Source organism: Hesperophylax consimilis, chromosome 21 (assembly GCF_061612785.1).
Source record: "Hesperophylax consimilis isolate HC1 chromosome 21, BYU_Hcon_1.0, whole genome shotgun sequence".
Lineage (NCBI taxonomy): Eukaryota > Metazoa > Arthropoda > Insecta > Trichoptera > Limnephilidae > Hesperophylax > Hesperophylax consimilis.
In genome coordinates, this window is record NC_142856.1 from 32,082,977 (window position 1) to 32,227,155 (window position 144,179).

The 144,179-nt window shown below is 35.8% G+C and overlaps 5 protein-coding genes across 8 annotated transcripts; 2 read left to right on the top strand and 3 right to left on the bottom strand.

Annotated features, from left to right (window-relative positions):
- Positions 1 to 1,810: 1,810 nt before the first annotated feature.
- On the bottom strand, positions 1,811 to 7,399 carry Ufm1 (Ubiquitin-fold modifier 1). Of its 2 annotated transcripts, XM_089644780.1 has the most exons (4): positions 7,264 to 7,399; positions 7,121 to 7,177; positions 3,582 to 3,712; positions 1,811 to 3,055 (listed from the first exon to the last, which is right to left on the bottom strand). In XM_089644780.1, the coding sequence occupies exons 1-4, from the start codon at positions 7,266 to 7,268 to the stop codon at positions 2,982 to 2,984; spliced, it is 267 nt and encodes an 88-aa protein (XP_089500906.1). In that variant the 5' UTR covers positions 7,269 to 7,399; the 3' UTR covers positions 1,811 to 2,981. The 2 variants fall into 2 exon arrangements, with proteins under 2 accessions (XP_089500906.1, XP_089500905.1); XM_089644779.1 differs by lacking the exons at positions 1,811 to 3,055; positions 3,582 to 3,712 and adding an exon at positions 4,714 to 6,299.
- A 4,105-nt stretch (positions 7,400 to 11,504) lies between these two features.
- Positions 11,505 to 40,439, top strand: Gcn5 (Gcn5 acetyltransferase). Of its 2 annotated transcripts, none has more exons than XM_089644708.1 (20): positions 11,505 to 11,713; positions 12,717 to 12,895; positions 14,146 to 14,275; positions 16,161 to 16,306; positions 16,591 to 16,815; positions 18,809 to 18,858; positions 20,306 to 20,471; positions 21,253 to 21,394; positions 22,686 to 22,772; positions 27,348 to 27,556; positions 29,804 to 29,936; positions 30,161 to 30,233; positions 32,296 to 32,371; positions 32,970 to 33,114; positions 33,916 to 34,076; positions 34,761 to 34,838; positions 35,935 to 36,081; positions 37,663 to 37,753; positions 39,649 to 39,775; positions 40,306 to 40,439. In XM_089644708.1, the coding sequence occupies exons 1-20, from the start codon at positions 11,617 to 11,619 to the stop codon at positions 40,370 to 40,372; spliced, it is 2,529 nt and encodes an 842-aa protein (XP_089500834.1). In that variant the 5' UTR covers positions 11,505 to 11,616; the 3' UTR covers positions 40,373 to 40,439. The 2 variants fall into 2 exon arrangements, with proteins under 2 accessions (XP_089500834.1, XP_089500835.1); XM_089644709.1 differs by having other exon boundaries at positions 18,812 to 18,858.
- LOC149413854 (splicing factor C9orf78) lies at positions 40,418 to 44,240 on the bottom strand. Its single transcript, XM_089644710.1, has one exon. The coding sequence runs from the start codon at positions 44,046 to 44,048 to the stop codon at positions 43,110 to 43,112; it is 939 nt and encodes a 312-aa protein (XP_089500836.1). The 5' UTR covers positions 44,049 to 44,240; the 3' UTR covers positions 40,418 to 43,109.
- Positions 44,241 to 52,796: 8,556 nt separating this feature from the next.
- LOC149413855 (ureidoglycolate lyase-like) lies at positions 52,797 to 64,318 on the top strand. Its single transcript, XM_089644745.1, has 7 exons — positions 52,797 to 53,138; positions 54,224 to 54,482; positions 55,126 to 55,453; positions 56,914 to 57,088; positions 61,670 to 61,778; positions 63,010 to 63,267; positions 63,866 to 64,318. Exons 1-7 carry the CDS (start codon positions 52,879 to 52,881, stop codon positions 64,112 to 64,114), a joined length of 1,638 nt encoding a protein of 545 aa, XP_089500871.1. The 5' UTR covers positions 52,797 to 52,878; the 3' UTR covers positions 64,115 to 64,318.
- Positions 64,319 to 64,439: 121 nt separating this feature from the next.
- On the bottom strand, positions 64,440 to 76,513 carry LOC149413856 (AN1-type zinc finger protein 2A-like). Of its 2 annotated transcripts, XM_089644747.1 has the most exons (7): positions 76,355 to 76,513; positions 76,247 to 76,322; positions 76,068 to 76,110; positions 72,902 to 73,088; positions 71,461 to 71,615; positions 67,932 to 68,058; positions 64,440 to 66,002 (listed from the first exon to the last, which is right to left on the bottom strand). In XM_089644747.1, exons 2-7 carry the CDS (start codon positions 76,299 to 76,301, stop codon positions 65,853 to 65,855), a joined length of 717 nt encoding a protein of 238 aa, XP_089500873.1. In that variant the 5' UTR covers positions 76,302 to 76,322; positions 76,355 to 76,513; the 3' UTR covers positions 64,440 to 65,852. The 2 variants fall into 2 exon arrangements, with proteins under 2 accessions (XP_089500873.1, XP_089500872.1); XM_089644746.1 differs by having other exon boundaries at positions 76,247 to 76,513.
- Positions 76,514 to 144,179: the final 67,666 nt, after the last annotated feature.

Consider the following 144,179-nt stretch of genomic DNA (forward strand, 5'->3'; position numbering starts at 1 on the left):
GAATATGCCTTTTATTTGATAATGTATAATAAAACATGATGTAATTGCTGACACAGGTGGAAGAACTACCTAACTCACACAAACGAGTTTTTGGAAAATCTCTGTTAAAAGTTTTTTCTTCATAATATGTAGGTTTGAAAATTTTAATATTTATTTTCTTTGCTATTAACCTCTCAGGCCCCAGGCATATTAACCGTTATATTTTTAAAGACACTGTCAGAATGTCGGTGAATTTCTGCTTTGCAATAAAATCCAATTAAATGGAATATTTCTGAATGTGTCCGAAAACTAAACACTGTTTTTGAAAGGTGACAAATTATATTATTAGAAAATATAAATAAAAATAATTTATATTTTCTTAAAAAATTTATACATAAAAATGCAAAAATCAGTCATTCCAAATACATGTAGGATAACGAAAGATTTTTTAAATATTTATGTTGAGGGATCAGTAGGATTTATAGGCCCTGTTAGGAGTTCTACCGAGCCGAACCCTCTGATATGAAAATATCTGGAGTCGGTGAATTATTTTCCCATTTGATCTCTGGTGAGTTGACGTGTTGTTCTTGTATTGTTTTGTATTTATTTTGCTCATTCACTTGCATAATTTTGATTGACTAGATGATCATTTGTGGAAAAGTGTGTGGAAGGGTTTAGTTTTTCCTGTGGGGAAGATTTAAGCCGGACATAAAATTGGAAAAATTATCATATAATTTTTAAAATATATTTTTTTAATGCAAACATGAAAATGTTTTAAAAATGGCTCACCTTACGTTTTGTTCGTCTGAACACTGAACGAAAATTACTGATAACGAAATACGAAATCCACATTTTATTAGACATTATCATTATCGTCGAATCACTTTTTTATCATTTCATATAAAAATAATTTAGAAAAAATTTACAAATTTTCACAAATTATTCTGAAATTGCAGTTGGAGTCTTTGGTTTCATAAAGGTGTCCAGGGGTAGTTCTTCCCTTGGGTCAATTGGTGTTGGACCCCCAAAATTATAAGACAACAATAATAATAAATTATGTGCATCAAAACAACTGGTCTTATTCTTAACTTAGTTGAAATGTACCGCGAAATAGCAGAGCTGCAAGCGGCGGCGGCGGCGGGTGTGGAGCAGTAACATCTGTTGTCTCTAATAGAAGCTTTAATTTGCAAGTCCACACGATTCGCTGGGTTAATTTAAAGAATGTCCCCGGCTTTGGCATCTTCTGTCCCTATAAACTATATGTCCATAGAATAAACGAGATGGCACTATGTCTTTCGTCTAAGTAAAAATTAGGTACCGAAGAAAGCTTAGGGACGCTTAGATCATGGCCATGAGGGAGACAGCACGATGAATATTATATGTTTTAAAGAGATGATGACATAAACATATTTCGGTTTTTCATTTTACACGCTTGTCGTATGTGAAGCAATGGTTGTTTTTCAATTGGACAATTTGGGAAAGCTTTGGAATAATTCTTTATGTTGTTATTGATGTAGAATGAAGCTGAAGAATGAAACAAAACAAAAAACGTAAATCATACATAAAAGATCACTGTCAAATAGAATTATAAGTCTAAATTTAAATGGAATTGATAAACTTTGCGTCGCTTCGTACCACGGAATCACCATACTCTTAGCGTTGCACCCTATCTGTCCGCAAATAGTTGTACGTTTCAAACCCTTATTTTCTTTACCTTAATGTTGTGCACAACTACATTAAAATGTAATCTCTTTAAAATAATTTGCCGAAAGCACATGGATTGTGTAGTTATTTCCAATTTAATATATTAACATAATATGTATTTTGAGTCGCATACTCATGACGTACTTACCTACAAATTGATAATATCTGGGCATTTTTCACAATATCAAATAAAGATTAGTCACACATTTTTTTCAAATCGCCTGGAGCCATAAAGTCGCCTCTGGAGGTGTGTGTATATTTTAAGTCTTCTGTGGTTAATTTCTCAATTTGAATATAAAGCGTGGTGTTTTCTCTTTCTAACACAGTAAGATCATATTTCTCTCCATGACAGTAAGGGAGATACAACCATATGAGCTGTTCCCAAAAGCGAACAAATTGACTCTATTGGAAAAAGCTGTTTGCTCCCAGCTATTAAATAAGATATTATGTATCGTATAAATAAATCCTTTCTTAGAACAACTGCGTACTTAACTCAATTTCTCCAAAAATGTTCTGTTGGACAAAAACGAACTAGAGCGACGAAATGGCAATCTGACAAAGAGCCACTTTGTCAGTGGATTGTTGGAAAGAAAACGAAACAAATGATTTAACATACAATAATAAAGTATCCCGGGAAGATGTGGCATAAGAATCGGAATAACAGAAGAATATGTGTGTGTGCAAGGAGTGTGTAATCATCATTGTAAATGTTTGTTTGTTCAAAATCTCTCAAAGTTCTTCAGCGATTGCTTTGACATTTTGACACAATATTGTATTCTGATACGCATGTGTTTTTGAATACCTGTATTATGTAGATGTTACCTGTCACAGGTAAAAACATGCTTTTTTGGAAAACAGCGCCATCTGTTGGACGTAAAAGCAACACGAGCTATTGTTTCTCATAGACTGAGCCACAGCAACGCGTGGCGGGGTTCAGACAGTTCTTAAATAATAATAGGACTTACTAATTTAAGTGTTTATTTTTAAGCTTTACATTTAAAAAAGAATAAACAAACATGTTTTATAATGAACTATTATAACCTTAATATTTTGTATATTTAAATAAAGAAATTATGTCAGCAAAAAACAAAACAAACCAAATAATGTTTTGTTTACATTGTAAATATATATATATATATATATTCTGCGTAAATTTTAATAATATTACAAGCTAAAATACAAACATTATATTAATTTTTAAAATACACTTTACATGCATTTTTAAGTATAAAAAGTTGTAAAATAAATATTTATATTTATTTGTGAGAGGAATGAATAAAATTTCCCTACAGAAGTCTTCATCGCCGGAGAGAGCCCACTCTGTCTCTTGGAATTAACCTCAACTCTGACCCGTGTTTCAGGAATATATTGCCTACAATCAAACAAAATACCATATTTTAGTATATAAATATACAATCAATTCTGTTTTACATGGGGAATACATTCCACAGATACTGTGTAATAAATAGATTATAAGGGTATGTATGTATCCTGTGTAGGCACAATTGGAGCAGTCGCAGAGCAGGGCGCTGATAATACCTAATACAGCACCCTTGAGGTTCTTACCAGTGCTCATCACTCTGATCACTGCCACACGGTCGCAACAGATCATGTGATACGTCAGTCTCCGTCTCGTCAGTAAGATGCTGCTGGAACGAGCCAGAGGGCGTGTCACGAGATGCAATAGGTTAGAAATCACTGGTTAAATTCTTTCTTTACCTGTATAATTGCAAGAAATGAAGCAATTGCTACTACATATTACATCTCATTTCATCTCAAGGCGTCTCCAGGCTGTCTCCGACCTGTGCTGCCAAAGCCCTCCTCCGTCAATAGCAGACCCAATTCTGCTTTGCTTCTCCCAACACATATAGGTAATCATTGAATATGATTGTACTAACCTGCGGTCTGTTGAGGATTAATGCCTATTCCATCATCAGTGATGATGGCACTGGTTGCCGGGGGCACCTTGAACTCTTCGGCCGCAAACTTCAAGACGGCGGTAAAAGGTGTGGCTTCTGGTACACTTAATCTATAAACAAACAAGCAAAGGTTGTTAATATCAGAGTTCAATATGCCTTAACTCCTAGACGGCTGTTTGATGTTGGGAACAGTGAACTTTAAAACATACTATGGATCCATTTTAAATTATCGGTACGTCTTTTATGAGTTGTTACATTTTTAATATCTGTCCCCTTGGTCCTGTGAGTTCTGGCATCATTAATTTTGCATAACTTTTTCTGTCTGGAATTTGTAGGTCAATCAATGCAGTTGTTTTCATCCTGCTATATCATATCTATCATGAGCTATGTAGATTTGAAATAGCTATTTCACTTAAAAACTAAGAAAATGAAAATCTATAGCCATATTTAGCTACTCTTTGGGCAGTATTACCTGTTTATTACTTAAAAATATGAAAAAATATTTTCAAAAAATGGTTTTTTGCTTGGACGAATTCGAGTAGTAAAACTAGGAATACTTGGCTAATTTTTATAGCACCATTATTGTGAAATATCACCTCAAGGGAATTAAATCCTTATTTTATCTCAATCCAGGTAACAAAGGCATAAGATAAACATGAATAGACTTGTTCCTTGGTTGGTATCAATATATGAAGAAAAGAGGGGGGTCTAGCAGACTCAAATTGATAACTTAACAGTATTGGATCGATAAACATAACTTCCGACGATTTTATATCAATATCCCGAACATGGTTGCGCCATCGATACCCGAACCGATATTGACACGAAATATAATAGGAAGTTGTTATACAATAGCAACAGTGGCGCATCTGATCATGAATAGAAAATTCCTGAATATTAAAAGTATCGTAGAATTGAAACTTAATATACATTGGAAGTCTGCATGAAATTTTTTATGTAAAAAAACAGAGTTGATTAGTCAAAGAAACAATTAGTCTAACTAACAACTTTCGTTTCTCCAAGCTGGAGTGGAATCAATAGATCATATATTAGATGAATTAATTAAGTCAATGGATCGTGTATATGATTTCTTTCAATTCTAAGAGCTTCGTTAGTTCACCTCCAATAAGCCAGCTGCAGTGCGGAACAAACGACATCATTCAAAAAGTTCTATATATTGACAGCTTATCTGACACCTAGGAGGCTGCGCTTAAAGCGGGAGCTTTTGTCTACTGACTGTCGGAATCATAATCTGACCGCGCTTGCAAATATCGCTATCTGACCATAGATGACGAATAGAAAACCCAATATCATATTGACATAGGGTTTTATCGATCTACGGTGCTGGATACCCCGATAAGACCTCAAGATAGACAATAACAAGGCCATTGGCTCAAGAATAATGTGTTATAATCAAAGTAATATTTAAGGGTTCGTGGGAATTCATACATTGAATAAAACAGTATGATAGAAAAGATACCAATGTCTATACAAGTAAACAATTTATTACATAAAACAAAAAAATACAAGTATCAAAGAAATCCAGTTGTGAAAATCAATCTAAAAATATATCCTCATCATAAAAAGTGTCCAAATTCTTCCACAGCATTTCATTACTGACGGCACACTCTTTATAGACAGAATCCCAAAAAGCCAAAATAGGAAATGAATCATTGACCAAAGTTAAAAAATCGTAACGCATTTCACTGGAGTCCTTTATAAATAATTTAACAACATTGACAAAGTCTTTATGAGTTAAATCGGGGCACAAAGATGTAAGTCTATTGCTAATCCATACATCTTCTTCTAATTCAGATTTCTCTGAATAGATATGTCCACTGCAGTGAATTAAAAACAATACTATCTCTTTAAAAATGTCTTTGAAATTTTTACAAACATTGTAAAGTAGCACTTTGTCCAAGTCTTTTAACAACCAAAGCCAAAATGTTGAGTTACACTTGTCACGTTCCATCAATTTATTCAAAACACATTGTTCCATTATTTTTTTTGTTTCAATGTAACCATCAAAATTTAATGCGTTAAAAATCTGTTGCACATTTTCAAATAAACCAAAATTATCGTTGCATAGCATGTTATTGATTATATTGGTCTGTGAATCAGACTTAGTGTTCAAATAATTTAAAAACAGTTCACATTTTAGATTATTTTCAGTTTGTTCCCCGACTTTGATCTCGTTTGCGTACTTTTCCACAACGTTATAAGAAGCTGATTTTAATATCAATGTCTTCAGAACGCATTGCAATCTTTTTTCACCAAACATTCTGAGATATTCAGATATTGCTGTGTCTGCTATTTCGGTTTCCAAATCTTTGACCAAGAACTTTTCAAGAATACAGTCTGCAGATGTAGAAAATATAGTTTTATCCTTGCAAAGAATGTTCTTTCCCCGTATCTCCATCCATTTTGTAAATGAATTAATGAAATCATTGAAAGAACATAACGTGTCCAACTTTTCCATACATCTCTCGATAAAGCTTGCGATTTTATATGCTTTGCACACTTCTTGAGATCCGGTAACATTATTTGGCCATGAATCATTTTCGCATATCTCTAGAAACTTTTCAAAAGCGGTAAATATGTCACGGATATTCTGTGAACCTGCATTATCCGGTTTGGTTGTGGATTCCATGTTTTGTTTGTTTTCTGGGAAGATTACTTCTGAGCTTGCAGTGTCATCTGTTAATGGTTTGACAAAGTATTAGAAAAGTTATTTTTAATAATTACTAATTCACAAAACACAAGCAGTAATCCCAGAAAACAATGCATCAAAATGTAAATCACTCCAACAACCTTTATTAACACGCAATTCCTCATGCACTGTGTGAAATATTTGTCCGAGAAAACGCAGTGCATATTTCCATAAACAGAAAGCGTATTCAATGCTTTCGGACTAACAATAGTCATAAATTTTTACTCAAGAAGATATTTTTTAGTTCTTAGTTAGAAATAAGGATAAACTGCACGCTCAATACACAAAAAGTATATAAATAGCACATTGTTTCAACTTGATTACTACAAGAAATAACTATTTATGTGGTGGCAGATTGTAAAATATGCAATAAGTTTCCATTTTTTCTAAAGTTAAGTTTAAATGTTAGGAAATATGCATAAATTATTAAAATAACCTAAACTAAACCCTAAAAACCTATTTTGTGCATGTTTACTTATACCCCTGACGTAAATAGTTGTCTCATTAGATATTTAAGTTAAAATCACATGTTTTTTTTAAAGAACCTTTTGCGTGCAGCAGAATACCCAAATATCAATGTGCGTGCATTGGTACTAAGCACATTATTAGTGTATTCTTGTTATTTTGGTCCCTAGGGCGTTCTTGCTGTATTCTTGTTATTTTTACAATACACAAATAAAGTATGAATTCATACAGCTGGTATTTAATTTGCTAGCGAGGTTACATAGGAGGTAGCGGTTTAAGAATGATATTTTGTAGAAGAATTATAAAGGGAGAATTGTTAAAAAAATTATTCAAATATACTCACACTTTAAATGGCAGCTTTGGGTCTGATGTCAGTGTAATTTTAAACGTTACTTTAGCCCTGGAAAATAAATTTGCATTAAAAAGAGAGAATGCCATCGCGATTTTCCATATGTTCAATAAATACACATGTGTTGTAATACTTACGCCATTTTCGAGAGCTTTTATGAAATACGAATGGTGCGTCGATTATAAATTTGACATCCAATAAGGAAGATACCGGAAAGTAAAATTGGTTTTAGATAATATTTTAGTTTCCCAGACTAGAATGACAGCAACGTCACTCGCGAGCATAAATATACCACTCTCTAGATCGATATCTTCGGGCTTTTTGTATACAACAGAATTATACAGTACTTAACCACAGATATACAAGCAGTACCTACCGTGCGGAAAAGAGCAGTAGACAAGATAGAAAAAACTCAAGGTCATCTAAAAGTAAGATGCAACCATAGACAATATAATTGCTCTCGGCCTACTCCATTCATTCACTAGCCCAAAAAAATATTTTAAAAATAAAAATGTCCTTGAAGCAGAAAAATGTCGAAATGTTTTCCAAGGGCAAGGTTCATCTGACTAAGAAAATAAACTTTTACAGTGCATTTCCTTAAGATGAAACTTGTTAATCTGAGAAGAAGAAACCCAAAATGACAAGAAATTTGCAACAACACTGAAGAAAATTTCCAAAACATGATTGTCCGACAGTACGACGAAGAATTCCGTCATTTTTTAGCCTCATGAACTCATGGTTACATATGTTTAAAAATCTTTAATTTCACCAAAACAATAAGATAATACAGGATAACACTAATCAATAACATGAATAAGTTGGTCGATATAATAAATAACATTTATACGTTGTGGAGGAAGACATATGCCAAGTATGTTACGTAATAACCTAAAAACTGTCAATTCACTTTAAACTTGAACTTACGTAGGTAGGTTGAATATATGTTTGTAACTCGCTAACACTATACTGGCTTATATTGTATTTTTATCACGAACAACTTTAAAACGACGGAAATGATAGTATTTCGGCAGCAAATGACAACCCGCGTGTATAAATAAACCATTCACGGCAAAATTCCGTCATCTCTTTCTGTTACACGAGTCATTATGGTAGAGAGCGAGAGATCAAACCAATCCTTCTGCTCTCACCAATGAGATCTGAGATTTTAGCCATATTATTCGTTTTCTATAAGAATTTTGAGGTGGGCGTGGCGGTTTCAAATGAGTTTCAAGGCCAAAGCTGAGAGAAATGCCCCTGCTCGCGAGCGATGTCAAAAATATATTGTCTATGGAAATTCGGAATGGACAAGTGTGAGCATAAAGAAACCAGCATAACCAGCGATAACCAGTGAGAGTGGTTTATTTATGGGACAAGTATTCGAAATAGATGCCAGAGTTCATATTTATGCCAGAGTTGCAAGTGTATACAAACAAAAGATGTGAATAACACAAGTCGAGAGTGGTTTATTTATGCACAAGTCACTACTACCCGTAGCCGGTGAGACTACGCATATGGGACCGGCCCTGACCCTCCGGGCGCCTGGAGCTAGTAAAAAACTCAAGAGCGCTGCCTCTTGGCTCCTTGACGATTTAGCACCCGGAGAGGACTGCTCATAAATAAACCACTCACAGACTAATATTTTTGCTATTTGTTTTTGGGGTGTTATATCGTGTTAAGCTAACTCCTTCTAACTCACGGACTGCTCAATTGCGCCAGTATAGAACTGGCCATGGACTGGCCATGTATGCATGACTAGGCCGGTCCGCGCTACACTAGGTGGTCCAATAGCGAGCATCTAGGGAGTGCGCCCGGCGAGCATCGGCCGCATAAATAAACCCACTCACGTCGGCCGCCTGCTATAATTTGTTGCATAGAGTTCTATACCAGGTGTGGCGAACCTAGGGCACGCGTGCCCGAGGTGGCACGTTTGATCATTTGGATGGCACACTAACGATTTCCAAGTTCAATATTTTTTTATAGTTTAAAAAATATTTTTTTTTGATTTGACAAGTTGTTTCAAAAATATCTGAACAATCGTTCATATTCTTCTTTTCTTTGCAAATGTAACAGTCATTCTGTTGATTTTTTTCAAAACAGAATTGGGTTGTTTCAACTCAAATTTAACTTACGTTACATTTGAAAATTTCATTCAATGTTCCCCGCCATTGATTGTTTCAACAGCAAAAATCTCATTGATAAATAACTAATATGTACATTTATTGATTATGACTTTATTTTTATGAAACTCTTTTTTAATTTTTAAGCTTATGAATAAAATTTAAAAAAAAACCTTTTTTTATCTATTTGGTAAATTTTTTTACAGCTTGGGCACGCCACACAATCTAGAAATAATATTTGAGGATTTTTGGCACGCGGGCCCAAAAAGGTTCGCCACACCTGTTCTATACTATTTAGCTCCGAGCGCGCACCCGGAGCACTTGCTGTAACTAGTCCCTATGCACTGATAAAAACCTAACACAGAATCTTTGTGGTATTTACTTGCGCCAGGCGCCGTTTGACTCGGGGCCGGTCCTGTATGAACCTACAATCCACGAATTCTGTGAGCTTGGATGAGGACTTTTTTTTTTTTTTTACAGTAATACCGCACAAGAGTCCCAACTGCTCCCGTCTGGAGCCAGTGAGACTATGGCATCCCCAATTGGGGTATGTTGTGAGGCTGAGGGTATTGGGGAGGGGAGGGAGATGGGGAAGAGGAAGGTGGGGAAGTACCTGGCTATTCAGATCTGGTCACCAAACACGGATAAAGCCATTTCAAGCAACGTTTCAATTCTGAATGGTGGTCTTACACCAGGGCGATACTGAGAGTATCTTCCACTCTGGAACGTGCCGCAAATATACTATATATTATTTTAAATTAATTAATTGTGAAATAACACAAATTAATCAAATAAAATTTATTTGCGCACGCCGGGTTCGAACCCGCGACCTTCGGATCTGTAGTCAAAAGCGTATACCACTAGACCACGCCGGCCGTCAAACGTCGACTGGGGAGGGAAAGGAGATAAAGACGAGAAAGATTCAGAAAGTACTAGGTATGCTATTTAGATACAAAATAGCAGTGATATTGAGAATGTCTGCCACTATGGAACGAGGGGCAAATCATGAATATGTGAAATAAAATGCATCACGTTGAGTTTTTTCCGAGCCAATGAGCTTACCGCTTGTTCCAGAGAGTTTGTGGTTTATACAGATAGATTTTTTCATTGTAACCTCTCCCTGCCTTCTTCCCTCTTTGGACCATGCAAAAATTACGGATTTACAAATTTATTTGCGCTGTAGGGATAACCACTAATGTATGCAACTTGAACCAAAAAATATAGGAATAAAACTTATTTATTTCATAACATCTTGAATCTCGATATACTAAACTTGTCAGTCGGCCGAAAGAGGAATCACCCAAAAGTAAACCACTCACGAATTAACCATAAAATGAATAATTCTAGTAGCCAATTGCATTTTTTTTATTCTCTGTCTTTAGATAGACGGAGAGCGGTTTATTTAAGCATCGATGACACGGAGCTAGTTTACGAGCTGCTAGTCGACGAGTCTACAAGTTAGCGAGTAAGCGAGTTAGCGAGTGTCGATGACACACAAAACTTTCCACTCGCTCAGTAGCACTCAGTAGCGAACTAGCTAGCGAGTTGGAATCACGTGTTATTTTGCGTGACGTGTTGTTTGCATTCTATCGTTTATTTTTTTAAGTTGAAAAATGAAGTGAACACGCGTGATATTACAGAGTTTCTCAACATCTACGAACAATACCCTATTTTATGGAATATAAAAGACAAAGAGTATTGTAACACAAAAGTAAAGGATGAAATTTTCAAATACCTCTTAATTAAACTTAACCGAAAACAACTAACTGTCGGTATGGATGTGAAGCAACTGAAGACAAAAATAAAATCAATAAAAGACGTATACAGACAAGAAATAAATAAAATTGAAAAATCCAAGTTTTCGTTGTAAATCCTTCTTGATAGCATAAGCTAAGATAACTACTGCCGCGCGAACTACTTCCGTTGACATTTTTTGCTGACTGCCAAAACGCAAAGATACTCGCAACTAGTTACTAGCAGCGATGATGACACACGGCTAGTTAACTAGCTTATAAGCCAACACGCCAGCGAATGGCGAGTAAATTAGCCCGTCTACTCGCTGCTTTTTTACAATCGGATAGTCAACTAGCAGATTGTAAAAAAGCCGATGACACGGGGCTAGTTTACAAGCTGCTAGCGAACTCGCTGGCTTGTAGCTTGTAAACTAGCCCCGTGTTATCGATGCTTTATGATGCGCTTTTTCCATAGAAAATATAATTCTGTATTCCGTTGACAGCTGAAATCTTTCGGTTTGTCTGAAAGCGACTGAAATATATTATTATTTATTTATTTTTCTATTAAAACAACCATTTGAAGAGATATAGTTAAGCATTTAACGGATTTTGCATTTAGGCGGTGAACGCATCTCTACCCATGACAAGTTCCCTTGTGTCCCCGAGTGATCTGGGAGAAATGCAAATGTCAAACAGCGAACCCGAATCCTCACACAGTCTCCTCCAGTCACAAGATGGTTTGTTTTGAATAGTTTATCGTTACTTTATTTGGTATTGTTTTCAAAATACCAGTTAATAACAATCAACTGTTATCTGTTGTCATCTTTTATTTAAGAATTTCAATGTGTATTTTAATGTGCATCTCAAAATAAATATATTTTCATCCTTTTCTTGGAATAAAAAATTTGGGGGAAATTTGAAAGTTGCTGTATTAAAACCAAAACGTTAAGGTGGCAAATCACCCTTTCCTTTCAATGTTATGAGTAGAATTAAAGTGTTATACAGGATGGGGCAAAAGTAATCACCCGGTGTTCTTTTGCTGTAATTTTTTTTAATGATAAACTTTGGTACTGCTTGTTATTCCGCGTTATTGCGGAGTAAACCGATTCATGTCTTATCGATTTGTATTCTGCGTTTGTTTACTTCACAAATGTAAAAACCGAATTGACATCTGGCGCCATTTGCAAAAGTTATAGCGTTTTCCAATTGGGTGATTACTTTTGCCCCACCCTGTAGATTATCATAATGGTTAAAGTTTTCAATGGAAATTTTAAGCATGAAATGAATAGTTCTAAAATATAATACCTAAAAATATTAGGTATATCTCCAATGAATTTATGTGTATTTCGTAAGATGGGTTCAATCTAGTTTATATATATGTATGTAAACCGGATTATGTTTGGTAAATATTTGGTTTCAATGGATAACGCCAGTGTCCAAGCCAATAAAATGTCAGTAAACAACAAAAAAACGTTTTAATTGAATTTTTTAAAATTTGTGCAATTTTTATGAATATCCTGTGTATTCATAATGTTAGTGTATTTTTTATAATCAATACTATGGATTAATCAAGTACGACAGGCGTTGGGAAAGTCTGGTGTCAGCGGCTCTCCATGGAATGCAGGACTGTGAGGAATGGAGCAGCCTGTTTCATCAGGGCAGTTGTAGTGAGGTTCCGATCTCAGCAATGAGGCAATGCATCAAGACCGAGGTATGATATCTGAATCTTGTTTCCACCAGGTGGCAATGCCAGTGGCGAGGAAGTGGCGGGCGGCGCGCCGAGCGGCAACAACACGCCGTCCGGCGACACGGCCTCGCGCCAGTCCAACCTGCAGCGCATCCAGCAGCGCAAGCAGCAGGTCTACAACTGGGCGCACAACAAGAAGCTGCTCAAGCTGGCCATCTACTCGGCTTGCCAGGTAATGGGGGACAAACAGGACAGTAATGGGGGACAGGACAACTGCACTATTTTGCAGAACAGGACAACTGTTCAAAGCAAAGTGTGTTCTGAGATATTATTTAGTGTTAAACATTTCATTGACTGTAGTGAGCGTGTGTTATTTCAATTATGATGTTTTTCTACATCATTCAATTATTTTCTGTAATAGAGAAGGAATGATGCCTTCTAATTTTGATGGGGAACATTGCATTTATTCTATTTATATATCGGTGAACAATGCATTTCTCCTTTTCGATAATGGGACAAAAACATTTTTTCATCACAAACAATAGTACGGCGCCTCTGAGGTGATTTTTCGTAAAAATGGCGCTCTACAAATTATCCAATTATGATTATTATCATGAAAACTTTATGATTTTTGCTGAGAACCATTAAAAACTTTAATTCAGGTCCTGTCATGGAAATTTTATTTGTCTCATTAGTTTGTAGCAAATTAGAATAATTCCGTCGTTTGGTCGCCTCAACATAAATTTCACATAAGAAATTTTGAAAGAGTTCTCGATTGATTTATAATCGAAATTTTCTTCGATTTATTAATTTTACTTTAATTCCCTTAGAACAAATAAACTACACTTTTTTAATTTAATTCCTTTAAAGTACATACACTCACACTTGAGAATCAGAGAAGGACAAGCGACCCTAGCTTCTTTATTTAAATTGTAAATTCATAGCTCAACTGTTGCTGTTGAGTCTAGTCAACTTAAGAGTACCTACTCTACACATTAAGCATGAGGATCTAATTCAATTTCACCGGTGGCAAACAAATTATGAATCAAACTCGCCAAATCCTCTGCTACATTGTTTAGCAAACGAATTTACAAATGATATCGACATTTTCAGCTTTACAAATTCAATGTAAAGCGTACCTAATTAATTTTTTAGGTCAAAATTTTGTTTCTGAAAAGATTTTTTTTTTAATAATTTTATATAATTGTAAACCATAGGCTGCTTCAAAATGTTTGAATTTTTTTTTTCAAATATTCCACGGGGCACTTTTTCATGTTTCCATGTGTCACTATTTTTTTTCAAATTTTTTAATGCTGTTTTAGGAAAAAAAGTTAATGGTTTAACAAAAAAATACTAGAATATGGTATTAAAACTGAGTATCTATTTTAAGCAATTTTTTTATAAAATTTAGTTTAACAAAAAAATAAATAATTACATGAAAAATTCAAAATGATACAATATAATGAATGTTGTCACCCACAGAGCCAGGACTGCACCTGCACGGGGTGGAAGACCCCGGTGCCCGTGGCCAAGACGGGCCCCCGAGCGGACTCGGCCCAGCCGCCCCTGGCCAGCTTCTCCGACCCGTGCCGGAACTGCTCCCACAGCCTAGGTATGCCGCCTCACTGTACACCACTGCACATTGCACCTATGTAAAGCGACAGTCGGTAGGACTTGGCTGCATCTGCAAATCCTCCACACAAGTGCTTTTCAAAGTGGGGGTCTTAGTATTATACTGCCCTTATGAAGCTACGGTTGTAGCGAAACCTGGTCGGCATTAAGTATTATAGATGTTTAGTATTATACTGCCCTTATGAAGCTACGGTTGTAGCGAAACCTGGTCGGCATTAAGTATTATAGATGTTTAGTATTATACTGCCCTTATGAAGCTACGGTTGTAGCGAAACCTGGTCGGCATTAAGTATTATAGATGTTTAGTATTATACTGCCCTTATGAAGCTACGGTTGTAGCGAAACCTGGTCGGCATTAAGTATTATAGATGTTTAGTATTATACTGCCCTTATGAAGCTACGGTTGTAGCGAAACCTGGTCGGCATTAAGTATTATAGATGTTTAGTATTATACTGCCCTTATGAAGCTACGGTTGTAGCGAAACCTGGTCGGCATTAAGTATTATAGATGTTTAGTATTATACTGCCCTTATGAAGCTACGGTTGTAGCGAAACCTGGTCGGCATTAAGTATTATAGATGTTTAGTATTATACTGCCCTTATGAAGCTACGGTTGTAGCGAAACCTGGTCGGCATTAAGTATTATAGATGTTTAGTATTATACTGCCCTTATGAAGCTACGGTTGTAGCGAAACCTGGTCGGCATTAAGTATTATAGATGTTTAGTATTATACTGCCCTTATGAAGCTACGGTTGTAGCGAAACCTGGTCGGCATTAAGTATTATAGATGTTTAGTATTATACTGCCCTTATGAAGCTACGGTTGTAGCGAAACCTGGTCGGCATTAAGTATTATAGATGTTTAGTATTATACTGCCCTTATGAAGCTACGGTTGTAGCGAAACCTGGTCGGCATTAAGTATTATAGATGTTTAGTATTATACTGCCCTTATGAAGCTACGGTTGTAGCGAAACCTGGTCGGCATTAAGTATTATAGATGTTTAGTATTATACTGCCCTTATGAAGCTACGGTTGTAGCGAAACCTGGTCGGCATTAAGTATTATAGATGTTTAGTATTATACTGCCCTTATGAAGCTACGGTTGTAGCGAAACCTGGTCGGCATTAAGTATTATAGATGTTTAGTATTATACTGCCCTTATGAAGCTACGGTTGTAGCGAAACCTGGTCGGCATTAAGTATTATAGATGTTTAGTATTATACTGCCCTTATGAAGCTACGGTTGTAGCGAAACCTGGTCGGCATTAAGTATTATAGATGTTTAGTATTATACTGCCCTTATGAAGCTACGGTTGTAGCGAAACCCGGTCGGCATTAAGTATTTACCTATAAGTGATGTTTACAAAGTTATTGTTAATTTTAAATTAAAATATTATTCTTCGATGGAAAGACTTCTACCATCATGTAGCATCACCTTGCGAAGTTAGTGCACTTTACCCCCAGACACCTGCATATATTTTGCTATTTAATTTTTTTTTTTAAATAAATCTTTTGGGTGATATAGAGAGGAAACATTTTCTCTTTCATCCATTACTAAGAAGATACAATTTATTCTTCGTATTATCATTAACATGGATGAACGAGATTTATGTTGGGCCGAAGAGTGTTCCTCTCACTGTCCACTCTGTTCATATACAGAATGTCTACTATTTATATCTACCTATTAAATGCAAGGGTTCTGTAGTTTTATGTTCATAGTTGTTAGTTTTGAAAATATAAATACTATCAATGGTCACTAACACTTGAACTGGGCGAAGCCTAACCAAAAGCCTCCCGCAGGGCCTGGTAGCAATTAATATTATGTCTGATGGTATGACGGTGGTGCTGGTTTGTTCTATCTCCAGAGTGGCACGTGTCCCACCTGTCCGTGTGCTCGGCGCAGGAGGTGAACCGACTCCTGGGGATGGTGGTTGACGTTGAGAACATCTTCATGAGCATGCACCGCGAGGATGATCAGGACACCAAGAGAGTCTACTATTATCTATTCAAGGTAAACACATTACTTTGTCAACAAAAGATAGCTTTGCGTTTATTTGTTGGGCTTCTTGTTCGTGAGAGAAAATGATGAACAAAGATTTTAAAATTGTTTAATTTTTCAAAATTGGTAATAATATTGAATACAGCCCCGATTTACTAAATCTTATTTCATATACATATATACCAGTGAGAACTACTCTCTATTACGACAGTAAACCTCGCGTCCAAAAAGTATGTTTCTAATTGATTTTTCCGATTTGACAGCTTGTACAATCCTCTGATTGAGTGTAATTTCAGCTCCTAAGGAAGTGCATAGTTACAATGAGCAAGGCACAGATCGACGGGCCACTCGGGCAGCCCCCCTTCGAGCGCCCCTCCATCGCCAAGGCCATCACCAACTTCGTCCTCTTCAAGTTCAACCAGCTCGCCCAGCGCGAGTGGCAGACCATGTACGATCTAGCCAAGATGTTCCTGCACTGCTTCAACCACTGGAATTTCGAGTCTCCCAGCATCAGGAAGATGGTTCGTATCTAGTACCAAAACTATTTAACCTTGGGGGGTGGGGGGTGAGTCTGTATCTTTTGCGTTACCTAACGCAGCTTTAAATGAGTTAACAGCATGCAACGTACGTAAATATGAACTCCTAACTTATGACTCATTCAATCTGCATTATAAAAGATACAGAAACATCCCCCTGTTATCATCAATCATGTAAATGGATTATACTGTTTTTCACAATAAATCAGTAAAATAAAATAAAAAAAATCATCTGTGCATATGTGATTCATCGGCCGCTATCCCCGTACTCATATGTTTCATTACGTGATCCATGAAATTTCACTAAAACATACATTGTGTCACAATGTACCACATCCATGAAGTTTCACTAAAACATACATTGTGTCAAAATGTACCACATCTATGAAGTTTCACTAAAACATACATTGTGTCAAAATGTATCACATCCATGAAGTTTCACTAAAACATACATTGTGTCAAAATGTACCACATCCATGAAGTTTCACTAAAACATAAATTGTGCCACAATGTATCACATCCATGAAGTTTCACTAAAACATACATTGTGTCGAAATGTACCACATCTATGAAGTTTCACTAAAACATACATTGTGTCAAAATGTACCACATCCATGAAGTTTCACTAAAACATACATTGTGTCAAAATGTACCACATCCATGAAGTTTCACTAAAACATAAATTGTGCCACAATGTATCACATCCATGAAGTTTCACTAAAACATACATTGTGTCGAAATGTACCACATCTATGAAGTTTCACTAAAACATACATTGTGTCGAAATGTACCACATCTATGAAGTTTCACTAAAACATACATTGTGTCAAAATGTACCACATCTATGAAGTTTCACTAAAACATACATTGTGTCAAAATGTACCACATCCATGAAGTTTCACTAAAACATAAATTGTGCCACAATGTATCACATCCATGAAGTTTCACTAAAACATATATTGTGTCGAAATGTACCACATCCATGAAGTTTCACTAAAAAATACATTGTGTCAAAATGTACCACATCTATGAAGTTTCACTAAAACATACATTGTGTCAAAATGTACCACATCCATGAAGTTTCACTAAAACATAAATTGTGCCACAATGTATCACATCCATGAAGTTTCACTAAAACATACATTGTGTCGAAATGTACCACATCTATGAAGTTTCACTAAAACATACATTGTGTCAAAATGTACCACATCCATGAAGTTTCACTAAAACATACATTGTGTCAAAATGTACCACATCTATGAAGTTTCACTAAAACATACATTGTGTCAAAATGTACCACATCCATGAAGTTTCACTAAAACATAAATTGTGCCACAATGTATCACATCCATGAAGTTTCACTAAAACATATATTGTGTCGAAATGTACCACATCCATGAAGTTTCACTAAAAAATACATTGTGTCAAAATGTACCACATCTATGAAGTTTCACTAAAACATACATTGTGTCAAAATGTACCACATCCATGAAGTTTCACTAAAACATAAATTGTGCCACAATGTATCACATCCATGAAGTTTCACTAAAACATATATTGTGTCGAAATGTACCACATCCATGAAGTTTCACTAAAACATACATTGTGTCAAAATGTACCACATGGTGTGATACGATGCGTTCTAAAGGCCAGCCTTGTAAAGACTAATGGGCAGCTCCATCCAGAATTACTTTCAATCCTCTACTAGCTAAGTTCTCCATCATTGCACAAGCTACTTTTTCATGTGAAGTGACGGAATTTAAATATTGTCTAACCTAAAAATCGCCAGCAGAGACATACCCTTGGCTTTTTCTGGAACCATTGGTATTTATTGAAATGTTTTAAAAGACATCTAAGATAGTAGTCATTTTGTATTAAATTTATGCTCAATAATGATATAGTCTTTTTTACAACACATCATATGTTCTGTCTTGATTCAAAACACCCACTTTTAACCATTAACCGATTTGTTTTTCAGCAGGTGTCAAATCCAGAAGACATTTCGGCCTATCAGATCAACTACACAAGGTAACACATAATTAAATTTAAATATTTAACTAATGTTTTTATAGTCAAAATGTAAGATGCGTAGGTTTGTACCAAAATAAAGCACATTTATATATATTTTTGATATTGACAATTCGTGGTGGAATTGTATTATAATGATTATTGAAACTATTTAATGATATATTGAAACAATTTAATGGTTTATTGAAACAATGTAATGGTTTATTGAAACAATTTAATGAGATCATCAATACGTCAACAGTCAGCTGTCAAAACTATTTCAGATTTTTTTTAAATTTTATGAACTTGTGTTAAATTAACAGAAAACTATAGTAGGGATTTATCCCAACTGACTTAACTCAATCGTTAATAGGTCGTATAAAATGCTTGGTTTCGTGCTACGTGTAAGTAAAGTATTCAGTAATCCGCGTACAATTATAATGTTATATTTGGCATTAGTCAGAAGTACACTGGAATATGCATTGCATATTTGGAATCCACAATATACACTTTATATAAATATTATAGAACGTATCCAAAACAAATTTATAAAATATATTACATACAAATTCAACAATAACTTTGAGTGTACATTTGAAACTTTGCAGCGAAGACGAGCAATAGCTGACTCAATATTTATACACAGAATTTTAAACAATGACATTGGCTGTACTGAACTTCTGTCCTTTATTAACTTTAACATACCTTTGAGACGTACACGACATACAGTGCTATTCCACACGATTAATTATAAAACAATTGCAGCATCTAATTCGTCAATTAACCGAGCTCTTCAAACTCTAAAGAATATTTGTCTAAACTCTAACATTGATATTTTTTCGGATTCACTGCCCAAATTCAAATGTGGCATCATGTAAATAATTTAAAGTGTTCAATACATACAGACACACACACACAAACAATCATATATACATTACACACACACCTATATACTACACACGTCAACTGGTAATTAAGGAATAAACGTACCACTTAGCAGACATAACAAGGAAACATATCATAGGTACCTAACAGGAAGTATCTTATTCCTGTATATTGTTTCATCTCTATAAATCATGTACTGTTTGTTTCTATAATATAAAATAAAATTAAAATAAAAAGATTCAACTTTTTTTATATAAAGGCAATCATGTATTATTATATGAGTTGGGAATTTTGAAAAAATAATTTAATCTAAATCTAAAACGAAAATTATTATTCAATTAAGTAGCATTTTGTCGAAATCTAAACGACGCTTTCCTAATTGACGTTCTTTACATACTATTGCGTCTAAGATATATGAAGGATCACGAACATTCGTAGACCTTGACGGCACGTACCAGACATATCGCAATGAGCATATATATATATGTATATTCTAGCTGCGGAAGTGTGATTTATGATGCTATAGATCTTTCCGGCATGTACCAGACATATCGCAATGAACATATATATATGTATATTCTAGATGGCTAGTCTTTTGTCACGTGCCGGCCTTCTGTGATTCACTGCCCCACTTCGAGACTACTCTTGTGTTTGGACGGACATTGCTGCGGGCGGTTTTCAAATCTGTCTGCAGACAACTGATGGATAAGTGTCACTCCGAAAGGGACAGAATGTCACCAGAGAAGAGGGTGAGCTCCAAATAATTAATTTCCTTCTTTTTAATCTGATCTACGCTGGTGTCGCGTGTTTGATCCATGAAGTTTTACCAAAACACATGCCCGAATTGATTGTTCAACAACAAGATTACCTACCAACTGGCATGACCTTTGATAAGTTAGTCCTGCAGGTAGGAAGATCAAACAGTCGGTGACAGAGAAAACCATTAGGAATAGAGAAATGAATGCTCTTATTGAAAGTCGAGTTTTCAAACTATCCACAAATCAATCTGAAGAAATGTGTAGCAATGTGCACATCCTTTTGATCCTTAGATGGCTCATTATGAGCATACCCGGGAGAAAGTCAGCAGGATAGAGCCTAGGGTAGTAGCCATACTCCCTCAGGTAGAAAAACCTCAAAATTTGTAGTTTTAATGTCTCACAATCGGTTATTGTTGTATCTTCTGAAATATTGGATCGTTAGAATGCACAAAACACTGTTGTCCTTTTATTGACGTAAATTATAATGACACTGGATAGTCAACCAGGAGGCAAATGTCTATATTCCATGACAGTAGGGATGTGTCTCTCCGGTTGACCTTAAGGAGCTATTATATTTATGTAATCTTGTAGTTCTCTGTAATTTCGGTAGCTCTGAATTAATGCTACTAGTGCAATATGTATTTAGCACAGCTAACCAATATATCACAGTTATTAATATTTCACAGTTTAGCAAAAAAAAAGCAATTTCCCTTTGAGAAGAAGCCTGGACATTTATATCGGTATTAATGTATTTAATGATTGAATTTTGAAGGTGCTGGTGTTGACCCACTTCCCTCGTTTCTTGGCACTTCTGGAGGAGGAGATATTCAGCGCCAACTCTCCTATCTGGGACCCGGACTACAAGCAAGTGCCGCCCTCGCATTTACAGGCTATACTTGACAACTCTCGATCTGGTTAGTTTGCTTTCTCTTTTGTCATTACCGAGTCACGATTCCTTGAAACTAGTTTAGCTCATACTACAATCCTAAATAATAATAATAATGTTTGGATCATTTCTATAGCGCTGTTTTTTGTGAGAAAATCACCTCAAGCGCGCTTAACAACTTAATTTATAGATTTAATCTATGCCCTATCACTTTGACTTGTAACTTAGATTTATTACTGGTGGCTCTTAAGTAAGATTAATAGTTGTGACTTACAACTAAGACTTATAACTGACTTATTACACAATACTGCTACAATATGACTTACAACTACATAACGACTAACAAATAGTTGGAAGCCCGCTTATGAAATCCCAAACCATGAGAGAGCCGTGTGCCATGTTCAACACACCTGTACTGGCGCTGGACCAGGCCTTAAGTAGTTAACCATCCTCCAATCTAGCAACTGAAGTCTTGTAAAAATATTATCAAATCTAATATTCAATTGAAGATCAAAGCTCAAATCGACAAACATTTGAAAATGCATCTTTGCTCAACGTAAATAAATTATTCTTAACCTTTTAAATGCCAGTAGGTAGAAGTGTAGCTGTGCACAGCAGGCCGTGAATTTTTAATCAAAATAAATCATTTTTAAATCTTATTTTTATAAATTAAAAACATTACACCTTGAAAGGATATTTAAATGGCTTACCAAATTTATTCAATATTCGACGTTTTTGCTTCCCTTCACTTAGATAAACATATTTAAAAAAAAACGGGTCATATGTATGATACAGAGGCTCAAAGAAGAGCGAGTAAACTCGCTATTTTTCTATGGCTGGCCTGCTGGGCACGGCCAAGAATGCGAGTTAACTCGCTCTTGGCACAGAAGCGGTTAAATAATTAAACAAAAAATCAAACATATACATATGTAATATACAGCATTGGTAAATAAATTAGTGGCTTGTTTGCGTCATGTGTTTGTTTCATTTAATAATATTATGTCAAACATAAAAGTCATTGCTTTAAAGTTTTCATTTCCAATTTATATTCACTAAATATGTTGACATTTCCAGGCTACCTCTTAGAGCCCAATGATTAAGATGTCAATCAATACATTTTAAGACTGTTAAGCTGGGTATACACAGACTGCTACAAGAAGTCCATATCCCAAACACATGGACTGCCATGCTATTATTTATAATTTTGACAGCCATGCAGTTTTTTTAAGTATTTTTCCATGAACAAGTATGCAGTCCTGCTGTTTGTGTATTTTCAGCTTCAGTTAAATTTGATGTCCCTTTACAATTATTATTTTCAGCTCGTCTCAAATCAAGCGGTGAATTTGAAAAAGTTAATATTACACCTGACAACAAAGATGGATTCACCACAATTACTCTCTGCTCAGGTAAAAGAAAACCAAACATATTTATTAAATAAATGACGACTAGTTTTTTTTATTATAAATAAGAAACAAACAATACTATTGTTGACAGTTTTTTCCTCCGTGTCTAGAGGGAGTTTTCATTTTCCAATTGTTGGCGTTACTGATTTGCGCATTCTTTTTTTCATAAATTCTAGCAATTTGTTCAGGCTGTAGCCTCGGTTATATTTGGACAGGTGACGTTTGTGTTTAACCCCAAATTGTGCAGTGCAAATTTTTATTTTTTGTTTGTAAGTTTTGAACGTACATTTTTATTGTTTATTTATTATGTAAACTGTTAAGAATTAATACATTTTTGTCCTTTTTGTATACAGTGTATGATTTGTCATATTAAGTGAAACATACCCTTTGAGGCCTGTTCTTTTAAATTAACGTACAAATAACTTCTTAAGTATTGAAAAACAAAAATATTCTCCAAAAAATTTTGGTCCGAAAGCGTTAAATGTTTATTTCAAAACTGTAAAGCTAATGATGGAAATGACGTTTTGTGCTAGAAATAGTTGTGTTAACCTAAAAAATCCAAGTTACACTAAAAAATATAGAGAAGTACAGTAGAACCTCGTTAATTCTAAATCCAGCGGATATCAAAAATCAAATTTCGAATTAACGAATTCCCAAGTAATTCGAAATTTTATGAACAAAAAAAAAAAAACGGTGAAAATCGAGTTCCTCGGCCGCCCCTTCAAATTCGGGTGGTATCTTTGGAGTAAACTCGTATTAATACCAAGTATTCCCGTTTAAATCGAATTTTTGCAGCCGATTTCCGTCGCGATCGGCCCTTCAAGTTCAGTTGTTCTAAGCAAATTCATAAAAATACCACACATTTCCGCGTAAATCAAATTTTCGCCGCCGATTAACGTCGCGGCCGGTCCTTTAAACTCGGATATTCGAAAAATACGATATATTTCCGCATAAATCGAAATTTTTGCGGACGATTTCCGTAGCGCCGGATCTTTTAACTCAGATATTCTAAGTAAATTTAGTAAAAATACTATATGTTTCCGCGTAAATTGAAATTTCGGAGCCGATTTTCGTCGCGCCGAATTTTTAAGATTCAGATATTTGAAATAAACTCGTAAAAATGCGATATATTTACGTGTAAATCGAAATTTCGCGACCGATTTCCGTCGCGGCCGACCCTTTAAATTCAGATATTTATAATAAATTCATAAAAATACGATATATTTCCACGTAAATCGAATTTTCTCGGCAGATTTTCGTCGCGGCCGGTCTTTTAAAATCAAATATTTGAATTTCCTCGGCCCTTCAAACTCGGATATTCGGAATAAATTGGAAAAAATACGACATTCCAGTGTAAATGGATTCCGATTTACAAAATAATAATACTAATTAGGGCGATGTATAAACACGTAAAAATACACTTTTCGGCATTTTACCGTCATGGCTGTCTTTTAGATTCAGATTTACGAAATTTTAAGATTTATTTTCGCACAAATCGAAGTTTTTCAAATTACACAAACAAATTTTCGTGTGTGGACAAAAATAAATTTCGAATTACGAATTAACGAATTTCGAATTAAAAAAAAAATTGTATGAAAAAAAATTTCTGTGGATATTTTTTTGGCGAAAATTTCGAATTACGCGTTTTTTCGAATTATCGGGGTTCGAATTAACGGGATTCTACTGTAATTGTTAATGTCTTTAAATTTAACAAAGATATCAAAGAAAAAAAAACAAAGCTGACGAAGCACGTATTACATGTGCATTATCAATAACTGGATTCCGGATGATAACCGATCACTAAATAATGGGGTCGAGCTGCCATTGTAATTTTTTATTCCTACAAACTGTGAAATCGTCGTAGGCATGACAGATGATTAAATAGGAATAATTTCCATTATGATTTTACTGTATCTTGTGTTTAATTACAAATATTAAAATTAAAACTCTTTGACCGGTCGCTGAACCGTCGGTCCGAACGGCGGTGCAGCGAGACGAGACGTGACTCGACGGAAATACATTTGTATTATGCATTACATATGGATTACGGAAAAATAAAATAAATGAACGAGAATTGGAAATTTCCTATTTGAGAGACTACAAGATGGCATGCAAATTGTCTGGCCCACAAGCAATGGACATTAGAAATACATTGGCATCACTAAAATAGTTATTTTTAAGAAAGTTGCTAGGTTTTTGTATAAGCCTTTGTAAAATTTAACACATAGTGCTCTAAAGACCTAGCAACACAGTACTAGAGTTTATAAATTTATACATATAAGCCTTTGTAAAATTTAATACATAGTGCTCTAATGACCTAGCAACACAGCGCTAGACTTTATAAATTTATATATTTAAAGTAAAATTTCACAAAAGTGTTTGTAAAAAAAATTCATTTACAAAATAAGATTGTTATACGCAGATCCTGGAATTTGAGGTTAATCTGCAAATGACAGTTGAACGTAATTCAGTTTGCTGCGCCGTATTGCATACAATGCAGCAGATAAATAACTATTGATAATAATCATTGTTTATATTCGTCTACTTGACAATGGTGCTTGAAATTGAAACCGCCGTCTATCTAAGATAAAAGTTAGTTGGACGTACATTTGTTTAGTTTGTCTATGGACTTGTTTGAGTTAGATTGTTTTTGGTATAACGCATTCAACAACATGGGACGCCAATCTAAACTTAAATGCACAAGTAAATTATCTTTCATTGTATGTTTCTAAATTTGGTAACTTAATATTTACATAGGCTGTTTAAAATTATTCAACATTTGGCTAGCAAACTTAATTGTTGATGTAGAGCATTTCTGGAACACCTCTTTAGGAATGGAGTACAATTGGACCATTGTTTCACTTCTCCCAACTGTCCTGCATGACACAAGTCCGAAAATGGTGATGGACCCCATCATTTCATCTTGTTAAGGGCTTACTTGAAGGCCAGTTCCTCTTCAACCACACAAAATATTAGGACGGGTTGTTTCACAGAATTTGAACAATTCATCAAATTTCAAAGTCCATTTTCAAGTTCTGCGAAGGTTCTATTCAAGTATTGTTATTGTTCCAGAGAGAATTGAATTGAATTGAAAAACAACTTTCAATACTGATTAATTGTTCAAATTCTGTGAGACAAGCCGTAAAGACGGAAACTAAAGAGTTTATAATGTGTGATGCTCGTGGCATTGTCGTACATAACCTTAAATAATTACTTTGTTGTACCACAAATATCTTACGTGGCAATTTCATTGTTCAAGAATTCAGGTTCAACTCACAGTCATACATATATTACTACAGTCAACATCTATAGCTGGTATTGAATTACCCATTGTCATTTGTCTTTCTATCTCGGGTTCTTATCGACTTCTCGTACAAATTTAGAGTTTGACGTACATGCGCAGAAGATTGACTTTCTACTTGTGGACTCCTAGGGCTGCCTCTGTATAGTACATAACTAACTAACGCTGTTTCGCTAAAGGGGTGGGCAGAGAGAATGGACGGCCACACAACTCTGTCTCGGCACACACTTTACTAATGCGTATTGAATATTATAAAAATGCCAAATATCTAATTAATATACCGGTACTCACATATTCTCAAGCCAGCAGTACAACATTGTATAATTTCATATTATTTATATAATTATTTACACATATAACGAATTAATGGTTTTTTTGTTTTGAAAGATCTTTTCCTCCTAAAAGTTTTTAAATCACTAATTCCAACCTCAGTCTATAAGTTTATACAGTTTATAAGAAAATTTAAAAAGTAAACAATGAAAGCAAAGGTACCTATATGTTCATTTTATTGCACCCGCAAAACCACTGACAAAAATTATAACTTTTCGTTTTAAAATACCGTTTTTAACCTCTTTATTTTTCTCTCTTGTAACATAAACTAACTGTCACTTTATTTGAATACTTTTGTCAAGATTCAATGAATTGTATGCGATTTCTTTCAATACGATATCCACAGAATTTGACATTTTAAATTATTCCATGCAAATTACATCAACAATGACATAATTACTATCTCACCGCGGTCATGCCGAAAACACCTTAAAATAAATTTTATATGATACTAAGCATACATCAGACGTGATAGTGTTTACCTCCATTGTTTCTATGGCAAAGAGAAATAAAGGAGATTGGTTTGGGACAAAATTTAAAGTGACCCATGCTAGGACATGCAATAGCTTCTCATTTGGACGCTAGATGGCACTGGAATGAATCGAAAAAAGTTTTGAATCAGCACAAATAAAAACTAAATTAACACACTCCGGCCGGGAAAGGTAGTTCTACCCGTTCGGTCGATTGATGCTAAAGCCCGGGAAGGGTAGTTCTACCTTTTGCCCCGGCCTCATTTCAATGGCAGAAGGGACGGAATTGTTAAATGAAATATGTAGCGCCAGTGCAAAAAATACCCGGCCGAAATGTGTTTAATCAGGTAGTTTGTTAAATCATTTTTTTATATTACTACTATTGCAGCATATTTTTGGGAGGTCGTTGTCCAAATGACCTTCTAAGAAGAGCCGCCACTGGTACTATATCATAAATATAATTTGTAATTTTTCCAGGAAGCGGCAAGCAAAGCGCTCACGATGGCAAGCGTGCAGCCATGCAGCTGTCCACCGCCAACACGACCTTCGATCCTAATGCGCCGGGCGGGGCGGCCAAACGGAGGCGGTTCGCAGAACTCGGGGAGTCCTTGGAAGACCTGACCGATGACACGGTGGCTGACATTGTAAACACCATAAGCGATCCCAACTATATGGCAGGACCAGATGTAAGTTTAATAATCTGCCATTTACTCTCTTCCCTTTGTCCTGCCCTTGGGTCTGTACCCAAACAAATATAGAGACTGAGACATTGAAACTGAAAGCTGTGGTATTTATAAAATATTTGAATTAACCTCTCAGACAAAGACATTTATATACTATGTGTTCCTTTGAGAACTGTCAAAACGTGATAATTTTTGTGTTATTTACAAGTTTTGCTAAAAGCATCATAACTCACGTCTTGGGAAACGTAGCCTCATTCTAAAAAATGTTTTGGAAAGATTATGAAATCCACTATCGCATTGTGTTGTTATAAGTAAATATTTGCGTTTCTAAATATATATTTTTTGAAAACGTCAAAAATATGTAAGAATCGATAACCATTATTTCAAAGCCGTGAAAAATATACTTTTTTCTGAGTATCATAAAGAAATAACACTTTATATATTGAAGAAATATAATTAAAAACTATTAGTCACCTCAAAATATTAACCGTCCAAACTAAAATATTTTTAATAAATTATTTAGAAACGCAATAAATTATGAACGAACAAGATGACAGATTCAATCGGCTTAGATAATGCAGTTCTACGTTCCATAGATATTGTTGAATACAGACGCGTAGCGTTATTCATTATCGACACTCTGTTTTTTAAATCATGGCAATCCGTATACTAGTGATGGAAATAAATCGATTTTTGTAAAATCTCGCGCGTTTACGTGAAAAGACGTTCTAATGTCTTGACCGCTATTATCATATTTACGTCTTTTGACGTTCTAATGTTCTGAGTGGTTAACTAGAATTATTGCACGATATAAGAACATCAAATTATCATTAATTTCAATTGAAATCAATGAGATATTTGTACAGGTTACATATAAGAGTTTTGTGTTGAAAATAAGAATTATTTCTTGTTTTTGTTAAGTATTTTTGACTAAAGTAATTTTTTTATTTTCGTATTTATCGCAAGTTGGTGCCAGATTATTTAATTTGAATGATATCACAATACAAATACTACGACCACACTCTCGTAGTTGGCACCCCACTAAAAGTACCAAATACATACGAGTATACTCATACTTGGCATTCAAAGTGTTAATACACACACTATACAAAGGGTTAACATTAAAAAAATAACGAAGAATACGTGCCAACCGTCCAATAACGGAAGTATAACAATATGTGAAAACAACAAAAAAACAAGAGAATAAAGTTTGAGTTAAATGTTAATAAGTTCGAGATTCAAGAAATTTTGTAAAGTTTTGGGGCTAACGCTAAAAATGTCCGGAAACTTGCGATTGCACTGGATGTTATATCCACATTAAATAATAAAGTTTTGGGGCTATCGCTAAATATGTCCGGAAACTTGTCATTGCAGTGGATGTTATATCCACATTAAATAAGAAAGTTTTGGGGCTATCGCTAAATGTGTCCGGAAACTTGCCATTGCTGTGGATGTTATATCCACATTAAATAATAAAGTTTTGGGGCTATCGCTAAATGTGTCCGGAAACTTGCCATTGCAGTGGATGTTATATCCACATTAAATAATAAAGTTTTGGGGCCATCGCTAAATATGTCCGGAAACTTGCCACTGCAGTGGATGTTATATCCACATTAAATAATAAAGTTTTAGGGCTATCGCTAAATATGTCCGGAAACTTGCCATTGCACTGGATTTTATATCCACATTAAATAATAAAGTTTTGGGGCAATCGCTAAATATGTCCGGAAACTTGCCATTGCAGTGGATGTTATATCCATAGTATGTCAACGATCGCTTGAGTTGATATAGTCGAAAAATTCGCACAACAGATTGGAAGAAGGTTAAGTTGGTTCTACGATAAGGTGTGTGGAATGTTTTGGGGTTTCTTATTGATATTGATTGAGATTATATTTGGTTATTTATAATATAAAGAAATTTTATGTCATTTTTGTCACAACGTTCATTTAATGTTTCCAATTTGAAGTATTCTTGGCGTTTCTTATAGTTAGCATGTGCGTGCACTAAGCCGCGCCCAATTTACCTTTATCGCATTAAAATATGAAATTATAATAAATTTTATACATTTCAATAATTTTTCCAAATTATTCCTAGCAATAAATTGAATTATATGGAATGCAAGCGCCCGATAGTCGGTAAGCAGTGTTGGCAATCTGTACTAAATCACAAAATGCCTTCTGTAATAATTGTGAGAAACAATAAAATAATGCGAGTAATAATATATATTATTTACCTATTTGAATGTTCCAGGCACTGCTGCAAGTCAGTGCTCCAAGAGACGAGGCCGCCAAGGTGGAGGAAGCTAAGAAGTTGATAGAGTTCCACGTCATCGGCAACTCTCTCACCGGACCCGTCAACAAACAGACCATGCTGTGGCTAATCGGTTAGTATTCTTTACTTTATATCATTCTAAATAAACTAAGAAGTTGATAGAGTTCCACGTCATCGGCAACTCTCTCACCGGACCCGTCAACAAACAGACCATGCTGTGGCTAATCGGTTAGTATTCTTTACTTTATATCATTCTAAATAAACTAACTTCGGTATAAATGGGTGGGAAGAACCTACATATTGTTTTAAGTTAAGTAACTTACTATTTATTTTCAGGTCTTCACAATGTATTTTCACACCAGCTACCGGAAATGACGAAGGAATACATATCGCAGCTAGTTTTTGATCCGTGAGTGCTTCATAACTTCTTATAAAATGTAGTGATATTATGTATTTAGATGAATTAATGCAGATAGATTGCAAGATTAATTCAATCTATCTGCATTGATTATTCTATTCTAATTCAAGGGTAAAGAGCCTATATAACTAAAGACTCTCAGAAGGTTGTGAACAGATTGAATAATACGGCTTTAAAATGTTGAACATGACATCTTTGCGGATGCTGTATGGAGGGTCTTTTTTAGGAGAGGAAAGAGTGAACATGGGTCTTGGGCGTTGTTGGAGGGAGGAAACACAGAGGCCGGCAAATCATACCACAGTCAAGAACGAGTCGCAGAAACAACCCATTCTCATGTGACAGATGTCAACTCTGTACATATGTTGGGCGCGCGTTTCCCCACTATGCACTGGTGTAGAAGGATGAATGACACTTGTTCCTCGGAGCATCATCCATTGTAATACTGGTAGAACAAGGACAGCAGGTATTTTGGGGCTCCAGATCATAGGTGGCTGCCCGAACAGTGGGGCGCACTTGTGATTCTTACAGGGTCGACAGTTGTGTACTATCTGCAGTATCTGCGGGCCTTGTTCAGTGCGCCAAGCTTCTGAGGGGCTAACTTGAGTCTAACTTGGAAGGAACCCCCGTACCTGAGCTGGTTACTTAGAGTTACACCAAGCATATCATAGCTTCCGTTGAAGGAGACTAGATTGTCATTTCCATCCCTTTTGGATGAAATCAAACATGATTTTTTAACAAAAAAATTTAGGATACGTTTTGGCCTGTAGGTAGGTTTATTTTGTTCAACAGCACATTAATAATATCTCTCTTTATTGTATGAAATTCGCATCTTTACCTAAAAATATATATATTTTTTTAAATATTGTACAACAGATTGTTAATCCAATTACAGTACAATCATCTTATTCTGACACTCTTAACATCTGGGAAGATAATTATACAAAAAAGTCTTAAGGATATTACAGAGAAATGAAATACACATACTGTTTCTAAAATTTCATTCAATAGCGCCATTCCTCGTGTCATGCTAGGTGTGTATAGTGTACATCGGTTTATAAATCATACAAGTACATGAAATTAACCACAGAAAATAATATATAAACAGTACACAGGTATATTGTGTAAAGAGTAGGAATGCATAGTTTGTTCACCAGTGTGTGTGCAACTTTATTTATAATACCTATGAATATACACTTACATTAAATTATGTTCACTGTACAATGGCTTGGTTATATCAATAACTGGGTGAGTGCACCGGTAAAGGCCCTATCATTACTTTTCATCCAAATTTGAATCACATTGGACCCATCTTCAACACACAAAAGGATAATCACACCAGAGATGTGCAAAATGAGTACACAAAACCATTTGAAATGCAAAATGGAAATGGGTCAAAACTTTTCCATTTGAAAATGCAAAATGGTTTTTAGTAAAGCATTTCAAATGCAAAATGCAAAATACCCATTTTCAAAATGCATTAAAAATGCAAAATGGTTTCTCAGGTCAAACATTTAGAATAATTATAGAATTTTCAAACAATTTTGTCATTTAATCATGGACATCAATGTAGAACAAACATATTACATGATGGTTAATCCAAAAACACCACGACTACAGATTATGAAACCACAAAAAATTTGCGCGGGACTAATGTTTTCAACGTAAAAACATAGAAACTGATATCTAACCTTTAATATTACAGCGTCATGGCCCAATGTTCACTATTTTTTCTTAATGGTATCATTCAATTGCCAGGGCTCCTACCAGGGAGCAACTTGACAAATGTAAATTATCTCTCATAGCGAGGTTGAGGACCGACTGATATTTGGGGCTCATGAAAAACAGATGAGTGGAGATAGTAGGAAGAATGTTGCAAAAAATCATTTAAAATGGAAAATGCATTGAGAAAAGCATTTAAAATGCAAAATGCAAAATGGTTTTTAGAAAAGCATTTAAAATGCAAAATGGAAAATACCCATTTTGCATTTCCATTTGAAATGGATTTATTTGAAATAAAGCACATCTCTGAATCACACATTGTTTTATTTTTCAGAAAACACAAGACTTTAGCGTTAATTAAAGAAGGGAGACCAATTGGAGGCATTTGCTTCAGAACTTTCTATACCCAGGTGAGAATTGAGTTCCGACTGCTGCCAACTTACAATATCATTTCACATTGGAAGACAGGCGTAAAATAAACGACTTAACTTTTTTATTCAAAATTCTAGACTCTAAATTTGACTGTTGCGAACTTCTGCAACTCATAAACTTACAAATACCTACAATAACAACACAACAAAATACACTATTCCACTGCGACACACATAAGCATAATTACATTGCAAACTCCCCAATACAACAGTTTCACACTATGGGAAACCAATACTTAGGCGATGTCGATATATTTAATATTAACTTTGCGAATTTTGTGGATCACGTAAAAGATTTATTTCAACACTATTCCTAAATGGAAGTTGTATTTTTGTAAACCAGTCAAATCGCTGTATTTTTTAATTTATGTTGTTGTTCTTTTTATTTTTCTTGCATATATTATTTTTTAATGAAATTTTATTTTTTTCTCATGTTTCAAAATTGTACCACTTACAAGTAAAAGCCCTCTGGGCATTAAATAAATAAATAATAAAACACTGTCTGTGGAGCCATGAGTATGTTGTGATCTGAAGTTAGTGGGGATGAGAGGAGATTAAAATGTATTATATTTTTCAGGGCTTCAGTGAAATAGTATTCTGCGCGGTGACTTCCAACGAACAGGTGAAAGGATACGGAACGCATTTGATGAACCACCTGAAGGATTACCACATTAGGAACAATATCCTTCATTTCCTTACCTTTGCTGATGAATTTGCAATCGGTAAGAATATTTGCAAACTTACCACATGCACACTTTTTGTAAGTTCTTTAACAAGGTGTCATTTTTTATTTTATTGAGGATTTGTTTCTTACCAGTGGGTTAGATTAGGATAAATCATGATTCTTGTTTGTGTGTCAGAATAAAATCTCTCCAACGATTAGGTTTGGTGTCAGGAAATTTGCACAGATTTGTAGATAAGTTACCGTATTATTTTATTTTTATACTAGATGTACGCAGCCACGTGTTGCTTTGACTCAGTCTGCCTGTTCAGATAGAGAAATGATAGCGCGTTAAAATATTAAATCTCCTAAAGCTCTTCACCGATTGCTTTGAAATTTCGACACAACGTTGCATTCCAATACGTATATATTTTTTATATACCTATACTATATAAATGTCACCTGTGACAGGTAAAAACAGCGCTATTGTTTCTTTATCCGAACAGGCGGAATGAGCCATGGCAACGCTTGGCGGGGTGCAGCTAGTTGGTATATAAACACATGCGTATTGGAATGCAACATTGTGTCAATATTATATTATTTAAGATTTTGAACAAACGAACATTTACATTTTTATTTAAATAGATAAATACCTCACTGAAGTTCTGTTGTGTTCCGCCGGTACAGTTATGGCATTCCTAATTGGGGTTGTTGTGAGGTAAAGGATAGGAAAGAGGCTTTGAAACCTTGCTATTCAGATACGATCACTATACATGTAGAGTCTACTATTCTAGAATGTTGCGCAAATATTCTATGGTTTAATAGGATATCAAGTAAAAACAATGTATTTGTTTGTTTGCAGGTTACTTTAAGAAGCAGGGCTTCTCCAAGGAGATAAAGCTACCCCGTGCCATGTACCAGGGCTATATAAAGGACTACGAAGCAGCCACCCTGATGCACTGCGAACTTAACCCTAAAATAGTGTACACACAATTCACCGCTATCATCAGGAAACAAAAAGAGGTGATTTGTTCTACTTTACCTTGAGATCCCCGAGATATTCTTTGTGTTAACCATACGAGAGTCCCAATTATTTAGAGGCATTGGTTATACAGGAAAAACCACACTTATCCACTCTATTAATGCGGACACGTATAAACTGTTTAACTTCACCTATATTTCACTGTTTATCCCACGTAAAACCATGTTTTTAGGGTTTATACATAAGAAGTTCTGTTTTTTCAGTGCCTTCAAGACAGATATTAAAAATGTACCAATTTGTCACACGTAATAAGGTTTCCCCACATAAATCCACCTGAGCGATAGCTACCCAAGTTAGTAGGTGATTTTAATAACTGATGAGCTGAGGTGTACCCGGCGTTGCTCGAGGTTATGAATGGTTTGGAGTAGATTTTTGAGGGTGGAAATTCTAGTGTACCTGAAAACTCGGGAATACTCCACTTCTCCTGCCATTCACTTCTACGCCATACATTCTCCTTACACGCCTTTCTTTGTTCATCACAAACGCCACATTTTACCACACGAGTATTTGATTCATGTCTTCCTCGGGTGTTCCCCGTTTCTTCAACCATTACTTCCATGTCATATATTCTCCGTACACCTCTTTCTTCGTTCAAGTCTCATTTTACCAAAAATAATTATTTCATTCCTGTCTTTTTCATAATTGTATTTTTTGTGTATTTCTAGATTGTGAAGAAATTAATTGACATCCGACAAAAAGAAGTAAGAAAAGTTCATCCTGGCCTGACGTGTTTCAAAGAGGGGGTAAGTTATGAAAATATTTCTTTTTGATAGAAGCAAGAGACATATTACAGTAGAACCCCGTTAATTCGAACCCCGATAATTCGAAAAAACGCGTAATTCCAAATTTTCACCAAAAAAATATCCACAGAAATTTTTTTTCATTAAAATGGTTTTTTAATTCGAAAATCATTAAATCATAAAATTTCGTAATTCTGAACCTAAAAGACAGCCGTGGCGGTAAAACACCGAAAAATGTATTTTACGTGGTTATACATCGTCCTAATTAGTATTATTATTTTGTAAATCTGCATCGATTTACACTGGAATGCCGTATTTTTTTCCAAATATCCGAGTTTGAAGGGCCGAGAAAATATGTTTTATGCAGAAATGTCGTAGTTTTACAAATTTACACCAAATATCTGAATTTAAAGGGTCGGCCGCGACGAAACTTGGCCGCGATATTTCTATATTTTGCATTTTTACAAATTTATTTAGAATATTTGAATTTAAAATGGACCGCTGTGACCGTCATTGGCCGCGAAATCTCGATTTACGCGTAAATAATTCGTATTAATACGAATTTACTCCTAATATACTACCCGGATTTGAAGGGGCGACCGAGAAATCAATTTTCGGCGTTTTTTTTTATTTTATTTTTTTTTATTCCTAATATTTCGAATTACGTGGGAATTCTTTAATTCTAAATTTGATGTCCCGTGGATTTCGAATTAACGAAGTTCTACTGTATACTCATAGATTTACCAACATTTCTTAGCAGTTTTAAAAAAGAACTATGTAACGGTGTTTTTTGCACTGTATCCTATCAACTTTACTAATAAAAAACTTTCCAACTGTTGGTGTTTTAGTTACACATTGAATAAAGACTGTACAAGCTCTGATTTGAATTTTATTAGTAATAAAAAATGTCGTTAAATGTGCTCGGAAAGAGCTGACCACAGTCTTTTGGCAGACTGACGCATGAGATTCCCGTCTTGAAAAAGTTAGGTTATTTCTGATATATTATTTTTTAATTGACTGTTACCGCGTAAAGTTGTTATTAGCCAGGTTCGAAGTATTCCACTGCAATCGAGTAACTTTTATTTTGTTTATTAACCAGGTTCGAAGTATTCCAGTGGAATCAATTCCCGGGCTGCGAGAGGCGGGATGGCGGGCGGCTCCTAGACAGACGCGTGTGGCACGCCTGGCCGAGGAACCTGCCGATCCAGACACCCTCGCCACGGCGCTGCGGACTACACTCAATGCGGTAATTGTCATTATCATCACACAACATCCATTATCTCATTTGTTACAGCCACACAAGAATGACCTGTTGACTCACACTGCCAAAAACTAATGATATATCTTTTGTTATTCTGTTTTCTATTGTTGAAGCCACTGAGTAAACCCGAGCCACATGATTGCAATAGAGTACCATTTGTTTGTGAATTCCGTGTGAAAGAACCGAAGTTTTTAATATTCTCCTGATGAAGGAAGGGTTCTTCCGAAACCGGTATAGTTTAAATAAAATTAAAGTGGCCAAAAACAAATTTATGTGTTTTTTATTGTAAATTATGATGAGCCACAAAGTTAATGCTTTTTACAAATACGTTTACTACACTGTTTATTTAAGGGGTATTTCACTATGTCGGGCTAAATATCTGACTAGCTAGCCGTTGGCTGGCTTTAAAGATCAGAATAACTTGGTTATTCAACGGCGACCGTTTCACCATTGTTGCCGAGCTTCCGGATAGATAACACTTGAAATAGTCTGGCAACATCGCAAAATGTTTGCAGTTACCCCATCTACTGCAACGCCCATCATGTTTTGCCGCAATGTCTATGGAATGCTAGCGTCAACGCCAATTGATCTGTGGTTCATCAGTTTCCATTCCAGTTTCATCCAGTTACCCGCCACAGTCCGCACACCGCAAAGTGTGCATTTTTTTGGTTATGTTATGTTGATTATCAGGTCATTTTAGATAGATTCGTGTTGAATTAATACATTGTTTCTTATTTTGAACACAATCAAATAATTCTGGATGGATCATACAAGCATTCAAATTCATTCGAGCTCTTAAAACTCGCAGCCTTCGCATCGCCGCCCTTTCACCTGCTTCTGTAAATCAAAAACCTCGGTATCCATAATAATTCGCAACAAAATTCGACTCACTTCTCCGCTGTCAAACTCGGAATGTTTTGACGCCATCTTTGATTCGAGGAATAGCGCCTAACGTGAGGTTCGAGCACTGATTAGTCAAATCGAACTTTAACCCGAGCGTTAGCGTTATTCAGATATAATGAAAACGAAAAAATGACTAATCCGCGGATTAGTGCTTAGTCAGAACATAATCAGAGATAGTGAAATACCCCCTTAGTACGTTATTTTTAAATAGTTTCGACTATCCATTTATTTTGTGAAACTGAAACGGTTTCGGCTATTTTGGAAAAACTCCAACGCCCACCTCTAATTATTGTGCATATGTAACATTCTAAAATACAAATGTACATAATTATTTTATTTTCAGTCGGTGGTGCAATAGTCACCATAATTGCCTTGCAAGCAGTTGAGCGGGGCTCCATTCTCAGTCAATATATTTTTTTAATTTCATTATTTTTATTAAAAAGGTGTAAACATTATCTCCACGGGTTAAATTAATTTATTTAATAATTTCTAAAATGTACGTGGCTTTATTTTTGTGCGATAATGTCGGGCAATGTTTTTTCAATTGCATGCATTTATAATGAATAATTATTTGTTTAGTTGTACTTTAATTTGATGTTACCTCACACAGCACATAACACTAATTCACTTCTGTATTTTCTGTTTACTAAGCTCTCTTTGCAGATTAAGAACCACCACTCGGCCTGGCCTTTCCTGAAGCCGGTTGACAAAAACGAGGTTCCGGATTACTATGACCACATCAAATACCCAATGGGTAAGTCAAAACATTTTAACTGAATCAGGAAATTTGTAAAAGAATACCAAATTAAATGATAATTATTGCATATTGGCTGAAAAATGCAGACCTTTAAAAAATCGCAATTTACTTGTCAAGATTAAAACAAAAGAATGTATGTATTATGTACATATTTCAAATATTGAATTAAAATATTTTTCTGATAAAGAATGTTGTATTTAAGTAGGTACTTTATTGAATCATGAAAATGAAAATTAAATCATTTTCTGGTAAAATATGTTTTATAGGTATACTAATAAACAAATTCGAGTTCATCGAACCAGAGTGACACAAACAGAAAGTTTGTGAAAAAAAAACAAAACACAACCGAAATTGGATCATTTATTATTAAAGAGGGACTTGTACATGTTTTGGTGAAATTCACATTTGAATGCAGCTTTATTACCTATGTAGATGTAAACGCATGTTTTGTGAAAGAATTGGACTTTTTTGAATATTTATTCCACTTCAACAACGGATGTGAAATTTAGCTTTAGTTTTTTATAAGGAGACATGCCCTGGACAAGTCCCGTTTTATAACTAAACAACGACTTTGGCATTTATAGTCACCACGGAGATCAGGGAAGAAAGGGTTTGTTATTTTCTAAACAAACATATTACTGAAGTACATCTATTTTCCAGTGGGCGCGGTCTGTGGTGGTCGAAAATGAAACTATACGGTGGTGAGATTTATAACAGCTTTAGCTAATTCTGGGACTGTTTACGACTGTCAATATGATTGAGAATTCCGACATACTTGACTTAAAGAATTGGTGACCAAAGTATTTAAAAGGTCCGCTCTATCAATCGAATCCACGTGTAGAGGTGTTCAGAGAACTGAAATGGTCAGTTTCGGAATATCCCAATATTCTATATATCCAATATGACTGTATCGTTCCAGGTTACATAGTTGCCTATCTTGATGGCTTATACCTATACCGATGGCTTGTAAGTCAACCGTATACCCTTTCCTATTGATAAGGTATTTCCTGAAGGGAAAAACGCAAAAAAAATCAAAAAGATTGATGCAATATGTAGATGAAGAACATCAAGATTTCTATCTCAGCATCGTAAACTGGCCAACTACAGAAAGAGAAAACACCGAAAAACTAGCTTAATAAGCTGATTGTCATTTTTACTCTTAATAAGTTCCTTTTTTAATTTAACCTAATAACGTGTCACCAAGATCCCCCATAAAATCCCAAATTGAATCATATTCCTTTTGCCCTCTCCAGTAACACTCAGATTTAGTTAATTGACTTGTAGAGGAAAGAGTAATTTCATCAGAATTTCATAGATGTTATTTAATATCTTAAAAAACAGTAGAAGTCTTCGAAAGCAATCCAAGTGACAGTGATTCCAGCTGCAAATCCGGTATGAGCAATGACAGAGTGAATGTTACTAAAATCAGCATTGATGAAATAAAAAGATCGATTAAATGTATGAAAAATGGTAAGGTTGTTGTTTTCGACAATATTGCTGCCGAATACTTCAAAGGAGATAGCCGTGTGCAAACTTCTTAAACAGTATTTAGAGGAAAGTTACACTCCATTAGATTGGAGAAGGGCAGTGATCATGCTGTTATACAAATGTAAATGCAGCATGGAAACAAACAAAATATGGGTTGTGCAAGGTGCTTTAATGAGTGGAAGGGGGTGCATGGACCAGATTTTCTCATTACGTATGCTCACTCAGAAGTTTCTGGCAAAAACCAGAGTATGATCGAATCGACATGAAAAAGCAATGGAAGGTTCTGTCCATGTATTGAATTAATACAAATCTCATACAGGCAACTGCATCTCTGTATGAGGGAGGCTTGCATGTATGGAATAATTATTTTTACAAAAGTACTGTACACTCTTTTCTTTGTGCAGATCTTCGCACTATCGGTGAACGCCTGAAGTCTCGATATTACGTGGCGAGGCGCCTCTTCATCGCAGACATGACCAGAATCTTCACCAACTGCCGCCTGTACAACTCTCCCGAGACAGAATATTATAAGTGAGTAACTAATAATCCTTTAACCACCTAAATTATACTATCGTTTGACAAACAGTACCGCAAATGTGACATTTTTACCAAATTTGGTACGCCATCCGATTCCTAATAATTTTCTTTCACAGTTATAAAATAAAATTTCTTCCAGAAACACGTCACATAAAGTTATTTTGATTATTCAACTGAATCTTTTTCTTTTTGAACATTTTTCATTTGGAGAGTCGTTAATATCGTCTTCAATGATTAAATAAAATCATTTTCTAGGCGCATGTTCACTTCTTTGAAACTATCATGAAAGAGATCCTCTACTCGGCAATCTCAATGATTCTGAATTCATAGGCCCTCACAGCCTCCTTCGTGGATTTAGTACTAGAAGAAAGAAGAAATTTTATAATTCTTCCATCTTTTGACTTTGTCTTCAGGGGATTGAAAGAACATAACTTTTAAACACGAAACTTCTTATTTGGGTTGTAATGTATTTAAAAGTAGACTTAACCAAATGTATTTAATAGTTGGTATTGTTTGTTTTTTAGGTGCGCCAACGCCCTTGAGAAGTACTTTCAGACCCGCATGAAAGAAGTCGGCCTCTGGGACAAATGATCAGAGTTTAACTTCGACGACTTCTTTATGTCCGAGATGAAGCAAAGTATACCCTCCTCCGTCGTAAAGACATCCTCTGCCACCGAAATCTCCATCAAAAAGTCGTCAGACCTCGACAAAAGGTCTTCTGATAGTGATATCGTCTTCAAAAGATCTTCAGACGTCGATAAGAGATCTCTGGAGCAAACCGCCGGGCCCTCCACTTCTTATCGGATCATACAAACATCCGGAAAGAAGCCCATTTACCGTGGCCCCGTGCTACAAATTCGGGATGGAATCGTGCAAGGTGTAACTGTTAATAATATGGACTTGGCTGTTGGATCGTATGGAAAAAGCCTCAGTTTGTGCGCCAAAGACTCGGGAAATAGTGTGGACGAAGACAATGATTAAAGAACTATAATTATTAGTCACGTGTGTACATGTAATTTCGAGAGTTAATTGACTTGCCTGCCAACTTGTCCTGTTGGAAATTTTGAATTGCGAGTTGTGCAATATTCTGTTTACTGATAACAAATTAAACACCAAGTGCCTCACAAAGTTAAGGGAATGTAATTAAGCTTATGATAATATGAATTGTTGAAACAGTATTAATAACATTGAAATAGAAATAATCATCACGGATTGGACAAAGGGTTGTGTTAAATAATGGCACACCTTGTGATGTCAAACACACTTCCTTTCCTTTTATATCAATTAAAACACAAGAACGCTTCAGTCACAAGCTGTTTATTGACAAATAAAACAAACTGGCTGCTATGGTAAACTCAAAGTGACATTACATATACATACCTCTAAAATTTAACAGGTTCCGTGGTGTAATTGGAAGCACTGCCGCCCGGCATGTGGGAGATTTGGGTTCAATTCCCCGTGTGTTTCTCTATCCATTGTTAGAATATTGTTTCAATAATTAATTCAATATCAGTACTTTGGTATTGCAAGCGTTAATGAGATGGACAAATTTATTGCATTTCATTAGTTCCTTGTTGGTGATATCTATAGGATCTCCTTGGGAAGGCGTGGACCTCTCTCCTTGGCACCCGATGCTGTAGCAGTGAGTCACTCTGCATGTATGATGCACAAATGGCGCTTACTGGATTCTGAATTGTGTGAATGTTGATATATTCAAACAGAACAACATTGTAGAAGAACCACTTATTACTTGAAAACTTTGTCAGTTTCTCTGTGCTGAATAATTCCACTTTGAACTCCACAATACGTTTTTGGTAATGATTCCTTCTAGGAGGTAAACAGGTCTTTGTGAATCCAAACCCAGCAGACTAGGTTAGTGAATGTTTTGTATTATATGTGGGAGTATTCTAGGACAGCATTTATCTACATATAATGTGTGTGGTTACATACTTGAATATACTACAATGTTTAAAGTTAAATTAAGTATTGAAGATGACATAATGAAGATACATAATAAGAGAAAATGAGTCATTTAATCTTACTAAAAGTTTGTGGATTGTATGATAAACACTTTACGCCATTAGTATTTTACTCTCTTTTCTTAACTAGATAATTTTATCTAAACTTTTTTTTTTACATAATACATAAAGATTAAAATTTCTAAATTATTAATGTATTTTTAACAATTCAAACAATAATATGTACAAAGTGCAACATTGTGAAAGACATGCATAGTGTGGAGGGATATTTGATGAATTTTAAAATGACTCGCCATGTTTCATACTCTAGTGATATTAAAATAGAATTTTCTACTAATCATACAATTTTATTACCTCTCGGATGATTGAAGTAATTAGGAAAAATTTAAATAAATTTAGTATATTACCTTCGTAGTCTTTAAGAATCTTTTTGTATAATATTTCTTTCAACGCTGTCTGCATTGGATAATAATAAAAACATAATTTGTTCTCGTTAAATGAAATTTTTATATGTACATAGCAAAATATATTTTTCTTATTGGTACATCACTCAATAAATAGATAAAAGAAACTGTCACACATCTTGACACATTTAACTTTATTCGTTCCTCCTTAGATTATTTTAATTCTAAATCTACACTGAATGTAAAGTTAGGCATGTCAAGTTGTAATAACTTTTTTTTAACGGTGTTTGAGGTTGTTGTTAAATACATTGCAAAATATCTTGTTACATATATATATTTTTTTTATTTAAAAATAATAATATGTTTCTGCTTATTTTTGAAGATTAAAATATTAATAAATTATCTTGATAAAGATTATTGTGTTTTTTTGTGTACCCTAAGCATTTATTTATTTATTATTCATTAACGCTCTATCGGGCTTTTACAGAGGAGATTAACAATTTCTGTATGTAAGTGTAACATAATACATGGATAATAGCATAACTGTATACAAATAAAAATCATATGCTAATACATACTAAGATTAACTTCAAATCCAAATAATAAAACCTTGTATTGTAAATAAAGCAAAGTTTCAAATATAAAGTAAGTATGTAGATTGTAGATATATGCATACAATTATTCATGTTTATTATTCCCTATATCGGATATTTCAAACTGCCTAGTCATACACTGCACTTTCTGATGTAAAATAGTTGGCCAGAGCTCACCGTTCAAGAGTTTTTACTGCTTCAGAAGGGTGACCTTTCAAATGCTGACGATGTACATTTGAACTACTTTTCTACTTTTGAACAACTGAGCCTTAAATATCGAGTGATGTCTGGTTGTACAAAAAAATAAAACGTGAGATCTATTATGTACAGAAAATTTGTATTTTATTTGAACCTAGTATCTCCTGAATTGCTTTTTAAACTTTTCATAATGATAGTCATCGGTGGCTCTCTCTCCCTTCTCTTTCTTGGTGGGAACAATCACCATAGACATTGGTGGAGGCTCCATATTGACACTGGATATCTTTTTGGGTTCAGGTTTTTCTTCCACAGGAGGCTTCTTCCTTTTCGGAGGGTCAGTGTCAATATTAAATCTGTTGTGCTGGACAAAATTAACAGCCATGTTTGTGGGGACAAATTGCGAGGGGCCGTCTTGCTTGTTTCTCCTCTCCCAAAGAAGTCTAAGTTTAGCATCCTCCGTGGCCTCTATATTCTTGATTTTGGCTTCGATACCCAGATCTACTTCTGGAATTCCACTGAGCATTTGATTGGACAACATTTCTTCAGATCTGTGAGTCGAGGACTGTCTCAGGTGGTCGGGTAACGACTGTAGCGCTGCCTCTTCGGGGGACAGATATTTATTAGGGTCTGTAGCGTCTTTTTCAGAATCTTCTGAACCTTTTCTTTTGGCTAGTTCTTCGTCAATGTATTTCATCATTTCTTCGTCTTCATCTCGTTTGTTTGTCTCTGCTGAGAATTGGGTTCCAATGCCCGTGTCATAGGCATCATCGACCTGCTTCACTTTGCCACTTTTTAAAGCCTTCATATTCACCATTCCACCTGACTTAATCTTGTAAGGATCTTTGCACGTTAGTTCCTCTTCAATAGACACCTTTTGGCCGACCGCCAAACCAATAACACTAACTCCTTTAGGCCGCTGTCGAAGTTTCTGTATTTCTTTAGTTTCTTCAAGTCGCGATAGAATGTCCGCGGTGATAATTTCATTTTCTCCTTCGCTGTCTTCTGAAGAAGATTCGCGCCTCTTCCTGATGGGTTTTCTTTTAAGTTGTTTGAAGGATATTTTTCCAGATTGAGAATCGTCGTCTTTCTCCATTTTAGTATTTAATAAACTAAAACCTGGGACAAATAGACAAGCGAGGCAATGAGCGTTATAAAAAGAATAAACACTAGCAAACCGTTGAAACCTAATAATTTAAGTTTGCACATAACAAATAACAAACATATTATTACGACCTAACCTCAATAAGAAGCCACACATAAATAAACCAATCACAGATCCGGTTGCATAGATGAAATCCAAGTTTGACAGTTTTGACCATAGATATACCACTATTACCACTCATGTTTTGACTTTGACACTTCGACATAATTTGGACGTAGTTCTGCAAACTTGATCCAACCCACAAAAATCCTAAAATGAGTTAACTATACCACTGCGAAGAGTTTATTTGTTCATATTCTACAAATTAAATCCAGGCTATATAGTATCTCAGTACAAACTTATGCTTGTGTAAAATATTACCAAGATCTGTTAGCGGGTTTTTATAATTTACAAAAAAGATTCAAGAAGTATGAATCTAGTTTGCATAAATAATTTAAAATTTCAGGTGGTGTCCAAAGCACGTGGATCCTGTTGCGTTATTTCAAATGAAAGTACAATCAACTTATTTGATTTTTCAAAATAGATCCAGGTCATGTAGATCCTTTTAACACTGAGATGTATCGATTGATTGTTATTTTATAAATTTTTCCAACAAAATCCAATCAGCGTGGATCTTTATTGCAAATCTCAAATCGTCTTATTTTTTCTCTACTTATTTTAACAAAAAAGATCCACGTATTCACGGTAAAATGCAATGGATCTTTTAAAGCTTTTAGTAACAAATATAATTAACAGCTGGAGGTGCTTTTGTTGTTATGTTTTTATGAAATGCACCTTCATAATTGTCAGTGGAAACTATTTAGGGTGTTCAAAATACAAAAACTTTTTCTTAGGTTCAATCTGCGGACCAAGCCTCTGACAAAATATCAAATGTGATGCTTTGCTGTTCAAGAAAAAAATCACAACTGAGGCTGAATGCACCATCTGGTTGTTGAGCGAATTAAACATCACAACAATTTGTGTAAGTGTTAAATAAATAAAATGAGAAGTGACTTGATGATGGCTAAAAGTGATCTTGAGGCTGAAAACTTAACGTTTAACTTACAATATATTTATAAGAGACAGCTCGGCCGTGGGTGTACAATCTGAGCATTCGTGTTGGTTCAGATGACAAATTAGCAATGAATGGGTAGAGGGTCAAGCTAGGAGAGTCACTCAGGAGGTGGCTTCGTACCTCATTAGATACATGAACAAAAAATAAGTTCTGTGAAACTTATTTTCTGGAGAGATAGTTGCGGCTGTCAAAACCGAAACATATAATAAAGAAAATTTCCTGCCGATAGTTTAGAGACGTTGACTAAATAGATACGGCACTGAAAATACATATACACTCCAAAAGACTATATGCACGTAATGCAGACATGCAAACGCAAAATCCCTTAACGGTCAATAAAGTGGACCCTTCGTATTTTTTCTGCTCTGTGGCATTGGGGAAGAATATTGCGTATAGAAAAATAACAACGCATGAAAAAAAGTTTAAACATAAAATTTAATTGCATTCAGTAATATATATTTTATCATTTATATCTGTACCACTAACTAACTAACCCCGCAAGGGTAGGCAGAGATGACGGAAACGAATAAGAAACACCCTTGTCAAACCGATTTTGAATCTGATCCACATAATTCTCGGACTTACAGATTCATACTGCAACATACATTCAACCATTCTGGAAGACAAGCCCTCTCAGTATCTGGTCTCCCAGACCAAATGACGAGCCTATCATTATACTGCATTGTACCGCTTCCTTTTTTCATACTCTCTGTTATACAAAGTACGTCCAAACATTTGCTCACCATTGTATCACACATTCTTTCTTTCCATTCCTACTCTAAAATTCCATATGCCGATTCGACATTGATCACTTTCCGTTCTTCTCTTTGCGCCACCGAAGGGTTGGTGTTGTGGTGGATAGCGAATCTCATCGACACCTTTATCGGCCATTCCCTTCCAAGGACTACTTATAACATCTTATTTACAAAATCTTAACATACCGTTACACACACATAAAAAAACATACATATGTATACAATTTACAACACGTTTAAAAACAATAACAAATAGCTTCATGTAATATTTTACTTAATCCTAAACCCAATCAAAAACGGTTCAAAGATGGCTAAACGAAGAAACTACCACTAAAAATTGATATCTTATCACCGTATAATGTATGTAATTGTTTTAAATCACTCCATATCGACAGAAAACAATGGGCGCGGGTTCAGTTAGATTTCATCCTTCCACCCGCGCAGGAGTACGGGCGGTGGGTAGCGGGGGCTGCAGCTTGGGTTGCAGGAATCCCCAAAATACCTGAAAAAAACCCTTGACTCTGTGCAGAAACGGGCGGTCCGTTTGATAGATTCCCCAATCTTAACAAACGGACTGCAATCTTTAGAGCACAGGCGTCAGGTAGGTATGCTGTCCTTGTTCTATCGGTATAACAATGGAAGATGCTCTGAGGAACTAGCGTCATTGATCCCTTCGGCACCGGTGCGTAGTCGGGATACACGCCAAACGCGCGCCCAAAATTTGTACACGGTTGACATTTGACACATGAGAACGGGTCGCTTCTACGATTCGTTCTTAAGTTCAACAGCTCGGCTGTGGAACGAACTGCCGGCCTCTGTGTTTCCTCCCTCCTACAACATGGGACTCTTCAAGACCCATGTTCACTCCTTCCTCTCCACAAAAAGACCCTCCACACAGCATCCCCAAAGATAACATAGGCCCTGAGGGAAATTATTTTCTTCAGGGCCTCCTGTGTGGAGAAAAAGTGACTCTCTTCTTGTGCGGGGGTATATTCAGAGAAAGGACGATTCTGTGGCCGAAGCAATGGACAAGTCATATGGCCCACACACATGGCCTACAGTCTATAACGGCACCGGCGAAGGCGGGTATATGGCGGACAGCGGAGTTTGCAGCATTGGTACGGTATGGGCGGGTGGCATGGGGAAACGGCCGAAGGGATGACCACGTCTGGTGAATGAATTACTTATGTGTTAAAAGGATCCAATCCACAAAATAGCATTTTGTTAAAAAGATCCACCACATTATTAATGCATATCTCTTAATTCCCCATCTTAGTAAATCTTACATATTACATTTCGAAATAACACATAATCCTCTACCAAGTAACAGAAATAAGGACAATAAAATAATTACACATGATTTTTAAATCCGACTTTTCCTTAAAAATTAATTATCTCTAAAATATGCTCGTGTGGGTTGGATCCAGTTTGCAAAACTACGTCCAATTTAATAGGGAAAAAATATACGTAGTAATCATAATCATTTTTGGAATATGATACGGAGTGGGTGTAGGTTCATTGTGAGTGGTTCATTTATGGGTTCATTTATGCGGAGTGGTTTGGATGACACGATTGAGCTGCATTTTTTCCGCAAAATTTTATCAGTCAAAAATGAAACACCAAAAAGTAAAAAAAAAAAAAGATTTTCTAATCGTGGTCATATGAAGATTACACGTTTTCTTAACTATTAACGTTTTTTTTAACAAAATTACAGTTACATGTTACATGAAATAGACAAATTTATAAACAAATACAGCAAATAAGGGTAGATAAATATACGGTGACCGGATAAATCATCACATCTTTAAAAGTTATATAAAGTCATGGAAAGTGATGAAACAAAAACTTTATTAACTGGGTTAAGTAGGTTAGGTTAGGTTAGGTTATTATTTTTTTAATCGTTTCTAATGACTTTATATCACTTTTTAAAAGTGTGTTGAATTGTCACTGTGTTGAATTATCATGGAACCAAATATACAGATGATTAGAATAGTGCGAAGCTTAACGCTAAATCACTATTTTGATTAATCTTTATAAAGAATTGGTGTACATTATGAAAACCAAAAAAATATGCTTTAGATTAATTGAAGGTTTTCTTATCGCGTCGCTTGAGTAGAACACAAATAAAAAAAATAAATTACTCAATAAAAAATATAAATGTAAACTACAAAAAATATTTTTTTCAATATAAATGTATGAACGCTTAAAGGAAACAACATTGAAAAAATACAGAACTGGCAAAGAAAGGATGAAAGTAGATTGAATGCTGTTGAAATGAGATCCCTGAGGCGTATGTGTGGTAAAACCATGTTTGATCGTGTGAGGAATGTGGAGATCTGCAAAGAGTGCAAGGCTGATGTAAGCGTAATGAGTAAGATTAAGAAAGAGACGCTTAGATGGCTTGGGCATGTAGAGCGAATGAAGATAGGAGTGTAAGGAGGATATATTATGATGCAAATGCGAATGGTAGCAGAAGTCGGGGACGCCATGGCACGATCAAGTGAATCAGATACTCAGTCGTGCCATGTCAAGAGTTAGAATAATAGAAGAGTATGTATGAGACGGTGTATGAATGTGAATGAGGCAAGGAGTGTGTGCCAAGACTGAGTCTTTTTGCGGTCCGTCCTGTCTGTCTACCCCTGCGGGGAAACGCCGTGGTGGTTAGTTAGTTGGTTAGTTAGTTAGTTATATCTAAGATTATCAGTGACAGTTTCACTTGATTAAATTTTTTGCTTTCTAATAAAATTATTTACAAAATAAATAAAAACCAGTTTTATGCTTGAAATCGAACGTTTCTAGACTCGGTTTGTGAAGCGATTTTAATGCCTATTACCTTCAATATAAGGTATACCATGAATATACACATTTTTGGCTTGTAGCTTCCTCTTAACATAAACAGTAAGTACGTAGAGAGAGTACAGAGCTGGTAATAATTATGTAGGAAATTACAGAATTATAAAAATAGGAACCTGTGCACAATACTAGTGGGTGTTCTTCGTTATTTAAGAGCACATTTTTTTCCAAAATTAGTAACAATTTTTTATAAAACATAACTATGGATATATGAAACAGACAAACTTATAAACAAATACAGCAAATGAGAGTAGACAAATATACAAATATAAAATGTATAAAAATAGACAGATGATTCAGTCAGAGTTGGCATTATTAATCACTAGTACAGAGAAAACTATGGCTAACAACTAAGTAACTAACCAACACGACTTTCTCCGCAGGGGTAGGCAGAGAAGACGGACCGCCAGACAACTCGGTCTTGGCACACACTCATTCACATTCATACATCTATACTTTTCTATTATTCTGATTCCTGATATGGTCGAAGAAATAACAACTAATACAAATACATATATATTATAAATACTAGATCTTAGATCTTAGGGCAAAAACATATCCAACAAGCAACTACAAATACAAAATGTGAAAAAAAGCTTCTTATACTATGGTACTAAACTCTACAAACAATCCCACTCTCATTCAAACCTCACAACAATATTATAATATTTAAATCTCAAATAAAAAGCTGGATACAAAACATAGGAAGATCAGAAATAGATAATATACTGACCCCAAATACCGACTGAAATCGAAACCACTCAACTGAACAACAAAAACACCATGAAATATATTTATAATTACTTCATTACATTATTTATACTACTAAATTTGTAAATGAAACCTTCAGCACGGGAGATCCCAGTGAGGATTTCTTTATCTCTATTTGTTGCAAAAAGGAATTATTATTATTATGTATAATGTTATATGCATTTCAATATATCTTATCTTTGTAATCTTATCCGGTTTGGAAAAGTGATATTACTGAAATGATTGATGACATTTTTATATATTTAATATTTTGTGGAATATAATATAATGTTCGTCAATCTAAGTTGAAGATTATTCCATTATCTAGTAGGTACATAAAAATTCCTTTGTGTAAATTATGTAAGGAAAAAGGCGTTCTACTTTTTCTTGTTTCAGGAACAGCCCTCAATTTAAAGAAAATCATTTCTAAAAAAAATGCATGAAAAGGAGGCACTTTATTGATGTCAATTTTAAAGATAATAAATAAATAAAAATGCACATAGATTTAAAAGATTTATAATCTCATTTTATTCAAAATATACAAATTATGTCTATGTTTAAATTACTTCATTTTCACTGCATTTGGTAAATACTGATGACTCCTGGTTTAGTGTGGAATTTGGTTGGCGTTTTTCTTGGATTTCCAGTTGAATTTTATCTCAAAGCTTCAAGTAATAAAAGCCCACATTTTGGTTGACTGCGCTGGTATTATATTAATCCATTTTTGGTTTGTCACAATTATAATCTGGATTTGTAGTTATTGATTATAACTTTGTTTCTTGTAGTAAAGGATGATTTCTTTCTCATTGAAGCGTTGATGTAAGATTGAAGCCAATTTTTATAAATCATTTCAGGTTGGAGTAACATTTGGAGTCGTATCCTTCGTAGCAGTGTTTTGGACGCAGATCAAGTGAGAAAAACTATACACAAAACAATGGCTACGATAATGAGAATTATGAGAACAATCCCCAATCCACATGTTAAAATATTAAAGGCTGTGCATGCTAAACAGCTAAAGCAACTGCAGATTGTTTTACACATCTTGTATAATTCTTCAACAACGGCAACACAGAAGTACTAGTGAGTATTTAAATTCACAAATTTCACTTTTTTGTTTGCAGCTCTTTCGCGGCACCAAAAACAATCAATTCCCTCTGTTTGGTTCAAATAATTTTCGACACTGGTTCCTAATTTTTTTGTTACTCATAATATATCTAATCTCACTGTGTTATCCGTTGTGGCAGTGATAATATTAAGTATTGATTAATTATTATATTTACTTACGATGGATAGGTTCGCAAAACCACGCATAGCTAAATGAGAATAAGTATTTCAGAAACAGGGTCAAACTTAGGCCACTAAAGGAAAAAGGCATTAATTAAGCATTACTGTTAAAAGATATGTACATGTGTAATATTATGCAGGAAAGGTTGTCATAGCTGTTTTTACATTACATTTAAATAAATAAATTTGATGGGTGTGTATACAATATATTTACCATATTATTTAATTAATAACATTCCTAAAAATATTAATATTGAAACATGTGAACACTGCTTACCGCAGTTTAAAGCCAATGAAACCACCTTGATTTCACCGTTTATTCCATATTTTTAGATTCTATAAATTTGCACATTACGGCAAGCGATCATTTGAGTGGTGAGTAACTAAATAAATAACACCCGCCCCCCCATACCCACCAGGGCAGCTTTTAATGGGGCTTATAACAGGGGTTTTATATTAAAAAAAACTCTGTTCTTTTTTCCCATTTAACCCATCGGCATACTAATTTTTATTTGTGACATCTGTTCATACTTGAGAAGGATTATTACTGTGCAGTATTGCACCCCATATTTCCCCAAATTAAACACTTTTTGTGCTTTTATATAGATTATAATTTTATTGTGAACTATCTAAGTATCTGGGAAAAGTTTTCGTCGCCCCAATGGGGTGGGCAATATGCCGAAGCGAAAAAAGTGCAGCCGCCCAATCGTGCCGTATATGTATATGGTACACGTCTATATGGTTATAAAACCTTGGACCTCAAAACAAAGGCAATCAATTTACTCCAAGCATTCGAAATGTGGATCATGAACAAATGGTTGAAATAGTTTGCTATAGCCTGAGGGCATGAACCCACTGAGTCTGGCGCGCCTTTCATATCACTGGAGCATCGGGAAGACCAGTGGTCTTCACCACCAGGAATGAACATTACAGTCGAGATACCGACTAAATCCTCGTGACCGCACTCCGCCACCGTCCATCTCAGCTTCTACGGTGTCGAGCAGTCGGTCTGGAGAATTCCCCACCGATCATCTCCACTACAGCGTCGAGAATCGGTCCAGAAGGATTCATCATCAGTAACAAACCACTACAGCACTGACTACATAATTGCAATACTACAACCTCTTTCACTTGGACAATTTTTTCCAAAAACCTTTTTGAAGTTCCTGTCTGCATTTGCATGTTATCTCTATGATCTTAGTATTTAATCTAGAAAGATTTATTGGCGCTTGACAGTAAATCCACTGGAATTTTGATAAGATCTGTAATGAAAACAGCAACCATCCTGTAGAAATCTCATATTATCTACCTATATGCATGACTAAAACTGTATCTACTAACATTTCTTTTCCATGAATTTCTTTCTACCTATCTATAATATTTTTACATGCTGCTGACCATGTAATGTTTTAAAGATATTATCTCCTTGGTAGAGGGTAATGTTCTAAACCAGCAATGCAGAGGTCACGGGTTCAAATCCGGCGTGAAGTAGATTTTACTTTTTTGTTGTTTGTTTTTGGGGTGTTATGCCGTGTTGCGCTAACTCCTTCTTTAGCCGACGTTTCGGACAGCGTTGCAGTGTCCATCATCAGGGCAGATCCGGTAGATCCGAAGATGTGTCCTGATCTGCCCTGATGATGGACACTGCAACGCTGTCTGAAACGTTGGCTAAAGAAGGAGTTAGCGCAACACGGCATAACACCCCAAAAACAAACAACAAAAATGCTTTTGGCCGTGAAAATCTAAAAACTTACCAGATTTTACTTTGTTATATTTTATTATTTTGATTGATTCACTAAAAAAGAAACACACAAGTTACCAAGTATTACAGAAATAGATATTCATCGCTATAATGCTATGTGTATTTTTTATCAGTAGTTCAAAGTATCAACCAACAAAGAACCACCAAGTATGTAGGTACCTACATAACATAGCTTCTTGTAATTGAATGATAATGAGGTTTGCTCACTCAGTGTACTGAAATCTAACCTGTGACATTCTGTGATAACAAAACACAACTTTTTACTTAGCTAATAGTTTTTAAACGCGATTCTTTTAACTTGCTATGAGGGGAAATAGTATAATTCTTCTTCAACCTGCCCCGTACAAGCTGGAAGATGTCCAAAAACAGGTCTTTTCAAATGAAGCGCTGAAATTTCTAAATGAAATTGTGAATGTTTTTGACAGCGACATTGATACACTGTATTCGGATCGATTGGAAAAGAAACAGTTCTATCACAACAATGATAAACTGCCAGTTTTTAAACAGTCTCCGGAAAGAGCTGATAAATCTTGGAGAATCGCGCCACTTCCGAACAGATTAAAGTGAGTATTGATGTTTTGTTTGTAATAATGTATCTAATCAAGACTCCTCTCAAATAGAACCAAATCTGAACTCCGTAAGAACAGTGGGAAGCAACGGCTCAGTGGGCTGGATTTCTGTGAATGCTGTGCGAGTGATCTTTTGGAAAATATAAATCAAATTCATTGTCTCGGAGAGACCTATTTGGAGGAGGAACAACGTGCATTGTTAAGTTGCCGAGTGGCAGTAGTGAGGGTGTGCGGTTGTCAGTAGTTGCCAGCAGTCTGCAGGCTGTAATTTTATAAAATGTGAATACCACACGAAGGTCCCAACTGCTCTCAACCGTATGGAACAAGTGAGACTATGGCATCCCCAATTGGGGAATGTTGTGAGGCTGAAGGTAATGTGGAAGGAAAGGAGATGAGCAAGAGAAAGGTGGAAAGTACCTGGCAATTCAAACAATGTTTCAATTCTGAATGGTGGTCTTACACCAAGGCGATACTGGACATGCGGCGAATATTATAATATATTATTTTAAATGGATAAATTGTGAAACAAAACAAATTAAACAAGTAAAATTTTCATGCGTGTGCAGGATTTGAACGCGCAGAGTGAGTATAGTGAGTGAGTGCGTGAGTGAGTGAGTGGAGCTCTTTCTCAGCTTAAGAACCAGTTTTAATAATTATGAGCTGTGATCTGTGTATTGGAGCAGTCCGCCCTGGGCCCACACTTGCCAAGGCGCCAATGAGCCAACTGATAATAGCTAACACAGAGCCCTTGTGACTTTTACTAGTGCTGTTTGGCTCAGGGCCGGCCCTGTGTGCGGAAGTCTAAATAATCAGTGCTAGTATGAAAATAACTGTTTCATTTGCATGTATGATAATAGAAAAGAAATTGCCTAACTTATAGAGTAGTTAACATTACATGGCATGAAAGGGTGAGACTGTCGCAGAGCTATGAAAGTTATGTAATTGGTGAAGGATTAATTGATGTAATTGGTAGAAAGAAAGGCGAGGCACCTCTCCCCTGTTTCTATTATCCATGAAAGCCTTTTGTGATCTCTTAGAATGTTCGAATTTGGCTGCTAAATATCTTATTTCTTTATCAGATGCGGCCGTGTTGTAATTGGCGACGTATCTCCATCCAACACCGCCCACTTGGCGGACTCTTTGAACTGCGATGCCCAGGCCGTTCAGGTGGACTTTGATGATGGCCACTGTCCGACTTGGAAGAACCAGATACAAGGATACCACAACATAATGCAGGCTGTCAACGGGAAGCTCAGTGGAGCACCCTTTAACATCAGTACTTGTCCAATTCTGATGCTAAGACCGAGGGCGTGGAATATTACTGAGCATAATGTTCTGGTAAGTACTTCAAATTTTGTATAAGTCTTAACTATGTCTATCGGCATATGTACCACTTGTCTCCGAAGATTGCAGTTTGATCCGCACTTTCAAAGCATTGCAACCAGTTAGGCTAATGCCAGCTAGTAGTAAATGCAGGTTTCGTGGGCTCAATCAATTTTTAGCTAAGTCCTTCATCATTGCATCAACATTTTTCACTTATAATGATAGGAGTAAGAGGAATTCTAACATTGCCACGTTATTCTTAATCCAGAATGTTTGTTTGTTTCAAAATGGTTGCACCTACAAATGCCGTAGTGTGACGAGCAGATTGCAACACTTGATTGTAATATTTGATTAAGTATAACATTTGATTAAGATCAAGATTTGATTGCAATACAAATGTATTTCATCACAACATTAGCACCCGCATAAGTATCATTATTACATTATATTATAATATTCCCGAAAATACTAATTAATGACAGTTTGTTTTGCATTTTAAGTGATTTGTTTCTACGAGAAGATATCCAACAGTGCAAGCTAACCTACTACCACTGCCTTGTGTATATTGGTGTACGGTGTCAGCTGTGTGCCTATGTAGCATGTGGGATAGATTACGTTGAAACGGCCAGCGTTATAAAGGTTAATGATTTGTTTACAGGTGAACGGGAAAGAAGTCCCCGGGGCGTTGGTAGACTTTGCAATTTTGATGTTCCACTGCGGAAGAACTCTATCAGAAACAGGCAGCGGACCTTTCTTCTACCTGTCCAAAGTGGAGGGGGCTTCTGAAGCCAGACTGTGGAATGACATCTTCATCTGGACCCAGAAGAAGCTGAGCATCCCCCGAGGGACTATAAAGGCCTGTGTTCTCATTGAAAATATTTTCGCCGCCTTTGAGACAGTTGAGATTTTGTACGCACTTAGGGAACACTCTCTCGGCTTGAATTGCGGAATTTGGGATTATATTGCGTCCATCATTAGCAAGTTTGGTGAGTTTAATTAAAAATGTATGAGGGGTGGGTAGGAATCTAGGAATCAATGTATCCCTCCCACTGCGGTGCTAAGCGATCGGTCGAGAGTCCGGTTGGAGTCTCCCTCGACCAGTCTCTCAGTCAGCAGATGGGCAATTACATCCGCTGCCAAGACCTAGACAAACTTCACCCCTGCTAAACGACTCCGTGGAGGCAACATGTCTTTCCAAAGAGTCGCTACGGTTGCATATTTGGTAATAGCTATGAATTTATTTATTATTGCAAGTTCATTTATTTTTTTATTTATAAGACTTCCTATTTTCCTCCACACTAGGAGTTCACATGTGTTCACTTTTCAAGGGTAATAGGATTAATCTATATGAATAAAATGTTTGTTTGTTCAAAACCTAAAATTTCCAGAAGTTCTTCAACGATTGCTTTGGAATTTTGACACAACAGTGCATTCGCATACGCGTGTGTTTTTATATACCTATATTATATAGATATCACCCGTGTAAAATAGGAAAAACAGCGCCAAGCATACTATTTTTGAAAAACAGCGTCATCCCTTGGAGGTAAAAACAACAAGCGCTATTGTTTCTCTATCTATAGACAGACTGAGTCGCAGCATCGTGTGGCGGGGTACAGCTAGTTTGATATTAATATAGTGGAACACTAAGAAAATAATTTAAAATAAATGTATAAGAGCAGTTGGCACAATTTCAATGTATAAATTTTTTTAAAAAGAAAGACAAACATTCCCGGGTTACGAATAACCTGACAATATTTGAAAATCTCTTACTACCACCACAGAAAGCGAAAAATGTTGCTTGTGTTGTGATGGAGGACTTAGCCAGCCGAGGAATCGAACACGCTACGCCTGGGTGGGACCCAAACGCGATGTCAACTCGGCCACCGACCGGTCTGGAAATAAATAAATAATAATAATAAATATCAAACCAAATGTTTGATATTTATCAACAAAAAATTTATAGTGGAAGAATTTCAAGTAATAATATAAAAATAATATGATAATATTTATTCATAGTAGGTATTTGAATATTTCCTTCAATTGAGCACTTTTAAATGGTAACCAGATAAAACAGAATAGGTTAGGTCAAAGATATTAGAAGAACGAGATATGCTATGTTGGCCGCCGGACCGTAGGCGGAGTACTACCTAATTAGGGTACTTTGAATACTATCGGGACGTGTACGCACAGAAATCTATTCTATGTATTAGTGCCAACTGAAACGATACGTCCTTAGCGTAAGCGAAGGTGTGCAGTAGTATTGGTGAACAAAACCAGCGACACTGGGCAAAACAATTCCACACAGTATGAACTGCTCATAGCACATCTCGTTCTTCTAATATCTCTGGGCTAGGTTTATTCTTATGCTTTTCTTCAATGTTCTGTTTTGTTTGGTCGGAGGAACTCTTTTGAATGTAGAGTAGATATTTATTAGATTTCTTTACAGGAAACAGGCGAAAGTTCCTGCTACCGGATCGTAAGAAGCATGTGAACGCTGAGAACCCCTTCCTGAAGGCCTACCTGCTGATGGTGGTGAAGGACTGTCACGAGAGGGGCGCTCCGGCCACGGGGGGCATGGTGGCTGCGGTGCTCAAACCTGCCATGGATGGTACTTGCCTGGAGTCAGTATATACTTTGTCATATTAACTCTTTAGATCGTAAGAAGCATGTGAACGCTGAGAACCCCTTCCTGAAGGCCTACCTGCTGATGGTGGTGAAGGACTGTCACGAGAGGGGCGCTCCGGCCACGGGGGGCATGGTGGCTGCGGTGCTCAAACCTGCCATGGATGGTACTTGCCCGGAGTCAGTATATTTCTTTTTTATCTACTTTGTCATATTAATTGCTGTTAGCGACCTCCTTTCTCGACTACGAATACAGAGGTCGCGGGTTCCAATCCTGGTGTGTGCAATTTTATTTATTGGGATGATGAGAAACTTAAATAAATAAAAATAAATTTTTGTTAAAGCTTAAACACGTGGACAATACATACCATGCTTAATAAAGCAACATTTTTATTTTTGTGGAGAACTAACCGAGTAGAGGTAACATCCGAAAGCAAAACAAATGTATAAGGTCAACACTGCAATGCGGAACTGTCGTCCATTTATTTTTTTTAATCAATTAACTTCTAACTTAAATACCTTTATATTTTTTTTTATTGTTGTAGTTAGTTTTAATTGTTAAAATAATTTTAAAAGTTTTAATTTTTCGGGTCTCCTGAAAACGCATCAAATCTATGGACGTGACTCGTGATGTCATCGATGACCAGTCTCAAAAAGCCTATGTTTGTTTTTTAAATCGGCGCTGTGTTTTGTATGGGAGTCGAGACGTTTTATAATAAATAATAATAATACTTGGATGACTTGTATAGCGCCATTTTTGTGCAAAAACACCTCAAGGGCTATATTCTTAAGGTTACTCGCTTTTAACATGAAGAACACTAAGGACGGGTTGTTTCGGAGAATTTGAACAATTCATCAAATTTCAACGTTCATTTTCAAGCTCTGTGAAAGATTTTTTAAAGTTCTGTTTTTATTTCAGTTTTGTCAAGTAACTAGCCTACAATGATATAGTAACAGAACTTGAATAGGACTTTCACAGAACCCGAAAATGAACGTTGAAATTTGATGAATTGTTCAAATTCTCCGAAACAACCCGTCCTAAGTAAAATGTTAGCAACTCCGCACTTGATAAACAACTGAACGGTGTTTAACAACCTGCATTAAAACATTTCCATTAGTTTAAATGTGGATATGGACCAGAGCTGTCAATGCATATGTTCTAAAATACCCAAAAGGGATGAAGAGATTTTCAAATTTCCCTCAAGTTCATTTACCTCCAAAATGAACTAAATTTTTATTGAAATTAGCATTTATTTTTCGTTATCTAGTCATTTTCAGATTTTCTCTTTCATTTAGACTTTAATTATATATAGACATTTTTTGAAAATTTGATATGAACGAATGCCCAGAATCCCACAAAAAGGTTCTCCCCGCATAAAACCAATTCTTGAAAATTCTTTGAATTCCCTGCATTTCGGGAATTCTCCACGAATTGGCAACGTACATGGATGTGTATTTTGTAGACCATAGGTATATTACTCATTTAGACTGGGTATGATCAATCAGCAGGTCAATTGCAACAGCCAAACGGTGTGTTTTAATAATTTATTCATTTTTAAATGACGATTTACCTACTCATAATATAATTTATGTAAAAGCGTTTTTAGGCTTATATAAATAAATAAATAAATTGCCTACCTAACAAAATAATAATTTAATGTAATAATTTACTTTGTTAATTACGTTTTTCTTTTATTTTTATGATCCAATTTATTTTTTATTATTATTATTAGATTGATAATATCGTCGCATTAATTCGTAGACTGCGTAACTCCAAATTTTTCGAAAATACGTTTTTAATGCCATCTGGTGTTAAAATTAGTCCCGCATCGACTAGTAAAACTCGAAAATTTATAAAAAAATTAACCTTTTAGATAAACGCAAATTAGGAAACTGCGTAAAATCATGGTGCCATTTTTACTCGCGAATACTTCGTAACTCCTTAATTCAGTATTGGCCGGTGAGCCGTGCACGCTTGTTGTGTTTTTGACTGAGGAAATTTATTTACGGTGTAATAGTTTTACCGTGAAATTAACTGAGATAAGTTGATTAATCAATTTTGAACATTTTTTAACCTTAATTTTAATTGTGAAGTCACGAATAGTGTTTTGTATCTGTAGTCTAAACTGACGTCTTCTGCATCGTGTGACGCTCTGCCGTAGCTCTCTTGTTTTATGTGCCTCTGCGGTTGCGTTCACCGCTTTTACAGTGGTACCTGCTTATCACCACACGCCCTCCTGATGTCATCATCACTGCACGAATTGATTTAACCAACCCGGAGCCCTTCGCGTCCTACCTAATAGGTCGTTGTTCTGTTATTATCTCTTCATCAAGGTCACCATCTTTTTGCAGGTGGATTTCCTTCTGATTCATATCCGGATCCGGTTCTTCACTGTCCTCTTCAAACAAACCCAAAATATTTACGGTGGAACGTGCGGCAATTCCATCTCGTCTCTCCTCAGATACAGTCCGTTCTCTATCAGGCATCTTCCGCGGGTCAAGCACATGTCTTGGTATGCCATCTATTTCGATGTTGTTGACTGAAGTAAGTCCTGTCACCCTTCCATGCACGATGTGCATCTCCCATCTACTGGCTTAACCGCAAGAAGATCGCCCACTTAGACCTCATTCAATACTTCCTCTTCTATATTCACTTGCGCAAAAGGGTGTCTCCACGAGTAAGTGTGAACTATACTAGACAGCGCAACACCTTGATCATCCTGACTTTTTGCAGCCAAAGATTGTACCAAAACACTGCCTGCAGGGGATCGCTTCCACTTCTGGCTGCAGTTCTCTTTATTGTTTGATGATGTCGTTCAACTATACCGTTTCCAGATGGTCGGTATGCCGCGCGAAATCTTTGACGAACATTCGATCTCTTACACTTATCTGTAACACTGTAGGAACAAAATGCAGTACCATTGTCCATGAGAACTACTTTGGGCGGGCCTCTTTCCCGAAACACTTCTTCCAAATGTCTGATAATCGAAGCTGCATTATCTGACTCGATTTCCCGCCACACGGCAAATCTACTTGGACCGCAATCGATAAATGTGAGTAAAAATTTCCTACCAAAATGAGTAACATCAACTGCCAAGCGACTCCAGGTTGTCACAACATTAAGATTACCCGCTTCATGGGATGATGGCGGAGGGTCAATTGTCCTGCATTGTACGCAGGAACGCACGCATCTATCGACGTCCTTTCTTCTCGCCTCGGGATCGACCAGCCGGGCAAGATGAAGCGTTCACTTTACTCCAAAGTGATGCTGAGCATGAAGAGTTTCTTCGCTTAAAGCACATGTTTGCTCACCAGTTCCACTTTCAAGTCTCTCCCACCTATCTTCACACTCTGAGGAGTCTCTTTCACAACGTTTCCTGTCATGGCTACTCTTTGCGCGGGTCTTGCAAACCCTAGTAAGTACATCAGTTTTATTTCTACAGGACAACAAGGGTGATCGACAATGTCAGATCAAATTCTTCTACAATCTCCTTCATCAACCCCAAGCGTCACTTTACTAGCATCTCTGACACGACTACTCCCGGTCAGTGTAGATCTCACCCAGCACAAAACCGTCGCCGAATCTGTAATGATCTCCAGAGTTTGAAGATTTCACTTGAGAGTCAGATTTAATCCATTAAGGAAGGAAAAGTACCAGCATTTACAAGACTTAAAACAGACATTAGAAAAGGATTACCACTCCTTTTACGATAACCTTCCGCATCATTAAAATCATTAAAATGCATCTAAATAGACTGCCTCGACATAAACATACATTGTTGTGTTTTATTTTGTGAATGTAAAATTCCTATCTCCCAAATTTTCCACTAGGTTGTTCATAAAACTGTTCGCAGAAAAGTATGTATCTTTTGTAAAATACGTATCTCCATTCTCGGTTTTTATGTAAACTTCCTAACTCCGATTTGAAATAGAAAGCCTTAACTTACAAAAGTTTAATGATTGAAAATAAATTTCGAAATATATTATATGTTCGAAACATAAATAAAAAGAATGAGCCGTCTTTCATTTTTTTTCACTACGAGGTTTTTTGTGCCTCCTGTAAAATTTTACATTTGGTGGTTACGCATTCTACGAATTAATGCGACGATATGTAATACCTATTGTCAATACATTTTTTAAATAGAAAAAAAAAAAAATAATCTAGAAAAAAAAAAACATAATATTCAGAATCAGCGTTTGTTAGCCGTAATATTTTTCACTGTAAGTTCCTTATTGCAGTGTTTAATACCGTCTGTGCACACAATTCTTCAACACTGCAAATGCAGGGGTTCAGTAGTATATTTATAATATGTTCCAGACTGGTAGCTACTCTAAGTAAAGACCACCATTCAGAATCAAAACACTGCAAAGTACTTCCAAATTTCCTTTTCCCCATCTCCATCTCTTTAGCCCTACAACATGAAGATGCCGTAGTCCCACTGGCTCTGGATAGTGGGGAGTAGTTGGGACTCATAATAGTGTAGAATAATAAACATTATAAATGTTGTTAGTCATTACTAGCCATACAACGCAAGTGAGCATAATTAAAAGGGCATAATTTAAAGTTTTTTCCTCCCCAGGAGTTCACAGTTAATCAACAACGTAATCAAAGCAAAGCTTAGAGAAATCAATGCCGGAGTGGATGGATTTTTAGTTTATGATCTCAGGATTGTGCCGTTTGTCAATGAGGTAAGTGCAATGTCAAAACAGATTATTTTCAATTTTTGATAAAATCAAAGTCATTACATATTATTATTATCAAAGCATCAATGATAAATGTGGTTGATGTACCCAAGGCATGATTTAAGGTACTGGCGTAGGAAGTAAGGTAGTAAGAACATACAATAGATAAGACGTTGATAATCAATGTAAATAAGTAATTGAATATGACTTATCAGAATAATTCTGGATAGGTATGAATGTCTTATTTATATATGGGTTGGGTATTGCTTGCCCTCAGTGGCGGTTCGGGCAAAAAGTATTAAAAGGAAGCCTAGGTTGTTAATTCAATTATTATTAATACAAAATTATTTTGTTGAATTTCACTAATTAATAACATATTATCTACCAGCGCGCGGTGGTTGACTTCCCGTAGCTGCTAGCCTAGCTACTAGTTCTTACCGCACAACACAGTAAGTACAATGTACAATTCTGTGTTAGGAGGCCTGAAACATCGCCGCCTTGATTTGATCTTCCGCTGGCGAGGTATGTTGGTATACATACATACTATAATATATACATGATAATGCCTCCCCACCATAAATGAACCACTCACTAGATCAATATCTTCGGGTTTTTCGTACTGAGCCCATGGGTCCTAAAGTTTGCCATAGATAAGTCTGTTCCTGAAAAATATACGTCACTACACGACATACTCACCATCGACTAGGATAGAAACTATAAAAAAGGCGTAACCATAGACAATATAATTCTCATTCGGAGCCAACCCCATTCACTAGCCTAAAATCGGCCAATGACAGCGGCCTATAAACATGCATGAAGTGCGCACTGGTTTGTGGAAAATATACGTCACAAGTCAGCCATAGAGATTACCGTGTCTTTTTTTCTGACCCACTTTTTTCTCGGAGTTATACCCCCCTGCTCCCCACAAACTGCCACTGCACCCACACAACCACGCTGGAATAAAAATTAATTATATCTTACAATTAAAGAAAATCTGGTATTTTAGCTCTTAGTGCTTTTTGTAGACATTTAAGTGAATAAAATAACAGAATTTTACCTACTAATAAAACTCCTATTTTCTATACTGTTTCAATGTCCGGAATCCAATATTGTCTTTTATTTACTGTTTGAGTGCATTTATAACCAATGTTTCTGAAACTTTCTACTCAAGGCTCTCAACTGTGATCACTTGAATTGGTAGCGAGAAGGAATAAGTTTGCGTGCATTTTATTAACAGTTGTGGAAAAAGCAGTGCGCATCCGCACCCAATCAACTTGATGTAATTCCCGACACAAGCGTTACACCGTCCGACCTCTTGCTGATGCCCGAGGGTGGGATTTACCGGGACGGCCTGAAGCATAACATCGCCGTGTCTATCCTCTTCTTCTACCACTGGCTCGCCGGCACGGGGCATTTCTTTTACGATGGATTGGTGGAGGATTCTGCCACAGCTGAGATATCCAGGTCTCAAGTGTGGCAGTGCATCAGACATCAGGCAAGTCAATTGTTAACTTATTCTGTAAATGTCAGCAAACCCATTTTTAGAGTTCTGTAATACCACAAAGTAGTCTGTATGCTAATGGATATTTAGTAAAACTCGCTTATAAATTTTATCAAGAGACCAGCAACAAAAAATCTTACGTGGGCAAACCTTTTCGGTCAAATAGATGGCTATTTTATAATTTCATTTTTCAAGGGGCCGATCCTTTCCAATTTCCGAAAAAACATGTGTAGAAATCTTATATGCGGCTTTCACTGAATTTCAATCTTCAACAATGGAGGACAGGTGACAACGGCAAAAAGACAATCACGTATCTTATGGTGTGCACGAAGGTTACCACCAAAACAGTTTTTGAAACGGCCACCCGACAAGCATATACAAGCAACAAGATAAAGTGTACTCAATTTAACGACCATTGCGAGTCTAGGATAGCTTCAACTTCTTCACCTCGTCCTAATTATTTTACAAGCGGTAAAGTAGGTACCAAAAGTATTTAATGCCTCCAGGAAACGCCTCTAGTCCTGCTTGTTCCTAAATACCTCATTCCTCATTATAAAACCATAATGTAATGCTATTAATGATTAATGTTCAGGTTTCTCTGGAGGATGGTGCACGGGTAACCTACAATCTGGTTGAACAGATAGCCACGGATTTTACATCGGTTGCCCACAGGAATCTCTGCAGGTCGAGGGAGGAGCGGAAGAGACTAAGCGCCGCCAAGTACATGTGCCTGGAGCTGTTCATCATGAGAACTGCTCCGGATTTCATCACCACCTATCTGAACGACAGTCACAAGTTTAGGACTGTGCATAATAAGAATCTGTTGAGAAGTAATTTATAAATAATGTAGGTTTTTTTTAAATCATTGGGCGGTAAAATCTCAGTTATCCAGCTTTTCAGACTTTCCAGTAATCCGGCAATTGCAGTTATTGGGAAACCACAAGGTATACATATATAATGACTGAAATTTGATGGAATTAAAGATCTACAAACATGTGTATGTTTTGCTTTATAGGCACAATTAAACGAAAATAATAATTTGAAAGCGGATATTTATTTTTTATACCGAACCAACATTTAACAGATACAAAAATATAACTTTCACTACAAAAAATCAGAACTCCTCTAATTGTAATACATACATAGTGTTATTAGAGATTACTATATAGCCAATATGAACACTTGAGTGATGCTGTGCAAGCCAAATCCAAAGCCATTCCTGCCGCTGAGAGGAGAGTTGAAACCTCTCTTTGTGTCAAGCAGCAGTTTATGTGAAGTAAGGGGAAACCTTGGCATACATAAATACGGTGAAACTCTCTTAAAAGGTTTTCCATATTCTAGTAAGTGGGTTTGGTTGGGTAAGAAAATAGAATATTGAGTCAGAACTGGGTGATATGGAACCCTTATCTTGTAAGTGGGTTTATTTGTGATTTTTATTGTTTTCCACTGGAATGGATTGAAGGAATAATAGTACATATTTATTCAGTAACAATAAAATACACTAAAATATACAATTACTATTAAACAACATATTGATAAAACATAATTTTATTCAATTAAAAATATTATTTTGTGAAAATGAATATGTATTATATTTGATGTGCAAATAGATCATTCTATTATTGAGTTAAAAGCGACAATAAATTTTTAATATCACAGCGTTCTTTGTCTATGATTTAAAAAAGATAAGACAGTTTTGCAATATTTGTTGCCTGCAATATTATCACATGTAAGGTTTGTTGTCTGCAAGGTTGTTGCCTGCAACATTGTAGCCTGCAACGTTGTTGCTTGCAATGGTTGCAGCAGTCTTTTATATTTAAACATTAAAATTGAAAATATAATATATGTACAAATATGATATGCAACAATATTAGTAAAGAGTATGTACACACAATACAGTAGGAAAAGACACCTAGAAAATTATCTAAAAATATTTGATTAATTCTTATGCACTTTGAATAACATTTATATTAGAAATATTTTATACAGAAACCTTAAAATGAATACATATATTAGTAATTTATTATTATTTACGGAGAAAAAAATTACTTAAAAAAACAATAATAATAGCAGTTATTTTTAATTATTTGGTCAAGTTACAAAAAAATATTAAATTAATCTTTTTTAAAAATATTAACTCTACACAGGAGGCACATCATGTCATCTTTAAGGATGCTGTGTTGAGGGTATTGGGTGTTGTAGGAGGAGGGAGGAAACACAGCCGAGCTGTTGAAATCAGGAACGAGTCGTAGAAACAACATTGATATAAGCAGAAATCAGCATTGATATAACCCTCCATACGTCAGCTGGGGTATTGAACATCCTGAGAGAGTTAACGTGGCCAAACGGTTAAATAACTTCCTGAAAACACACAAGTTTACCATTCAGGTAGTAGATGCAGATTCACACTTTTTGAGCAATCAGTTAAACAGACTTATAAACAAATTGACCTTATCTGTCGTTCGTGTCACGGAAGGTGACTATCCCCGTACGCAGATTCAGTTTCAGCGGAAGATTGCGTTACATAAACAAATGTTAAAATAACTAGTTATAGTATATAGTCCGTAGTGCTAGCCAGTCTAGGAAACGTTGCACCTGGAAGTGGATTTCTCTCCGCCAACTCTCTGTCGATTGGCCTCCGGTTGGGTCCGGGTGAGCTCTGGATGATTGCCTGACGGCTGATTCTGCATTGAGAGTGATAGCGCCCTCGCTAGGGCTTCGTCTTCTGACTGAAATATAAAACAAAAATCATGAATACAGTGCAACACTATATAATAACAGCACAGATTTCATCTAATTTAAATCTATAAATAGCACCACCTAAGAGTAATTTCATATGGAATAAAACAATAATAACTTTGTTTATAACTATGAATTTATTTCACTTATTACGCTTAACACAGCATTCATTAGGGTACAAAATTGAACTGTTTAATTTAGTACCCTGTTGAAGCTTATGTTAAGCAAAACCAGTTGGCCATGGTTAATTAAATAAATTCGCTTTTATAAAAAAAGTCATTATAGTTTTATTTCATTAATACGTCAAATCACAAAGTGACTGCTTTCTACTAACAAAAATAAAATAAATAAATAAATTGTAATTTCATAGTACTCTCCAACTGGATGTAAACTTGAACAAGCTTCGAAAGACGAAAGTGAAACCAGCAAAGATCGTTAATTTTTTGTCGTAATTTGTTGCGTGGCAGTTGTTTTACTAGAAAGAAATGACCAATTGTTACTTTAATCGATCGATCAATCCAGAAGCCATCTATAAGGTATATATATTTTATTTTTAAGTTGATTATTTATATATAAGTTGATCTAGATTTTTGTTAAGGAATCGCTAATATTGTCTTCAATAATTAAATATTACAATTTGAGGTTTTACTCACTAAGTTATTCCAAAAATTAAATATTCATCCTAGACTTGCAGAAAAGTCAATAGATGTCGCACATTAAAATTAAAATAAGATATGTTTATCTAAAGACACTGTCTAGAATGCATTTATTTCGGGTTGAATCTTGCGATCATACATAAAGATAGTTGCCGATAAAAATTTGCGGTGAGAAAAATGAAAACGATGTTTGTGGTTCTTATTGGAAGTATGATACAGTTAAATATGACTGAAGGAGATATGGTCCCATTAGCTCAGTTGGTAGAGCGGTGCCCCGGCAAGGCAAGGGTCCTGGGTTCGAGTCCTAGATGTGATTATTGAAGACAATATTAGCGATTTCCAAACGAAAATCTGAAACAGAAAAGGATACGTTTTCTGATTTTTCTGTTTCAGATTTTCATTTAGGAATCGCTAATATTTTTATTTTTCGGAATAACTTTATTGAGTAAAACCTCAAATTGTAATATTTAATTATTGAAGACAATATTAGCGATTTCCAAACGAAAATCGCTAATATTGTTTTCAATAATTTTAGAATTGTGTTTAGTACAGCATTTTGGGCTATGTTGAGCCGCTCTGTATGAGTGCTCAAGTCAGAACCCCAAAAAGTTATCCAGTACTCTAATATGTAGTGATTATTGAAGAATACGCGCCTGGTAATTACGCCAATGTTCCATGGGAGATTTTCAGTAGATTTCAATTCCAAGATTTGATGCTTTTGGAGTTTTGCTATAGTGGGACAGTAGTATAGCGGTCAGATAGATTCCCTGGCACAAATGTAATTTGAGAATAAAGTCAGCCAACGGCTGTTCTCTGGCTGGACTTTATAGAAAATGTCAGATATTTTGTTTTATTGATTATTAGGTGTGAGGGAATTTCTTTTAAGCCAGTTTTGCAGCAGAACAAATCCATGTTCCGCATCTTTGTAGGTACAAACCAATAGACTATAGACCATAGACAATACACAAAAATAGTAATATTAAAAAATTCACCAAATATAGTTAGGGAAATTTCAGTAACTAAAATACAGATTTATTTTTATAAAACCTAAAAATATATATGTTAAAAGTGAAATATAGATGGATTCATTGACCTTAAACCTTGCATGAGCGGTCGAATACAAAACCACAGGTTGGTTACAGCATATACGATTGAAATGTCTTTGCATTTTCATTCACGCAATGATCCTTTTCCCAATCATAAGTTTCAAGACTTTTCGCAATGAACTGAAATGAAAGTGCATTTTCTGACTAAAACACTCACCATTTGTCCTTGCACATCTGTAAAGAGACTTGATATGAAAGACCCAAAACCTCCAGGTACCTGTCCATTCTGAGATTTAGCTCCGTTGCTTTCTTCCGTGGTCTTTGCCCGAATCATTGCCGCTTCCCTGTTAAAAAAACATAGTTAATTTTATAAAATTATCCATAATTATAATATTAGTGTGGTGCAGTTGCCAATATGAACAATCAAAATAATCATTTATCTGAGATATTCTGGGGAAAGTACTTATGGTAGATCATGTACTATTTTTATATTTATGAAAACACATTATCTGGTAAGACGGTAAAATTTACAAAAACATAATTTTGTACAAAAACAAGTAAGTTATTATGAAATAGATTGCGAAACGAAAACTTTGCGTGAGCACGCCGAGAGTTAAATTGCCAACTATTCAAATGTCCCGCCGCATTGATGGGAAGCAGTCTCAGATACTTAGGGAACTATGTTTTAGAACCAGAAGACACCCAATGATAGCTGGAACCGAGCTGACCAAAGGAATAAAGTGAAACATGGGAAATTGAAATGAAAGTGTTTTAACTAGAACAAGACATTCTTTTGTATTTTTAATAACCTCAATAACAGCAGATGACAACTACTGTCAAACATTAGAGTTGCCAACTTAAGTTTATTTTTGTATTTAAATAAAAAAAATGGAGGGAAATTTAAATTCGGTGTACTCGATGGACCACCCTTTAATAAATGCATCATCTTTAGCTACTGAACTGAAAAAGGTTTAATAATTTTAATTCAAAACAATCCAACTGACACATGTCACGGTGATGAACAATAAGTAAACCTGAGATGATCAATATCAATAATTGTCAATACGTAGTTACATCAATTTACATCATTTATGCTATTATGTTTACTGAAGCACTTGAAGAGATTGACAATTGAGGCTTGCCATTTATGGGGGAATGATGTGACTTCGGATTAAGTGCATGTACATCATGCGCCTGTGACATAGCGACTTGATCGATTACACTGTGCAATTGACAACTGTAGAGCCCTTTGGAATGGAGATTTGTTTTATTTATAAGGTCGGTGGCTGAGTTGACATTGCATTTGGGTTACCCAGGCCTAGTGTTTTCGATTCCTCGGCTGGCTAAGTCCTACATGACAACACAAGCAACATTTTACGCTTACTGTGGTGGTAGTAGGAGATTTTCAAATATTGTAAGGTTATTCGTAAACCGGGAATGATTGTCTTTCTTTTTAATTTAAAAATGAAATAAATAAATTTCATTACATTTCTAGTCTCAACTGCTTTGTTGTGAGGCGGAAGGTAGCGGGGAGGAGAAAGAGATGGGGAAGAGGAAGGTGTTGTGAACAGAAGTGGATCTAGGGGTCCAGAAGTGAAGGTCAATTGAAAAAAAAAAGAATATATAATGTTAATACATATTGCTAATGCGTAGTGAATATTATAAAAACGCCAATGTATGTAATTGAAAATTATTTACACATACAAGTATAACTAATTAATGTTTTTTTCTTTTGAAAGGTCTTTTTCATTAAAAGTTTTTAAATCACCAAGTCCAACCTCAGTCCATTGTTTATTAAGTAATATTAGATTAGACATAGTAGATTTAAAAAGTAAACAATGAAAGCTTTTGTCAGTAGATTTGCGGGTGCAGTAAAATGAATGTAAATAATGTCTTGTTTTAAAATATCGTTTTTAACCTATTTATTATTCTCTGTTGTAACATAAACTAATTGTTGGTTCTTTCAATACTGTTACGTAATATAATCCCCCTACAGTTAAAAAGGTTGGTTACCCTACAACTATGGTCACCGCATCATAACACGGCGTATCCATTGCACGTGTTACCCCTTCCACCAAGTAAGTGGTCAAAGCGAACGCCGCCAGCGGCCCCGCTCCCCGCTCGCCGCACCACGAGCCCCAGTCCAACTTTGACCCCGGCAGCGATAACAGTGTCCCTGACGAGCAAACTGCTACGCTGGCCGACATGGCGCGCAATTACGCGATCCTAGACGCGATCTTATTCCGGCTTGTAATCAAGACACGCGCTCTTACAGTTGGCAATTGTTAATTCACCCGAACCTCACGTAGTTCTCGCGTGTTTAAACCAACTCAATTATTGTAACCAATAGTTTGCCGTATCATTCGCAACCATGTTTCTACATCCGAAGATTAACCTTAGTTCGCGGGACCTCGCTCATGCCGAAGCATCTTGTGTACCTACTTCACCTCGACGGTACCGCCGGGCCCTCTTAGGGCACGAGAAGAACCAGTACGGCCTGATGCACCATACCTCACCTCAAGGCGAATCGTAAGCTTTCAACCTATCCCTTTCTTGTGTTCAATTCTTGTAACTTCATGTAGAATCCACGCTTCATCCGGTCGTCACAGAGAGAGAAGAGAGTAGAGATCTATGTCAACCCTGTAATTTCTCGAGTTAATCAATATACCTTGTGCCAATCTACCCATGTGTAATTATTGTGTGTTAACCTTTCCGACCTCCTATCCGATGGATGAGCTGATGATTAAAGGAACTGCCTACCCCTGATAGTACACGAGTTTCATCTGCCTACCTTTTATCTGAGCTTAGCCAATCATAACCAGGTTCGATTCCTGGTGGGTTATCCATATGTTAGCAATACCATATCCACAGAATTCGACTTTTTAAACTATTACATCAACAATGATAAACATCATTTCGCAGACTAATATTCAAGTCAAGATGGCTATCGTTTATCGCATAAAAAACATTCTACTGAAATTTTTTCACATCTCCCTCTAATACATTCATAATCTTAGGTCATAGCTATCTCTATCTCACAGCGGTCATGTCCGTAAACCCATTTAAAATAATTATTTTATGATACTAAGTATGTCAGACATGATAGTGTTGTCCTCCTTTGTCTGTATAGCAAAGAGAAAGAAAGGAGATGGTTTTGGGACAAAGCTTCTCATTTGAACGCTAGATGGCACTGGAACTGAATCTGCACAAATATTATAACTAAATAAATAAATGGGTAGTTTGTTAAATCCCTTTTTTATATTAATATTGCAGCATACTTTTGGGAGGTCATTGACTAAATGACCCTCATAGAAGAGCCGACACTGGTTGTGAAGCTGAACCTGGCTATTCAGATCTGGTCCCAAAACACGGCCAAAGCCATTTCAAGCAACATTTCAATTCTGAACCTGCGACCTCCAGCAAGCAAATCGAGAGCCTTACCCCTCCACTACGGAGTTAGTATTCGCACACTCTAGGTTATGTTTCCGCAGGCGTTCACAAAGCAACGGAGGCGAAAGTATTGACGGGTCCATTGAAGTTCTATCAATCTTAACTGATATTGATCTCATATCCCAGTAGTAATTAGTGATTAGATGGTTTGGTAGAGATGCGTACAGTGGTTGGGAGTGGAAAACACCAACGGCTGAAACACTTATTCCTGTTGTGGAACCAGCAGCCATTGGCAAGTACCCAAACTGGCAAACTTTATTCATTCAGAAGGGGATAAGTAATCTTGTGAAACTTACGCAGCCCTTCTCCGCTTGGCACCCAGCTTGCCCTGGCACTGGTGGTCCTGGGCGTGGCGGTGCTTGAAGCAGTAGTTCAGCAAGCAGTCAGAGCAAATCAGGGGCACCATCTCCTTGCCCTTGCAGCCCTTGTTGGAGCAGCGATTGGTGAACACCTAGAGTGGAATAGGGCTATTATCACTTACTCTTTCCTAGAGTGGAAAAGAAGAGGTTCACAACATCATTTCCTTTGTGAGTATGCATTAAATTATTTGCTAAAATTATTACCAAATTAAAAAGGAACCTTTTCAAATTCAAACAAGCGATTCAGTGCCTACCTATTATATTTTAGCAGAAAGTTATTTGATTTTAATTTTTTAAATATGCTCCATGTAGGGATTACTTTTGCAGGCCATTTGAGGAACTATTTTTGATTATTTAAGATTTTAATCCTGTAGGGATGATGCAATCGTCATATTACAGAATGCTCCAATTGCGCCGGCACAGCCCAGAACCTTATCTGTTGCACCAATGGTCCACCAAATCAAGCAAACTAATTATATTTACAATAATTATTATAAGTTGGAGTTGAAAATGTTCTCCTTAGAAATACCGTTGTTACCCTTGCAATAATATGGATAAAATAACAAGACCCCAGATGTAGTACAGGGAAAATAGTATTATTTGTGCATTCATTAAATTTTGGTCATATGTTCTTCTTGGCAGTATTTATGAAGATCTGGAGTCTGCCCAAAGTAAAGTGATGGAACACTTCTCCAGGGGGAGGGTGAGGGGGAATATATGTTTACAAAGTAGGTATCATTTAGTACGTTTTCATTTGTGCTGAATCGAATGATCACTCCCAAGTCGACAGTATCAATAAGGTTTGAAACATGAAAATAATAAGAGTTAACGAAGGTGGAGGTAGAGTGGTGTTCCACCCTTTTATTTTAGGCGCTGCCAAGAAGAATGAATGAATGAGAGAATTTTATAATTTATTCAGCACAAATGAAAACATAATGAACAATGCCTCACTCAGTCTAGTTTGTTCGTAAATATGTATTTTCAAAAATTGCCCTACTTCCTTTTTGGGTGGTTAGAAAACACTGTGAAACAAGGATCCATAAAGTCCATTAGCATTAGAGGATCTTTTTGTCATTTAGATTAATTCATTTGTGAAACATTATTCTTATATCCTCCATAATATAATGGATGTGCCTTACATTATGTGATTCATGAATAAGTACACATACATTGTGTCAAAACGTGCCACATGACGGAATAAACTGCGCTGCAACAGTCAGTGTTATAAGTTTTTCTAAGCAGTTTAATCCTTTTTTGTTTAGCTGCGTCAGTCTGACAGTCGTTGTCGATGTGAGCGGACACGACTATGTCCGGTGGATCCCCCCTCGGCCCGGGTACTGGCGCCGCACACGGGGACCTGCACATCTGGAAGTAGTACCTTATTCCTTCTTTGTTTAGCTGCGTCAGTCTGACAGTCGTTGTCGATGTGGGCGGACACGACTATGTCCGGCGGATCCCCCCTCGGCCCGGGTACTGGCGCCGCACACAGCGGGCACACGGGGACCTGCACGTCCTTCAGGACTCCAATCTCGCAGCCGTGCCGGATATATTGAAAGTGGTCACCGCTGGAATATTATATAAAAGAATATTATAGACATGTACCGTGCTGACGTGTACCCGACATTGCTCGGGGTTGAAACTGGGTCGTTTTAAAGTGGAAATAATTTAATATACGGAAATGAAAGAATTTTTTCTACCATTTGCTACTGTTGCCATTAAAAACCACATCATATGGAATTAAATTCGACTCTGTATTTCATTCAAGTGCAGAGATAATGTATTAAGTCTTCCTCGAGCGTCCCCGACTTCTACCATTCAAAGCACTCTCAAAACACTCCCCACAGTAATAAGACCAAACTTTCAAATTTTCCGTGAAATCGGTTCAGTAGTTTGGAGCCGACTATGGGGGACAAACAAATAAACATTCTTTTTTATATTTACTTAACCGCAGCACCTTTAATAGGCACAGATTATGGAAATTACACTTTGTTTCAACGTAATTACTTCAAGAAGCAACTATTTACAGCGGGAGGGTTGATAAAACCGCAGCACCTTTAATAGGCACAGATTATGGAAATTACACTTTGTTTCAACGTTGTTAAGTAGGTACAAATAATAATAATTGTATAAACTTTGTTCGGTAGAACGCGCCAATCTAGGTTAGAATTAATCATCTAGAATGTTTATACTCAATAATCTCAGGTGTGAAAGTTCGCAACCAAGGTCGCGTGTCAGTATCATGATAGTTTCTTTTTTTAGGAAGGTGTCTCAATGTACATAAATAAAAGGCGGTGCATGGATTGATATTACATGTATTGGAAACCTTTTGGACATTTTGCTGATGAACCCTAGCTCAACAGATTAACAGAATTATATAATTTTGACTTACCCCAAAGACCGACCAGTTTTTAGCTATCTGTATCTAAACTAAAGGAGCCGAACATCGCGTTTTCTAATGCCGAACACTGCTTTTCTTGATGGGAGAAGCGACGGAACGTCCCGCACACCCATTCGGCGGCTGACGTAACTCCGTAGAAGCGTGATCCGTCTTCTGGAAAGGTGGATATACTCCTCCTGGCCACATCCATAAACTCCAGCTATCTATAAGCGCGTAGCCGTTCCTGGGGATGCTGCAACCCATACATAGGGCTCTTTCTCGGCCCGTCGAACACGTGCGATGTCGGGATTCAAACTCCAGAAATCAAAAAGAACGAAGTTCCCGCTTGACAGCCATGCATGGCACAAAATATAAATCGCGTATGATCCAATCCTACGCAGGATTGACCGTTACTTTACGGATTCCCGTTCAATCGTATAACGGCGGTCGCGTGGTCCGTCCGTAACAACTTCCGTCCAGCGAAATCACTATTACCCACTTCGGGAATGGTTATTTTTCGGTCACAAAAACGTTTACCGCCGTGGCCGTAAGCAAAATCGCACTCATCGGCGACACAAAAAAGGGAATTACATTCCGTACAATTAATTATTCACAAACGAAAAGCACTGCGACCATCGTCTGTACAGTCCACGAACCCACACGTTGACTGGCCAGCCAAGAAGTCATTTTTTTGTTTCCGCCCGGTACAGATTTTAAATTTTAAATTATGATTCGAAATTTTACCAAAACCAATACCAGCGACAATCGCCCAGTTCCTAACTAGGTTAGAGAATCGGCGAGGATAAATGTGATGGGGCAGAACAAATTAATGAATAAAATATTAAAACAAAAGGAGTCTAACCCTGCATCATAACAACGTAATTACTTCAAGAAGCAACTATTTACAGCGGGAGAGTTGATAAAACCGCAGCACCTTTAATAGGCACAGATTATGGAAATTACACTTTGTTTCAACGTAATTACTTCAAGAAGCAACTATTTACAGCGGGAGAGTTGATAAAAGATGCATTAAAGATACATTTTTATTCAAAGTTCAAATTAGCTTATAAAATGATCTGTGGATTTTTTTTAGTATGGAGTGACGTTAACGAAAGGTTTCGCGTCAATCCAAATATGCACAACTTATTTAAATAACACAAACTAAGAACCTAACAACCTAATTGTTGCATGTTCCATGAATTGTTTGTTTGTGCCTGTACATTAGTCTGGATAAATCAAATATTATTCAATACTAACATTTTATTTTGATAATAGTCTTTTTTTTTGTTATTACAATTAATAGCAGAAAAAAGATGACTTATGTTATCCGTATTCTTGTAAAAACACTTTACTTTCTACATATATATCTTTACGCGGTAACCTGTCGATTTATTAATGCGAAAATAGTAAATTTTGCTTTTTTTACGAAATATGTCTGAAGTTTCCAAATTGAAGGAAAAATATTTAGTTCTTAAGATTTCAGTACCTTGATTGAATTGATTAGTATGTCGTTTTAACAATTTGCTTGTGGAACATTGGATTAACCGAGTATTTCTGAGTTCAAGGGAGGCAAATCGGCAACGATTGCTTTTCCATCACTATTTTCGCTAAAGCTTCCAGCGAGAGCAAACCTATGTGATTATTTATATTTATTACTTAACTTTTACTAAATTTATAGGTTGAATTGAATTAACGTGAAATAGGTTCTTAGGTTGGGTATAGTTAAAAAATAAAATTTTAAAAAGAAGCCTAAAAAAATATATATTAATATCATTATGTCAAAACATGGATTAAAGAAAATACATAAAATTATCCAAATAGCTATTAAAATGCATTATTTACCATTTTCGGTTACTAAAAATAGTTGTTCGATGGCTTGGCCTATTTCACCACGTTGCTCGCAATGCATTCCCATGGGGGATGTATGGAGAAATAGGCCAAGTCCAGAGAATACAGAGCCATTGTGAGACTAGTGTTTTTTTTAAATAAAATGTACCGTCTCCCACTTTTCAATTGCACTATACTATTTATCATCTCCGACAACTGAAATAGCTGTTTATTATAATTAAGTTGAATCAAAGTGTAAAAATACAAATGGTATTCGCAGGTCAAATTTCACTTATTTTTGATGAAAAATGCTTTAAAAATATAATAGTAATAAACTCACCAATAAACATTTTTACAAGCATCGCATTTCATGGGTAGGAAGTCTGGAAGTATACACAAAGACAAGGTGATTATAAAGAACATTCAAAGTGCGGAAGCATTAATTTTATCATAAATTAGCATTTCGAAGGTTGCAGAAACTTCACAATAAAAGCACAATTTGTTGTTTTTCATATTTACCTAGTTTGTTGCATGTTTTTTCACAGCAGTTTTTACCCAAATCAGGAAACTCCATGGTGGATGCGAATCGAAAAATCAGTGTTTGAACCACTGTATTATATATTTACGATACCAAATAAAATGCAAGATGAACCGTCTGTTGCGATTAGCTGTGAATCATTCGTCAATAATTCGTTTGGGGGCCAGCATTTATACAGCAAATTAATATTCTAGAGAAATCCAACGAAAACTCAAGAATGACGAATGACAGCGACGACCATAGATATAACTGGATATAACGCTCCATAAATGAACCACTCACTAGATCAATATCTTCGGGTTTTTAGTACTGTGCCCATGGGTCCTAATGTTTGCCATAGATAAAAGTCAGTAACTGAAAAATATACGTCACTACTACACATACTCACCATCGACTAGGATAGAAACTATAAAAAAGGCGTAACCATAGACAATATAATTCTCATTCGGAGCCAACCCATTGGCTAGCCTAAAATCGGCCAATGACAGCGGCCTATAAACATGCATGAAGTTCGTGACAGCGGCCCATAAACATGCATGAAGTTCGTATTGGTTTGTGGAAAATATACGTCACAAGTCACCCATAGAGATTACCGTGTCTTTTTTTTCTGACCCACTTTTTTCTCGGAGTTATACCCCCCTGTAACGCTCCGTGATGACAGTTCAATATTATGAAATAACAGAATCTTTTATGGCTATTCAACTTCTTTGTTTTTCTAAGTGACTATTTTTATTGCATAAACGAATTTCTTGCACTTCTGTACATTTAGGACAGATAAATGATTTTTTTACATTAACTTATTTTGTGTTACGTACCATGGCACAATTGCTTCAATAAACAGCGGTTAGTGCCAAATGCACTCAAAACTCTAACCGTTATCCATCCTCTATTTATTTTTTGGATCCATTTCTGTGTCCATGTCCAGTTCTGTGCTAATATATAATGAAAATTTGAAGGAAAATTTGGTTTCGTTAATAAAATAAGCAGGGCCGTATTTGTACTTTTCACAAGTATAGGCCACTTCGTTTGCGCCGCCCCCTACCCCCTTCTTGGAAATTGCCACCGATAATATCTAACATAAAAAAATATATATAAAAATTTTAAAAAATAAAACATAATCACTCACTTTTAGGCTGCCATTAGGTGACACACAATTTTCAAAATAAATATTCAAATATAGGAAGTAGGTATTCAAAAATAAAATAAACAAACGAATTAGTACAATTTAATTTCATTAGAAAAATTTAATAACAAGAATTACAATTTTTTTCGGGTTTTTTTATTGACAAAATCATCTAAAATATCTTCATAGCTTATAGTATTCATTAAGTCTGCTTCAATGCTCAGAAGAGCCAAAGAGTTAAGTTTTTCTTGCGAAAGTGAAGACCTTTGGTAATTTTTCACACGCTTTAAACAGGAAAAACTCCTTTCTCCAGAACAATTTGTGGCCGGGGTGCAAAGTGCGATGCGGAGAGCTATATCCAAGTTTGGATAAACATTACACAGAGATTGTTTCCTGAAAAACTTAAAAAGATTCAGTAATGATGATGATTCAGGTTTCTCTGCCGTCTTATTAGAGGAAATGTGACTACAAAGGTGTACACATTGCTGAACTAAATCGTCTTCTAAATCATTACAGTAATATTGCACAAGAGACTGAGCTTTTTCTGAGACTATTTGTGTTGAAAGTTCACTCATTCTTGTTAAAAATGAACATTTTTCTTTAAAGATTATAATATATATGCACCATGTCTTTTCTCTAATTCAGCTCTCAGTCTGTCCAGAATTACCAAAAAGGTGTTGACTCTGAAATAGTCTCTGGAGGTTGTTTCAATTTCCTCATTTGATTCTTCGTCTATGAAGTTTTTCCTCTTAGGGTTCCTCTTACTCTTAATGTCGCCCTGATATTGCTTAAGTGCGCTCATTTCAATTGCACTTTTTTCGAAAAAATCAAAGTTTTCTCGCTCTGCTATTGTAAATTTGAGAAGAGATCCATAAAGATCAGATACCGTCGGTACATCGACAGATGAGTTCTGAATCTGAGCACTCACTTTATTTAATCCGTTCAAAATAGCATTCCAAAATACTACCATAAATGCCGTTTCTAGTTTTTTCAATTTAATGCGAATTCCCTTTGCTTCAATTCGTGGGATGGGTTTCTGTGTAGCGTCATTTTCAATCATTTTTAAAACCGTAAGTACTTCATCCCAGGAATCTTTTACACTTTGACAGGCATCTGCTCTTGCTGACCAACGTGTGAGGTTTACTCTCTTCAGCGTCTTTCGTTTTCCTATTTCATTAGCCATCGATCGGTTGACTTCACAAAGAAAGTATATACCTCTTCCAGCAACATGAAGAAGTGACAGGCGTACAAGACTCAGCGGCCGAGGTTCCCTCCAAATTTAATGAATGAGATGCACAAGGGACGAATATGGCAAATGGTGCTTGTTCTTGAATTTCGGCTTGTAAACCATTATAAATTCCTGACATATTCGAGGCATTATCATTTGACTGACCCCGGCAGTCTTCTAGATTTATGTTCAACTTTTCTAGCTCTAAAGTAATGGCATCAAACATATCTTGAGCCTTGTGTCCTACAGAAGGTAAGAATTTAAGAAATCTCTCACATGGCTCTCCATTATTTAAAACATATCTAATCACAAGTGTCAGTTGATCTACGTGTGCTGCATCCGGCGTAGAGTCTACAATTAAAGAAAAGTATTTAGCTTCTTTTATCTCATCACTAATGCATTTCAGTACTTTCTCAGCCATTAAGCAAATGAACTCGTCGCAGACAGTTTTTGATAGGTATTGATATTTTTGATAATCGCATACACGGCTTACCAAAGCGAGCGAGTGCCGCCTCCTGAACTCTGCCGCCCGTAGGCCGCGGCCTATAAGGCCTATTGACAAATCCAGGACTGAAAATAAGAGATAAATTGAAACATATGTTTTGGACGTCTACTAACTGTTCACAGAACTATAATATATTACTAGCTAACGTGTACCTACCCGGGGTTGCTGGAAATTATCTTTAGGAGATAATATATATATATATATACCATTGCGTATTTTTTTGTAGGCCTTTTTAAGATATACAATTCCGTAGTAGATAAATTTAATGAATCTCATAATATCTTATAGCGCTCTCATAGCGCCCGAAAGTATGTTTTTTTCGACTTGATAACAAAACATCGACTTTTCTATAAATATAATAGGCCTGTATTATATATACAAACCTCCAGAAAAAACTCTAATGATAGTGAAAACCCTATCTAAATCCGTTGCGTAGTTTAGAAGAACTAAGCGCACATACAGACAGACACGGATAGTGACTGTGTTTTATGCTATTTAGAGATTTATATTATATATATTTTATTTTTAATATATCCAAAGGTTGGAGAGTTGTAAATGCATTTGACACTGAACGCCGCTTCAATAGCTACGGTTTCTACTGCAAAGGAAGCGAATGTAAAAAAGCCAAAATACCAAAAGAGTGAAAATTGCACGGCTGAGAAAGACAAGGTCGGGTCGGGTCGAGTTGGAACTATTAAATGTAGATAGTAAAACTTTAAGATGACAGATAGTTATAAAAAGCTTATGTTTAACTACTTAAAAAATTGAGTAAAAATTTAAACAATTTTTTTAAATATTTTCAACCGAAAATGGGTTAAATAAACTTTGAAACCCTATTTTATACTAAAAAGTTACCTATATGTCTTAATTTAAGTTAATGTTAATCAAACAAAGTATGTACCTGACACCAAAAATAATACTTTTTTCTCACAACTAATAAATGTTTATCTAAACCTCAGTATGTTATCTAAATATGACCCTTTTGTGATACTCTAATAAAATATCTGCTACTAAAAAATGTAAGGTTTAAAATTCTATTCAAAATGTAGGCAATATTATCAAATAGATAGATAAGGAATCTCTAATCTAACCTCACCGGTCAAGGGGCGGGGCGTAGAGACATGGTTAGGGAGGACAATATTGTCAAATAGATAGATAAGGGGGCCAATTTGAAATCTAACCTAACCGGTCAAAGGGCGGGGCGTAGAGACATGGTTAGGGAGGACAATATTGTCAAATAGATAGATAAGGGGGCCAATTTGAAATCTAACCTAACCGGTCAAAGGGCGGGGCGTACAGACATGGTTAGGGAGGACAATATTGTCAAATAGATAGATAAGGGGGCCAATTTGAAATTTTATTTTATTTTTATTTTTATTTTATTGATTTATTGTGAAAAAAGTATAATCAATTTACATTTCACAAATAACAGTTTATAAATTACAGTTTATAATAAGTAAGTACATACATTTATTTGCATGGGTAAGTACATCAATACTATCTGATTAACCAGATTTGTTAAAAAGTATGCTTATTGCCGTCTTAAATTCTCTTTGGTTCAAATTGAAAATGTCAATCACAGAAGAAATGTGATTTAACAAAGTAGTTATTCTCCCCAAAGGCATGATCATCGGTAGGTTGGTTCTGCCCCTTGGAAAAATAAATAATCTGTGCTGTATAGCTCTGATGAAATTATCAGGGACATAAAAAGAAATTCGTTCCAGAATATCTGGATTGCAAATGTGCCCATTTAGCAGCTTGTGCGCCACTAACACCATTGCAATATTTCTCCTAACGTCTAGACGTTCTATCCCCAGCATTCCGGCAAGAAAATCAGAGGGATATAATAAAGGGTAATATCCGAACTCTCGCATGTAGAGGTATCGCATAAACTTTTTTTGCACCTTTTCTACATCATTTGAGTAAAGGGCATCTTCGGGTCCCCATATTATCGATCCACTCTCAAGTATGCTGCGAACCAGAGTTAAATAAAGCATTTTTATGACTGCCGTATTCGTAAAAGATTTCGAATTACATGTAACAAAACCCAGCATTCGCATTACAGAGTTGCACACCGAATCGATATGAGTTCGAAAAGTCAGACGCGTGTCAAAAGTGATTCCTAAATCCTTCGTTATCGAAATATGTTTTAGAGAGGTACCAGACATTTTATAGTTAAAATATAAAGTACGCTTTGCCCTTGTAATGCACATAATTGTACACTTACTACTGTTAAAATGAAGTTTATTTTGATGACTCCACTCTACTATACCGTCGATATCGATTTGTAGACGAATGGAGTCTTCATTTGTCGTTATACAGGTGTATAGTTTAATGTCATCCGCAAATAATAAAAAAAGTGGGTGTGTCAAGCCTACGCAAGACAGAAGTGAAACTTCTAGTATTCCTCTCTCTCTATTTTCATTTCATCATCTCTATTTTCTCTCTTAGGTTAGTTTGAAAATTAGAGGTTAAATAATTCAACGACGAAGCATGGATTTGCTTTTTCTAATATTTTCTTATAGATGAATGACGTTCGATTAATGTATAGTTCCAAAAATTTTCAATTTATTCACAAGTATACAATATTACATAAATAACAATATTACAATTAAAAAGTTTTTGACGGTCTCTGTATGCTTTACAACGTTCTGCTGCCGTTTTAGCTTGAGGTTTGGGAGGCTTTAATTCTTTTTTCCGCTGTCTGTACCGCCTGTTGGCCATTGCTTTGATTGTAACGACATTCCTACATCATATTTCACTGTTAATATAATCTCGCCAATATATTAAACAATCCTATTCCAACAATACTACTATATTGTGAAATATTTATCAACTCTTATAGGTTATATTTACCTTATGTTAATGTCATCACTGTGTGAATCAGACTCTCCTCTTCTTTGGTGATTCTCAGGGGATATTTCCTCTTGTGCCACTGATGTGTTCATCACCTCTATCTCGTCACTACTCATTTTTAACACTGAAATTCTGTACCAAACCGTATGAACCACAATCAATTACGTATTTCACTCGTATTACACTCACGACGCAGTATACTAACCAAGCAGCTGATGCTTGGCGTGGCGCAGTTCGCTGGTGTCTGAGAGAGAGGAAAGAAGAGAAGAGAGAGAACGTTCGTGAGCGGCTCCCCCACCTCAACAAGCGCATATGGTGAGAGAGGGACAGTGAACGGTGAGCGGTGGTGGGGGTACCCGCATTTTCGTGTCGATCCTGACTCGGTTTTACTCCGTCCCCGAAAATCCATTACGCGCCTAAAGAAGTTTCACTTCAAAAATTACAAATCTTATAAACATCCCTAAGTCATTAATAAACAATAAAAATAATAGTGTTCCTAAATTAGACCCTTGAGGGACCCCAGAATTTGTGGCGTAGAGTTTCGATGTGAACTGCCCGTAAACAACGTATTGTTTTCTGTTAGATAAATAATTATGAAAGAACAAAAGCAGCATGTATGAGAAGCCGAAGCTTTCAAGTTTATTCAGTAATATGAGGTGATCCACTTTGTCAAAAGCTTTCGCAAAATCATTATATGAGACATCTACTTGTTCGTTATTGTCCAATATATTTGAGACGTAATCCGTAAATACCATTAAGTTGGTCGTTGTAGACCTGCCCTCTCTAAACCCATGCTGCTGGTTTATGAGAAATGGTTCTACTTTATAGTATATACGTTTTTGTATTACGAGTTCAAATAATTTGGCCGGTGCCGAAAGAATTGCCACAGGTCTGTAATTAGATACACATGATTTATCGCCGTTTTTGTGTAAGGGCGTGACTTTTGAGATTTTCCAGCGGTCGGGGAACTTACCGGAGTTAAGTGAAATATTAAAGATATGTAAAAGCGGTACCATTAACGGATCTGCATATCCCTTCAGGACAATTGTGTTAATAAAATCTGGTCCAACAGATTTTTTTGGTTTTAGTTTTTTAATTGCAGCTAGGTAATAATTTTTATTTACACTTAAAATTTCAACATTTTGAGCTAGTGAAGAGTAACCGCCTGGGGTGTATGAGTCAAATTCTGCACTATGTTCGCTATAGACTGACTTAAAGTAATTCGCAAATGCTTCCGGAATATCGGGCCCAGTATGAGTACTTCCGTTCCATGACACTGAGTTTAGAAACCCACCGTCTTTCCTCTTTTCGGATAAAAATTTCCAGAAGGATTTCGGATCACTCTTGACGTTTTTTTCGATATTATTTATGTAATCCTTATACGCAATATTTATACTACGTTTGATTTTAGATCGTAGAATACAAAAATTTTCCCGATATCTTAACAATCCAGTGCGCCTCCAGTTTCTGTGAAGTTTGCATTTCTTTTTTAACCTAATCAGTCAATCTAACCTAATCAGTCAAGGGGCGGGGCGTGGAGACATAGTCAAGGAGGACAATATTGTCAAAAAGATAGATAAGGGGGCCAATTTGAAATCTAACCTAACCGGTCAAAGGGCGGGGCGTAGAGACATGGTTAGATAGGACAATATTGTCAAATAGATAGATAAGGGGGCCAATTTGAAATCTAACCTAATCAGTCAAGGGGCGGGGCGTGGAGACATAGTCAGGGAGGACAATATTGTCAAAAAGATAGATAAGGGGGCCGATTTGAAATCTAACCTCATCAGTCAAGGGGCGGGGTGTGGAGACATAGTCAGGGAGGACAATATTGTAAAAAAGATAGATAAGGGGGCCAATTAGAAATCTAACCTAATCAGTCAAGGGGCGGGGTGTGGAGACATAGTCAGGGAGGACAATATTGTTTAAAAGAAAGATAAGGGGGCCGATTTGAAATCTAACCTCATCAGTCAAGGGGCGGGGTGTGGAGACATAGTCAGGGAGGACAATATTGTCAAAAAAATAGATAAGGGGGCCAATTAGAAATCTAACCTAATCAGTCAAGGGGCAGGGCGTGGAGACATAGTCAGGGAGGACAATATTGTCGAATAGATAGATAATGGGGCAAATTTGAAATCTAACCTAACCGATCAAAGGGCGGGGCGTAGAGACATGGTTAGGGAGGACAATATTGTCAAAAAGATAGATAAGGGGGCCAATTAGAAATCTAACCTAATCAGTCAAGGGGCGGGGTGTGGAGACATAGTCAGGGAGGACAATATTGTTTAAAAGATAGATAAGGGGGCCAATTTGAAATCTAACCTAATCAGTCAAGGGGCAGGGCGTGGAGACATAGTCAGGGAGGACAATATTGTCGAATAGATAGATAATGGGGCCAATTTGAAATCTAACCTAACCGGTCAAAGGGCGGGGCGTAGAGATATGGTTAGGGAGGACAATATTGTCAAGTAGATAGATAAGGGGGCCAATTTGAAATCTAACCTAATCAGTCAAGGGGCGGGGCGTAGAGACATGGTTAGGGAGGACAATATTGTCAAATAGATAGATAAGGGGGCCAATTTGAAATCTAACCTAACCGGTCAAAGGGCGGGGCGTAGAGACATGGTTAGGGAGGACAATATTGTCAAAAAGATAGATAAGGGGGCCAATTTGAAATCTAACCTAATCAGTCAAGGGGCGGGGCGTGGAGACATAGTCAGGGAGGACAATATTGTCAAATAGATAGATAAGGGGGCCAATTTGAAATCTAACCTAATCAGTCAAGGGGCGGGGCGTGGAGACATAGTCAGGGAGGACAATATTGTCAAATAGATAGATAAGAGGGCCAATTTGAAATCTAACCTAATCAGCCAAGGGGCGGGGCGTGGAGACATAGTCAGGGAGGACAATATTGTCAAATAGATAGATAAGGGGGCCAATTTGAAATCTAACCTAATCAGTCAAGGGGCGGGGCGTGGAGACATAGTCAGGGAGGACAATATTGTCAAATAGATAGATAAGGGGGCCAATTTGAAATCTAACCTAATCAGTCAAGGGGCGGGGCGTGGAGACATAGTCAGGGAGGACAATATTGTCAAATAGATAGATAAGGTAACTAATCTAACCTAACCGGTCAAGGGGCGCGGCGTGGAGACATAGTCAGGGAGGACATGTTATTGAATGGAAAGAGGAAGTCACATATATTTTTTTAATTATTATTTATTTTGGATTCATCAATTAAAGATGGCCATACACAATTAACACTGAGAGTTTATAGGTACAAAAAGTGCGTTTAGCAATTATTTTACTTTACGTAATGTGCCTTATTTTTATTTATATTTTATTGCAAACATACATTATTTTGCACAGCTTTTTTAGATGATATTAGCTGTAAATATAATATATTTCTATCTTGCATCAGACAATATTGCCAGTAACCTCAGAATATCTTTATATTCAATGTTTACAGATTTTTTTTATACATATCTTTTATATAGACAGCACAAACAGATTTTACTAAAAAATTACACGCTGTAACGGACGTAGTTGACCACATTATTTAATTTCATAAAAATTGTTTTACTTTTATAAAATGTGCCTACCCCACGCCACTGGCAAAATCACCACTCCCCGCCACTGGCCATTTTGTCCAATTTTCGGCCCAAGCGGCTTGAAAACTTTGACTCCGAATGGCATCGATACCGTACCGCCCGCATACCTGCCACGCGGATCGATGTCCAGCATTTTTTCTATGTAAAAATTACTAGGAAAAATCAATTTTTAAATGTTACAAATGTATGTATTTTACTTGTTCATCCCCTCGGCGGTAGTCAAATAAACACTATTTTCGATATACTACCGCTGAGGAGATATTAAAAAAGCTGTTTTTCACCCATATGTAAACCCATTTTTGAACAATATTTTTTACCTTTTTTGCGTGTACAAAAATCCAGGAACCTCGTAGCATAGTGAATCTTATCTCTTTCTGAGCGCTATGTTACGGGGGACCTCGGAAAAATACTAACTTAACATGTTTTACAAATTTGATCGCTTTGAGATCATTTTTACACATTTATTTACAAACATTTCTTATTTTTTGTCGTATCTTTTTTTTTTTTTTTTTTTTCTTATTATTTCTGGCTTTCACCCTTCAAGGGTGTTCTTGGCCATCATTTAAAATTATTGAGAAATGAAAGGTGAATTTAAATATTAATTTTATTTAAATGGGCAAATTTCAAAATTATAATGAAAATTGGAGTCGAGTTCAGACTTAGAAGAGATGAGATGTTGAATGGAGGGGAGGCAATTTTAGATAAGGCTTGATAGAAGAGAGGATATTTGTTTAGAGAGGGACAACCAAAAATTATGTGATCTAAAGTTCCCACTTCTAGACCACAGAATGTACAATCTGGGGAGTCAAGGACGTGAATTTTAAAAAGATGGGAAGGAACGGAACAATGTCCGATTCTCATTCGAATGAGTGAAGAAATTTCTTTTTTGGAAAAATGAGGGAATTGCTGAAACCACGGTTTTGATGGAATAGTCCTTTGTATTGAGGCATAGCAGGCTCCCTTGGATTGACTAGCAATGTGCCAATACTCCGACCAAACATTGCGGGATCTATCTTTGATGATGGAAAAAATGTCAGATAGGGGAATGTGGTTTACGAGGGTAACAACAGGGTTGGACGCTCCTTGTTTTGCCAAGGCATCCGCAATATCATTACCCATGATACCAACATGTCCAGGAATCCAAATCAGAGTTACAGTTTTACCAGAGCTTTGAATGGAGGCTATCATCTCTCGAATAAGGCATACAAAGTGATCATCAGGATGAAGAAGAGGACTGGATTTAAGTTTTTGGAGGGAACTGAGGGAGTCAGAGAGAACGAGGGAATGTTCAAAATTATTTTTTATTATATATTTGAGAGATTCTATTATTGCAATACACTCGGCTGAAAATATTGAAAATTGATTTGAAATTGAATGAAATATTCTGTCATTAGAATTATTGTGGTAAACGTTAATACCTATACCACAGTTAGGAGAATCGGGAGATTTGGATCCATCAGTAAATAGAAGAGAAAAGTTGGGCCATTTAGATGAAATAATGTCATTGAACATATTATTGACAGTTCGGGCCGGGAGATTGGAATGACTTTTAAAGATTCCGATCCCTTCTATTATTGTTGGGGATAGGGTGACGTGACTATATTTTAATTTGTATAAGGGAAGTAGATCATTTTGGATGATGTGAAGCTCTGAGAGAGACTTAAAATTTTTACAGATGTCAGGAAGAGGTTTAGTTGAAGCTCTGATTGTAGATGAATGGGTTGAGTCAATGAACAACGAGACGCTGGGGATAACCTGATGACATTTAGAATTTAAACATTTCAGAACAAATTTGTCAGCAAATAGTTGACGCCTTAAATAAAGAGGAGGATCAGAACATTCTACCTGAAGGGAATTGATGGGTGACGATTGCATCGCTCCAGTTATAATTCGCAAAGATTTAGATTGAATTTTGTCTAATTTATCAAGTACATTTTTTGAGGCAGTACTAAAAAGTGGGCAGGCATAGTCAAGATGGCTTCGAATAAGTGCGTTGTAAAGCAACTTAATGCAAGTAGGGTGAGCTCCCCACCAAACGCCAGATAATGATCTGATGATATTTAAATTTTTTTCGCATTTAGTAACTAAATTATTAATATGGGACGACCATTTAAGTTTCCTATCAAATGTTACTCCCAAAAATTTTACTTCAGAAGCGTTGGGGATTGGAGAATTTTCAAATAAAATTTGAACGGGGGGGTTTTTATGGCGGTTTGAGAAGGTGACACACTGAGTCTTTTGGATTGAAAGTTCAAGACCATTTAACGTGAGCCATGTGCAAAGGGCATTCATGGCTTCGTTAAGATATTTGACGGCGAGAGGGATGATTTTGGATGATAAGAAGAAAGCTATGTCATCTGCGAACTCAATAACTTTTACTTGTGGGGGAATAGCGACATGCATATCATATGTGTATATATTATACAGTAAGGGGGACAATACATCGCCTTGTGGTAAACCCTTCCAAATAGACCTACTTTGAGGAAAAATATCTGGAAGTTCAATGAAAATTTTTCTATCTAGAAATAGATTAATAATAGATTGGACAAACATGGGGGGAAGGCCAAGGCCTAGAAGTTTTTTTTTCAAGATTGGGATGGAAACATTGTCAAAGGCGCCTTCTATATCTATAAAGACGGCAAGACAAACTTCCTGTTTAGAAATTGATAAATTAATATCAGTACTGATGATGGCAAGGTTATCTTGAGTGGATTTTTTTTTCCTAAATCCAAATTGAGATGGAGAGAGAAGCTGTTTACTCTCGACGAAAAATTCTAATCGGTTTTTAATTAATTTTTCATAAAGTTTACTGAGGGTGGATGAAAGAGCGATTGGCCTGTAGTTGGATCCAGAATTTGGTGATTTGTTTGTTTTTAAAATAGGGATGATTATTTGACAACTCCAGTCATCAGGCATTATACCAGTCTGGAAGATTTTATTTAAGATGCTTAAGAAGTGGTTTAGAACATTATCATTACTATTTTTGATTATGCTGTAAGGTATACCATCTCTGCCTGGAGATGAGTCCTTGACTGTTGATAAACAATTTTTTAGCTCAATTAAGGTGAATGGAGAGTCTAGCCAATGATTAGACATAGGAGTATTATAGATGGGCGTTATTTCATCTAAGTTAGGTACAGAAGGGGGGGCAATTTTGTCCAAAAATTCATCGATCCATTTAGAATGAGACGCTCGAGGAGATGGTGAACTGGAGGAGGATCTAAATCTTCGGATCATAGACCAAACTTCCGAAATTGGAGTGTTCGGAGATACTGAACTGCAGAAGTTGTACCACCCGGATCTTTTTTTTGACCTCAATACCCTTTTGGCATTGGATTCAGCATTTTTGTATATAAGATAGTTCTCCATAGTCATATTGTAACGATAGGAAAGAGATTTAGCTTTCCGAATTCTTACTACTTTGGAACATTCCTCATCCCACCAGGGAGTTGGAGGGAGTTTTTTGAGAGATTTAGTTTTAGGGGGAGGATTTGATTTATTTATTGCAGTTATGAGCATTGATTTGAAGTTATTATAATCATCTTTGACGGAAAATATATCGGTGGCGGGTGAATTTAATAGGAACTTGTCCATATGAGAGTTAAATTCATCCCATTTGGTGTGTTTCGTTTTAATTTTTGTTGAAATATGAGACTTGTCTGATTGGAAAGAAGTATGATAAGTAATGGTGATCGGGAAATGATCACTGGAGCAAGGGTCGGGGGACACCACCCACGAGGAGAGAGAAGCCAGACTAGTAGAACATATCGATAGATCCACTGCACTGGGGTTTGTGCTGGGGCGTGAGATCCTAGTAGGAGATCCGTCATTCAAAAGGAAAAGGTTGGATTGATCTAGGAAATCCATCACACTTCGACCATCTCGGTCGGAGAAAGCAGAACCCCAGACGGGGGAATGGGCATTAAAATCGCCTAATATAAAGAAAGGAGGGCTTAGTTGACTTACAATTTGCAACCAAGTTTGTTTATTGAAGTGGGCTGTTGGGGGAAGATAGACTGAAATAAAGGATGTGTCCTTTATTTTAGCTGCAACCATTTGGAAGTCAGCATTGGGGGGTTTGATATTATTTATTGGGGAAAATGATATGGATTTTTTAATAAAAAGGGCAGCACCGCCACCCGAACCTTCCGGGCGGTCGTCGCGGAGACAGGAATACCCTCCCACATTAAAGTGGGTGGATGGAGTAAACCAAGTCTCCGAGATAGCAGCCAAAGAAATAAAGTTGGAATTTAATAGGTTAAGGAGATCAGATTTGTTAGAAATAGCACTTCGGCTATTCCACTGAAGTATTCTGACATCCTGAAGAGTCATTTTGAATAAATGATTTTAATGTGGAAATAATAGTAGCAGCGTTGGACGGTAGATTAGTTTGAGAAGAAATAAGCTCAATTAGAAGCATAATAAGAGTTTGGATAAATGAAGAATTGTCTTGGGAGAGTTTTTCAGAAAGTTTAAGAGAGTTCATTGAGGACAGATTATAATTATTTGCACACCCATTTGTGGCATTTGAAAGAGGTGAACCATTGGGATTTAAGAGTAGTGAGTTGTGTTGTTGCTGATCGTATCCAGGAGCCGGTTTAGAGATAGCGTTTTTGTATGTGAATTTAGTTGAACGAGAAGAAGTTGTTGTAGTGGAGGGAAGAGGGTTGGATGAGGAGTTGCTGGATAAAGCCTCAGCAAATGATTTTTTGACAGGCGGGAATAATTTAGAAGCCTGCAGAAAAGACAAGTTCTGAGAGGCCATTGAAATTTTAATATTTTTTTGGCGAGATTGTTCTGGGCAAGATGTGTTGATAGCTGTATGTGAGCCTGAGCAGTTAAAACATTTAGGTGAGGAGGAAGAAGGACATTGGTCAGCTGCGTGGTTTTCTCCACATTTAAAACATCTGGGTTGAGATCTGCATGCAGCTTTGGTATGACCAAAACGGCAGCAATTGAAACATTGAGTGGTGGGATAAGTATACATTTCAACTGGTAATGAGTTGAAGAATAAATATATATGGGAGGGAAGAGATTGACCTTCAAAGGTGATAACGACAGATTGGGAGGGCTTCCAGGAAATTATACCCTCAGAGGAGTCCTTGTAATTTAGCCTCCTGGCTTTTATGGGATTGCCAATGTGTTGGGGGGTTGAAAGTGAAGACAGAATTTCTTCGATGGACAGATCGGTCGAGATACCTCTGACCAGACCCATGCGAGTGACATTGAAAGTAGGGATATATGCCTTAAACTTTGAATTAGATGAAATGAAGATATTTTTGATGAAACTGTTGGCAGCTGACCCTGAGAGGAATTCGACGGAGATTCGGAAGCGACCCTCGGCTTTTACACCTCCTGGCTTGATTGAAAGATTCTTGCTATTTGATAGGAATTTGCCAAATTCAAGAGGGTGGATGGTTTTTCCTTGCTCAGTTTTTTGGGCGTATACTATGAATGGGCCACGGGAATGAGGAGAATAAAAGTTTGTTGGAGGAAGTTGAGAAAGTGCTGGTGGGGACTGTGAAGTCGAAGGCGAGTCAAGTTTTATTGGGGAAGAAGGAGTAAATTTCCTTTTTTTGGTAGAAGTCAAAATGACAGAATCACTGTCAGAAATTTCTACATTTTCCCCGTCTGGGGGGTCCGGAGAGGGATCTGGGGGCTTTGTAGGGGGTCCAGGAGGGAAATCTTCCTCCATTATTCACAACAGTAAACTACTACAATAATAGTATGAAAAATGACAGAAGTAAAAAAGTTTATAAATATCTGGAAATCAGCAGCGAAAAGTGACTCCTGGAAGATCAGAAGGGAGAAGAAACCTCAAGGCACAACACACTACACTTTTTTTTTGGCCAGAAAACAAAATATAATGGTAAAAAATTAATTTTAGATAGAGCAAAACAAAACAACTGATGACAGCCAAATGTTATTGTTGCCTGTTTTCTTGTATAGTTTTGTCGTATCTTGACAAACAAAAAATCTAGTTGTCAAGATACACATTCCTATAACTACTATGCATTTAAACTATGTAATTGTCATTCATGTAAGCGCTCAAAATCTTTTCTAACTCGCAAATTTAAGCGACTACTATCACCATTGCTATCGACAAAATGAATATGCAACATTTTGTCGGAGGCTATAAACGCATTGTTGGCGCGGGTACAACCCCCCACCACTTTTGGGCTCCTAGCCCAATGTCGGGCGCGAGTCAGGCTAATTAAATATAAGCAGCCACATAATTAAAAATAAATCAGTTCATCTTTACCACCGAAACCAAGCGTTTTATTTATCTACAAGTGACTCCTGCCCAACATCTGCCTCACCTCGCCAAGTCTTCTGCTCCAAGATCTTCTGGTGTTACCTCTTCAAGACAAGCCGGCCCTCCTCTGGAAAACCGCCAACACCAGAAGCGAGCAGAGACGACAGCACAACCAGTGCCCAACATTCACCAAGCCTGGGTGCGGGAGGCAGATTTCATCATAAATACTACTACTATCATCATCATCGGCCGTAAAGGAGCATTCTCATCGGTTGAAGACACGGTTTGGACCCGGCGCCTAAATCTACAGTCTTGTGCGGACTCCCGTCCAGTACACACGCGAAAGGGCTACATATATATTCCACCCCATTATTTCTGGCATTCACCCTCAAGGCTGTTCTTGGCCATCATTTAAAATTATGGAGAAACGAAAGGTGAATTAAAATATTAATTTTATTTAAATAGGCAAATTTCAAGATTATAATGACAATTGGAGTCGAGTTCCGACTTGAAGAGATGAGATATTGAATGGAGGGGAGACAATTTTAGATGAGGCTTGATAGAAGAGAGGATATTTGTTTAGAGAGGGACGCCGAAACATATTTGATTTAAAGTTCCCACTTCTAGACACCAGAATGTACAATCTGAGGAGTCAAGGAAGTGAATTTTAAAAAGGTGGGAAGATACGAAACAATGTCTGATCCTCATTCGAATAAGTAAAGAATTTGTTTTCTAGGCAAATGGGGGATCAGGATTATCCCAAAAAACACCGTTTTGATGGGATAATCCTGATCCAGTATTCCACATTATTTTTGTGCTAAATCGTCATAAAACCTGAAAAATTATAGAAAAACCTTGTGAAACCTTGTCCTCCTAAAACCTCAAGAATTGTAAAAAAACCGAATGAATGTGTTAAGTCGTTGTAAAACATGAAAAATGGTAGAAAAACCGAATTTATGTGTAAAATCGTCGTAAAACCTGAAAAATTGTAGAAAACCCTTATTTTTGTGCTAAATTATCGTAAATAATGAAAAATGGTCTAAAACATGGTAAATCAATGAAAAACCATGAAAATTGTGTCAAATCATCATAAAACCTGAAAAATTGTAGTTAAACCATATTAATGTGTTAAATCGTCGTTAAACAAGAAAATATATCTAAAACATGGTAAATCGTCGTAATACACTAAAAATCATTGAAAAACCATGCAACATAGGTATGTCGTATTATATCATATATTTATTTTGGAATGTTTTATAATTTTTCATGTTTTACGACAATTTAACACAGAAATAAGGTTTTTCTATAAATTTTCAGGATTTACGACGGTCAAACACAAAAATTCGCTTTATCTATAATTTTTCACTTTTTGTTACGCTTTTTCACATTTTTCGTGGTTTTTCAATTTTTGAGGTTTTAGGAGGACACATTCATAAGGTTTTTCTATAATTTTTCAGGTTTTATTACGATTCAACACAAAAACAAGGTTTTTCTATAATTTTCAGGGTTGATGACAATTTTACACATAAATATATTTTTTCTATATTTTTTCAGGTTTTGTAACGATTTTACACATAAGTTCGGATAATCTGTAATTTTTCAGCGTCTAGACGATTTGATACATTTCGCAATGTTTTTCAATAATTTTCAGTGTTCTGCGACGATTTACGACGATTTAACACATAAAATCCGTTTGTCTACAATGTTTCAGGTCTTAGGAGGGTTCAACACCCATAAGGTTTGTCAATAATTTTCAGTGTTTAACGATTTTAATAATTATAATTTTAATAGTTTTAACACATTAATCTGGTTTTCTATAATTTTTCAGGTTTTATAACGATTCAACAAAAAAACAAGGTTTTTCTATATTTTTTTAGGTTTTGTGACGATATGACATATTTTGCATCGTTTGTCAATAATTTTCACGATATTACGACGATTTACCATGTTTTAGACAATTTTTCATTATAAGCACAAAAATAAGGTTTTTCTATAATTTTTCAGGTGTTTCGAAGATTTAACACACTCGAAAGGTTCTTCAATATTTTTCAGGGTTTTACGACGATTTAACACAAAAAATAGGTTTTTCTACAATTTTTCATGTTTTACCACAAATAAAGACAAAAATAAGGTTTTTCTAAATTTTTCATGTTTTACAACAATGTAAAAATTTAACACAAAAATAAGGTTTTTCTACACTTTTCCATGTTTTACAACAAATAAAGACAAAAATAAGGTTATTCTAAATTTTTCATGTTTTACAACAATGTAGCAATTTAACACAGAAATAAGGTTTTTCTACAATTTTCCAGGTTTTACGATGATTGTACAAATGAATTCGGTTTATCTATTATTTTTTAGGGTTTGACGATTTTACACATTTTAAATAATTTTCAGTGTATTACGACGATTTACGCTGTATTAGACAATTTTCCATGTTTTACAATAATATAAAACATTAATTCGGTTTTCTACAATTTTTCAGGATTTTCGAGGATTTAACACATCCAAAAGGTTTTTCAATAGTTGTTAATGTTTTACGAAGAATTACCACGTTTAAGGCGAAATTGGTAGACTTGACCTGAAATTTGGCATTTCTTGAGGCCAGTTTTAGACGTATGAACACTTTTCTAGAAAAAAACACAAATTGATTTCGAAAGATCGTTATTTTATCTAGTAAAGTAAGATGTTAAATTTTGAAAAATAATATTATTTTCATATCATAATAAAGTGTTACCGTTGGACGATGCGCAGATTTGTTGTATTTTCAAAGGTGAATTTGTATTATACAACAAATATTTCAAATCATATAATAATACAGTATAAACAATCAATATATTATCTATCATAAATATGTATAAGAATTTTGTTTTTATTTCAAATAAAATTACTAATAAATAAATCCGAGTACGCGTTTTGTGACGAAAATCCCTCAATTGGACTATTTATATTTATTATGGTCTTACAAATTGGTATTGTTCAGATTTAAAAAAAATAATAATTTACCAAGACATTATTGAAATATTAGAAATAATTTATGACCAAAAAATATATTCTTAAAGTATAAAATAGTAATTAATTTCGATTCGCGTTTGTGCAGTTTTATGAACTCGGCAGAAGACAAAACATTGTCATTCTGCGCCGCGACTGGGCGGCGAGCGGACGTGTATTCCACGCCGGTCTAGTTAATAACATTTTATAGAAATTCCTCGCTTAAAAATGGGGAGGAAAATACCCTTGGAACAAAAGTTTTATTAGAAAATACAAATTATGACATCAAAAACGTACGTAAAAGATATATTTAAAAAAAAAACAAAAGTTAGTGATATTAAATTATCTGTGTACATTGTACGTACTTATATGCTACAGGGTCGTTCGAAAGAATCAGTCACAATAAGCACATATTTTTTATAAAATTTGGCTATAATTTTGTGTTGTTTAATTTCCAGGGAAAAGAATCAACTATGGACTATCAGGAGTTTATGTCTGTCATCGATGTTTTATGTATAAATGTTAAAACTTATGTTAATCATAAAAAAAGCGTTCATAAAAAGCGTCCATAAAAAACATGATTTTTCTAAAAATACAACTTTATGGAGATTTTTTGACTGAACTAGATTTGGACAACGACTTTCATCACTATTGCAAAATTTGAGCCCGTTTGGTACCATAGAGCCTGCAAAAACTGCTTCCTTAGATCGAACCCAAGTCTGAAATTAGCGTCCATAAAAATTATGATTTTTCTAAAAATTCAACTTAATGGAGATTTGCTGACTGAATTCGATTTAGACAACGACTCTCATCACTTTTCCAAAATTTCAGCCCATTTAGACCCATAGAGCCTGAAAAAACTGCTTCCAAATTCCAAAAACCCAAGTCTGAAATTAGCGTCCATAAAAAACATGATTTTTCTTAAAATACAACTTTATGGAGATTTTGTGACTGAATTCGATTTGGACAACGACTCTCATCACTATTCCAAAATTTGAGCCCGTTTGGTCCCATAGAGCCTGAATAAACCGCATCCAAATTCCGAACCCAAGTCTGAAATAAGCGTCCATAAAAATTATGATTTTTCTAAAAATACAACTTTATGGAGATTTTGTGACTGAATTAGATTTGGCTATCGACTCTCATCACTATTCCAAAATTTGAGCCCGTTTGGTCATATAGAGCCTGCAAAAACTGCTTCCTTAGATCGAACCCAAGTCTGAAATTAGGGTCCATAAAAATTATGATTTTTCTAAAAATACAACTTTATGGAGATTTTGTGACTGAATTCGATTGGGACAGCGACTCTCATCCTTTTTCCAAAATTTCAGCCCATTGAGTCACATAGAGCCTGAAAAAACTGCTTCCAAATCACGAACCCAAGTCTGAAATCAGTGTCCATAAAAAACATGATTTTTCTGAAAATTCAACTTTATGGAGATTTTGTGACTGAATTAGATTTGGACAACGACTCTGATCACTATTCCAAAATTTCAGCCCATTTAGTCCCATAGAGCCTGAAAAAACTGCTTCCAAATTCCGAACCCAAGTCTGAAATTAGCGTCCATAAAAATTATGGTTTTTCTAAAAATACAACTTTATGGAGATTTTGTGACTGAATTCGATTTGGACAACGACTCTCATCACTATTCCAAAATTTGAGCCCGTTTGGTCCCATAGAGCCTGAATAAACCGTTTCCAAATTCCGAACCCAGGTCTGAAATAAGCGTCCATAAAAATTATGATTTTTCTAAAAATACAACTTTATGGAGATTTTGTGACTGAATTAGATTTGGACATCGACTCTCATCACTATTCCAAAATTTGAGCCCGTTTGGTCATATAGAGCCTGCAAAAACTGCTTCCTTAGATCGAACCCAAGTCTAAAATTAGGGTCCATAAAAATTATGATTTTTCTAAAAATACAACTTTATGGAGATTTCGTGACTGAATTCGATTTGGACAATGACTCTCATCACTATTCCAAAATTTCAGACCGTTTGGTGCCATAGTGCCTGATAAAACTGCTTCAAAATTCCAAACCCAAAACTGAAATTAGCGTCCATGAAAATTATGATTTTTCTAAAAATACAACTTTATGGAGATTTTGTGACTGAATTCGATTTGGACAACGACTCTCGTCACTTTTCCAAAATTTCAGCGCCCATTTAGTCCCATAGAGCCTGAAAAAACTGCTTCCAAATTCCGAACCCAAGTCTGAAATGAGCGTCCATAAAAAACATGATTTTTCTAAAAATAAAATTTTTATGGAGATTTTTTGACTGAACTAGATTTGGACAACGACTCTCATCACTATTCCAAAATTTGAGCCCGTTTGGTACCATAGAGCCTGCAAAAACTGCTTCCTTAGATCGAACCCAAGTCTGAAATTAGCGTCCATAAAAATTATGATTTTTCTAAAAATACAACTTAATGGAGATTTGCTGACTGAATTCGATTTGGACAACGACTCTCATCACTTTTCCAAAATTTCAGCCCATTTAGACCCATAGAGCCTGAAAAAACTGCTTCCAAATTCCAAACCCAAGTCTGAAATTAGCGTCCATAAAAAACATGATTTTTCTTAAAATACAACTTTATGGAGATTTTGTGACTGAATTAGATTCGGACAACGACTCTCATCACTTTTCCAAAATTTCAGCCCATTTAGTCCCATAGAGCCTGAAAAAACTGCTTCCAAATTCCGAACCCAAGTCTGAAATTAGCGTCCATAAAAATTATGATTTTTCTAAAAATACAAGTTTATGGAGATTTTGTGACTGAATTCGATTTGGACAACGACTCTCATCACTATTCCAAAATTTGAGCCCGTTTGGTACCATAGAGCCTGCAAAAACTGCTTCCTTAGAACGAACCCAAGTCTGAAATTAGCGTCCATAAAAATTATGATTTTTCTAAAAATACAACTAAATGGAGATTTGCTGACTGAATTCGATTTGGACAACGACTCTCATCACTTTTCCAAAATTTCAGCCCATTTAGACCCATAGAGCCTGAAAAAACTGCTTCCAAATTCCAAACCCAAGTCTGAAATTAGCGTCCATAAAAAACATGATTTTTCTTGAAATACAACTTTATGGAGATTTTGTGACTGAATTCGATTTGGACAACGACTCTCATCACTATTCCAAAATTTGAGCCCGTTTGGTCCCATAGAGCCTGAATAAACCGCATCCAAATTCCGAACCCAAGTCTGAAATAAGCGTCCATAAAAATTATGATTTTTCTAAAAATACAACTTTATGGAGATTTTGTGACTGAATTAGATTTGGCTATCGACTCTCATCACTATTCCAAAATTTGAGCCCGTTTGGTCATATAGAGACTGCAAAAACTGCTTCCTTAGATCGAACCCAAGTCTGAAATTAGGGTCCATAAAAATTATGATTTTTCTAAAAATACAACTTTATGGAGATTTTGTGACTGAATTCGATTGGGACAGCGACTCTCATCCTTTTTCCAAAATTTCAGCCCATTGAGTCACATAGAGCCTGAAAAAACTGCTTCCAAATCCCGAACCCAAGTCTGAAATCAGTGTCCATAAAAAACATGATTTTTCTGAAAATTCAACTTTATGGAGATTTTGTGACTGAATTAGATTTGGACAACGACTCTGATCACTATTCCAAAATTTCAGCCCATTTAGTCCCATAGAGCCTGAAAAAACTGCTTCCAAATTCCGAACCCAAGTCTGAAATTAGCGTCCATAAAAATTATGGTTTTTCTAAAAATACAACTTTATGGAGATTTTGTGACTGAATTCGATTTGGACAACGACTCTCATCACTATTCCAAAATTTGAGCCCGTTTGGTCCCATAGAGCCTGAATAAACCGTTTCCAAATTCCGAACCCAGGTCTGAAATAAGCGTCCATAAAAATTATGATTTTTCTAAAAATACAACTTTATGGAGATTTTGTGACTGAATTAGATTTGGACATCGACTCTCATCACTATTCCAAAATTTGAGCCCGTTTGGTCATATAGAGCCTGCAAAAACTGCTTCCTTAGATCGAACCCAAGTCTGAAATTAGGGTCCATAAAAATTATGATTTTTCTAAAAATACAACTTTATGGAGATTTTGTGACTGAATTCGATTGGGACAACGACTCTCATCCTTTTTCCAAAATTTCAGCCCATTTAGTCACATAGAGCCTGAAAAAACTGCTTCCAAATCCCGATCCCAAGTCTGAAATCAGTGTCCATAAAAAACATGATTTTTCTTAAAATACAACTTTATGGAGATTTTGTGACTGAATTAGATTCGGACAACGACTCTCATCACTTTTCCAAAATTTCAGCCCATTTAAACCCATAGAGCCTGAAAAAACTGCTTCCAAATTCCAAACCCAAGTCTGAAATTAGCGTCCATAAAAGACATGATTTTTCTTAAAATACAACTTTATGGAGATTTTGTGACTAAATTAGATTCGGACAACGACTCTCATCACTATTCCAAAATTTGAGCCCGTTTGGTACCATAGAGCCTGCAAAAACTGCTTCCTTAGAACGAACCCAAGTCTGAAATTAGCGTCCATAAAAATTATGATTTTTCTAAAAATACAACTAAATGGAGATTTGCTGACTGAATTCGATTTGGACAACGACTCTCATCACTTTTCCAAAATTTCAGCCCATTTAGACCCATAGAGCCTGAAAAAACTGCTTCCAAATTCCAAACCCAAGTCTGAAATTAGCGTCCATAAAAAACATGATTTTTCTTGAAATACAACTTTATGGAGATTTTGTGACTGAATTCGATTTGGACAACGACTCTCATCACTATTCCAAAATTTGAGCCCGTTTGGTCCCATAGAGCCTGAATAAACCGCATCCAAATTCCGAACCCAAGTCTGAAATAAGCGTCCATAAAAATTATGATTTTTCTAAAAATACAACTTTATGGAGATTTTGTGACTGAATTAGATTTGGCTATCGACTCTCATCACTATTCCTAAATTTGAGCCCGTTTGGTCATATAGAGACTGCAAAAACTGCTTCCTTAGATCGAACCCAAGTCTGAAATTAGGGTCCATAAAAATTATGATTTTTCTAAAAATACAACTTTATGGAGATTTTGTGACTGAATTCGATTGGGACAGCGACTCTCATCCTTTTTCCAAAATTTCAGCCCATTGAGTCACATAGAGCCTGAAAAAACTGCTTCCAAATCCCGAACCCAAGTCTGAAATCAGTGTCCATAAAAAACATGATTTTTCTGAAAATTCAACTTTATGGAGATTTTGTGACTGAATTAGATTTGGACAACGACTCTGATCACTATTCCAAAATTTCAGCCCATTTAGTCCCATAGAGCCTGAAAAAACTGCTTCCAAATTCCGAACCCAAGTCTGAAATTAGCGTCCATAAAAATTATGGTTTTTCTAAAAATACAACTTTATGGAGATTTTGTGACTGAATTCGATTTGGACAACGACTCTCATCACTATTCCAAAATTTGAGCCCGTTTGGTCCCATAGAGCCTGAATAAACCGTTTCCAAATTCCGAACCCAGGTCTGAAATAAGCGTCCATAAAAATTATGATTTTTCTAAAAATACAACTTTATGGAGATTTTGTGACTGAATTAGATTTGGACATCGACTCTCATCACTATTCCAAAATTTGAGCCCGTTTGGTCATATAGAGCCTGCAAAAACTGCTTCCTTAGATCGAACCCAAGTCTAAAATTAGGGTCCATAAAAATTATGATTTTTCTAAAAATACAACTTTATGGAGATTTCGTGACTGAATTCGATTTGGACAATGACTCTCATCACTATTCCAAAATTTCAGACCGTTTGGTGCCATAGTGCCTGATAAAACTGCTTCAAAATTCCAAACCCAAAACTGAAATTAGCGTCCATGAAAATTATGATTTTTCTAAAAATACAACTTTATGGAGATTTTGTGACTGAATTCGATTTGGACAACGACTCTCGTCACTTTTCCAAAATTTCAGCGCCCATTTAGTCCCATAGAGCCTGAAAAAACTGCTTCCAAATTCCGAACCCAAGTCTGAAATGAGCGTCCATAAAAAACATGATTTTTCTAAAAATAAAATTTTTATGGAGATTTTTTGACTGAACTAGATTTGGACAACGACTCTCATCACTATTCCAAAATTTGAGCCCGTTTGGTACCATAGAGCCTGCAAAAACTGCTTCCTTAGATCGAACCCAAGTCTGAAATTAGCGTCCATAAAAATTATGATTTTTCTAAAAATACAACTTAATGGAGATTTGCTGACTGAATTCGATTTGGACAACGACTCTCATCACTTTTCCAAAATTTCAGCCCATTTAGACCCATAGAGCCTGAAAAAACTGCTTCCAAATTCCAAACCCAAGTCTGAAATTAGCGTCCATAAAAAACATGATTTTTCTTAAAATACAACTTTATGGAGATTTTGTGACTGAATTAGATTCGGACAACGACTCTCATCACTTTTCCAAAATTTCAGCCCATTTAGTCCCATAGAGCCTGAAAAAACTGCTTCCAAATTCCGAACCCAAGTCTGAAATTAGCGTCCATAAAAATTATGATTTTTCTAAAAATACAAGTTTATGGAGATTTTGTGACTGAATTCGATTTGGACAACGACTCTCATCACTATTCCAAAATTTGAGCCCGTTTGGTACCATAGAGCCTGCAAAAACTGCTTCCTTAGAACGAACCCAAGTCTGAAATTAGCGTCCATAAAAATTATGATTTTTCTAAAAATACAACTAAATGGAGATTTGCTGACTGAATTCGATTTGGACAACGACTCTCATCACTTTTCCAAAATTTCAGCCCATTTAGACCCATAGAGCCTGAAAAAACTGCTTCCAAATTCCAAACCCAAGTCTGAAATTAGCGTCCATAAAAAACATGATTTTTCTTGAAATACAACTTTATGGAGATTTTGTGACTGAATTCGATTTGGACAACGACTCTCATCACTATTCCAAAATTTGAGCCCGTTTGGTCCCATAGAGCCTGAATAAACCGCATCCAAATTCCGAACCCAAGTCTGAAATAAGCGTCCATAAAAATTATGATTTTTCTAAAAATACAACTTTATGGAGATTTTGTGACTGAATTAGATTTGGCTATCGACTCTCATCACTATTCCAAAATTTGAGCCCGTTTGGTCATATAGAGACTGCAAAAACTGCTTCCTTAGATCGAACCCAAGTCTGAAATTAGGGTCCATAAAAATTATGATTTTTCTAAAAATACAACTTTATGGAGATTTTGTGACTGAATTCGATTGGGACAGCGACTCTCATCCTTTTTCCAAAATTTCAGCCCATTGAGTCACATAGAGCCTGAAAAAACTGCTTCCAAATCCCGAACCCAAGTCTGAAATCAGTGTCCATAAAAAACATGATTTTTCTGAAAATTCAACTTTATGGAGATTTTGTGACTGAATTAGATTTGGACAACGACTCTGATCACTATTCCAAAATTTCAGCCCATTTAGTCCCATAGAGCCTGAAAAAACTGCTTCCAAATTCCGAACCCAAGTCTGAAATTAGCGTCCATAAAAATTATGGTTTTTCTAAAAATACAACTTTATGGAGATTTTGTGACTGAATTCGATTTGGACAACGACTCTCATCACTATTCCAAAATTTGAGCCCGTTTGGTCCCATAGAGCCTGAATAAACCGTTTCCAAATTCCGAACCCAGGTCTGAAATAAGCGTCCATAAAAATTATGATTTTTCTAAAAATACAACTTTATGGAGATTTTGTGACTGAATTAGATTTGGACATCGACTCTCATCACTATTCCAAAATTTGAGCCCGTTTGGTCATATAGAGCCTGCAAAAACTGCTTCCTTAGATCGAACCCAAGTCTGAAATTAGGGTCCATAAAAATTATGATTTTTCTAAAAATACAACTTTATGGAGATTTTGTGACTGAATTCGATTGGGACAACGACTCTCATCCTTTTTCCAAAATTTCAGCCCATTTAGTCACATAGAGCCTGAAAAAACTGCTTCCAAATCCCGATCCCAAGTCTGAAATCAGTGTCCATAAAAAACATGATTTTTCTTAAAATACAACTTTATGGAGATTTTGTGACTGAATTAGATTCGGACAACGACTCTCATCACTTTTCCAAAATTTCAGCCCATTTAGTCCCATAGAGCCTGAAAAAACTGCTTCCAAATTCCGAACCCAAGTCTGAAATTAGCGTCCATAAAAATTATGATTTTTCTAAAAATACAAGTTTATGGAGATTTTGTGACTGAATTCGATTTGGACAACGACTCTGATCTCTATTCCATAATTTCAGCCCGTTTTATCCCATAGGGCCTGAAAAAACTGCTGCCAAATTCCAAACCCAAGTCTGAAATTAGCGTCCATAAAAATTATGATTTTTCTAAAAATACAACTTTATGGAGATTTTGTAACTGAATTCGATTTGGACAACGACTCTCGTCACTTTTCCAAAATTTCAGCCCATTTAGTCCCATAGAGCCTGAAAAAACTGCTTCCAAATTCCGAACCTAAGTCTGAAATTAGCGTCCATAAAAATTATGATTTTTCTAAAAATACAACTTTATGGAGATTTTGTGACTGAATTAGATTAAGACAACGATTCTGATCACTATTCCATAATTTCAGCCCGTTTTATCCCATAGGGCATGAAAAAACTGCTTCCAAATTCCGAAACCAAGTCTGAAATTAGAATATAATTTTTTATTTTTTTTTAAATACAAGTTTATGGAGATTTCGTGACTGAATTCGATTTGGACAATGACTCTCATCACTATTCCAAAATTTCAGACCGTTTGGTGCCATAGTGCCTGATAAAACTGCTTCAAAATTCCAAACCCAAAACTGAAATTAGCGTCCATAAAAATTATGATTTTTCTAAAAATACAACTTTATGGAGATTTTGTGACTGAATTCGATTTGGACAAGGACTCTCGTCACTTTTCCAAAATTTCAGCCCATTTAGTCCCATAGAGCCTGAAAAAACTGCTTCCAAATTCCGAACCCAAGTCTGAAATGAGCGTCCATAAAAAACATGATTTTTCTGAAAATTCAACTTTATGGAGATTTTGTGACTGAATTAGATTCGGACAACGACTCTCATCACTTTTCCAAAATTTCAGCCCATTTAGTCCCATAGAGCCTGAAAAAACTGCTTCCAAATTCCGAACCCAAGTCTGAAATTAGCGTCCATAAAAATTATGATTTTTCTAAAAATACAAGTTTATGGAGATTTTGTGACTGAATTCGATTTGGACAACGACTCTGATCTCTATTCCATAATTTCAGCCCGTTTTATCCCATAGGGCCTGAAAAAACTGCTGCCAAATTCCAAACCCAAGTCTGAAATTAGCGTCCATAAAAATTATGATTTTTCTAAAAATACAACTTTATGGAGATTTTGTAACTGAATTCGATTTGGACAACGACTCTCGTCACTTTTCCAAAATTTCAGCCCATTTAGTCCCATAGAGCCTGAAAAAACTGCTTCCAAATTCCGAACCCAAGTCTGAAATTAGCGTCCATAAAAATTATGATTTTTCTAAAAATACAACTTTATGGAGATTTTGTGACTGAATTAGATTAAGACAACGATTCTGATCACTATTCCATAATTTCAGCCCGTTTTATCCCATAGGGCATGAAAAAACTGCTTCCAAATTCCGAAACCAAGTCTGAAATTAGAATATAATTTTTTATTTTTTTTTAAATACAAGTTTATGGAGATTTCGTGACTGAATTCGATTTGGACAATGACTCTCATCACTATTCCAAAATTTCAGACCGTTTGGTGCCATAGTGCCTGATAAAACTGCTTCAAAATTCCAAACCCAAAACTGAAATTAGCGTCCATAAAAATTATGATTTTTCTAAAAATACAACTTTATGGAGATTTTGTGACTGAATTCGATTTGGACAAGGACTCTCGTCACTTTTCCAAAATTTCAGCCCATTTAGTCCCATAGAGCCTGAAAAAACTGCTTCCAAATTCCGAACCCAAGTCTGAAATGAGCGTCCATAAAAAACATGATTTTTCTGAAAATTCAACTTTATGGAGATTTTGTGACTGAATTAGATTTGGACAACGACTCTGATCACTATTCCAAAATTTCAGCCCATTTAGTCCCATAGAGCCTGAAAAAACTGCTTCCAAATTCCGAACCCAAGTCTGAAATTAGCGTCCATAAAAATTATGGTTTTTCTAAAAATACAACTTTATGGAGATTTTGTGACTGAATTCGATTTGGACAACGACTCTCATCACTATTCCAAAATTTGAGCCCGTTTGGTCCCATAGAGCCTGAATAAACCGTTTCCAAATTCCGAACCCAGGTCTGAAATAAGCGTCCATAAAAATTATGATTTTTCTAAAAATACAACTTTATGGAGATTTTGTGACTGAATTAGATTTGGACATCGACTCTCATCACTATTCCAAAATTTGAGCCCGTTTGGTCATATAGAGCCTGCAAAAACTGCTTCCTTAGATCGAACCCAAGTCTGAAATTAGGGTCCATAAAAATTATGATTTTTCTAAAAATACAACTTTATGGAGATTTTGTGACTGAATTCGATTGGGACAACGACTCTCATCCTTTTTCCAAAATTTCAGCCCATTTAGTCACATAGAGCCTGAAAAAACTGCTTCCAAATCCCGATCCCAAGTCTGAAATCAGTGTCCATAAAAAACATGATTTTTCTTAAAATACAACTTTATGGAGATTTTGTGACTGAATTAGATTCGGACAACGGCTCTCATCACTTTTCCAAAATTTCAGCCCATTTAAACCCATAGAGCCTGAAAAAACTGCTTCCAAATTCCAAACCCAAGTCTGAAATTAGCGTCCATAAAAAACATGATTTTTCTTAAAATACAACTTTATGGAGATTTTGTGACTAAATTAGATTCGGACAACGACTCTCATCACTATTCCAAAATTTGAGCCCGTTTGGTACCATAGAGCCTGCAAAAACTGCTTCCTTAGAACGAACCCAAGTCTGAAATTAGCGTCCATAAAAATTATGATTTTTCTAAAAATACAACTAAATGGAGATTTGCTGACTGAATTCGATTTGGACAACGACTCTCATCACTTTTCCAAAATTTCAGCCCATTTAGACCCATAGAGCCTGAAAAAACTGCTTCCAAATTCCAAACCCAAGTCTGAAATTAGCGTCCATAAAAAACATGATTTTTCTTGAAATACAACTTTATGGAGATTTTGTGACTGAATTCGATTTGGACAACGACTCTCATCACTATTCCAAAATTTGAGCCCGTTTGGTCCCATAGAGCCTGAATAAACCGCATCCAAATTCCGAACCCAAGTCTGAAATAAGCGTCCATAAACATTATGATTTTTCTAAAAATACAACTTTATGGAGATTTTGTGACTGAATTAGATTTGGCTATCGACTCTCATCACTATTCCAAAATTTGAGCCCGTTTGGTCATATAGAGACTGCAAAAACTGCTTCCTTAGATCGAACCCAAGTCTGAAATTAGGGTCCATAAAAATTATGATTTTTCTAAAAATACAACTTTATGGAGATTTTGTGACTGAATTCGATTGGGACAGCGACTCTCATCCTTTTTCCAAAATTTCAGCCCATTGAGTCACATAGAGCCTGAAAAAACTGCTTCCAAATCCCGAACCCAAGTCTGAAATCAGTGTCCATAAAAAACATGATTTTTCTGAAAATTCAACTTTATGGAGATTTTGTGACTGAATTAGATTTGGACAACGACTCTCATCACTATTCCAAAATTTGAGCCCGTTTGGTCCCATAGAGCCTGAAAAAACTGCTTCCAAATTCCGAACCCAAGTCTGAAATTAGCGTCCATAAAAATTATGGTTTTTCTAAAAATACAACTTTATGGAGATTTTGTGACTGAATTCGATTTGGACAACGACTCTCATCACTATTCCAAAATTTGAGCCCGTTTGGTCCCATAGAGCCTGAATAAACCGTTTCCAAATTCCGAACCCAGGTCTGAAATAAGCGTCCATAAAAATTATGATTTTTCTAAAAATACAACTTTATGGAGATTTTGTGACTGAATTAGATTTGGACATCGACTCTCATCACTATTCCAAAATTTGAGCCCGTTTGGTCATATAGAGCCTGCAAAAACTGCTTCCTTAGATCGAACCCAAGTCTGAAATTAGGGTCCATAAAAATTATGATTTTTCTAAAAATACAACTTTATGGAGATTTTGTGACTGAATTCGATTGGGACAACGACTCTCATCCTTTTTCCAAAATTTCAGCCCATTTAGTCACATAGAGCCTGAAAAAACTGCTTCCAAATCCCGATCCCAAGTCTGAAATCAGTGTCCATAAAAAACATGATTTTTCTTAAAATACAACTTTATGGAGATTTTGTGACTGAATTAGATTCGGACAACGACTCTCATCACTTTTCCAAAATTTCAGCCCATTTAGTCCCATAGAGCCTGAAAAAACTGCTTCCAAATTCCGAACCCAAGTCTGAAATTAGCGTCCATAAAAATTATGATTTTTCTAAAAATACAAGTTTATGGAGATTTTGTGACTGAATTCGATTTGGACAACGACTCTGATCTCTATTCCATAATTTCAGCCCGTTTTATCCCATAGGGCCTGAAAAAACTGCTGCCAAATTCCAAACCCAAGTCTGAAATTAGCGTCCATAAAAATTATGATTTTTCTAAAAATACAACTTTATGGAGATTTTGTAACTGAATTCGATTTGGACAACGACTCTCGTCACTTTTCCAAAATTTCAGCCCATTTAGTCCCATAGAGCCTGAAAAAACTGCTTCCAAATTCCGAACCCAAGTCTGAAATTAGCGTCCATAAAAATTATGATTTTTCTAAAAATACAACTTTATGGAGATTTTGTGACTGAATTAGATTAAGACAACGATTCTGATCACTATTCCATAATTTCAGCCCGTTTTATCCCATAGGGCATGAAAAAACTGCTTCCAAATTCCGAAACCAAGTTTGAAATTAGAATATAATTTTTTATTTTTTTTTAAATACAAGTTTATGGAGATTTCGTGACTGAATTCGATTTGGACAATGACTCTCATCACTATTCCAAAATTTCAGACCGTTTGGTGCCATAGTGCCTGATAAAACTGCTTCAAAATTCCAAACCCAAAACTGAAATTAGCGTCCATAAAAATTATGATTTTTCTAAAAATACAACTTTATGGAGATTTTGTGACTGAATTCGATTTGGACAAGGACTCTCGTCACTTTTCCAAAATTTCAGCCCATTTAGTCCCATAGAGCCTGAAAAAACTGCTTCCAAATTCCGAACCCAAGTCTGAAATGAGCGTCCATAAAAAACATGATTTTTCTGAAAATTCAACTTTATGGAGATTTTGTGACTGAATTAGATTTGGACAACGACTCTGATCACTATTCCAAAATTTCAGCCCATTTAGTCCCATAGAGCCTGAAAAAACTGCTTCCAAATTCCGAACCCAAGTCTGAAATTAGCGTCCATAAAAATTATGGTTTTTCTAAAAATACAACTTTATGGAGATTTTGTGACTGAATTCGATTTGGACAACGACTCTCATCACTATTCCAAAATTTGAGCCCGTTTGGTCCCATAGAGCCTGAATAAACCGTTTCCAAATTCCGAACCCAGGTCTGAAATAAGCGTCCATAAAAATTATGATTTTTCTAAAAATACAACTTTATGGAGATTTTGTGACTGAATTAGATTTGGACATCGACTCTCATCACTATTCCAAAATTTGAGCCCGTTTGGTCATATAGAGCCTGCAAAAACTGCTTCCTTAGATCGAACCCAAGTCTGAAATTAGGGTCCATAAAAATTATGATTTTTCTAAAAATACAACTTTATGGAGATTTTGTGACTGAATTCGATTGGGACAACGACTCTCATCCTTTTTCCAAAATTTCAGCCCATTTAGTCACATAGAGCCTGAAAAAACTGCTTCCAAATCCCGATCCCAAGTCTGAAATCAGTGTCCATAAAAAACATGATTTTTCTTAAAATACAACTTTATGGAGATTTTGTGACTGAATTAGATTCGGACAACGACTCTCATCACTTTTCCAAAATTTCAGCCCATTTAAACCCATAGAGCCTGAAAAAACTGCTTCCAAATTCCAAACCCAAGTCTGAAATTAGCGTCCATAAAAAACATGATTTTTCTAAAAATACAACTTTATGGAGATTTTGTGACTGAATTCGATTGGGACAGCGACTCTCATCCTTTTTCCAAAATTTCAGCCCATTGAGTCACATAGAGCCTGAAAAAACTGCTTCCAAATCCCGAACCCAAGTCTGAAATCAGTGTCCATAAAAAACATGATTTTTCTGAAAATTCAACTTTATGGAGATTTTGTGACTGAATTAGATTTGGACAACGACTCTCATCACTATTCCAAAATTTGAGCCCGTTTGGTCCCATAGAGCCTGAAAAAACTGCTTCCAAATTCCGAACCCAAGTCTGAAATTAGCGTCCATAAAAATTATGGTTTTTCTAAAAATACAACTTTATGGAGATTTTGTGACTGAATTCGATTTGGACAACGACTCTCATCACTATTCCAAAATTTGAGCCCGTTTGGTCCCATAGAGCCTGAATAAACCGTTTCCAAATTCCGAACCCAGGTCTGAAATAAGCGTCCATAAAAATTATGATTTTTCTAAAAATACAACTTTATGGAGATTTTGTGACTGAATTAGATTTGGACATCGACTCTCATCACTATTCCAAAATTTGAGCCCGTTTGGTCATATAGAGCCTGCAAAAACTGCTTCCTTAGATCGAACCCAAGTCTGAAATTAGGGTCCATAAAAATTATGATTTTTCTAAAAATACAACTTTATGGAGATTTTGTGACTGAATTCGATTGGGACAACGACTCTCATCCTTTTTCCAAAATTTCAGCCCATTTAGTCACATAGAGCCTGAAAAAACTGCTTCCAAATCCCGATCCCAAGTCTGAAATCAGTGTCCATAAAAAACATGATTTTTCTTAAAATACAACTTTATGGAGATTTTGTAAATGAATTAGATTCGGACAACGACTCTCATCACTTTTCCAAAATTTCAGCCCATTTAGTCCCATAGAGCCTGAAAAAACTGCTTCCAAATTCCGAACCCAAGTCTGAAATTAGCGTCCATAAAAATTATGATTTTTCTAAAAATACAAGTTTATGGAGATTTTGTGACTGAATTCGATTTGGACAACGACTCTGATCTCTATTCCATAATTTCAGCCCGTTTTATCCCATAGGGCCTGAAAAAACTGCTGCCAAATTCCAAACCCAAGTCTGAAATTAGCGTCCATAAAAATTATGATTTTTCTAAAAATACAACTTTATGGAGATTTTGTAACTGAATTCGATTTGGACAACGACTCTCGTCACTTTTCCAAAATTTCAGCCCATTTAGTCCCATAGAGCCTGAAAAAACTGCTTCCAAATTCCGAACCCAAGTCTGAAATTAGCGTCCATAAAAATTATGATTTTTCTAAAAATACAACTTTATGGAGATTTTGTGACTGAATTAGATTAAGACAACGATTCTGATCACTATTCCATAATTTCAGCCCGTTTTATCCCATAGGGCATGAAAAAACTGCTTCCAAATTCCGAAACCAAGTTTGAAATTAGAATATAATTTTTTATTTTTTTTTAAATACAAGTTTATGGAGATTTCGTGACTGAATTCGATTTGGACAATGACTCTCATCACTATTCCAAAATTTCAGACCGTTTGGTGCCATAGTGCCTGATAAAACTGCTTCAAAATTCCAAACCCAAAACTGAAATTAGCGTCCATAAAAATTATGATTTTTCTAAAAATACAACTTTATGGAGATTTTGTGACTGAATTCGATTTGGACAAGGACTCTCGTCACTTTTCCAAAATTTCAGCCCATTTAGTCCCATAGAGCCTGAAAAAACTGCTTCCAAATTCCGAACCCAAGTCTGAAATGAGCGTCCATAAAAAACATGATTTTTCTGAAAATTCAACTTTATGGAGATTTTGTGACTGAATTAGATTTGGACAACGACTCTGATCACTATTCCAAAATTTCAGCCCATTTAGTCCCATAGAGCCTGAAAAAACTGCTTCCAAATTCCGAACCCAAGTCTGAAATTAGCGTCCATAAAAATTATGGTTTTTCTAAAAATACAACTTTATGGAGATTTTGTGACTGAATTCGATTTGGACAACGACTCTCATCACTATTCCAAAATTTGAGCCCGTTTGGTCCCATAGAGCCTGAATAAACCGTTTCCAAATTCCGAACCCAGGTCTGAAATAAGCGTCCATAAAAATTATGATTTTTCTAAAAATACAACTTTATGGAGATTTTGTGACTGAATTAGATTTGGACATCGACTCTCATCACTATTCCATAATTTCAGCCCGTTTTATCCCATAGGGCCTGAAAAAACTGCTGCCAAATTCCAAACCCAAGTCTGAAATTAGCGTCCATAAAAATTATGATTTTTCTAAAAATACAACTTTATGGAGATTTTGTGACTAAATTAGATTCGGACAACGACTCTCATCACTATTCCAAAATTTGAGCCCGTTTGGTACCATAGAGCCTGCAAAAACTGCTTCCTTAGAACGAACCCAAGTCTGAAATTAGCGTCCATAAAAATTATGATTTTTCTAAAAATACAAGTTTATGGAGATTTTGTGACTGAATTCGATTTGGACAACGACTCTGATCTCTATTCCATAATTTCAGCCCGTTTTATCCCATAGGGCCTGAAAAAACTGCTGCCAAATTCCAAACCCAAGTCTGAAATTAGCGTCCATAAAAATTATGATTTTTCTAAAAATACAACTTTATGGAGATTTTTTAACTGAATTCGATTTGGACAACGACTCTCGTCACTTTTCCAAAATTTCAGCCCATTTAGTCCCATAGAGCCTGAAAAAACTGCTTCCAAATTCCGAACCCAAGTCTGAAATTAGCGTCCATAAAAATTATGATTTTTCTAAAAATACAACTTTATGGAGATTTTGTGACTGAATTAGATTAAGACAACGATTCTGATCACTATTCCATAATTTCAGCCCGTTTTATCCCATAGGGCATGAAAAAACTGCTTCCAAATTCCGAAACCAAGTCTGAAATTAGAATATAATTTTTTATTTTTTTTCAAATACAAGTTTATGGAGATTTCGTGACTGAATTCGATTTGGACAATGACTCTCATCACTATTCCAAAATTTCAGACCGTTTGGTGCCATAGTGCCTGATAAAACTGCTTCAAAATTCCAAACCCAAAACTGAAATTAGCGTCCATAAAAATTATGATTTTTCTAAAAATACAACTTTATGGAGATTTTGTGACTAAATTCGATTTGGACAAGGACTCTCGTCACTTTTCCAAAATTTCAGCCCATTTAGTCCCATAGAGCCTGAAAAAACTGCTTCCAAATTCCGAACCCAAGTCTGAAATGAGCGTCCATAAAAAACATGATTTTTCTAAAAATACAACTTTATGGAGATTTTTCGACTGAACTAGATTTGGACAACGACTCTCATCACTATTCCAAAATTTGAGGCCGTTTGGTCCCATAGAGCCTGAATAAGCCGCTTCCAAATTCCGAACCCAAGTCTGAAATAAGCGTCCATAGACATTATGATTTTTCTTAAAATACAACTTTATGGAGATTTTGTGACTGAATTAGATTTGGCTATCGACTCTCATCACTATTCCAAAATTTGAGCCCGTTTGGTCATATAGAGACTGCAAAAACTGCTTCCTTAGATCGAACCCAAGTCTGAAATTAGGGTCCATAAAAATTATGATTTTTCTAAAAATACAACTTTATGGAGATTTTGTGACTGAATTCGATTGGGACAGCGTCTCTCATCCTTTTTCCAAAATTTCAGCCCATTGAGTCACATAGAGCCTGAAAAAACTGCTTCCAAATCCCGAACCCAAGTCTGAAATCAGTGTCCATAAAAAACATGATTTTTCTGAAAATTCAACTTTATGGAGATTTTGTGACTGAATTAGATTTGGACAACGACTCTGATCACTATTCCAAAATTTGAGCCCGTTTGGTCCCATAGAGCCTGAATAAACCGCATCCAAATTCCGAACCCAAGTCTGAAATAAGCGTCCATAAAAATTATGATTTTTCTAAAAATACAACTTTATGGAGATTTTGTGACTGAATTAGATTTGGCTATCGACTCTCATCACTATTCCAAAATTTGAGCCCGTTTGGTCATATAGAGACTGCAAAAACTGCTTCCTTAGATCGAACCCAAGTCTGAAATTAGGGTCCATAAAAATTATGATTTTTCTAAAAATACAACTTTATGGAGATTTTGTGACTGAATTCGATTGGGACAGCGACTCTCATCCTTTTTCCAAAATTTCAGCCCATTGAGTAACATAGAGCCTGAAAAAACTGCTTCCAAATCCCGAACCCAAGTCTGAAATCAGTGTCCATAAAAAACATGATTTTTCTGAAAATTCAACTTTATGGAGATTTTGTGACTGAATTAGATTTGGACAACGACTCTGATCACTATTCCAAAATTTCAGCCCATTTAGTCCCATAGAGCCTGAAAAAACTGCTTCCAAATTCCGAACCCAAGTCTGAAATTAGCGTCCATAAAAATTATGGTTTTTCTAAAAATACAACTTTATGGAGATTTTGTGACTGAATTCGATTTGGACAACGACTCTCATCACTATTCCAAAATTTGAGCCCGTTTGGTCCCATAGAGCCTGAATAAACCGTTTCCAAATTCCGAACCCAGGTCTGAAATAAGCGTCCATAAAAATTATGATTTTTCTAAAAATACAACTTTATGGAGATTTTGTGACTGAATTAGATTTGGACATCGACTCTCATCACTATTCCAAAATTTGAGCCCGTTTGGTCATATAGAGCCTGCAAAAACTGCTTCCTTAGATCGAACCCAAGTCTGAAATTAGGGTCCATAAAAATTATGATTTTTCTAAAAATACAACTTTATGGAGATTTTGTGACTGAATTCGATTGGGACAACGACTCTCATCCTTTTTCCAAAATTTCAGCCCATTTAGTCACATAGAGCCTGAAAAAACTGCTTCCAAATCCCGAACCCAAGTCTGAAATCAGTGTCCATAAAAAACATAATTTTTCTGAAAATTCAACTTTATGGAGATTTTGTGACTGAATTAGATTTAGACAACGACTCTGATCACTATTCCATAATTTCAGCCCGTTTTATCCCATTGGGCCTGAAAAAACTGCTTCCAAATTCCGAACCCAAGTCTGAAATTAGAATATAATTTTTTTTTTTTTTTTTTAAATACAAGTTTATGGAAATTTCGTGACTGAATTCGATTTGGACAATGACTCTCATCACTATTCCAAAATTTCAGACCGTTTGGTGCCATAGTGCCTGATAAAACTGCTTCAAAATTCCAAACCCAAAACTGAAATTAGCGTCCATAAAAATTATGATTTTTCTAAAAATACAACTAAATGGAGATTTGCTGACTGAATTCGATTTGGACAACGACTCTCATCACTTTTCCAAAATTTCAGCCCATTTAGACCCATAGAGCCTGAAAAAACTGCTTCCAAATTCCAAACCCAAGTCTGAAATTAGCGTCCATAAAAAACATGATTTTTCTTGAAATACAACTTTATGGAGATTTTGTGACTGAATTCGATTTGGACAACGACTCTCATCACTATTCCAAAATTTGAGCCCGTTTGGTCCCATAGAGCCTGAATAAACCGCATCCAAATTCCGAACCCAAGTCTGAAATAAGCGTCCATAAAAATTATGATTTTTCTAAAAATACAACTTTATGGAGATTTTGTGACTGAATTAGATTTGGCTATCGACTCTCATCACTATTCCAAAATTTGAGCCCGTTTGGTCATATAGAGACTGCAAAAACTGCTTCCTTAGATCGAACCCAAGTCTGAAATTAGGGTCCATAAAAATTATGATTTTTCTAAAAATACAACTTTATGGAGATTTTGTGACTGAATTCGATTGGGACAGCGACTCTCATCCTTTTTCCAAAATTTCAGCCCATTGAGTCACATAGAGCCTGAAAAAACTGCTTCCAAATCCCGAACCCAAGTCTGAAATCAGTGTCCATAAAAAACATGATTTTTCTGAAAATTCAACTTTATGGAGATTTTGTGACTGAATTAGATTTGGACAACGACTCTGATCACTATTCCAAAATTTCAGCCCATTTAGTCCCATAGAGCCTGAAAAAACTGCTTCCAAATTCCGAACCCAAGTCTGAAATTAGCGTCCATAAAAATTATGGTTTTTCTAAAAATACAACTTTATGGAGATTTTGTGACTGAATTCGATTTGGACAACGACTCTCATCACTATTCCAAAATTTGAGCCCGTTTGGTCCCATAGAGCCTGAATAAACCGTTTCCAAATTCCGAACCCAGGTCTGAAATAAGCGTCCATAAAAATTATGATTTTTCTAAAAATACAACTTTATGGAGATTTTGTGACTGAATTAGATTTGGACATCGACTCTCATCACTATTCCAAAATTTGAGCCCGTTTGGTCATATAGAGCCTGCAAAAACTGCTTCCTTAGATCGAACCCAAGTCTGAAATTAGGGTCCATAAAAATTATGATTTTTCTAAAAATACAACTTTATGGAGATTTTGTGACTGAATTCGATTGGGACAACGACTCTCATCCTTTTTCCAAAATTTCAGCCCATTTAGTCACATAGAGCCTGAAAAAACTGCTTCCAAATCCCGATCCCAAGTCTGAAATCAGTGTCCATAAAAAACATGATTTTTCTTAAAATACAACTTTATGGAGATTTTGTGACTGAATTAGATTCGGACAACGACTCTCATCACTTTTCCAAAATTTCAGCCCATTTAGTCCCATAGAGCCTGAAAAAACTGCTTCCAAATTCCGAACCCAAGTCTGAAATTAGCGTCCATAAAAATTATGATTTTTCTAAAAATACAAGTTTATGGAGATTTTGTGACTGAATTCGATTTGGACAACGACTCTGATCTCTATTCCATAATTTCAGCCCGTTTTATCCCATAGGGCCTGAAAAAACTGCTGCCAAATTCCAAACCCAAGTCTGAAATTAGCGTCCATAAAAATTATGATTTTTCTAAAAATACAACTTTATGGAGATTTTGTAACTGAATTCGATTTGGACAACGACTCTCGTCACTTTTCCAAAATTTCAGCCCATTTAGTCCCATAGAGCCTGAAAAAACTGCTTCCAAATTCCGAACCCAAGTCTGAAATTAGCGTCCATAAAAATTATGATTTTTCTAAAAATACAACTTTATGGAGATTTTGTGACTGAATTAAATTAAGACAACGATTCTGATCACTATTCCATAATTTCAGCCCGTTTTATCCCATAGGGCATGAAAAAACTGCTTCCAAATTCCGAAACCAAGTCTGAAATTAGAATATAATTTTTTATTTTTTTTTAAATACAAGTTTATGGAGATTTCGTGACTGAATTCGATTTGGACAATGACTCTCATCACTATTCCAAAATTTCAGACCGTTTGGTGCCATAGTGCCTGATAAAACTGCTTCAAAATTCCAAACCCAAAACTGAAATTAGCGTCCATAAAAATTATGATTTTTCTAAAAATACAACTTTATGGAGATTTTGTGACTGAATTCGATTTGGACAAGGACTCTCGTCACTTTTCCAAAATTTCAGCCCATTTAGTCCCATAGAGCCTGAAAAAACTGCTTCCAAATTCCGAACCCAAGTCTGAAATGAGCGTCCATAAAAAACATGATTTTTCTAAAAATACAACTTTATGGAGATTTTTCGACTGAACTAGATTTGGACAACGACTCTCATCACTATTCCAAAATTTGAGGCCGTTTGGTCCCATAGAGCCTGAATAAGCCGCTTCCAAATTCCGAACCCAAGTCTGAAATAAGCGTCCATAGACATTATGATTTTTCTTAAAATACAACTTTATGGAGATTTTGTGACTGAATTAGATTTGGCTATCGACTCTCATCACTATTCCAAAATTTGAGCCCGTTTGGTCATATAGAGACTGCAAAAACTGCTTCCTTAGATCGAACCCAAGTCTGAAATTAGGGTCCATAAAAATTATGATTTTTCTAAAAATACAACTTTATGGAGATTTTGTGACTGAATTCGATTGGGACAGCGACTCTCATCCTTTTTCCAAAATTTCAGCCCATTGAGTAACATAGAGCCTGAAAAAACTGCTTCCAAATCCCGAACCCAAGTCTGAAATCAGTGTCCATAAAAAACATGATTTTTCTGAAAATTCAACTTTATGGAGATTTTGTGACTGAATTAGATTTGGACAACGACTCTGATCACTATTCCAAAATTTCAGCCCATTTAGTCCCATAGAGCCTGAAAAAACTGCTTCCAAATTCCGAACCCAAGTCTGAAATTAGCGTCCATAAAAATTATGGTTTTTCTAAAAATACAACTTTATGGAGATTTTGTGACTGAATTCGATTTGGACAACGACTCTCATCACTATTCCAAAATTTGAGCCCGTTTGGTCCCATAGAGCCTGAATAAACCGTTTCCAAATTCCGAACCCAGGTCTGAAATAAGCGTCCATAAAAATTATGATTTTTCTAAAAATACAACTTTATGGAGATTTTGTGACTGAATTAGATTTGGACATCGACTCTCATCACTATTCCAAAATTTGAGCCCGTTTGGTCATATAGAGCCTGCAAAAACTGCTTCCTTAGATCGAACCCAAGTCTGAAATTAGGGTCCATAAAAATTATGATTTTTCTAAAAATACAACTTTATGGAGATTTTGTGACTGAATTCGATTGGGACAACGACTCTCATCCTTTTTCCAAAATTTCAGCCCATTTAGTCACATAGAGCCTGAAAAAACTGCTTCCAAATCCCGAACCCAAGTCTGAAATCAGTGTCCATAAAAAACATAATTTTTCTGAAAATTCAACTTTATGGAGATTTTGTGACTGAATTAGATTTAGACAACGACTCTGATCACTATTCCATAATTTCAGCCCGTTTTATCCCATTGGGCCTGAAAAAACTGCTTCCAAATTCCGAACCCAAGTCTGAAATTAGAATATAATTTTTTTTTTTTTTTTTAAATACAAGTTTATGGAAATTTCGTGACTGAATTCGATTTGGACAATGACTCTCATCACTATTCCAAAATTTCAGACCGTTTGGTGCCATAGTGCCTGATAAAACTGCTTCAAAATTCCAAACCCAAAACTGAAATTAGCGTCCATAAAAATTATGATTTTTCTAAAAATACAACTTTATGGAGATTTTGTGACTGAATTCGATTTGGACAACGACTCTCGTCACTTTTCCAAAATTTCAGCCCATTTAGTCCCATAGAGCCTGAAAAAACTGCTTCCAAATTCCGAACCCAAGTCTGAAATGAGCGTCCATAAAAAACATGATTTTTCTAAAAATAAAATTTTTATGGAGATTTTTTGACTGAACTAGATTTGGACAACGACTCTCATCACTATTCCAAAATTTGAGCCCGTTTGGTACCATAGAGCCTGCAAAAACTGCTTCCTTAGATCGAACCCAAGTCTGAAATTAGCGTCCATAAAAATTATGATTTTTCTAAAAATACAACTTAATGGAGATTTGCTGACTGAATTCGATTTGGACAACGACTCTCATCACTTTTCCAAAATTTCAGCCCATTTAGACCCATAGAGCCTGAAAAAACTGCTTCAAAATTCCAAACCCAAGTCTGAAATTAGCGTCCATAAAAAACATGATTTTTCTTAAATTACAACTTTATGGAGATTTTAAGACTGAATTAGATTCGGACAACGACTCTCATCACTTTTCCAAAATTTCAGCCCATTTAGTCCCATAGAGCCTGAAAAAACTGCTTCCAAATTCCGAACCCAAGTCTGAAATTAGCGTCCATAAAAATTATGATTTTTCTAAAAATACAAGTTTATGGAGATTTTGTGACTGAATTCGATTTGGACAACGACTCTCATCACTTTTCCAAAATTTGAGCCCGTTTGGTACCATAGAGCCTGCAAAAACTGCTTCCTTAGATCGAACCCAAGTCTGAAATTAGCGTCCATAAAAATTATGATTTTTCTAAAAATACAACTTAATGGAGATTTGCTGACTGAATTCGATTTGGACAACGACTCTCATCACTTTTCCAAAATTTCAGCCCATTTAGACCCATAGAGCCTGAAAAAACTGCTTCCAAATTCCAAACCCAAGTCTGAAATTAGCGTCCATAAAAAACATGATGACGTGACTGAATTCGATTTGGACAACGACTCTCATCACTATTCCAAAATTTGAGCCCGTTTGGTCCCATAGAGCCTGAATAAACCGCATCCAAATTCCGAACCCAAGTCTGAAATAAGCGTCCATAAAAATGATGATTTTTCTAAAAATACAACTTTATGGAGATTTTGTGACTGAATTAGATTTGGCTATCGACTCTCATCACTATTCCAAAATTTGAGCCCGTTTGGTCATATAGAGCCTGCAAAAACTGCTTCCTTAGATCGAACCCAAGTCTGAAATTAGGGTCCATAAAAATTATGATTTTTCTTAAAATACAACTTTATGGAGATTTTGTGACTGAATTCGATTGGGACAACGACTCTCATCCTTTTTCCAAAATTTCAGCCCATTTAGTCACATAGAGCCTGAAAAAACTGCTTCCAAATTCCGAACCCAAGTCTGAAATGAGCGTCCATAAAAAACATGATTTTTCTAAAAATAAAATTTTTATGGAGATGTTTTAATAATAATAATAATAATAATAATGTTTATTTCAGCTGGACAGAGCGGTGTGTGCAATGCTCTGCCTGCCATAAAAGTTTACATTTAAGTTAATACATAAAAATAAAATGAATAAAGATATAAATAAAAATAATAAATAAAAAATCAATACATTGATGTGCACATTAGGACTTTATGGTGGCTTGAGTGAAATTCTCCATCTCCGGTGTAGAGGCGCTCCCTGCCACTGGGCAACGGCCTGGACAAGAGTGTTGTCCGATCTCTGGTAGCGCTGACTCGTCCCGGCTATTCTGTGGCGCATCAAAGCAGCGAACCCATGCACCCTTCCTTCGGTGAACATCTGTGAAGCGCTGCATCGCCAGGGGAGGCCAAATAGGGCTCTGTATGCGTGGTTATACTGTACTCGGAGTGTGTTCATGACGCCTTGTGTGTATGTCGTCCATAGCTCGCTAGTGTAGAAGCTCATACAATATGTTTGGAAAAGTTGCTTCTTCACCGGAGGACTGCATTTGTTGAATCTCCTGGCAAGCATGTTAGCTCTCACACTCAGTACTCTTCTTTGACGTTCTATGTCTTTTTTATCATTTAAGTCATCGGTGATGACATGCCCCAAATATTTGATTTCGCTGCAAATTGTCAGGTTGGCCCCGCCGAGACGTATGGGTGGAATGACAGTGGGACCAGTATTTGCTTTAAATATCAGCAGGGATGACTTTTTAGCATTGTACATCAGCCCATGACTGTCAACGTAAGCTTCGCATATTGCCAGAAGTTTTCTCATCGCTCTTATCGATGGAGCTAGTATGACCATGTCGTCTGCATAGCTAATATTGTTCATACATACCCCGGCAATATGGCATCCGATTCTTGTCGTATTTAGTGTTTTACTAAGTTCATCCATATACACGTTGAAAAGCACTGGGGACATTGAGCCTCCTTGTCTAACGCCGCACTTTAATTTGGCTGCTTCTGATAGGCTTTCATTCCATCTGACAAAGTTTTCCTGTTGGTTGTACCATGTTCTCAATATATTAACAATTTGTGGTGGAACTTGTCGTTCGGTCAGTTTTTTCCACAACGCATTATGACAAACCCTGTCAAAGGCTTTGCTTAAGTCTAGGAAGCATGCGTACACCGTTGTTTTTCTGGCTTTATAGTATTCGATTGTTTGTTTCATGCTATATATGGCCGTATCAGTAGAGCATCCAGCTTTGAAGCCCATTTGAGAGTCCTCTGTATTGAGCTTGTCTTCCGTTAAATTTAAGATGACCTTTTCGAAGATTCTTGCAATTATTGTGGCAAGAGATATGGGTCTGTAATTAACAGATGATGTCAAGTTCAACTGGCGGCTTTTTGGGATCGGTATTATTATTGTTTTAGACAGCTCTTTCGGAATGTGTCCGAGGCCGATCATGGCAGTGAAGAGAGAGGCAAGCAGTATTGTTAAATACTCCCCCGCATGCTTTACATGTTCTATCACTAGTCCATCGTGACCTGCAGATTTACCTCCTGCCATGTTGCGTATTGCTCGCTGGATCATCTCAGGTAATATGACGATGGACGGCTGTTGTTCTGGTTGATGCGTTTTTGTCTCAATCTCTTTAACCATTATTTGCGGTTGATCTGGTGCGGAGCAGAATGTATTTCTGAAAACTTCAGCAATATCTTTATTTACACATTTTCCATCAATCTGGCTCGGTGCGGTGTATTTCGCTTTCAATACGGCATTGGTTTTATTCCAGAAAGATGAAAAATTCTTGCATTCAAAGCTGTTCGCTATTTTGTCCATTTTGTTCTGCTCAAAGCTTCTTTGACAATTCTTATATTTTTTCTTAAAAAGCAATCTGGTTTCTTTTCTAGCTTCCATGATGGGACCTTCAATAGGTCGTCCATTCTGCAGCCAATTTATGTGTGCATTTCTAGACGCTTCATAATATAAGGCAACCTGCTCATTCCAACCCGCTGTAGCCTTCCATTTTCTCCCATTTTTTGGCCTTCTCCCTGTGTTAAACGCAGATATAGCTGAGTTACTCAATGCTTGTACAATGTTTTTGTATAGGTCATCGATTTGGGCTACATTCATCGTGGTGCTGTCATAAGTTTCTGTGTTGGTTCCATAAATTATCTGAAGTTGACCTATTGCAAATTGGGCATACCTGGAGTAGGACTGCACTTCTACATGACTTTTGGGCCGCCATCGACACGGATCCTCTACTTTTGTGTGACTTGCGGTATATGTGGGTAACCCATTAGTTCTTAGAGTGGTGTGCATTGGTCTATGATCAGACCAGTCGGACTTGTAGTCAATATACATATTTTCTATTGTATTGAGTACTGCCTGAGTCACTAGACAGTGGTCGAGCCACTTCGTGGTATTATGTGCATCGCTTACGTATGTGTAGGAGTCGAGCGGGAGTATGTCAACATCCGCAATTTGTAGGTTATATTCGGAGCAGAATGATTTAAGCTCACGTCCAAATGGCGAATTCATGTCGGCATTAAAGTCTCCCAGAATAATACAATTAGGGTTGTCTCTTTCCTCAATTATCGTGTGCATTTTTGATAGACAGGATAAATATTCCGGTAAATTATCAGTGTTGTCCACTGGCATGTATACACTCATGACAAGTAATGTTCCAGTGTTGAGTGTGATATCAATCGCTATTATCCTGGGAGTTTCACAGTCGATTGTCACTGCCTTGAATGATTTCCTCCATAGTATAGCTAGTCCGCCATATGGTCGTCCTCGTAGTGGGCCATTAGAGACGTCTACCGCTGAGGTACCATAGCTCATGAATTCAGGGTGAATTTCGCTAAGAAAATCTAAATCAGTTGGTATAAGCCATGTCTCTTGCAACAGAATGATATCGTTTGTAATACACAGATCAGAAATAAATTTTTCTACTCTTTTTACAGATCGGCAATTGATCGAAGTGATGTTTAACTTATTCATTTTGTTTTGTTCCTTTCGTGGTTCGCTCGATAGCTTCTCTGTATCTTCTAAATACGATGCCTTGGGGCCAGAAATCGTGATTCATCACAGTTTTAATGTCGCTTTGCTGGATCATGATTTTAAATGTCCTGAATGGAGTTTCTTTGAAAGGTTTTAGGATTTCAACATTAATTACTTTTAAACCTTTATTTTCGCAAAATAATTTTACATCTTCTGTGTTTGTTTCAAGTGCGAAACGAGATACATATAGCCCTATTGAAAGGTTTGCTATTTTTAAATTTCCTTCATTACTTCCTGTTCCACGATTATTTAAGAATCGCTTCTTGCGATGTTTATTCATAACAACCGTAAAACCATTGTTTACGTTTGACGCGCTTGACAGTGAACTGCTTCGGGCTGCTTCGGTTTTTTCCGGCTCTCTTCGGGCTTTCTCACTAACACTAGCATAAGTACGAGCATTTCGATTAGATTTGCCGTCGTGAGCGGCTGTAGGTTGCGACAATATTTGCTTATTCTCGTGATTTGCATTGTTTTCGTTTGAAATGTCAAGAGAGTTTATGGAAGGACTCACAATTTTTTGTTGTGCATTAGAATTTGAGCGTTCATGTGTGATATGGCTGACGGTTTCTTTGATTTGACTAAGTTCCTGCTTCAAGGCATTCATATCTAATATTGTTGCCTTTGTGGCAATTTCGGTTTTCAGTAATATTAGATCTTTAAGAAGTCTTGTAACGTCGACGTGGTCAAAAGTAACTGGTGGTAACTTGTTGAGATCACGGGCGACAAACGTAGGAAGTTGGTCTGGATCGGTTTCCTTCATGATCTTTATGATATCTTGCAATGTTTTCGTTATTTTGCCATCGCCTTTTCTCGTAATACGACGGCCAGGGACGGATTCTAACAGGAGGCATTTAGCACTTTCAATTTCTTCCTCTTGGAAGCTTGTGGAACATATTTGTACAATGCTCACTTCATCAAGAACATCTACTTTATTTTGTACGAATGTTAATAATTCGTTAATAATAACTCGACAGGCGCAATTCGTTGACATTTTAATTGAGCGGTTATAAAACGCGACTTATGGCTAGTCATAACCTGTTTTGACTGAACTAGATTTGGACAACGACTCTCATCACTATTCCAAAATTTGAGCCCGTTTGGTACCATAGAGCCTGCAAAAACTGCTTCCTTAGATCGAACCCAAGTCTGAAATTAGCGTCCATAAAAATTATGATTTTTCTAAAAATACAACTTAATGGAGATTTGCTGACTGAATTCGATTTGGACAACGACTCTCATCACTTTTCCAAAATTTCAGCCCATTTAGACCCATAGAGCCTGAAAAAACTGCTTCCAAATTCCAAACCCAAGTCTGAAATTAGCGTCCATAAAAAACATGATTTTTCTTAAAATACAACTTTATGGAGATTTTGTGACTGAATTAGATTCGGACAACGACTCTCATCACTATTCCAAAATTTGAGCCCGTTTGGTACCATAGAGCCTGCAAAAACTGCTTCCTTAGATCGAACCCAAGTCTGAAATTAGCGTCCATAAAAATTATGATTTTTCTAAAAATACAACTAAATGGAGATTTGCTGACTGAATTCGATTTGGACAACGACTCTCATAACTTTTCCAAAATTTCAGCCCATTTAGACCCATAGAGCCTGAAAAAACTGCTTCCAAATTCCAAACCCAAGTCTGAAATTAGCGTCCATAAAAAACATGATTTTTCTTAAAATACAACTTTATGGAGATTTTGTGACTGAAGTCGATTTGGACAACGACTCTCATCACTATTCCAAAATTTGAGCCCGTTTGGTCCCATAGAGCAAACCGCATCCAAATTCCGAACCCAAGTCTGAAATAAGCGTCCATAAAAATGATGATTTTTCTAAAAATACAACTTTATGGAGATTTTGTGACTGAATTAGATTTGGCTATCGACTCTCATCACTATTCCAAAATTTGAGCCCGTTTGGTCATATAGAGCCTGCAAAAACTGCTTCCTTAGATCGAACCCAAGTCTGAAATTAGGGTCCATAAAAATTATGATTTTTCTAAAAATACAACTTTATGGAGATTTTGTGACTGAATTCGATTGGGACAACGACTCTCATCCTTTTTCCAAAATTTCAGCCCATTTAGTCCCAAAGAGCCTGAAAAAACTGCTTCCAAATTCCGAACCCAAGTCTGAAATTAGCGTCCATAAAAATTATGATTTTTATAAAAATACAAGTTTATGGAGATTTTGTGACTGAATTCGATTTGGACAACGACTTTCATCACTTTTCCAAAATTTGAGCCCGTTTGGTACCATAGAGCCTGCAAAAACTGCTTCCTTAGATCGAACCCAAGTCTGAAATTAGCGTCCATAAAAATTATGATTTTTTCTAAAAATACAACTTAATGGAGATTTGCTGACTGAATTCGATTTGGACAACGACTCTCATAACTTTTCCAAAATTTCAGCCCATTTAGACCCATAGAGCCTGAAAAAACTGCTTCCAAATTCCAAACCCAAGTCTGAAATTAGCGTCCATAAAAAACATGATTTTTCTTAAAATACAACTTTATGGAGATTTTGTGACTGAATTCGATTTGGACTACGACTCTCATCACTATTCCAAAATTTGAGCCCGTTTGGTCCCATAGAGCCTGAATAAACCGCATCCAAATTCCGAACCCAAGTCTGAAATAAGCGTCCATAAAAATGATGATTTTTCTAAAAATACAACTTTATGGAGATTTTGTGACTGAATTAGATTTGGCTATCGACTCTCATCACTATTCCAAAATTTGAGCCCGTTTGGTCATATAGAGCCTGCAAAAACTGCTTCCTTAGATCGAACCCAAGTCTGAAATTAGGGTCCATAAAAATTATGATTTTTCTAAAAATACAACTTTATGGAGATTTTGTGACTGAATTCGATTGGGACAACGACTCTCATCCTTTTTCCAAAATTTCAGCCCATTTAGTCACATAGAGCCTGAAAAAACTGCTTCCAAATCCCGAACCCAAGTCTGAAATCAGTGTCCATAAAAAACATGATTTTTCTGAAAATTCAACTTTATAGAGATTTTGTGACTGAATTAGATTTGGACAACGACTCTGATCACTATTCCGAAATTTCAGCCCATTAAGTCCCATAGAGCCTGAAAAAACTGCTTCCAAATTCCGAACCCAAGTCTGAAATTAGCGTCCATAAAAATTATGATTTTTCTAAAAATACAACTTTATGGAGATTTTGTGACTGAATTCGATTTGGACAACGACTCATCACTATTCCAAATTTTGAGCCCGTTTGGTCCCAAAGAGCCTGAATAAACCGCTTCCAAATTCCGAACCCAAGTCTGAAATAAGCGTCCATAAAAATTATGATTTTTCTAAAAATACAACTTTATGGAGATTTTGTGACTGAATTAGATTTGGACATCGACTCTCATCACTATTCCAAAATTTGAGCCCGTTTGGTCATATAGAGCCTGCAAAAACTGCTTCCTTAGATCGAACCCAAGTCTGAAATTAGGGTCCATAAAAATTATGATTTTTCTAAAAATACAACTTTATGGAGATTTTGTGACTGAATTCGATTGGGACAACGACTCTCATCCTTTTTCCAAAATTTCAGCCCATTTAGTCACATAGAGCCTGAAAAAACTGCTTCCAAATTCCAAACCCAAGTCTGAAATTAGCGTCCATAAAAAACATGATTTTTCTTAAAATACAACTTTATGGAGATTTTGTGACTGAATTAGATTCGGACAACGACTCTCATAACTTTTTCAAAATTTCAGCCCATTTAGTCCCATAGAGCCTGAAAAAACTGCTTCCAAATTCCGAACCCAAGTCTGAAATTAGCGTCCATAAAAATTATGATTTTTCTAAAAATACAACTTTATGGAGATTTTGTGACTGAATTCGATTTGGACAACGACTCTCATCACTATTCCAAAATTTGAGCCCGTTTGGTCCCATAGAGCCTGAATAAACCGCTTCCAAATTCCGAACCCAAGTCTGAAATAAGCGTCCATAAAAATTATGATTTTTCTAAAAATACAACTTTATGGAGATTTTGTGACTGAATTAGATTTGGACATCGACTCTCATCACTATTACAAAATTTCAGCCCGTTTGGTCATATAGAGCCTGCAAAAACTGCTTCCTTAGATCGAACCCAAGTCTGAAATTAGGGTCCATAAAAATTATGATTTTTCTAAAAATACAACTTTATGGAGATTTTGTGACTGAATTCGATTGGGACAACAACTCTCATCCTTTTTCCAAAATTTCAGCCCATTTAGTCACATAGAGCCTGAAAAAACTGCTTCCAAATCCCGAACCCAAGTCTGAAATAAGTGTCCATAAAAAACATGATTTTTCTGAAAATTCAACTTTATGGAGATTTTGTGACTGAATTTGATTTGGACAACGACTCTGATCACTATTCCATAATTTCAGCCCGTTTTATCCCATAGAACCTGAAAAAACTGCTTCCAAATTCCGAAACCAAGTCTGATATTTGAATATAATTTTTTATTTTTTTTTTAAATACAAGTTTATGGAGATTTCGTGACTGAATTCGATTTGGACAATGACTCTCATCACTATTCCAAAATTTCAGACCGTTTGGTGCCATAGTGCCTGATAAAACTGCTTCAAAATTCCAAACCCAAAACTGAAATTAGCGTCCATAAAAATTATGATTTTTCTAAAAATACAACTTTATGGAGATTTGCTGAATGAATTCGATTTGGACAACGACTCTCATCACATTTCCAAAATTTCAGCCCATTTAGACCCATAGAGCCTGAAAAAACTGCTTCCAAATTCCGAACCCAAGTCTGAAATTAGCGTCCATAAAAAACATGATTTTTCTTAAAATACAACTTTATGGAGATTTTGTGACTGAATTCGATTTGGACAACGACTCTCATCACTATTCCAAAATTTGAGCCCGTTTGGTCCCATAGAGCCTGAATAAACCGCATCCAAATTCCGAACCCAAGTCTGAAACAAGCGTCCATAAAAATTATGATTTTTCTAAAAATACAACTTTATGGAGATTTTGTGACTGAATTAGATTTGGCTATCGACTCTCATCACTATTCCAAAATTTGAGCCCGTTTGGTCATATAGAGCCTGCAAAAACTGCTTCCTTAGATCGAACCCAAGTCTGAAAATAGGGTCCATAAAAATTATGATTTTTCTAAAAATACAACTTTATGGAGATTTTGTGACTGAATTCGATTAAGACATCGACTCTCATCACTATTACAAAATTTCAGCCCGTTTGGTCATATAGAGCCTGCAAAAACTGCTTCCTTAGATCGAACCCAAGTCTGAAATTAGGGTCCATAAAAATTATGATTTTTCTAAAAATACAACTTTATGGAGATTTTGTGACTGAATTCGATTGGGACAACAACTCTCATCCTTTTTCCAAAATTTCAGCCCATTTAGTCACATAGAGCCTGAAAAAACTGCTTCCAAATCCCGAACCCAAGTCTGAAATAAGTGTCCATAAAAAACATGATTTTTCTGAAAATTCAACTTTATGGAGATTTTGTGACTGAATTTGATTTGGACAACGACTCTGATCACTATTCCATAATTTCAGCCCGTTTTATCCCATAGAACCTGAAAAAACTGCTTCCAAATTCCGAAACCAAGTCTGATATTTGAATATAATTTTTTATTTTTTTTTTAAATACAAGTTTATGGAGATTTCGTGACTGAATTCGATTTGGACAATGACTCTCATCACTATTCCAAAATTTCAGACCGTTTGGTGCCATAGTGCCTGATAAAACTGCTTCAAAATTCCAAACCCAAAACTGAAATTAGCGTCCATAAAAATTATGATTTTTCTAAAAATACAACTTTATGGAGATTTGCTGAATGAATTCGATTTGGACAACGACTCTCTTCACATTTCCAAAATTTCAGCCCATTTAGACCCATAGAGCCTGAAAAAACTGCTTCCAAATTCCGAACCCAAGTCTGAAATTAGCGTCCATAAAAAACATGATTTTTCTTAAAATACAACTTTATGGAGATTTTGTGACTGAATTCGATTTGGACAACGACTCTCATCACTATTCCAAAATTTGAGCCCGTTTGGTCCCATAGAGCCTGAATAAACCGCATCCAAATTCCGAACCCAAGTCTGAAACAAGCGTCCATAAAAATTATGATTTTTCTAAAAATACAACTTTATGGAGATTTTGTGACTGAATTAGATTTGGCTATCGACTCTCATCACTATTCCAAAATTTGAGCCCGTTTGGTCATATAGAGCCTGCAAAAACTGCTTCCTTAGATCGAACCCAAGTCTGAAAATAGGGTCCATAAAAATTATGATTTTTCTAAAAATACAACTTTATGGAGATTTTGTGACTGAATTCGATTAAGACAACGACTCTCATCCTTTTTCCAAAATTTCAGCCCATTTAGTCACATAGAGCCTGAAAAAACTGCTTCCAAATCCCGAACCCAAGTCTGAAATAAGTGTCCATAAAAAACATGATTTTTCTGAAAATTCAACTTTATGGAGATTTTGTGACTGAATTTGGACAACGACTCTGATCACTATTCCATAATTTCAGCCCGTTTTATCCCATAGGGCCTGAAAAAACTGCTTCCAAATTCCGAAACCAAGTCTGAAATTAGAATATAATTTTTTTTTTTTTTTTTTTAAATACAAGTTTATGGAGATTTCGTGACTGAATTCGATTTGGACAATGACTCTCATCACTATTCCAAAATTTCAGACCGTTTGGTGCCATAGTGCCTGATAAAACTGCTTCAAAATTCCAAACCCAAAACTGAAATTAGCGTCCATAAAAATCATGATTTTTCTAAAAATACAACTTTATGGAGATTTTGTGACTGAATTCGATTTGGACAACGACTCTCGTCACTTTTCCAAAATTTCAGCGCCCATTTAGTCCCATAGAGCCTGAAAAAACTGCTTCCAAATTCCGAACCCAAGTCTGAAATGAGCGTCCATAAAAAACATGATTTTTCTAAAAATAAAATTTTTATGGAGATTTTTTGACTGAACTAGATTTGGACAACGACTCTCATCACTATTCCAAAATTTGAGCCCGTTTGGTACCATAGAGCCTGCAAAAACTGCTTCCTTAGATCGAACCCAAGTCTGAAATTAGCGTCCATAAAAATTATGATTTTTCTAAAATTACAACTTAATGGAGATTTGCTGAAAAAACTGCTTCCAAATTCCGAACCCAAGTCTGAAATTAGCGTCCATAAAAATTATGATTTTTCTAAAAATACAACTTTATGGAGATTTTGTGACTGAATTCGATTTGGACAACGACTCATCACTATTCCAAATTTTGAGCCCGTTTGGTCCCAAAGAGCCTGAATAAACCGCTTCCAAATTCCGAACCCAAGTCTGAAATAAGCGTCCATAAAAATTATGATTTTTCTAAAAATACAACTTTATGGAGATTTTGTGACTGAATTAGATTTGGACATCGACTCTCATCACTATTCCAAAATTTGAGCCCGTTTGGTCATATAGAGCCTGCAAAAACTGCTTCCTTAGATCGAACCCAAGTCTGAAATTATGGTCCATAAAAATTATGATTTTTCTAAAAATACAACTTTATGGAGATTTTGTCACTGAATTCGATTGGGACAACGACTCTCATCCTTTTTCCAAAATTTCAGCCCATTTAGTCACATAGAGCCTGAAAAAACTGCTTCCAAATCACGAACCCAAGTCTGAAATAAGTGTCCATAAAAAACATGATTTTTCTGAAAATTCAACTTTATGGAGATTTTGTGACTGAATTAGATTTGGACAACGACTCTGATCACTATTCCATAATTTCAGCCCGTTTTATCCCATAGGGCCTGAAAAAACTGCTTCCAAATTCCGAAACCAAGTCTGAAATTAGAATATAATTTTTTATTTATTTTTTTAAATACAAGTTTATGGAGATTTCGTGACTGAATTCGATTTGGACAATGACTCTCATCACTATTCCAAAATTTGAGCCCGTTTGGTACCATAGAGCCTGCAAAAACTGCTTCCTTAGAACGAACCCAAGTCTGAAATTAGCGTCCATAAAAATTATGATTTTTCTAAAAATACAACTAAATGGAGATTTGCTGACTGAATTCGATTTGGACAACGACTCTAATCACTTTTCCAAAATTTCAGCCCATTTAGACCCATAGAGCCTGAAAAAACTGCTTCCAAATTCCAAACCCAAGTCTGAAATGAGCGTCCATAAAAAACATGATTTTTCTAAAAATAAAATTTTTATGGAGATTTTTTGACTGAACTAGATTTGGACAACGACTCTCATCACTATTCCAAAATTTGAGCCCGTTTGGTACCATAGAGCCTGCAAAAACTGCTTCCTTAGATCGAACCCAAGTCTGAAATTAGCGTCCATAAAAATTATGATTTTTCTAAAAATACAACTTAATGGAGATTTGCTGAAAAAACTGCTTCCAAATTCCGAACCCAAGTCTGAAATTAGCGTCCATAAAAATTATGATTTTTCTAAAAATACAAGTTTATGGAGATTTTGTGACTGAATTCGATTTGGACAACGACTCTCATCACTATTCCAAAATTTGAGCCCGTTTGGTACCATAGAGCCTGCAAAAACTGCTTCCTTAGAACGAACCCAAGTCTGAAATTAGCGTCCATAAAAATTATGATTTTTCTAAAAATACAACTAAATGGAGATTTGCTGACTGAATTCGATTTGGACAACGACTCTCATCACTTTTCCAAAATTTCAGCCCATTTAGACCCATAGAGCCTGAAAAAACTGCTTCCAAATTCCAAACCCAAGTCTGAAATTAGCGTCCATAAAAAACATGATTTTTCTTAAAATACAACTTTATGGAGATTTTTTGACTGAACTAGATTTGGACAACGACTCTCATCACTATTCCAAAATTTGAGCCCGTTTGGTACCATAGAGCCTGCAAAAACTGCTTCCTTAGATCGAACCCAAGTCTGAAATAAGCGTCCATAAAAATGATGATTTTTCTAAAAATACAACTTTATGGAGATTTTGTGACTGAATTAGATTTGCTATCGACTCTCATCACTATTCCAAAATTTGAGCCCGTTTGGTCATATAGAGCCTTCAAAAACTGCTTCCTTAGATCGAACCCAAGTCTGAAATTAGGGTCCATAAAAATTATGATTTTTCTAAAAATACAACTTAATGGAGATTTTGTGACTGAATTTGATTGGGACAACGACTCTCATCCTTTTTCCAAAATTTCAGCCCATTTAGTCACATAGAGCCTGAAAAAACTGCTTCCAAATCCCGAACCCAAGTCTGAAATCAGTGTCCATAAAAAACATGATTTTTCTGAAAATTCAACTTTATGGAGATTTTGTGACTGAATTAGATTTGGACAACGACTCTGATCACTATTCCGAAATTTCAGCCCATTAAGTCCCATAGAGCCTGAAAAAACTGCTTCCAAATTCCGAACCCAAGTCTGAAATTAGCGTCCATAAAAATTATGATTTTTCTAAAAATACAACTTTATGGAGATTTTGTGACTGAATTCGATTTGGACAACGACTCATCACTATTCCAAATTTTGAGCCCGGTTGGTCCCAAAGAGCCTGAATAAACCGCTTCCAAATTCCGAACCCAAGTCTGAAATAAGCGTCCATAAAAATTATGATTTTTCTAAAAATACAACTTTATGGAGATTTTGTGACTGAATTAGATTTGGACATCGACTCTCATCACTATTCCAAAATTTGAGCCCGTTTGGTCATATAGAGCCTGCAAAAACTGCTTCCTTAGATCGAACCCAAGTCTGAAATTAGGGTCCATAAAAATTATGATTTTTCTAAAAATACAACTTTATGGAGATTTTGTGACTGAATTCGATTGGGACAACGACTCTCATCCTTTTTCCAAAATTTCAGCCCATTTAGTCACATAGAGCCTGAAAAAACTGCTTCCAAATTCCAAACCCAAGTCTGAAATTAGCGTCCATAAAAAACATGATTTTTCTTAAAATACAACTTTATGGAGATTTTGTGACTGAATTAGATTCGGACAACGACTCTCATCACTTTTTCAAAATTTCAGCCCATTTAGTCCCATAGAGCCTGAAAAAACTGCTTCCAAATTCCGAACCCAAGTCTGAAATTAGCGTCCATAAAAATTATGATTTTTCTAAAAATACAACTTTATGGAGATTTTGTGACTGAATTCGATTTGGACAACGACTCTCATAACTATTCCAAAATTTGAGCCCGTTTGGTCATATAGAGCCTGCAAAAACTGCTTCCTTAGATCGAACCCAAGTCTGAAATTAGGGTCCATAAAAATTATGATTTTTCTAAAAATACAACTTTATGGAGATTTTGTGACTGAATTCGATTGGGACAACGACTCTCATCCTTTTTCCAAAATTTCAGCCCATTTAGTCACATAGAGCCTGAAAAAACTGCTTCCAAATTCCGAACCCAAGTCTGAAATTAGCGTCCATAAAAATTATGATTTTTCTAAAAATACAACTTTATGGAGATTTTGTGACTGAATTCGATTTGGACAACGACTCTCATCACTATTCCAAAATTTGAGCCCGTTTGGTCCCATAGAGCCTGAATAAACCGCATCCAAATTCCGAACCCAAGTCTGAAATAAGCGTCCATAAAAATGATGATTTTTCTAAAAATACAACTTTATGGAGATTTTGTGACTGAATTAGATTTGGCTATCGACTCTCATCACTATTCCAAAATTTGAGCCCGTTTGGTCATATAGAGCCTGCAAAAACTGCTTCCTTAGATCGAACCCAAGTCTGAAATTAGGGTCCATAAAAATTATGATTTTTCTAAAAATACAACTTTATGGAGATTTTGTGACTGAATTCGATTGGGACAACGACTCTCATCCTTTTTCCAAAATTTCAGCCCATTTAGTCACATTGAGCCTGAAAAAACTGCTTCCAAATCCCGAACCCAAGTCTGAAATCAGTGTCCATAAAAAACATGATTTTTCTGAAAATTCAACTTTATGGAGATTTTGTGACTGAATTAGATTTGGACAACGACTCTGATCACTATTCCGAAATTTCAGCCCATTAAGTCCCATAGAGCCTGAAAAAACTGCTTCCAAATTCCGAACCCAAGTCTGAAATTAGCGTCCATAAAAATTATGATTTTTCTAAAAATACAACTTTATGGAGATTTTGTGACTGAATTCGATTTGGACAACGACTCATCACTATTCCAAATTTTGAGCCCGTTTGGTCCCAAAGAGCCTGAATAAACCGCTTCCAAATTCCGAACCCAAGTCTGAAATAAGCGTCCATAAAAATTATGATTTTTCTAAAAATACAACTTTATGGAGATTTTGTGACTGAATTAGATTTGGACATCGACTCTCATCACTATTCCAAAATTTGAGCCCGTTTGGTTATATGAATAGATAATATAACGCTCTATTATATGAATAGAGCCTGCAAAAACTGCTTCCTTAGATCGAACCCAAGTCTGAAATTAGGGTCCATAAAAATTATGATTTTTCTAAAAATACAACTTTATGGAGATTTTGTGACTGAATTAGATTTGGCTATCGACTCTCATCACTATTCCAAAATTTGAGCCCGTTTGGTCATATAGAGCCTGCAAAAACTGCTTCCTTAGATCGAACCCAAGTCTGAAATTAGGGTCCATAAAAATTATGATTTTTCTAAAAATACAACTTTATGGAGATTTTGTGACTGAATTCGATTGGGACAACGACTCTCATCCTTTTTCCAAAATTTCAGCCCATTTAGTCCCATAGAGCCTGAAAAAACTGCTTCCAAATTCCGAACCCAAGTCTGAAATTAGCGTCCATAAAAATTATGATTTTTCTAAAAATACATCTTTATGGAGATTTTGTGACTGAATTCGATTTGGACAACGACTCATCACTATTCCAAATTTTGAGCCCGTTTGGTCCCAAAGAGCCTGAATAAACCGCTTCCAAATTCCGAACCCAAGTCTGAAATAAGCGTCCATAAAAATTATGATTTTTCTAAAAATACAACTTTATGGAGATTTTAAGACTGAATTAGATTTGGACATCGACTCTCATCACTATTCCAAAATTTGAGCCCGTTTGGTCATATAGAGCCTGCAAAAACTGCTTCCTTAGATCGAACCCAAGTCTGAAATTAGGGTCCATAAAAATTATGATTTTTCTAAAAATACAACTTTATGGAGATTTTGTCACTGAATTCAATTGGGACAACGACTCTCATCCTTTTTCCAAAATTTCAGCCCATTTAGTCACATAGAGCCTGAAAAAACTGCTTCCAAATCACGAACCCAAGTCTGAAATAAGTGTCCATAAAAAACATGATTTTTCTGAAAATTCAACTTTATGGAGATTTTGTGACTGAATTAGATTTGGACAACGACTCTGATCACTATTCCATAATTTCAGCCCGTTTTATCCCATAGGGCCTGAAAAAACTGCTTCCAAATTCCGAAACCAAGTCTGAAATTAGAATATAATTTTTTATTTATTTTTTTAAATACATGTTTATGGAGATTTCGTGACTGAATTCGATTTGGACAATGACTCTCATCACTATTCCAAAATTTGAGCCCGTTTGGTACCATAGAGCCTGCAAAAACTGCTTCCTTAGAACGAACCCAAGTCTGAAATTAGCGTCCATAAAAATTATGATTTTTCTAAAAATACAACTAAATGGAGATTTGCTGACTGAATTCGATTTGGACAACGACTCTAATCACTTTTCCAAAATTTCAGCCCATTTAGACCCATAGAGCCTGAAAAAACTGCTTCCAAATTCCAAACCCAAGTCTGAAATGAGCGTCCATAAAAAACATGATTTTTCTAAAAATAAAATTTTTATGGAGATTTTTTGACTGAACTAGATTTGGACAACGACTCTCATCACTATTCCAAAATTTGAGCCCGTTTGGTACCATAGAGCCTGCAAAAACTGCTTCCTTAGATCGAACCCAAGTCTGAAATTAGCGTCCATAAAAATTATGATTTTTCTAAAAATACAACTTAATGGAGATTTGCTGAAAAAACTGCTTCCAAATTCCGAACCCAAGTCTGAAATTAGCGTCCATAAAAATTATGATTTTTCTAAAAATACAAGTTTATGGAGATTTTGTGACTGAATTCGATTTGGACAACGACTCTCATCACTATTCCAAAATTTGAGCCCGTTTGGTACCATAGAGCCTGCAAAAACTGCTTCCTTAGAACGAACCCAAGTCTGAAATTAGCGTCCATAAAAATTATGATTTTTCTAAAAATACAACTAAATGGAGATTTGCTGACTGAATTCGATTTGGACAACGACTCTCATCACTTTTCCAAAATTTCAGCCCATTTAGACCCATAGAGCCAGAAAAAACTGCTTCCAAATTCCAAACCCAAGTCTGAAATTAGCGTCCATAAAAAACATGATTTTTCTTAAAATACAACTTTATGGAGATTTTTTGACTGAACTAGATTTGGACAACGACTCTCATCACTATTCCAAAATTTGAGCCCGTTTGGTACCATAGAGCCTGCAAAAACTGCTTCCTTAGATCGAACCCAAGTCTGAAATAAGCGTCCATTAAAATGATGATTTTTCTAAAAATACAACTTTATGGAGATTTTGTGACTGAATTAGATTTGCTATCGACTCTCATCACTATTCCAAAATTTGAGCCCGTTTGGTCATATAGAGCCTTCAAAAACTGCTTCCTTAGATCGAACCCAAGTCTGAAATTAGGGTCCATAAAAATTATGATTTTTCTAAAAATACAACTTAATGGAGATTTTGTGACTGAATTTGATTGGGACAACGACTCTCATCCTTTTTCCAAAATTTCAGCCCATTTAGTCACATAGAGCCTGAAAAAACTGCTTCCAAATCCCGAACCCAAGTCTGAAATCAGTGTCCATAAAAAACATGATTTTTCTGAAAATTCAACTTTATGGAGATTTTGTGACTGAATTAGATTTGGACAACGACTCTGATCACTATTCCGAAATTTCAGCCCATTAAGTCCCATAGAGCCTGAAAAAACTGCTTCCAAATTCCGAACCCAAGTCTGAAATTAGCGTCCATAAAAATTATGATTTTTCTAAAAATACAACTTTATGGAGATTTTGTGACTGAATTCGATTTGGACAACGACTCATCACTATTCCAAATTTTGAGCCCGTTTGGTCCCAAAGAGCCTGAATAAACCGCTTCCAAATTCCGAACCCAAGTCTGAAATAAGCGTCCATAAAAATTATGATTTTTCTAAAAATACAACTTTATGGAGATTTTGTGACTGAATTAGATTTGGACATCGACTCTCATCACTATTCCAAAATTTGAGCCCGTTTGGTCATATAGAGCCTGCAAAAACTGCTTCCTTAGATCGAACCCAAGTCTGAAATTAGGGTCCATAAAAATTATGATTTTTCTAAAAATACAACTTTATGGAGATTTTGTGACTGAATTCGATTGGGACAACGACTCTCATCCTTTTTCCAAAATTTCAGCCCATTTAGTCACATAGAGCCTGAAAAAACTGCTTCCAAATTCCAAACCCAAGTCTGAAATTAGCGTCCATAAAAAACATGATTTTTCTTAAAATACAACTTTATGGAGATTTTGTGACTGAATTAGATTCGGACAACGACTCTCATCACTTTTTCAAAATTTCAGCCCATTTAGTCCCATAGAGCCTGAAAAAACTGCTTCCAAATTCCGAACCCAAGTCTGAAATTAGCGTCCATAAAAATTATGATTTTTCTAAAAATACAACTTTATGGAGATTTTGTGACTGAATTCGATTTGGACAACGACTCTCATCACTATTCCAAAATTTGAGCCCGTTTGGTCATATAGAGCCTGCAAAAACTGCTTCCTTAGATCGAACCCAAGTCTGAAATTAGGGTCCATAAAAATTATGATTTTTCTAAAAATACAACTTTATGGAGATTTTGTGACTGAATTCGATTGGGACAACGACTCTCATCCTTTTTCCAAAATTTCAGCCCATTTAGTCACATAGAGCCTGACAAAACTGCTTCCAAATCCCGAACCCAAGTCTGAAATAAGTGTCCATAAAAAACATGATTTTTCTGAAAATTCAACTTTATGGAGATTTTGTGACTGAATTAGATTTGGACAACGACTCTGATCACTATTCCATAATTTCAGCCCGTTTTATCCCATAGGGCCTGAAAAAACTGCTTCCAAATTCCGAAACCAAGTCTGAAATTAGAATATAATTTTTTTTTTTATTTTTTTAAATACAAGTTTATGGAGATTTCGTGACTGAATTCGATTTGGACAATGACTCTCATCACTATTCCAAAATTTCAGACCGTTTGGTGCCATAGTGCCTGATAAAACTGCTTCAAAATTCCAAACCCAAAACTGAAATTAGCGTCCATAAAAATTATGATTTTTCTAAAAATACAACTTTATGGAGATTTTGTGACTGAATTCGATTTGGACAACGACTCTCGTCACTTTTCCAAAATTTCAGCGCCCATTTAGTCCCATAGAGCCTGAAAAAACTGCTTCCAAATTCCGAACCCAAGTCTGAAATAAGCGTCCATAAAAAACATGATTTTTCTAAAAATAAAATTTTTATGGAGATTTTTTGACTGAACTAGATTTGGACAACGACTCTCATCACTATTCCAAAATTTGAGCCCGTTTGGTACCATAGAGCCTGCAAAAACTGCTTCCTTAGATCGAACCCAAGTCTGAAATTAGCGTCCATAAAAATTATGATTTTTCTAAAAATACAACTTAATGGAGATTTGCTGAAAAAACTGCTTCCAAATTCCGAACCCAAGTCTGAAATTAGCGTCCATAAAAATTATGATTTTTCTAAAAATACAAGTTTATGGAGATTTTGTGACTGAATTCGATTTGGACAACGACTCTCATCACTATTCCAAAATTTGAGCCCGTTTGGTACCATAGAGCCTGAATAAACCGCATCCAAATTCCGAACCCAAGTCTGAAATAAGCGTCTATAAAAATTATGATTTTTCTAAAAATACAACTTTATGGAGATTTTGTGACTGAATTAGATTTGGCTATCGACTCTCATCACTATTCCAAAATTTGAGCCCGTTTGGTCATATAGAGCCTGCAAAAACTGCTTCCTTAGATCGAACCCAAGTCTGAAATTAGGGTCCATAAAAATTATGATTTTTCTAAAAATACAACTTTATGGAGATTTTGTGACTGAATTCGATTGGGACAACGACTCTCATCCTTTTTCCAAAATTTCAGCCCATTGAGTCATATAGAGCCTGAAAAAACTGCTTCCAAATCCCGAACCCAAGTCTGAAATCAGTGTCCATAAAAAACATGATTTTTCTGAAAATTCAACTTTATGGAGATTTTGTGAATGAATTAGATTTGGACAACGACTGTGATCACTATTCCAAAATTTCAGCCCATTTAGTCCCATAGAGCCTGAAAAAACTGCTTCCAAATTCCGAACACAAGTCTGAAATTAGCGTCCATAAAAATTATGGTTTTTCTAAAAATACAACTTTATGGAGATTTTGTGACTGAATTCGATTTGGACAACGACTCTCATCACTATTCCAAAATTTGAGCCCGTTTGGTCCCATAGAGCCTGAATAAACCGTTTCCAAATTCCGAACCCAGGTCTGAAATAAGCGTCCATAAAAATTATGATTTTTCTAAAAATACAACTTTATGGAGATTTTGTGACTGAATTAGATTTGGACATCGACTCTCATCACTATTCCAAAATTTGAGCCCGTTTGGTCATATAGAGCCTGCAAAAACTGCTTCCTTAGATCGAACCCAAGTCTGAAATTAGGGTCCATAAAAATTATGATTTTTCTAAAAATACAACTTTATGGAGATTTTGTGACTGAATTCGATTGGGACAACGACTCTCATCCTTTTTCCAAAATTTCAGCCCATTTAGTCACATAGAGCCTGAAAAAACTGCTTCCAAATCCCGATCCCAAGTGTGAAATCAGTGTCCATAAAAAACATGATTTTTCTTAAAATACAACTTTATGGAGATTTTGTGACTGAATTCGATTTGGACAACGACTCATCACTATTCCAAATTTTGAGCCCGTTTGGTCCCAAAGAGCCTGAATAAACCGCTTCCAAATTCCGAACCCAAGTCTGAAATAAGCGTCCATAAAAATTATGATTTTTCTAAAAATACAACTTTATGGAGATTTTGTGACTGAATTAGATTTGGACATCGACTCTCATCACTATTCCAAAATTTGAGCCCGTTTGGTCATATAGAGCCTGCAAAAACTGCTTCCTTAGATCGAACCCAAGTCTGAAATTAGGGTCCATAAAAATTATGATTTTTCTAAAAATACAACTTTATGGAGATTTTGTGACTGAATTCGATTGGGACAACGACTCTTATCCTTTTTCCGAAATTTCAGCCCATTTAGTCACATAGAGCCTGAAAAAACTGCTTCCAAATTCCAAACCCAAGTCTGAAATTAGGGTCCATAAAAAACATGATTTTTCTTAAGATACAACTTTATGGAGATTTTGTGACTGAATTAGATTCGGACAACGACTCTCATCACTTTTTCAAAATTTCAGCCCATTTAGTCCTATAGAGCCTGAAAAAACTGCTTCCAAATTCCGAACCCAAGTCTGAAATTAGCGTCCATAAAAATTATGATTTTTCTAAAAATACAACTTTATGGAGATTTTGTGACTGAATTAGATTTGGACATCGACTCTTATCACTATTACAAAATTTGAGCCCGTTTGGTCATATAGAGCCTGCAAAAACTGCTTCCTTAGATCGAACCCAAGTCTGAAATTAGGGTCCATAAAAATTATGATTTTTTTAAAAATACAACTTTATGGAGATTTTGTGACTGAATTCGATTGGGACAACAACTCTCATCCTTTTTCCAAAATTTCAGCCCATTTAGTCACATAGAGCCTGAAAAAACTGCTTCCAAATCCCGAACCCAAGTCTGAAATAAGTGTCCATAAAAAACATGATTTTTCTGAAAATTCAACTTTATGGAGATTTTGTGACTGAATTAGATTTGGACAACGACTCTGATCACTATTCCATAATTTCAGCCCGTTTTATCCCATAGAACCTGAAAAAACTGCTTCCAAATTCCGAAACCAAGTCTGAAATTAGAATATAATTTTTTATTTTTTTTTTAAATACAAGTTTATTGAGATTTCGTGACTGAATTCGATTTGGACAATGACTCTCATCACTATTCCAAAATTTCAGACCGTTTGGTGCCATAGTGCCTGATAAAACTGCTTCAAAATTCCAAACCCAAAACTGAAATTAGCGTCCATAAAAATTATGATTTTTCTAAAAATACAACTTTATGGAGATTTTGTGACTGAATTCGATTTGGACAACGACTCTCGTCACTTTTCCAAAATTTCAGCCCATTTAGTCCCATAGAGCCTGAAAAAACTGCTTCCAAATTCCGAACCCAAGTCTGAAATGAGCGTCCATAAAAAACATGATTTTTCTAAAAATACAACTTTATGGAGATTTTTCGACTGAACTAGATTTGGACAACGACTCTCATCACTATTCCAAAATTTGAGCCCGTTTTGTACCATAGAGCCTGCAAAAACTGCTTCCTTAGATCGAACCCAAGTCTGAAATTAGCCTCATTAAAAATTATGATTTTTCTAAAAATACAACTTAATGGAGATTTGCTGAATGAATTCGATTTGGACAACGACTCTCATCACATTTCCAAAATTTCAGCCCATTTAGACCCATAGAGCCTGAAAAAACTGCTTCCAAATTCCAAACCCAAGTCTGAAATTAGCGTCCATAAAAACATGATTTTTCTTAAAATACAACTTTATGGAGATTTTGTGACTGAATTCGATTTGGACAACGACTCTCATCACTATTCCAAAATTTGAGCCCGTTTGGTCCCATAGAGCCTGAATAAACCGCATCCAAATTCCGAACCCAAGTCTGAAATAAGCGTCCATAAAAATTATGATTTTTCTAAAAATACAACTTTATGGAGATTTTGTGACTGAATTAGATTTGGCTATCGACTCTCATCACTATTCCAAAATTTGAGCCCGTTTGGTCATATAGAGCCTGCAAAAACTGCTTCCTTAGATCGAACCCAAGTCTGAAATTAGGGTCCATAAAAATTATGATTTTTCTAAAAATACAACTTTATGGAGATTTTGTGACTGAATTCGATTGGGACAACGACTCTCATCCTTTTTCCAAAATTTCAGCCCATTTAGTCACATAGAGCCTGAAAAAACTGCTTCCAAATCCCGAACCCAAGTCTGAAATAAGTGTCCATAAAAAACATGATTTTTCTGAAAATTCAACTTTATGGAGATTTTGTGACTGAATTAGATTTGGACAACGACTCTGATCACTATTCCATAATTTCAGCCCGTTTTATCCCATAGAACCTGAAAAAACTGCTTCCAAATTCCGAAACCAAGTCTGAAATTAGAATATAATTTTTTATTTTTTTTTTAAATACAAGTTTATGGAGATTTCGTGACTGAATTCGATTTGGACAATGACTCTCATCACTATTCCAAAATTTCAGACCGTTTGGTGCCATAGTGCCTGATAAAACTGCTTCAAAATTCCAAACCCAAAACTGAAATTAGCGTCCATAAAAATTATGATTTTTTTAAAAATACAACTTTATGGAGATTTTGTGACTGAATTCGATTTGGACAACGACTCTCGTCACTTTTCCAAAATTTCAGCGCCCATTTAGTCCCATAGAGCCTGAAAAAACTGCTTCCAAATTCCGAACCCAAGTCTGAAATGAGCGTCCATAAAAAACATGATTTTTCTAAAAATAAAATTTTTATGGAGATTTTTTGACTGAACTAGATTTGGACAACGACTCTCATCACTATTCCAAAATTTGAGCCCGTTTGGTACCATAGAGCCTGCAAATACTGCTTCCTTAGATCGAACCCAAGTCTGAAATTAGCGTCCATAAAAAACATGATTTTTCTTAAAATACATTTTTATGGAGATTTTGTGACTGAATTAGATTCGGACAACGACTCTCATCCTTTTTCCAAAATTTCAGCCCATTTAGTCCCATAGAGCCTGAAAAAACTGCTTCCAAATTCCGAACCCAAGTCTGAAATGAGCGTCCATAAAAAACATGATTTTTCTAAAAATACATTTTTATGGAGATTTTTTGACTGAACTAGATTTGGACAACGACTCTCATCACTATTCCAAAATTTGAGCCCGTTTGGTACCATAGAGCCTGCAAAAACTGCTTCCTTAGATCGAACCCAAGTCTGAAATTAGCGTCCATAAAAATTATGATTTTTCTAAAAATACAACTTAATGGAGATTTGCTGACTGAATTCGATTTAGACAACGACTCTCATCACTTTTCCAAAATTTCAGCCCATTTAGACCCATTGAGCCTGAAAAAACTGCTTCCAAATTCCAAAAACCCAAGTCTGAAATTAGCGTCCATAAAAAACATGATTTTTCTTAAAATACAACTTTATGGAGATTTTGTGACTGAATTCGATTTGGACAACGACTCTCATCACTATTCCAAAATTTGAGCCCGTTTGGTCCCATAGAGCCTGAATAAACCGCATCCAAATTCCGAACCCAAGTCTGAAATAAGCGTCCATAAAAATTATGATTTTTCTAAAAATACAACTTTATGGAGATTTTGTGACTGAATTCGATTTGGACAACGACTCTCGTCACTTTTCCAAAATTTCAGCGCCCATTTAGTCCCATAGAGCCTGAAAAAACTGCTTCCAAATTCCGAACCCAAGTCTGAAATGAGCGTCCATAAAAAACATGATTTTTCTAAAAATAAAATTTTTATGGAGATTTTTTGACTGAACTAGATTTGGACAACGACTCTCATCACTATTCCAAAATTTGAGCCCGTTTGGTACCATAGAGCCTGCAAAAACTGCTTCCTTAGATCGAACCCAAGTCTGAAATTAGCGTCCATAAAAAACATGATTTTTCTTAAAATACAACTTTATGGAGATTTTACGACTGAATTAGATTCGGACAACGACTCTCATCCTTTTTCCAAAATTTCAGCCCATTTAGTCCCATAGAGCCTGAAAAAACTGCTTCCAAATTCCGAACCCAAGTCTGAAATGAGCGTCCATAAAAAACATGATTTTTCTAAAAATACATTTTTATGGAGATTTTTTGACTGAACTAGATTTGGACAACGACTCTCATCACTATTCCAAAATTTGAGCCCGTTTGGTACCATAGAGCCTGCAAAAACTGCTTCCTTAGATCGAACCCAAGTCTGAAATTAGCGTCCATAAAAATTATGATTTTTCTAAAAATACAACTTAATGGAGATTTGCTGACTGAATTCGATTTAGACAACGACTCTCATCACTTTTCCAAAATTTCAGCCCATTTAGACCCATTGAGCCTGAAAAAACTGCTTCCAAATTCCAAAAACCCAAGTCTGAAATTAGCGTCCATAAAAAACATGATTTTTCTTAAAATACAACTTTATGGAGATTTTGTGACTGAATTCGATTTGGA

Coding starts and splice junctions, on each gene's coding strand:
- Ufm1 (XM_089644779.1), bottom strand. CDS start 6,252: ATGGAATCCACAACCAAACCGGATAATGCAGGTTCACAGAATATCCGT.
- Gcn5 (XM_089644708.1), top strand. CDS start 11,617: ATGACAAGTTCCCTTGTGTCCCCGAGTGATCTGGGAGAAATGCAAATG. Junction 12,896..14,145: donor CCATCTACTCGGCTTGCCAG/GTAATGGGGGAC, acceptor TGTCACCCACAG/AGCCAGGACTGCACCTGCAC. Junction 16,816..18,808: donor CTCCCAGCATCAGGAAGATG/GTTCGTATCTAG, acceptor TTTGTTTTTCAG/CAGGTGTCAAATCCAGAAGA.
- LOC149413854 (XM_089644710.1), bottom strand. CDS start 44,048: ATGGAGAAAGACGACGATTCTCAATCTGGAAAAATATCCTTCAAACAA.
- LOC149413855 (XM_089644745.1), top strand. CDS start 52,879: ATGAGGGGAAATAGTATAATTCTTCTTCAACCTGCCCCGTACAAGCTG. Junction 57,089..61,669: donor ATGGATGGTACTTGCCTGGA/GTCAGTATATAC, acceptor TTTCCTCCCCAG/GAGTTCACAGTTAATCAACA. Junction 61,779..63,009: donor TTGTGCCGTTTGTCAATGAG/GTAAGTGCAATG, acceptor TTTTATTAACAG/TTGTGGAAAAAGCAGTGCGC.
- LOC149413856 (XM_089644747.1), bottom strand. CDS start 76,301: ATGGAGTTTCCTGATTTGGGTAAAAACTGCTGTGAAAAAACATGCAAC. Junction 73,089..76,067: donor GCTTGTAAAAATGTTTATTG/GTGAGTTTATTA, acceptor ATAATATTCCAG/CGGTGACCACTTTCAATATA. Junction 71,616..72,901: donor CTAAACAAAGAAGGAATAAG/GTACTACTTCCA, acceptor ATTCCACTCTAG/GTGTTCACCAATCGCTGCTC.